General features: G+C 41.1%; 2 protein-coding genes across 3 annotated transcripts; one reads left to right on the forward strand and one right to left on the reverse strand.

The window, feature by feature from the left end:
- Window positions 1-939: 939 nt before the first annotated feature.
- atp13a1 (ATPase 13A1) lies at window positions 940-82117 on the reverse strand. The gene is made up of 26 exons (XM_073069174.1): window positions 81637-82117; window positions 72342-72431; window positions 70814-71001; window positions 69716-69788; window positions 66609-66764; window positions 65436-65505; window positions 61460-61566; window positions 59863-59992; window positions 57423-57478; window positions 55828-55954; window positions 54263-54400; window positions 36773-36893; window positions 25905-26062; window positions 23716-23891; window positions 22929-23039; window positions 20323-20448; window positions 18512-18620; window positions 14689-14885; window positions 12789-12885; window positions 11599-11777; window positions 9697-9811; window positions 8944-9140; window positions 7601-7743; window positions 5160-5271; window positions 2214-2357; window positions 940-1205 (listed from the first exon to the last, which is right to left on the reverse strand). The coding sequence occupies exons 1-26, from the start codon at window positions 81979-81981 to the stop codon at window positions 1095-1097; spliced, it is 3576 nt and encodes a 1191-aa protein (XP_072925275.1). The 5' UTR covers window positions 81982-82117; the 3' UTR covers window positions 940-1094.
- A 94-nt stretch (window positions 82118-82211) lies between these two features.
- On the forward strand, window positions 82212-119720 carry LOC140740184 (coiled-coil-helix-coiled-coil-helix domain-containing protein 5). 2 transcript variants are annotated; one of them, XM_073069183.1, is made up of 4 exons: window positions 82212-82366; window positions 83690-83830; window positions 98672-98823; window positions 117212-119720. In XM_073069183.1, coding segments are annotated over exons 1-4 (312 nt in total). In that variant the 5' UTR covers window positions 82212-82364; the 3' UTR covers window positions 117229-119720. The 2 variants fall into 2 exon arrangements, with proteins under 2 accessions (XP_072925284.1, XP_072925283.1); XM_073069182.1 differs by lacking the exon at window positions 117212-119720 and adding an exon at window positions 99873-100037.
- The last annotated feature ends 13130 nt before the right edge of the window (window positions 119721-132850 follow it).

Consider the following 132850-nt stretch of genomic DNA (forward strand, 5'->3'; position numbering starts at 1 on the left):
AATTTTCCCAGAGCAGTGACTGCTAACTGCAGAGGACTCTGTGCACCAACCTTTGGCAAGGTACACAGAGTCCACCTCCATTGGATTTTCCTGCCAGGGAGTTCCTGTTTGCTAGCACCCCAGCTCTCTTGCCATGTTTCTGCTTCCTCTCACATCACCTGCGTCTGCCGCTTCCTTGGCTAAGTTGCCAAGGCAAGGTCACTGTCGCTGGGTCTGGTATCCTCAGAACCCCTAGTCTGTTAAGCACCACTATTAACTCTGCTGCTGCTGGATTAAATGTAGTTTTGTCTAAGAGTTCAGTGGCACTGTACTTAGAAGAGCTTCAGATAACTGAAATCCCTGACCAGAAAATTTGAAACACTAATTTAAAGATAGCACCAGTATCATGAGCTGGAGTAACTACTGCATCTCTGTGCATTGCCATCTTATGAAGTAGCCAGAGACAGCAGGGTCCAGGTTTATGCTGGGAATATACCAGGGAACAGCAGACATCTCACTTCACACTGCTGCTGTAAGATATTGCAAAACATACCAAAATGCTTTAAAGGTGTGTGATCAGACAAGATTTGATACTCATCCAGACAGATATGTTTTTTTAAAAAAGGAATATGCTCCCCCTGGTTAGGGCAAGTCTGGTGACTGAAGATTCAGCCTTCAGCAGGGAGCACAGAACGGAGCAGATGGATAAGAGGCCCAGAATAGAGGGACACAATGAGAGTGAATCCATATTCCCCACCTCGTTGAATACCCAGGCCTCAGCAGCTGTGTTTGACCGCAGATAATGACCAGGAAAACCTTCCACTTTAGATTAATGAAATGCATTCAGAATATTTACCATGGAGGTGATAAAACAAAAGCCTAGCAGCATTAATGAATATTTCACATTCCAGTTTGTAAGAGATGAAGAACTGAGTGGCTCAGAATTCACAAACACTCTCAGATGGTACACGGATTTATTGTTTCCTCACCAAATTGTTTTTGTTTAGGTATGAAAATACCAGTCTTTGTATCAAAAGCCATCTAAGAAAACCATTGGTGTGTTAAAAGTCCACCTGTGGAGTGGCTTAATGCCCAGGTCTCTGTGAGCTCAGGTATCAGGAAGGCACACGGAATCTGCTGCTGCCCAGCAATGCCTGCAGTGTCCGGTCTATCACAAGTGCCGTCAGGAAGTCAGCCACCAGGACTCCCGCAATCACCACCTTCAGCTGGATAAAGAAACCAGAATTGGGCTTATGTACATTTGAAAATCTCTCCCCCATCCACTCATAACCCCTAGGTAATAGCCAAGAATGTCTGCAGCTTTACAGATTACTACTCCCACTCCTCCCTCTAATCTTTTGCAGTAGCTATTTTCATAAGACATTTAGTCACGGGTTATTTTAAAGCAATGAATGTCATTGCTCAGTTTACTTTCCTTTTAAAAACAAACAGCTACACACAACAGGGCCACTGTCATCTCTAACCTGCTGACAGGACAAGTCCAGTCACAGATGGTGCAGGGTCAGTGCAGTGCTGAGCTCCTACTGATTGCTGCCTGAAGCATGTACTGCACAACTGCTGTGAATTCTGTACTGAAGGAAATGGGGAGACTGGTGCTGAGCAGGAGGGAATAAGCATTGGAAAGTCAGAAAGGGGACCAGGCACATAGGCTTCACATACCCTCTCACTAGCTGCAGTGTTAAATATAACTGTCAAATGAGGTGGTTTCAGCAGTTAAATCATATTTTCTACTTTTAAATATTGATCATTTGCATCAAATTTAGCCCCTGCTTCAATAGCTTAAAAAGGTGAAATCCTCTGGGTAAATGATTCTCATTCCTATCCCTCATTCATGAGCTCCTCTTTCTGACATTGCAATGCCACTCCCATTTAACAGCTCACCTCAGATTTTGTTTGAATTCGTCTCCACTTGATTTCTCACACTCAGACAAGGCCTGCACTGATCTGCTTTTAGCTCTTTCACAATGCACGTTGTCTGTGACCAATCCACTCCCTCTTCAGGTACTTTTGACTTCACAAGATCACTGATCATTTTCATCCCCATAAATGGGGTAAATGAAATTCTAACCTAATGTCCATTGCTCTTCCTCCAAGAACATACAGATTTTTCACAGCCATAAAGGCCAGTAACACATGAACGTCTATGATTTGCATTCAAGGTGTAATGGACCTTACAAGGGAGACACTGAGCGTGATTAATTTAGCATTCATACCTCTGTTGGGATCTCGACCAGCCCGAACTGCTGGTTGAACTCTGGTGAGGAGCCGGTGAGCAGGCCCACAATGGCAAGGCCGGAGATAATTATACTCCACAGCAAAGGCTTGTTCTCCCTCAGGCTCTCCATGAACGGGTGACCCTGAAAATGATACACATCTCACTTAGCCAGTGAGAAATCACAACAGACCTCATTCCCAAATGTTACAGAGGACGATGATAAACCAGGTCTCACTAAAGTGGTGAGATTAGGGAGGGGCGTGTTGATAAGGAGGTGCGTGTATTGATAAATGTTAAAGTGGACAAGTCCTTAACGCCCTTTCAGATTTACCCTATGATACCAACGGAGGTGATACAATTGCTGGGACCTTCAGGTTTTAGTATCTTTAGTCATAAGCGAGGTCACAGAAAACTGGACAGTAGCAAACATTATTTCTTATTTAAGGGAAACTAGTAAAAACAAAACATAGGCCAGTGATCTTTACTTCAGTAGCAAGGAAACTTGATTTTTAGGCATAGGATTTACTTGTATGTATTCAGAAAAGCACGCTTTATTTTTAGAGAAACAGCACGGTAAGAGACCCTTCCAGCCCAACAAGCCTCCACCAATTAACCTACCAAAGGAATAAAAGCATAGGTTATTTTCTAAACAGAAAGTCAAGCATGCAAAGTGCAATGGGATTTGAGAGCCCTCAGGCAGGATTGCCTAAAGGTTAACTTGCAGGTTGAGTCGGTGGTAAGGAAGGCAAATGCAATGTTAGCATTCATTTCAAAGAGGACTAGAATATAAAAACAAGAATGTAATGCTGTGGCTATATAAGTGAGGGAGATCTCACTTGGAGTACTGAACAGCTCTGGCCCTTATTTAAGAAAGTATATGCTGACTTTGGAGAGGTTTCAGAGGAGGTTCACAAGAATGATTCCAGGAATAAAAGTTAGCATTGAAGAATGTTTGATGGCTCTTGGCCTGTACTCATTGGAATTTAGAAGAATGAGGGGTGATCTTATTGAAACCTATCAAATGTTGAAAAGCCTAGATACAGTGGATGTGAAGAGGATGCTTCCTTTGGTGAGGGAGTCTAGAACAGAGCGCACAACCTCAAAATAGTGAGACACCCATTTAAAGCAGATGAGGAGGAATTTCTTTAGAATCTGTCGAATTTATTGCCACGAGCGGCTGTAGAGGTAGGTCACTCACTGGGTGCATTTAAGACAGCGGTGATAGTCAGGGTATGAAAGTTTATGGAGAGAAAGCAGAAGAATGGGGTTGAGAGGGAAATGGATCAGCCATGATGAAATGGCAGAGCAGACTCAATGGGCCAAATGGCCTAATTTTGCTCCTGTGTCTTATGGTCTTACTAATTAAATGTGACCAATTAACCTACTACCCTAAGTATTTGGAATGTGGGTGGAAATCCATGCAGTCACGGGGAGAACGTACAAACACCTTACAGGACAGCAGCAGAAATTGAACTTGGGTCATTGGCACCGTAAAAGTGTTGCACTAGCCACTATGCTACCCTGATGCCCCATAATTAATAAACTAATTAATGAAACAGCTGCCATTGCATGGGAGGTCCCATCTCATAAGCTTGGGAGTTTTTCCTAAGAAAGGAATGAAGATAATTGGAGGTTAGGGCAGTGGCTGTTACAAGGACTACAGTAAAACATTTGGAAAAGTCCCTCATGGTAAGCTGGGCCACAAGATTAAGTGGCAATCCACAGTGAGATGGTTAATCAATAAAAATTGGCTTGATCTTAACAGATATGGTAATGGTGGAGGAGAATTTGTCTGACTGCAAAGTCTGTAATAGTGGTGTTTCACAAGGATCAACGCTAGGACTCGTTTGAGATGATCTTCATGAAAATGTATTAGTCTGATTAGCAAGTTTACAGATGACACAGAAATTGATGGATTTGTGGATATTGAGGAAGGATTTGGCAGGATATAAATTTGAGTGAAGTAGTGGCAAACAGAGTTCATGAAGTTTTGCATTTTAGAGGTCAAATACAAATGAGATAGAGTAAATGGCAGAACCTACAGGAAGGAACACTGATATGCAGAGATAACTTGGGATCCCAGTCCATAGAAAGAGATGCCACAAGTGGATAGGGTGGTAAAGGTGGTGTGTGGCATATATACTTGGGGCACAGAGTGTAAAAGTCATGCTGCAGCAGTACAGATGGCACCCTTGGCGTATTGCGTGCAATTCTAGCTCCATACTAAAGGAAGGAGTGGAGGCTTTAGAGAGAGTGCAGAAGAGATTCACCATGATGTTGCCTTAACTAGTGAGTACCAGCTCCAAGGAGCTGTTGAACAAACAAATTGTTTTCTCTAGAGCAAGAGTTCCCAAACTGGGATTCATGGACCCCTTGGCTAATGGGTAGGGGCTCATGGCATAAAAAACATAGGGAACTTCTACTCCAGAGTGTTAGAGGGTTTGAGGTACTTGATAAAAATATATAAAATTATAAGAGGCATAGACAGGGTAAACAGGATCCCTTTATCAGGCAGCAGAAATTTCAAATACAGGAGAGTATATGTTTAAGGTGAGAAATGGGAAATTAAAACACAGCTCGCTGTGGATGTCTAATTTACACAGCAAAGAATCGTAGGTGCCTGGAATATGCTTCTGGGGAAGGTGGTAGAAGCAGATACAACGGCAGCATTTTAAAGATATTTGATAGACAGGGAATAGAGGGTAACTGATCATGTGCAGGCAGATGTCATTTAGATTGGCTGCTTGGTCAGTACAAAGGTGGGCCAAAGAGCCTGTTTCCTGTGTTTAATTTTTATGGCTGAATTAACATCCATGATGATATGGCCCTCTGTCACCAGAGCACTGCCCTCAAATGACAGTTTAACAACAGACTCAGTACAACACCCTATGTGGTGTGATGGACAACCCTGACCCACAATTAGGTTACTGACTGTTCCTCCTACCTTATAATTAATGGCAAAAGTGGCCATCTGCATGGCCATGGACATTATGTAGACAGTACTGTTCACGAGGCTCGGCTCAAATTCTTTGTCTAGATCCACAAATTCATCTGTCCTGGAAAAGGCAAACGACAAAACCAAGTTGAGTTAAATAAAACACAAGGACTTCTGACCCTCAGCTTCCATAAAACCCTGTCCTGGACAATCTGTCAGGTATCTGGTACTAAGAATAAATACGCATAACACACCTTCACCAGTAAGAGATACTGCTGAGATACAACCCTTTCAGCTGATTAACCTGAGCTACAGACATGGCAACATCACCTCTAACATCCACCCAAGTCCCTGGAAGCTGCTATGATAGGGAACCATAATGGTAAATGTCTTATTGCATTTCACTGAAATGGCTATGTAACAACCTATCCAGGAAGATAATATTGTACCTGTGCAGTTTACCACTGACTTGCAGATACTTAGCAAATGAGTTGATCACTACAGGAGCCTCAGCGCAATTTTTTCTGGCCTGTCTGGTTCAACTTCTGATCAACAACAACTTGCAGGATGTTACTGGCAAAAAATCTGATTGTGGTAATGTCATTCAAAAATAGGTGTCATTTAATTATAATTTAATTACCATGATTTTCTGACCACTAAGGGATGATTGTGTAAAACATTAGAGATCTCACACACATCAGGGACAAACTCAATGCAGACCAGCAGATTTCAGTGAAATTTGTCACACAGTGAAGTATCACTGGCTAAAGCCAACTAGAACAATCGGAACTTAGAACAGTACAGCACAGTACAGGCAATTCAAACCCACATGGTGCTGATCTTTTAACCAATCACTGCTTCTCCAAAATTCGCCCCCCCCCCATTTTTCCTTCATCCATTTGCCCAAGAGCTTCTCAAATGTTCCCAAAATATCTGCCTCTACACCATTCCTTCAGTCTCCTTAAAGAGTGCCCTTCTCATAAGAGCTATTCCTTCCTGGGGGGAGGGGGGAGGGGGTGAGCGAGAGGAACACTGGTTGTCCACTATGTTTATTATCAATCTTATACACTAATACCAAGTCTCATTTCCTCCTTCATTCCAAAGAGAAAAGCCCTAGCTCTCTCAAACTTCATTCATAAAATGTGCTCTCTAATCCAGGCAGCATCCTGGTAAATCTCCTCTGTACCCTCTCTGAAGTTTCCATACCTTTCCTGTAATGAGGCAACCAGAATTGAACACAATACAAGTGCAGTCTAACCAGAATTTTACAGTGCTACACATTACCTCATGGTACTAAATGCAATTTTCCAAAAAAAACAAGCCAACACACCATACGACTTCTTAACCACCCTATGCACATTAACTTGGATGTATGAATGTAGACCCCAAGATTCCTGTTCTTCCACAATGCTGAGAATCTGCCACTAACCTTCTACCTCGCCAAGTTCAACCTTCCAAAGTGCATTACTTCTCTTTTCCAAACTGAACTCCATCTGCCACCTTTCAGTCCAGCTCTGCACCCCATCAACTTGTGAAGGCAGCAAGCAAGATGGCACCAGCAACCAATGGCGACATCCTGCAAACAACTCACAAGACAACCAGATACTCCTCTTCTGAATATACTTCCGAACTGCGATCGATTGCAGCCTGCAATTTCCCCTTTAAAGATGTATTTTTTGAGCCGACTAAATGGTCTGGTGCTTTTGCAATCTGCTGGGGAATTCAGCATGGATGAGAGCAGAGAGTGCAGAGTTCAGTACCTAATGGTGGAACACAAACCCACAGTCAGCTCCATTACTCCGTGACGATTAAAACATAAAGCAAGATTAAAATCGTTGAGAACGAGAGCTGAAAATGAACAGGCGGATTTGACCGGTCTCTTCTCACTGCTGCCAGTGGGTGGAAGGTGCAGGAGTCTTGAGTCTCACACCACTGGGCTCGGGAAGTGTTTCTGTTTACTTTTTTTTAACTACTTGCGCAATTTGATTGCCTCAGCAGCTCCATGGCTATGAGGACACACTGTGGTTAATGTTATTTGTTTACTTTTTAAAACAAATGTTTGCACGATTTGTTCCCCCCCCCCCCCCCACACACTCATTGGATGTTTGATGGTCTTGCTGTGCGTGGGTTTATCTTTAAACAGATTCTATTGTGTTTCTTTATTTTGTGGCTGCCTGCAAGAAGATGAATCGCAAGATTGTATTTTCCATACAGTACATACTTTGAAATAAATGTACCATGAACACCAACTCACCATTTTTCCACTACTTATCTAATTACATAGACACACATCCAAACTTTGAAGCCTCAATAGACAAACTGAATACAGCTATAGAAATTGACAAACTCACACAAGGGAAAGCGTACGTGCAATCCTTACACAAGCTCCTTCCTATTCTCGGTACTATCTAGAATTAACAAGTCAGAGGTGAAAGAGAAGAGGGCCTCACCTGAAGGAGGAATGTTCTTGTGCCGTCCTATACAAAAATACTAAGCTGATGAAGTGGACTGTAAACTGCAGCAGGACCGTGAGGATAGTGTACAAGTTGAATATGTTTGGCAACGGACGTACCTTGGACAGGGACTTCAGTGGCTGCAGGAAATCAGGAAAAGCGCAAATTATACTGAACTGCCTGTGCATCACATCTCCCAGTGTACTTCACCCTGCAGCCAATCCGTACATCTCACATACACCCCGCAGTTTATCAGATTACTTGACATTAAGTCAGGAAGCCTGGCTCAGGCAAGTCCCTCATGACCCCACCGCAACACCCACAAACAAATCCTAGGTCAGTTGAACCCAAAACTGGAATGGCTAAATAATCCAGGTCTAGTTGACTCTGGGTCACTGGTAGCATTAAAGTGTCTCAGGAACACTTGAATCAGTCGAGCGTTGGAGGGTTATGGACCATACTGTTAGTATGCAAGCGTGCCCTCTGGTCGCCTGGACAAGTTGGTCCAAATGGTCAGTATCCACACCGTACAATCCTCTATGCCTCCCTTTTTTAAAATTACAATGCAGGAAGTCATTTGGTGCATCAAGTCCACCTGACCTCAGAAATCCCATTCCCTCTCACGTGTTCACATAGCCCCAGTAGATTTGTCGCCTACCAACCAAACCTGTATGGCACCACCCTAATGTTTTCCAGCAACAATGAGGAAGAGAGTTTTCATAAAACCTTCCCATGTTAACTATTAAGCAGTTCAGAAAATGCCAACTGCCCTTGGGTTCCTACTGCAGATTCCAAACGAATCCTCAGCTCATTGTCACGGAGGTCAGCTGTTACCAAGGGACAAATGAATCATTCCCTTCACAATAGTCTAAAATTAGACAAGGCTAAAATGACAACAACTTCCCTATACCTAGTTAGCCCACAGGCCTGGACTATCAGTTCATACTCCAACATGATAGCTGGAGATCAAATTCACCTAATAATCTGGAATCAAAACAAAAAGCAACTCATCTTAGTAACAGTGAGAAAATTAACTGATTCCCATAAAAATCAGTCTGGTTCACTGAGCATTCTCAGGGCAGGAAATAGCCCTCGTCTGGCACTTGTGACTACAGACCAATAGCAACCTGACTGACTGTTAAAATGTGATCTGAAATAGTTCAAAAAGTCAGCAGTTCAGGGGGTACCAGGGATGGGCATCCAGTAGCACTTACACCGAGAACCAAATTAAAAAACATTTAAGAAATGCTTCTGGATGCTTTAAGTAAACAGAAATTACAAATACATGAAGCATTGTATCAGGGCAAGTCAATTGGCACATGAACCACAGCTTACTTTACCTTGGATCTGGAGATGAAGAGGAAACAACCAGCCAAAAGGAGTCCTTGGAGTGTGGCCTGAAAGTCACTGAATTTAACCCCTTCCAGGTACAGTACGCTCTGACTATAAGCGAGGATCAGGGCGTTCAAGGCCAGAATCTTAAACATCTGCAGTGTGGTCACCAATGTGCACCGCCCCTGCTTTATTACATGGCATACTGCAGAGACACAGTGGGGGAAAGAGAACACCAAAAATATTAAATGCAGTTTGTGCCCACAACTCACTCAAGGAGAATTCCTGACCTTATTGGTGTTTTTTTTTGGGGGGGGTGGGGGGTGTACAAAATCAGCTATCTCACATGGTTGCTGGGGAAGACAAAACAAAGTATAAAACATTTACTTTTACGTTAGCCTAGAATGTGTGCCTGCACATACATGTCAGAAGTGAACTAAGATACTGATTACTGCAGCCTGTGATTAATGACTTGTAAAAACAGGCAAAATGATTTTAAAATATTAAACTTGCTTTAAGAACATTAAGTTTTATAATTAAAGCCAGGAGAATAAAACAAACCAAGTCACACTGAGTCCAGAGTAAGAGAAAAATGTCATGTCTGATGTCCAGCTCTCCTCCAACTTCCACAATGCAAAGTACAGGCAAGGAAGTCAGATGAGTAGAACCAGGTAGAGTACCTCACAGCAGACCTCAACAGAAGACAATGCGTTTCTGGTCATTACTGAAGTCAGGGTGAGGGATCATACAAGAATACTCACTGCACATAATGGATGACAGCTTGGAAGTAAATGGTGCCGCAATGCTGGCATCTCCCAGTTTAATTATAGGCATCTGGTCATCCTCTAGATCTTTCAGCACCTGGTTAAGACGCTCCTACACAAAAATGGGAAAGGTGGATAGAGAGATGGCAATGGAAATATGGACTGCACATATAAACATGGACTCTGGATTATTCCCAGCAATGGACCCACAGGCAGAGACACAACCAGAGCCTCCAACCCCATCATTTATTACATCGCTCTCCAACCTCAGCCTAGTGGCCGTAATGCTGAGATAACCTGGAGGGAAATGAATGCAATTTAATACCTGCTATGAGCTCCACATACAACTTATCACAGCTATCTCCAATCCACAGTCGCTTTTTATTCTCAATGCCTAATCCTTGCTATGTCCAACATCTCAGGATGTCTGCCCTCTACCCTCTAAGTGCTTATCCTTAATGTTTTTCACTGCATTCTTGACCTTGTTCCACTTTACATGGTGTGAACCACTCCTCCCTTCCCTTCACTCCATTCCTATTCCAATCTTGTTGACTGAGCTTTCAATCTCATCAGAACAAGACTTGTCCTGGTTGTATATAATCAGCCACCGGTTGTACACGATTGTTAATGGAAGAAATGGGCACTGGATCAGATATTTAGCTGGACAGGTATTTAGGGGAGTTCAATAACTCAATGCTCTAATTAGTAACTGCTTTGGGAGTAAACTAAGGACAAAAGTGTTTATATCTTGGCTTTATGCTGAAAACAAAATCAGCATAACAAGTTGGGACTAAGATCCTGTCTCCATGCTGTATGACTACAACACCCAAAGGCTTTCTTGGAAAGTTAAAATTTCAAGACAAGCTCCCATGCTGCTGACATACATTAGCCAAGCAGAACTTGCACTATTCTCAAAATTACATGAATAAACAATGTACGGATCAGCATGGTAGTATAGAGGTTAGCGTATTGCAATTACAGTGCCAGCTACAAGATCGGGGTTCAATTCCAGCCGCTGTCAGTTTGTATGTTCTCCCCGTGAACTTGGGTTTCCTCCAGGTTTTCCAGTTTCCTCCCACATTCCAAAAGGCGTACAGTTAGGTTTTGTGAATTGTGGGTATGCTGTGTTGGCACTTGGTGACTGCCTAGCATAATTCTTGCTATTTTGATTTGACAGAAATAGCACTGACTTGTGTCTTGATGTACGAGTGACAAAGTTTATCCTTAAAATATTTTTCTTCCTTTGTTAAGCTTTTGAAATTATCCAGACGACTGACTAATATCTTGACTATGGGGTGTGCTGGTCTGATCTGCCCTAAGGTGTCAGATTAGAGAGCTGAAACAATAGATACAAGTTGAAAGAGTGTTCAATAGCACATGAAAGAAAACTATAGAAACCACCCAAGTATGTATTGTATACTAAATATCATTAATATTTCAGTAACATTGTAATTGTTTAATTAAGCATTCTTTGTTGCCTAAATAATTCATAGGTATGAAGTACATGAACAGCATACATTATCACACTACCACATCATATGCTGGTGTTTTACTTGAAGCAAAAACGAAGTTAGACTCATATTACAGACTCTGTTTTCCTTTGTTAGTTTTATGACGTGGACTTAAAGAACCTTATTGATGCGTCACAAACATGAGAAAATCTGCAAATGATTGGTGTAATTATTTACTGAAGTTCCATTTAGAGACAAAAGCTGACGCAGAGTGAATTGAATACTAAAGTACTCTAGTCTAGAACATGAAGTCTTTCAACTGAATCAATTATAAAATAATCAAGCTATCAAACTAAGTGTGTTGACATATATCAAAAGGCAGGACTACAGAAAGTGTTGGAAGTAATGAACCAAGACTACCTTGTGGGGACATTCCGGTATTACTTACCCGGTGCAGAGCAAGCTGCTCCTCTCGCTGTGACATGAACCGCTGCCTTGCTGCTCGAGAGCTTAGCTTCATGTTGCTGCCTGCATTAGAAGCAGAGGACTTCCCATCGCTCATCCCATCTTTTGTCTTCCTTTTCTTGTCTGGAATCCGCTCGGGAGTGTTGGCTAGCAAGGCCACTCCTGGAACCAAAACAAAAGAGAGGACTGAAGTGCTGAGCTATGAGAAGTTTTGACCGGCTGAAGCCAGGTTGCCTGGGACAGGAAAAGAGACTGCATGTACCAATGGGACAAGGTAATTGCAAGTTTATTTCTGAAGATCCCAGGGATAACAGCTGAGCTGTGTATCAGAGCATGAGGAGAAATAGTGTCTTAGTAAACATGACAAAAGGCAAGGAAATTAGAAACATTCAGTCCAGTGATACTGATGACTCAAGAAAAAGGGAAGACAATACAGACTTAGTGAAACTCTAGGCAATTCAGGGTAAATTGGAGCATTCTTATTAGAACAACCATAACTCCTCTGCTTAATCCATTGTTGTACAGATATGACAAGTGACATTTGCTATAGACCTAATGAAGTCTGGCATGAATTTGGAGTCATGTGACAAGTACAAGGTACCCAGAAGATAAATCAGAAACTTGAGCATCTGAGAAACTGAATGGGTTGCTCAACTACCTATGACTGTTACCCAATATACCGAGGCCAAACTGAAAGCAGATAACCAAAGGCTTGAAGTTACGGGAATCCAGAAGAAATACATTTACAGTACTGTACAAAAGTCTTAGACACCCTAGCTATATATGTGCCTAAAACTTTTGTACAGTAATGTACATAAAAGTACACAGCAGCAATATCAGTGGAAGATATTTGAAGACAGTGGAAGGAGATTTTCAAAACACAACCAAAAGCAGAAAATCCTTCCAAAAATGACCAAAATTAAGTTTAATTTGATGGAAATAAAAATTAATAAAATCAGCTAAGATTAAAATAAAAATAATAAATGGAGTGGATAATTTAGAGGTCTGCAAGATGAAAGACTGGCAAACTGACAAAAAGCATTAGTCAGTATAGTTTCCAGAGAACTTGGCGAGAGTGTTTGAATTCAACACTCAGTACTTCGACCGGATAATATTTTGATTTATACATCAATGCAACTTGCCATGCACCATGAATTAACTCCTCAGACTTACCAACATCAGCATGCTTTAAGGCTCCAACGTCATTAGTTCCATCACCGCACATCAATGTTGTGTAACCCAGGCTCTTAAAACTGGTGATTACAAACTCCTGCAAAGAGAAGGGAAAGGCATTCACTCACAGACGGCTCACTATGAAAGCTGAACAGACCCGTACCTGAAACTAGGAGACATTCTTTCAAGAGATTCATCAGAAAAAAGTCCATCACCATGTTGAAGCAAGCCAACTCCTTCAAGAGGGGGGATTAAAACCTTCATAAAGTCAAGCTGTGGGCACTTCACAGTATCTCAAACATTCTTCCCCCAGGTAATTCATCTGCTTGAGCGTTCTTGTTAGCACCCCCCCACCCCAACCTCCTGCTACTGCCCCCATCACTGCATTACAGTAAACATTTATGTTTACATTGCAATTACAGGCTTGTATTTATGCATTATGCACATTTTATTCCATATCTGTACTTTAACCTCTAACTTTATATAATGTATTCTTAATAATTGTTGAATTTTGTTGCATGTTACACCCTGACCACAGCAAACTCCTGATACGTATAAATGTATACGGCAAATAAAGATGCTCCTTGTATCCTTGACCCTTTAAGTGCAGGGTTGCAACAGGCCCACACGCAGTGATGACTGAATCTATTTTTAAATCATAAAAAAAAAATGGGTTTGTTAAAATAAAACTGATTTCTCACATGGAATTGGTCTGGACTGTAGTCCTGGGAAAACCTTGTGAACTGCTATTCTATACCCAGTTAATCCATGCTTTGATTCAAAAATTGTGCTCAAATCCCTCTATCGTTCTGCCCATGCTTACTTCTACCTCCTTAAAGCCAAGTGCCTATGGTAGCCACACCTAGAGTCAAATAGAACTATCTACACACCACCTGTATAAACTCAACCTAGCTAAGATGTTTTGTTAGACACCAACTATATTTGAATACTAATGCACTGACATCCCAACTGAAATGCAAGACCCTCTAGCTAGGAAGTGGACGAGAGCAGAATGGTAGTGTAGCGGTTAGCATAACACATTTACAGCACTAGAGACCTAGCTTCAATTCCACGCCATCTGTAAGGAGTTTTTACTTTCTTCCATGACTGCATGGATTTCTTTCAGGTGCTCTGGGCTCTTCCCACATTCCAAAGACATGTGGATTAATAGGCAAATTAATCACAACCACTAATTTGGTGATAAAGCTCAAAGTAGAATATTTGACCTGCTAGTCGCTCTGGCAACAGGGCTGCCAGCAGTCCCCAAGAATCTTCAGACAACACCAGCTTCTTTAAAGCAGGGCTTCAGAAAAGTCACTGGGTTTTTATTCAGGGGTGAAGAGGGGGTGAGTGAGGGAGGCCAAATAAGAGAACTTTTTTTTCATGCTCAGCGAACTAGGCTTTCATCCCAAAAGGCTGGGGACTACTGTAGCAGTAACTCCTTGGCTTAGTGTCAGGCTTGGTTTCTACACTTCTATGAATTACCTCCAAGGTGTCCACACATACCTTTTGCTACTAACGCACTGAGGAATTCTCATCATGATGAACCTTAGGACCAGGGGAAGCTGCTGTTGAGTCCCGAGTAAGAGTAAGTCAGTGTAAATAAAAATTTACGGAGAGTGAAATAAACACGATGAGAAATATCGATCCATTAATTTAATGCATTAACTGCATACGTCAGTGGAACGGAAATACTACAGATTCAGCAGCAGCCACATGCAGCGGTTCCTGAGCTCCCCAGCTCCTAAAGTCCATCCTTAAGACGCAAATTATTTGTGCAATTCCTTTGTGCGCTAGTAGCAAAAGATGCGTGCGTGGTAAACACCGTAGAGGGAACATTGCTTGGGTGTTACTACTATGAAAGCTTAATGATAATACGAGTTTTATTGTAAAGTCTAACCTTCTGTTTCGGTGCAACCCGGGCAAACACCTGGATGTGAGGCATAAGCTTCATCAGTAATGGCTTGTCCACTGTAACTAGGTAATTAAGGCCTTCTCCAGTCATACACAAGTTGTAGTCTTGGGTTAATTCACTGGATCGTGTTATCATGGGAATAATAATTGTGCCATCAATGGACTCCCATTGCCATGTAGCATCTGAGGATTAATATTGAACAACCAGCCTTTAGAAACATGGACTGTAATCTACATTACACAACTTCAAAACCCAAGGCACTCTGGGAAGTTCTGCCAACAAATGTTTAACGCATGCTTATGTTTGACGCATTAGTCACTTCCCCTTAATTTAATTCTGATAATGTAGTATTTCAACATACCACGATGATTGTGTAGGCTTGATGATCATTTCACCCTCCCCCCACCCCCACAGTTTTCCACTAAATGCCAGCCAGAACTGACACTAGGCAGCATCTGGTTTCCATAACGTTCAGCTGCACTGATTATCTAGAAAACATTACCTTATTTTCAAGAGAAGCCTGCAGTACCTTCCATCTGTCTGAAGCCGTACAATTCTATTAATGAAGGATCCATTCAGCAACACTCAATGAGTGGGATGCGTGAGCGCATTTGGTTTCCAGACAAAACTTTCATTAAACAAGGCCTGACATGACTTGAAACTAATTGCAATTTTACCAGTGGTCACTGCAAATTAGAATGTGCATGCTTCAGAAGTACCCCAAATACTGGTTTTGTTGTTAACTTGGTCCTTTCTTTCAATACTAACCCATCAGGCTTCCACTGTGATAACACACTTCACTGAGTAAACCAGGAATTATAATAAATAATTGGGCTACCACTTGATTATCCCAAGGTAATGCCTGCTAAAAATCATTAGAAATGATGCAATACTGAATCAGAATACAGTCTGTACTTCAGGAAAAGATAGTCTACAGATTTTGGATAAGTTATGATAAACTGCAAGAAAATATACTTGTCTGATGATCAATCAAACAGCTCCACAAACAGCTAGATGCAATTTTGCCAATTATTTATATTGTCTATGCTGTAATTTTTACAGGTGCATTTCCAAACCATACCAGTAGAGGGGATGCTCACCAAACCCTTTAATAAAGCATTAATATTTTGGATAACAGCTTAAAGGCAACAAATTTTAGGCTTTAAAGCAACTTTCTCAAGAGCTATAAAACTTTGCTAACAGTGTTGCTTGATCCAATGTAACCATATCACTATTCCTAATGGTTTTCCAAGTTCTGATGGAAATCATTGTTGAAGTCTCACTTGTTTCTCCTTCAAATTCTGATCTTCCTGGCTAAAACTACTGAGGGGCAGAGATGAAGTTGTACAGTACAGAAACAGGCTGTTCTGCTCAACTCATTCATGCTGACCAAGCTAAGTTACTCCACACTCATGACAAAGCACCTCGAGGCACCGTGTCCGAGTGCATTGTCAGCACCTTTGCGCTGAAGTACGTCGCCAGCAGGGAGCTGCTGCGGGATAACATCCACAGGAAGGAAAATAATAAAATTTTAAGAAAAAAAAAGACAAAGCACTTCAGCTCACAGACCTGAGCAGTAACATCTGGTAAAGGCAGAGGCTGCAGCATTTGCTTCATTAAAGCATTGTGGTGCACAGACATGTTGGTTCTATGTTAGTTCTACTCCCCAGATCCAGAACATAAGGCAGTCAAATGTTTCTAGTGCTTCCTGCTAAGGGAGATCTCCATCATCATCCTTATAGTAGAGTACATTTCACTCCCGGCAAATGTCACGCTGACACTGGAGGAGCTGAACACCAAAGTTATGTGATAAGTCACAAGACAGTACACCCTGATGCTGTCCTAATCATGGGGAACTTCAACCAGTCCAACTTGAAGTCTCTGATGAACTATCACCAACAGGTCACCTGCATAAGCAGAGGACCAATACTCTTGATCACTGTTACACCACTATCAAGGACACTTATGTGCCTTCTTTGCCAGAATTTTAGCAAGTCTGATCACCTGGCTGTATTTCTACTTTCAATCTAAGGACTAAGGACCAGTGGTGAGGATTTCAAAAGTGTGCTTAAGGGAGGTGGAGAAGTGCTTACTGGACTTCTTTGAATTGGTGAACTGAATCATAGTCAGATCTGAATGAGCACGCCATAGTTGTCAGCAACTTCTAAACGTGTATGCATGAGTATGCACCTTTGAGAACATACCGAGTTCTCCAAAACCAGAAACCTTAGATCAGGGGTTCCCATTCTGGGATCCACAGACCTCTTGCTTAATGGTTTGGTCCATAGCATTAAATAAAGCTTGGGAACCCCTACCTAGATGTACCAGATTCAAAGTCTGCTGAAGGTTAGAGCTGTGCCAGGATGTTATTCATCGACTTCAGACCAACATTTAACATTACTGTCTCTCAGAAGCTGGTGGGTAAACACTCCTCTCTGCAAATGGATCTCAGACTTGTTGATGGAAAGACCCCAGTCAAACAGAGTTGGCAGCAACATCAAGCTCCATCATGCTGAGCACTGGTGTCCCCCTAGAGCTGTGTCGTCTGCCCACTGCCCACTGCCCACTCAACACTGTACTGCAAGATTCAGCCCAAACTTCATCAATTTGCTGATGAATCTAAAGTAGTTGGCCTCATCAACAATGATGAGTTGGCATAGAGAGGCTCGTCAAATGGTGTGAGAACAACCCCAGTCTCAATGTGGACAGAAGAGATTTTGTGGACTTCAGGAAGGCAAAGGTCAACCATTCTCCATTGCACATCAATGCTCTGCTAGGGAGAGTCAAGAGCAAAGTTCCATGGTGTGCAGATAACCAACCTGGACTCACAACACCTCACTAATCAAGGCAGCATAGCAGTGTCCATACCAGGGTTCCCAACCTGTGGTCAAGAGACCCTTCAGTTAATGGTAAGGGTCCATGGCATAAAAAAAGTTGGGAACCCCTGGTCTAGCTTTTCTGAGAAGATTAAGGCATGCATTCTAGCAACTTTCTATAGGCGCACCACTGAGTACGTCTTGCCTGGCTGCATCACTGTGGGGTACAGAAGCTGCAAGGTATCAGAACGCAGGACCCTGCAAAGGATAGTAAAAATTGCTGTGGATCATCGGGGTCGCCCTCCCCCATCTGCGATGTTTATCGGGAGGGATGTAGATTCAAGAGCCCAAAGCATTGTTGAGGATCCCCAACACCTATCCCCACAATCTGTTTGGCCCACTGCCATCAGGTAGGAGGTACTGAAGCATCAGGACTAGGACTACTGCCAGCTCTTTTCCTCAGGCCGAGAGACTAATACCCTGCCACCGCTAAGGTCTCATCACTAGGACAGCGAGCTTGTTTCTGTATTGTTATTGTTTACCTGTGCTGCACACCACATGCATTTTGATTTATTAAGCTACTTATGGTAATATTTTGGTTTGTGTTGTGTGATACATGTTTTGTGGGTGCAGAGTGGTCCACAGGGATTGTTTGGTTGTATATGTGTACAGTCAGATGACAAACTAACTTTCCCCAACCATAACTGCCTCTGCTGCCACTCTCAAGCATTCTTGGATCAGTCTGAGATCTGTTTATTTTAAATACTGTAGCCCAAAACCTTGTAAATAAGGATCACCAAGTCCTAATTTCATTAGTGATCACAAACTACCTCACATTTCTCTGGATTAAACTACATAATCTGTTACCCATTACACAAAACATATACATGCTCTCATTAATTTTGAACAGACAATACTAAAACAGCCCCATTCTCTGCTCCTTTTAAAGAAAAGGCAAACATTATTAGGCAAGAGCAAGGCAAAGGCTTTACCTTTATTATGTGGTGCCTGGAGGACAAGAGTGTGTGCTTTCTGGATGAAGTGGAGCTCACGGGCCACGTGGCAGGCTGTCAGTGGGTTATCACCAGTGATCATAACTACCTGCAGAAAGCCAGAGAAATAGAACGAGTGAAAGATGGACAGTGTGATCCAGGAGAAAAGAATGTAGAACTTCCAAGTGAGACAAGGTTTTTCAAGAGGGGTAGTGGACTGAGGGGAAGAATGCAAACAGGTGTGTTGAAGGCAGCATAAGACATAGGCCATTCAGCCCATCAAGTCTGCTCCACCACTCCATCATGGCTGATCCTGGATACCGCTTAACACCATACACCAGCCGTTTCACCATATCCTTTGATATCCTGACCAATCAGGAAATTATCACTTCTGCCTTAAATATACCAATGGACTTGACTTGTACTGCTGTCTGTGGTAGACTACTCCAGAGTCACCTCTCTGGTTAAAAAAAAAAATGCCCCTTACCTCCATTCTAAAAGGTCACCCCTCAATTTTGAAGCTGTCCTCTAGTTATGGAAACCCCCACCACAGGAAGCATCCTCTCCACATCCACCTCAGAGTCCTTTCAACATTTGGTAGGTTTCAATGAGATTGCCCACATTCTCCTAAATTCCAGTGAGTACAGGCCCAAAGCTGTCAAACACTATGTTAACCCCTTCATTCCCAGAATCACCCTTGTGAACTTCTTCTGGACTGTCTTCAATAACACACACAAAATGCTGGTGGAACGCAGCAGGCCAGGCAGCATCTATAGGATGTAATACAGTCGATGTTTCGGGCCGAGTCCTGACGAAACATCGACTGTACTTTTTCCTATAGGTGCTGCCTGGCCTGCTGCGTTCCACCAGCATTTTGTATGTGTTGCTTGAATTTCCAGCATCTGGAGATTTCCTGATGTTTGTGCCTTCAATAACACATTTTTTCTGAGATATGGGGCTTAAAACAGTTGACAATACTCCAAGCGTGGCCTGACTAATTGGACTAAGTCCTGTTGCAATTGCATTGCTTCCTCAGCACTACATACCTCTCCACACATCTTCATATCATCCACAAACTTTGCCACAAAGCCATCAATTTCATTATACAAACCACTGACAAACAATGTGAATAGTGGTTCCAATACTGACCCCCGAGAACATCACTAGTCATTGGCAGCCAACCGAGAAAAGGCCTCCTTCATTCCCACCCACTGCCTCCCACTTGTCTGCCATTTCTTTATCCATGCCAGCATCTTTCCTGTAATGTCATAGGATTTTATCTTGTTAAGCAGCCTCATGTGTGGCATCTCATCAAGGCAGGGAGCACAGAGCTGAGAATGAGGGTTTAAAACAATACAACAGCAAGATAACCAAGATTTGTTAGAAATAAACAAATGGGAGAAAAGTCAAGGTGAGTCAATCTAATTAAAGGTGTATAGCATGTCAGATGCAAGCAATGCGAGGATTCAATTTAAAGCAAATATTCAGCATTTCAGAAGCAACACACAAAATGCTAAAGGAACTCAGTGGGTCAGGCACCATCTCTGAAGGGAAATTGTCGATGTTGCAGGTTCAGACCTTTCATCTGGACTGAGATATAGTCAGTATAAAAATGAAGGGATGGTGCAAGAGCTGGCAAGTGATGGGATTTGTTAACAATTCCTGTTGGAGTGTTACTTTGATAAGCAGAGCTAAACAGCTGCTATGATACTTGTTCTAACACAGATCAGAATGCCTGGCTTTTTAAAGTGTTGATGGCTCCTATCTCAACCCACTAATTGATAATACGTGTAGTGTAACTGCATACTGACCTGATGTGATGCATTTTGGATCTCTCTAATCACAGCTTTTGAATCACTCTTAAGGGGACAAGAGACAACAATGAAACCAGCAAATTTCAGGTTTGATTCCAAATCCTCACGGGTTATTTCTCGTGCCTGGAATGCATGAAAAAGACAGGAACAAAATTAATGACAGATCCCAAACAAAAACTGACAAGCACAACACAACAGACAAATATGCATATTACTCCAAACTGCACAATGCTGCCAACTGTCAAGGAACATTAGAATGTATATTTGCATCCTGCCACTGACCGTACATGCCTCTGACTGCTCTTTCTTGGCGTCAGTGTGACTCCCAGCACAGTGCAAAGTGTCTTGTGTGAACTACTGAAGAAATATCGGAGCAAACAAATATAATACTATGCAACAACTACATCAAGAGCACCTGGGGAAGGAATGAAGTGTCAGTTTAAATGACCTGTGATTCTACACATGAATATTAACATGTTCAGTTTTCACACGGAGGAGAAAGAAGGGGAATAACTGGATTAAGATGGGCATTCATAATCCAACACCACTTTCAATTCAAACATACCTACTTTGGAACTCAAATACAGAAGTATGTCTCATTTGCCGGTATAATTACATTCACCTGCCAGATGCCGCAGAAAATAAATTGCATTTTAGTTCACAAGTTTCATTTTAAATATCACCTCAACACCAAACTAGCATCCTTCACAATCAGAGGCTGTCCCCAGGGGCTGCACTGCCAGATACAATCTCCACTTACATGGAAACAAGTTGAACACAGAGCTGCTCCAACATTCAGAGAACTGCTCTTTGAACGGAATCTCCACGTACTGATTCAGTCTTCACAAGGTCTTTATAAAGGACAAACAAAACCTGACTGGGTGACTGTTTTGCAGAGCACCTTGACCAAGTCCAGAGGAGTGACCCTTAACCTGACTCCCAACATTTTAATTCACCATCTCACTCTAATTTTTGTTTATGACCTCCTGCACTGTTATAACGAGGCCTAATGCATGCTGATCTCCCATCTGGGCACAGCACAGCCTTCTGGCGTCCAGCAAATCCCCCAGCTTCAGATTACTTTCTGTATCTGGCCACTTCTCCCAGTCATTTGGCTTAGTTTTCCTGATTCAGTTTGGCCTGCTGGACACATTCAATAGCCTCCCAATTAACACATTACACAAACTAAGAACATGAAAGCACTCATAACTCCACCATCAACACAGCTCATCTCACCCTTTCAGAGAAATTCTCTTAACCATTTTTCTCATACTCTCCTACTGGCTTGATTTCCACTTTTCCAGTTCTGACAAAACCATCAACTATCTCTCCCTCTACAGATGCTGCCTGACCTGTTGGGTTTTTATTTTAGATCATCAGCATCCAGTTTTACAATTTTTAGTATTCATATCATCAAAATTGGATGTAAGCACCAGCAAGGTCAGTATTTTAATCAAAGTACTCCTATGGTAACAAGTCTCTGGCGTTGTCTCTGGCTCAGAGACAAATGCTGACAAAGCATCAACTCTGCATCTGAATAGTCTGCAAACCAGTGGGACATGCTGGTGAGAATTTGGAGGGTGTTGGCAAGCAGCAGGGCATTTTATCAATGGCACATAACATCAGGCCTGAGTGCATTTTGCAGATGGCTTTAGTGCACTGACTAGTATTAGATTCACAGTTTAAGTACATTTATCAAAGTATGTATGCAGTATACAATCCTGAGATTCATTTTCCCCACAGACAGCCACAAAACCAAAAAAAACAATGAAATCCATTCAAAGAATCTCCCAACACACATGGAAACTGCAAAAAAAAACACCCCAAAAAACAATATAAAACACAAAGACAACTTGGACAATAAATATTTAGGGTAGTGACTAGCATGAAAACCTATTGCCCTGGAAAAACTTGGGAAGGGATGTTTCTGTGGGGTAGAATGATGCTGAATCAATCTACCCCAACAAAAGCACCCTTTCCCAATGATAAAAAGATTTGCGTGCATGGCTGCTTGTGTCCCACTAAAGCTGGTTGAACAAGATCTCTTGCTTGTACATTACCTTAAAGCAGCCTTTCACACAACTGCCTTCCACCAGCTGCTGGGCTCCTTTCCAGCCCCATCATACCACCCCCAATCCCCCAATTTCCTTCAACGCAGCCATCAGCAAGACCACTTCTGTCAGCCTAGCACTGGTAACCATGTAATCAGTTTTCCAAAGCACCCGCCCCCCCCCCCCCATATAGCATCTAAAATATGGCCCTTCTGCCACTTACAGCAACCTGAAAACATACCCCTAGACCAAAGTTTGCCTCCTGCAATATCTCCCCAAGCTGGCTCAGTATTAATGTTTGATTACACTACACTGCACTGCAAGCTGCTGCATACTACACTAGCTGGATTTTAAAGTACTGCTTTTGGTGAGCTGATATTGAATTACATGGTACAATCATCCTCATGTTCAGAAAAATTCACCTTCTACCTGAGGAAAAATGATTATCCATACAAAACGTTACTGACGCAAAATGGCATCTTTATGATGAGGTAATATTGCTATTTGTTTGACATGATTACCCGAGGTATGAAATAGCAAAGAAGTTTTTACCTGGTGATGAGTGAGATATCCCATCTCTTTATATCCCAAGGCCAACACCCTTGCTCCTTCTCGCGACATCTCAGTGTGGACATAATCATAATTACTAGGTCGCTCAGAGAACTAGAAAATAGCATATAGTAAAGTCAATTAACCCCACAGAACAGCACATCAAAAGCAGGATGAGTGAAGTATTACGTACAGTAATAAATCTGTTTCAAGTCCTTCATAGAGCAATGAATCTTTGAAGTCCTTATCAATCTTTACAAAGTGGACTTTGCTGTTCCAACTGTGACTTGGAATTTGTAATTTGAAGGCAAACCCTTGCGTTGTCCTTCAATAATCCACTGTACTATGTTAAGTCTGTGGTGGTACTTTGCAACACTGAAAGCAGTCAGTTGGATCACAGTGCTTGAGGTTGCCGTTTGACAGACTTCACTGACTCGGGCTAAGGGTAGTTCTCAGTCCTACCCTTTCTCCCTTTCAAAGTTGCATCCAACTCTGTAGCTACTACTAAACTACTTCCACAATCCTTCCTATTGATGAATTCCAGATCGTAACACAACATACAACTTGTCTCTCTGGTATTGCCTTAGCCATTCACATTGCTATTAAGTGGGAGATAGCTGTGGATTACAGTTAACCATTACAGAAATGGCTTGGTGACTTCAACTGTGTAATAATGGCCTTTTGCTTGTCATCACAAATAAAAGGCTTTTCACTTAAGAAAATAAACTTTCCCTTACTAAGTCTAGTACACTGTTGAATGCTCAATTCTATGCCACAGTCGGTCCCTTACCATGCTACGCAATGTCTCAGGTGCTCCCTTCACCGTACTGAAATACTGGAGATCCGTGGAACCCATTGTTTCGTAGGAGCCGAGGACTGACATGCGTTTCAGTGCACTGGCAAAATGAAAGCGCTGGTGGATTTTCAGACCTTGTGATCTGATACTTTTAGGGAAAACCTTTTCATCTGCAGAGTAAAGAAAAATGTGGTAAACTGTTCAATTCAACACCATAAATAATCAAAAACAATTGAAATTGGCTTGTGAAAACAGACTGGAAAGTTTATGCAGCTTTGCTTAAAGTTGGGCAGCCAACAATGAAACAACATTCAGAGGTGAAGGTATATTTCTTGAAAAGAATCACTGAACCTTTCACCCAGTCGTTCAAATTAGTTTTCTGGAGGAATCCTTCACCCACATTCCTCTCACTTTGCCAAGCTTACAAAAATACCTAGTTAATTATTCTAATGGCTCTAGTTGATTTTGCCGTCACTATCAAAAGTTCCAGATCATAATTATTTTATACATAAGGTCTTCCTACCCATCAGCTCCCATTAAATCTGTGACTTGGGCCTTAGGTTAAATGGAGAGACTCCATTAACTCATCTAAAGCCTTTATTACTTGTACACCTGTCAGGCTAAAGGAGCACAAAATATTTGGTTGCCAGCCAAGACCAAGACGACACTTGTTCAAAACAAAATCATGGAGATAGGAAAGGTACATCCAAAGCCCTTTGCCTAAATGCCCAAATAACTTAAGCATCGGATTTTCCCCTGGAATTGGAAAAGCAAGCTGAGTTTCCCTTTTTTAAAACCAGGATAAGCCAAAACCAGGAAACCACAGGTCAATAACTTGATGTAAATAAGGCAGGATGATCAGAGGTTTTATTATGACTCTTTAAACGGAGAAGACTTCATGGGGAATCCAATACAGGCTGCTGGAATTGAATTTAAAAAACCATGTCGATGAGAGCAACCCAGCATAAATCACCTACATGATTTTCTAACAGTTTTCGATAAGCCCAGCAAGGCAAAATCTTAAGGAACTATTGATGAGCACGAGACCAACAACTAGAAAACATGCTGCCCCACTCCTTTCACCTAGCTCTTTGGGTTATGCTTCAATGAAACTACTGGGGCCTTAATGCCCACACTCTTCACTAGAAAAATTTTTCTGAGTTACATCTAAAGAAAAAAGTAAGTTAAATACGAGTTGGAGCACTACCGATGGTGCTGAGGATCTACTGGTCTGGTACCAAAGTGCCCAATGCATTAGATTAAATTAGCTTCACTGTACTTCAAACATAGGCTTATGGGTCACTTGATCAAGTTTACAAAATCAAGGAGCAGCTTGTGTTTATGTAGACTATACATCTAGGTGAAGCAAAAGTCACACTTCAAAGTTATGCAAGGACAGAAATGACCAAAATATCGCAGGATCTTCTGACATTATCAGCACTTGCGGTGCATGTTGATTCAGGGTATTCCTTCAATTGCCAACTGGATCAATTTCTGATTGGAATGGCATCCTCCAAGTAGCAGCATCCTGCAACATATCTGCAATTTTCATTGAGTGGAGATTGCAGCAGTCTTCTAGTTCTTTAAGAGGTGGCATGGCTTTTTACTTTAATGTTTTTTCTAAAACTTCCAGCAGGAAGATTTGGCATGTTCTGTTTACGTTGGGGAGGGTAGACAAGATGCCGGAGAATTAAGAATTAATTAAAGGTCACAGTAGAAACAAAGACACCACTAAGTTAGGAAGCAAAATGGCAAATGTGGATGGTTTCGTGGCCTTTATCAGGACCTGGAAAACACTGCTTTGTGACACTTTAATTATAGGAACATGTGGGAGAAGAAAAACCAAGGGCAAGGTAGTGGGCAATGAAGAGAAAGCCTGAACTCAGGCCAGTGTAGGAGCAGGGTAAGAAGGCACAGCATATATGGCAGTACACCATTCAGAATTTCTTTGACTGAATGAGAATCCCTTTAATAAAATTGGTCAGCACAAGGAGTTAGAGCTGCAGGATGGCTCCATTATTAAAATTTGCAGCAGCTATTAAATCAAATTCAAGATATCAGAGTGCCACGAATGAAATCTGTATGCATCGAGTTCTTGCAGAGAGTATTTGCATTGGCAACTCATGCTGATGAGCACATCTTTACAAGACTGGATTAATGGAAATAGAAAACACTCTTTTCACCTTTTGTGAGTGTCCAGTCAACTGCTGTTAGCATTGCCTTTTCAAGAGGATCACCAACTAATGTCCCATCATCCATCTGTACCAGTGAATGACATGTTGCCACCACTCGGTGCGTCTGCAGGGGAATCTCAGATACTGGGACCAACTCCTTTCCCTCCCTGCAAACAGAAGTAAAAACAAAATCCATTATCTCCCTAGATGCAGCAAAATTAATCACACTACACGTTCAAACCAAATTTTTAAACAAATTTTAGACAGTAGAAGGTAGCCGTCAATCCCAGGGGATCATGGGTTTGCGCCTCTGTAAGATTTGAAGAACCAGCTGTTGTCCTGCAGCAGGCTCCCCTTCTCCATGTCATTGATGCAGTACCAGTGTCAGAGGTTGCTAGAGTGAAATTTAAACATCAAATTGCCTTAGAGATGCAGGATTTCTTCCTCAAGGTTTACTCCTGAAGCCTTTCCCATGGGTGGGTATGGCCGCAAGGCAGCTGAGGTTTAAAATCAGAATTCTCCTTCTCCAAATTGTAGACTTTTAAAAACTACCTTTCCATGTGAACAATTAAGCCTTTCAATAAACATTTAGAAGTGGGTTGAGATGACTCAAACAACAACTCTTACAAGCGCAGAACTTGTTTAAGAAATGGGTTTTCATTGTGTAATAAACACTAGCCGTTTGAAAATCAGAGAGCATCAGTAACATGAAGTTTCTCCACGGTCAAGCCCTGCACCAGAATCTCCAGAACAGATGCTGCAACTAGGATTTTGCTCCATACTGACAAATACAGTAGATTCCAATTAACCAGACCATTGGTTAATCAGGCAATTGCTTATCTGCAACAACTCTTCAAGAAAAACAAATTGAGAAAATAACCGGGATTCCTTTAATTTATTTGGAACACAATGTCACTTAATTGGGGCAGGAGACTGTTGCCGCCAATTTCTAACTAGCGTCAGTTGTATATGTGTCATGTGGCCATTAGATACTGCACCATGCTTAGAGCAAACAGTTTTTAAATAGCATCAATTACTTATGTTTGTGTTCAAAAAGCAGTGATTCTTGCCACTCATAGTTGGCAAGAAGTAAACAGCAAGACAATCGCTCAGTGCAGTTTCAAGCACTCAAGACTTGGAAATGCCAGAAACATTCTGGACAGAAAAATGAAACAATTTCACTCCTTCAAGTTAGGAGTTATGCAGAATTTGAAAGTACCGACAATCATCTTGAATGTTTACCTTTGGTCCCCTCTGAACACTCAGCTCTCACCCATGTCTCCAAGTAGCTGTTATGTACCGCTTTGACAAGTGGGCAAAACCAATTGTGGGTAGCAGGCAAGTCTCATAATAGGATATTCTGAGATGGGTTATGTCTCTGTCCTAGCATGCAAAGCTATCTCCAGCAGACTGGGTGGATCAGATCTGCAGTGAGATCCAACTGCCAGTCAGGTGGTTCTACAATGCTATGTGGAGCGAAGGGCAATGAGGCACATAAAAAGTCACACTCATCTACTGCAGCCAGGGAAGATCCCAGTTATGATGTCTACTCATCCCACTGGACCAGGACATCGCAGGTCGAGAGAGTGGAACTGCCCCAGTGCACAGCTGCTCCACTTTAAAAATTCTCTAGCTCAGGTTTATGGTCATTGTCAGATATGGTGGACAAGCACCAATAACATTGGTAGCACTCTGACCTGTTCCACATTTCATTTAAATGCATCATTTGAGACTCGATTGAATGGTAGTTAGTCTTTTTTAACCCTTTGACTATTTCCATGAACCTTTGCTAATTGGAGCAGCAGCTTATTTGGGCCAAAATGTACTGGTCCAATGTGTCCCAATTAACTGAAATCCACTCTACTTCAAATACATCAACAAACACCAATTCTTTTCAACTGCACAACCACCCTGCAAGGTGATTACGATTCTGCAGGTAGTGCAAATAGGATAAGTTTTGCATTACTTGCAGAATTTTCAGTAAAATGTCTTAATTGTCAGGAATTAGTATTTGCATGGAGAAGGTGGTGATGGGTCACTTTCTTGAGTACCGAGAGCCGACTTGATACAACGCAGTGCCTTGCTGGGTCACAACAGAGTTGAGCTTTGGTGTAAGCTTGTCCATGCTGACCACACTGAGTGAGGCTGACAGGTAAGAAAGACTCTAGGTTTTGGAAATCAAACCTTCTATGTTCTATCTAACAAAAACAGACAACTTCAACAGGTCAGACATTGTGGAAAATGTTAACACTTCAGCCAAAGACATTACAGTCCTTTAAGAAACAGATTTCCTTCCTTAAAATGCAAATTTAAACCAGCTACACCATCTAAACCAGCTAGAGTTTTGGAGTTGCACAAAAAAAACTTTAGTTAGGCCATATTTGGAGTACCGTGCACAATCTTGGTCACCATAGTACAGCAAGGATGTGGAGGCTTTGGAGAGGTCACAGAACAGGTTCACCAGGAAGCTGCTTGCCCATATTAGAGGGTACAAAAATGCAGGAGAATGGACAAACTTGGATTATTTTGTCTGGAGTTCAGAGGCTGAGAGGAGACTTAGTAGAAATGTGTAAAATTGTAAGAGATACAGATAGAGTAAATAGTTTTGCCCCCAGGATGGAAATGTCAAATACTAGAAAGCATGGCTTTAAGGTAAGAAGGGAAAAGTTCAAAGGAAAAGTGCAAGACAAGTTTTTTTTCTAAAAATAAATTAACAGCAAGTGCCTGGAACATACTGCCAAGAGGCAATAAGTTCCAGGAACTATTAGCTCATGTCAAGCAATTACACCCATGTAACCAATTAACCTAATCAGTACGTTGTTAGAATGTGGGGGTGTGGCAACCCATACAGTCACAGGAAGAACATACAAACTCCTTACAGATAGCTGCATAATTGAACCCGGGTCACTGGCACAATAATAGCATTATGCAAGCCACCATGATTTTGAGTCGTCACTAGTTTACTTGGCATTATGACTGGCACAGACACTGGGTCAAAGGAAGTTTCTGTGCTACACTGTTTAAAAAGCTTTAATATTAATGAGCTTTGTGCTCATTTTCACTGATAAGGCTTTTAGTTCAAGAATTAAAATTCCAGTCTTTAACCTGCAGAGTGAACCAAGGCCACACAGTTATTGGGTAATTAGTCCAGGCATCTGTAGTATGAGTCAGTAACATCACTGTATCATTACTTAAGAACATGAGCATTTCACGTATGGAACAAAGCTCTACTTGGACTACCTTTAAGATTTTTTCCCACCTGCCACTGAGCAGGTAAGACAGAATCCTGCAGCACAAAGACAGGCTCTTCAGCCCACAGTCCATGCTGACCAGGAGTTCCATCTAAACCAATTCCCAATTCCCCAAGTTGGTCCCATATCCCAACCTTGCCTAGCATGTACCTGTCCAAATGCATTTTAAAAGTTGTTGATGTACCTAGTTCAACCTCTGCCAGCTCATTCCATCTACTGATCATTCTCTGGTGAAAAGTTTGCCCTCAAGGTTTGTATTAAATGTGTACAGCAATACAGAATTTTAAAATGAGAGGCGAATGGTAACAGGGTAGGAAGTCCAAAGCTAGGGACATAATCTTAGAGAGGGGAAAAAAGATATAAAAAGATTTGTGGGGCAACTTTTTTCATACAGAGGGTCGTGAACATTCAATGAGCTGCCAGAAGAACTGATTGAGGCAGGTACAACAGTACTATTTAAGCAGTGCTTGATAGGTACATGGAATAGCTGGGTTAAGATAGATATGGGCTGAATGCAGATCATTGGGACTAGCATAGACAACAGTCAGCATTGACTTGCTGAGCTGAACAGCCTATATTCCTGCTGTATGACTAAATCTCTTCTCTCATCTTGTGTCTATTCCTCCTAGTCCTTAATTCCCTAATCCTGGGAAATTACTGCATTTATCCTACTTATGCTCTTCATGACCTTTTACACACCTATAAGACCTCATTCTCCTGTGCTCCAATAAAGCTCCAAACTGCTCAACTCTCTCCATAACAGTCCCTCAAATTTCTTTGGCACTCTTTCCAGCTTAATTGCATCTTTCTATAGTAAGATAACCAAAACAGAACAATTTTCCAAATGCAAAGTCTTGCACAAATGCAATAGCAGCCCCAAGTACTATACTCAGTACCCTGACAGATGACAGCCAGTGTGCCAAAAGCTTTTTTCCACTACCCTGTCTACCTGCAATGCCACTCTCAGGGAACTATGTACTCTGTTCTACAACACTCTCAAGGGCCCTACCTCACTGAGGGTCTTACACTTATCTTCCCAAAACACACCACTTATCACTAAATTGAATTAAACTCCATTTGCTATTCTTTGGTCCACTTACCCAGTTGATCAAGATCCCACTTTGAATCCTGATAGCCATCTTCATTGGTCTATGAGACTACCTATGAGACATCATCTGCAAACTTGCTAATTATGACTTTCACATTATCAAATAATTGACAGATGACAAATAGCAAAGGGCCTAGCATTGACCCCTGGAGAACACTATTCGAGACTCCAGTGCAAAAGAAATAATCTTCCATCATCACACTCTGCTTCCTTCCATCAAGCCAATTAGCTAGCTCATACTGGATCCCAGGGAGACATACAAACACCAAGTTAACACACCTCTGTGGTGAGTAGGGATCAGTTCTCATGTATTCGATAACACAAAAGTGCAAATATGACCTGATAAGCAAAAAGTACCCATTGATAGAAGTCTGGAGTGAAATAGAGTGAAGACAGCTTATTAGCCAAGTTAAACACAAGAGATACTGTAGATGCTGGAAATCCAGAGTAACACAACATCTTTAAGAAACTCAGATCAGGCAACACCTATGGCAAGGAATAAACAGTCAATGTTTCAGGACTGGAAGACAATCAGGCCAGAGAACTGAAAATATTTGGAGATAGAGAGCACAGGAAATGTCAATGTAGGTGGGAAGGGATTGAACCAAAGGGGATACAATAGAGTTGGGCTATGCAAACAAGTTCAGCAAGTCTGGAACAGTCAAACAATGGGCCTGTAATAATCAAACACGAGGAAATCTGCAGATGCTGGAAATTCAAACAACAACACACACAAAATGCTGGTGGAACACAGCAGGCCAGGCAGCATCCATAAGGAGAAGCGCTGTCGACGTTTCGGGCCGAGACCCTTCGTCAGATCTCGGCCCGAAACGTCGACAGCGCTTCTCCTTATAGATGCTGCCTGGCCTGCTGTGTTCCACCAGCATTTTGTGTGTGTTCTGGCCTGTAATAATGAAGGGTTTCGGGACAAGACGTCAACTGTTTATTCAATTCCGTAGATGCTGCCTGACCTGCTGAATTCCTCCAGCGTTTTGTTGTGTTATCAGCTAACATTTCTTAATGAGGTTTAACAAATTGGCTGCATCCTGTGTGACACATAACACAGCAGTATCCAAGAGAGAGTGCTGGAAAAGCCCAACAGTTACATCTCAATTGGCTTGAGATTGAAAAGCAGTTAATATCATGAGGCTTAGAAAGACAGAGCAAGGAGACAAGCCTTCTGCCCAGAGTCCAAACTGAGTTACATTTGTATTAGCCCTACATTAATCTTACTTTAAATTCTCCCCATGTTTCCATCAACTCTCCTCAGATTCTACCTCTCACCCACACACCACAGGTAATTTACAGCAGCTATTTTATATACCTGCACAACTGTGGAATGCAGGAGAAAACCAGAGCACCAGAAGGAAACTGGTACTGTCACTGTCACAGGGAGGACACAAACCCTGCAAAGATAGCACCAGAGGTCAGATTACAGATACTAGAAAACTTAAAACCAAAATACTCAGCGGGCAAGTCAGCACCAGCAAAAAATCACCTCCATCACACTATCATGAAAAAGGCAATATCAACCTAAACTCTCCTCCCCAAAGACAGCACCAACCTCTGCAGCATTCATTGATCATCCGCTTGAAATAGAATTGACACTAATCTGAAACTGCTGAATTCAATGCTGAGCATTTTTCTTTATTTCAACTTTCCAGCAGCAGCCATTTTCTACATTTCAATTTCAGCAAGTTTCCTCCGTCTGCTCTCCCAGGCAGATTAGTGGCCATTATCAAGCAGTCTTTACTCATTCACAATCTGCACTACTTTCAATGCTCTTTTGGTATCTAAACTATCAGATTTCATTTGCTCTCAACTTCTCTGCTACTCAAAGTATGCCCACCTTCTAAATTTTCTCCAGATTTGACACAAGGTCATTGACTGTTCCCCACTCCACAGATGCTGCCTGACCAGTTCAGTGTTGCCAGCATCTGTTCCGAAGAGGCATGTTTTGTATAACGGAAATGTATTACCTCAGGCAACTACACCCAAAAGAACACTGATAATTTATTAAATTTAACACCTAACTGATAAGGACACTTTGTTTTGTTCAACAGAGCAACATAATAAAAAATATAAATGGAAAACAAACTAGTAATGCACAAATAGAAACTGCATTTTAAACAAAAATTGGGCAACAAAAAAAGGAAATAATATTTAATTCAGAATGTATGTGATAGTGCAACCAAACAAAGAAAAAGATCAAAAGATGTCCAATGTGGGGAAAAAGAAAAAAAATTAAAAGCTACTGCAGCTTCATTTATACTTGGCTGCAATTTCCATATAGTTCTCTAGGGGTCACTGTTAGCCACTGAGAACAATTTAGCAATTGACCAAACCCTCTTGTAAGGTTAGGGGTCTCAGATCTCCGATTTCAAAGCCAAAAATCTTCAGATCCATCAGTTTTTAAGTACTTGATTAAGTACAATCTTAAGATTCCGTTGGACGGACTATGTTATAAACCAATCCTTAGCCACCTGCTTCATACTAATGGACTCCACATGGTGCCCAAAACAGGCAAAGTTTACAGCTCTGCTTAGGCAAGAATGTAGTGCTTTGTAAAAAGCATTCCACTCCCAACCCTTTGTTTACACAAATGGTATTACAATCAGGGATTCTGATCAAATTAGCTGCGAATTTTTTAAAATTTATGAATCACATGCTTTTTTCACATAGATCCCAAAAAACAGAAAATTGTAAAGCATGAAAAACTAATTCAAAAACTAAAATGTCAGCAGTTCAAAAGTATTCAACTCCCTTTGCTCAGTACTTAGTTGAACCACTTCTCACAGCTATTACAGCCAATAGTCTTTTTGTACAAGTCTATTAGCTTTGCACAACGTGGAGCAAGGTTTTCCCATTTCTCCTGGCAAAATTGCTCAGGCTATACCAGGTTAGTTGAAGTGCAGTGGTGCACAGCAATCTTGAGATCTTGCCAGGGGCGGTCGATCCAGTTAAGCTCTGATTGGGCCGACCAAAGACATCAATTTTCTCCATTTTGAGCCTCTCCATGGTTGTTTTGGCAGTATGGTTTGAGTTGTCCTGTTGAAAGATGAACTTCCTCCCCAATTTAAGCTTTCTGGCAGAGTAGCAGTGGGTTTTTATCCAGGATCTCTATAATTATCAGTATTAATCTTCCCATCAACCCTAACCAGATTTCCAGTCTCTGCTGCCGAAAAGCATCTCTGTAGCATATTACCTCCACTATATAGTAGGGATGGTTAACTGGCTGATGCACAGTTTTAGAATTATACTACACATACCTAGTTTTGAAGCAAAAAAGTTCATGTTAGTCTCATGAAGACCACCTTCCACATCTTTACAGTATAATAAGACATAAGGCATAGGAGCAGAATTAGGCCATTTGGTCCATCAAGTCCGTTCCACCATTCAATTATGGCTCATTCTTTATTCCCTCTCTTTAGCCCCACTCCCAGGCCTTCAATGCCACATCCGATCAAGAACCTAACAATCTCTGCCTTAAATACACCCAACTACCTGGCCTCCACAGCTGCCTGTGTTAACAAATTCCACAAATTCACCACCCTCTGGCTAAGATCGGTTCAGTGATGCTTTGCAAAGTCTTTACAGGCAAAGACATGCATTTAAAAAAAAATTAAAGCCAGAGCTTCTTCCTTGCCAGTCTTACATAAATACCTTTTTTGTGCAAGGCCTTTGAGATTGTGGAGCCAAGAACTTCATCTCCCATTGCAGCCACTGACATCACAAATACCATCCTGCTCAGGCAACTAAGTTTAGGGACAGCCTGACCTGGGCATTGTGGCTGTGGTTTCATTTTTTTTTTCACCATTTCACAATGGACTGAGGTCCAAGGTATGTTCAGTGTCTTTTAGATGGTCTTGAACCTTACCCCAGATTTATACTTCCGTTATCATTTCCCTGACTCGTCTTGAATTTTCCCTTGCCTTCATTTTGGTTTGGTCTGTTGAAAATCTACCAGACTGCTGGACCTTACAAAGAGAGGGGGCATTTATTCAATGAATTCATTTAAAACACGTAACCCTCTACATAAATAAAGGTAATACGTATATTCCACCCAAGGCAAGTTAGCATAGTAATTGCAAAGGAGATGAATAGTTTTTCAGCCTCAATTTTGGTTGTTAATTGTAGTTAATTACTGACAGGGTTTGGAATTTTCCTGCAACACGAGGGAATCTGCAGATGCTGGAAATAAATAAAAACACAAAATGCTGGCAAAACTCAGCAGGCCAGACAGCATCTATGGGAGGAGGTAGTGACGACGTTTCGGGCCGAAACCCTTCATCAGGAGTTCCTGACAAAGGGTTTCGGCCTGAAACGTCATCACTACCTCCTCCCATAGATGCTGTCTGGCCTGCTGAGTTCTGCCAGCATTTTGTGTTTTTGGAATTTTCCTTTTGATTTGACATGGATAATGTTTTTAGATTAGCTGAAAAAATCCTACTTCAATATTTCTTAAATTTAGAAAATGAGGCAGTAAAGTGGGAAAATAGTTGTGGGAGTTGAATAACCTTTCAAGGCACTGTAAAAGGTTGCAAATGACACAAAGATTGATGGTGTTGTGGATACCATAGAAGAATGGCAAAGAATACAGCAGTGTATATCAGAGAAATGGCAAATGGAGCTTATCCTGGGTAGTTGTGAACTGTTGCCCCTTGGTAGGTCAAATATTCTGTTGAGGGCAAGACCCTTGAATTTTGATAAGCAAAGGGATCTTTAGATCCGAGTTCATAACTCCCTGAAAGTGGCGACATAGTGGTTAAGAAGGCATATGGCATTCTTGCCTTTAATAGTTGAGGCATTATGTTGTAACTCTATAAAACTTGGTATGGCCGCAAAAAAGGAAAATATCTACAAATGCTGGAAATCCAAAGCAACATACAAAATGCTGGAGGAATTCAGCAGGCTAGACAGCATCTCCATAGCTGCTGCCTAGTCGGCTGAGTCCCTCTTGCATTTTGTGTTGCTTGGTACAGCTGCTGTTGGGAGTACAGTCGGCCCTCCTTATCCGCGGGGGATTGGTTCCAAGACCCCCCGCGGATACCAAAAAACGCGGATGCTCAAGTCCCTTATTTAACCTGTGTCAGTGCAGTTGTCTTTAGGACCCAGCGGAACCCTGGACTTTATTTAACATGTCTCAGTGCGGTGGACATTAGGACCTGGTGCAGCTCTGAATCTGCAGTGTTTCTGTTCACAAAAATAATCACGATAGCGATTGAAAATAAGGTGGAAGTAATAAAGCAATCGGAAAGAGGTAAAACGCCATCGGTCATTGGAAAAGCTTTAGGCTACAGTCGGTCAACGATCAGAACAATTTTAATGGAGCATGTGAAAGGCCCTGCCCCGATGAAAGCTACAATTATTACTAAGCAACGCAGTGGTTTAATTATTGAAATACGTATGTTTCTTAAGTGTTTTATATGTACAGAAAGGTAAAATATGTACTATATACTAAGAAAAATGTTTGACTAACTGACACTAAATAATACCGGATGTACCTGTTCTGGGTTCAAATCCGACTTAAAGACAGACACAGGAACGGAACTCATTCATAACCCAGGGATTGCCTGTACTTTTAAGACATTTCTAGATTACTTATAATACCTAACAATGTAAATGCTATGTAAATAGTTGTTATACTGTATTGTTTGGGGAATAATGACAAGAAAAAATAGTCTGTACATGCTCAAACAACAAGTGCTGGACAGAGAAGTTCTGAGTTTTCCCGATCCGCGGTTGGTTGAATCTGCGCATGCGGAATCCGCGAATAAGGAGGGCCGACTGTACTGCATTCAGTTCTGGTCACCCCATTATAGAAGGAACATCGAGGCTTCGGAGAGGGTGCAAGTGAGATTTACCAGGATGTTGCCTGGATTAGAAGGCACGTGCTAAAAGAGGAGGCTAGATAAATTTGGGTTTTTGTCTCAAGGGGAGATCTGCTAGACATTTAAGATTATGAGAGTCGTAGATAGAAAACTCAAAATTCAAGTAAATTATCAAAATACACATATGTCACCATACACATCTGAAATTCATTTTCTTGTGGGCATACTCAATAAATCCATAATGGAATCAATGAAAGCCCATACCAACTGGGCATTCAACCAGTCTGCAAAAGACAAACAATGCAAATATTAAAAGAAATAATAAATAAATGAACAAGCAATAAGTAGAGAACACGAGATGAAGAGTCCTCAACAGTGAGTGCACAGGTTGTGTGAATATTTCAGTGATGGTCCAAGTGAAGTTGAGTGAAGTTCAGGAGCCTGATGGTTGAGAGGCAATAACTGTTCCTGAACCTGGAGATGCGAGTCTTGGCCTCCTGCATCTTTTTCCTGAGGGGTTCTGAGCAGGTCCTGGGGAGCTCAAAAAGGAATGGAGAGTGCAGGTGATCAAAAGATCAAAGGGACATTGACTGAAGTATGACCAGCACCCATGTAATTGCACCCAAGAAAAATGTCAAGGCCTCCAGGAGATGAGCACAGCAAACTAGCATGAAAAGGAATACACACCTGAGTCCAGCAACACCTCGGACCACCAGGTTGTCACTTGTTAGAGTGCCAGTTTTATCGAAGCAGCAGAATTCGACTTTCCCAGCGAAGGGGATTCGGAAAGGTTCAGTACAGTACACATCTGAAAGAAATGCGGAACATTAGCACTCTTTCCCTGATACCAACAAAACCCAGTAGTGCTTAAAGCAAAGCTTATGGCAATACTTTACCAGAGGACCCAATTTTACAACCACTTTCTACAATGGTTACAGGGGAAAAAAACTGTCATGGATATAAAGTGTTTCAGTCAAAGGGCAAAAAGGCAACTTATTTCTGTTCTGCAGTATATTTATAATTATCAGCTTTATAAGGAGTGTAGCAGAAATTCACCGGCATTACCGAAACTTCAAGGTTTAAATCTCGAAGGATAAAGATGACATACTCTCTTGTAATCTCTGGAGTACAGAAAATTAAGGGTAATTTGAGATTATGTAGGATTTTGAAGAAAATTATTGAGTAGATGTGGCAAAACTTTTAGCTGATTGCGGGAGTTTGGGGTGGGACAGGCAGGTGGACTGCTGGTACACCACAGAAATAACAAGGAGAGTTGTGGACTTGTCCATTAACTGAAAGACAGGCCTTTCAGCGGTGAAGCTTTTTTTAAAAATTTAAATTTAATTAATTGGTGTTACATTTACTCATGTAAAACTTCAACTGTATCAAAAGAATATGACACCAGAACACCTAGAAGCAGTTAGGATACAGATGAACCATAACTTAATTTAAGTAACCCAGGATTCAGGCGCTGAATAACCTGCTCCTGCTCTTCCATGCTCGCTTCAGGCTTTACTTCCAATTTTGTGTTCAACCTCAGCAAAACTTATAAATGCTTCTCGGGCTTCAAGCTGGGTACAGGTATCGATTATAACGGATGTTTTCAATGACAAACTATCTTTTTCAGCCAACTCTGCAATCTGCATCATCCCTGAAGAAAACTGGCAGAATTTGTAATTGAAATGTCTATTATAATCGATACCTGTACCTGCTTGAAGCCAGGGAAGAGTTTATTTATCATATACACTAGGAAAGCACTAGATCCTTTTTCAGCACAACTGATTTCAGTGCCCCAGAGCGAAGAGGGTGACTAACAGAAGTACAGGAGGCATGAGGAAAAACCAGTAATAAACTTGGGCAAGCATTGAACAAGTGATAGAAGCACTTCATTCATGGCACATCATCTCTTCTAGTATTCTATTTATAACACAGCCAGTTTGTAAAAATACAATAAACCCCTTCTACTCTCTTAACCAATCTTCCATCCATTCTATAATAATTTATTTTGCCCAGCATCATATTAACAATTGAGACAACAAATGCATTCTCTCTTCTAACTATAAGGTTAACTACTAGGATAGTTAAGATAACAACTCAATTGCTAATGGTAGCCCTCCAAACTGGTAAGGTAGTTTAGCGGAACTCATGGACTGTCTTGATTTTCATTATGGTGATGCAAAAATGTTTGCTGGACAAAGTAGGCTGTGCTAAATATATTAGATTGGACGGAGGGTTTGTTAAAAACATAACGTGGAATAAATTGTAATTTAACTATGGACTTGTGGATTGTTAAAAATCTGTGGATTTGCCAAATATGAAATGTTTCATTAAAATAATGTGCATACTTCCTGATCTTTCATGTGGCATGTTATCACATTCCCTACAGATTCTTGAATTCTTTCAGCAAAAAAATATAAATTTTCCGATTTCCTCCTTCCCTTCTTTCTTGACTTAGTGGGATACTTTAGACCAGTCCAGAATCTAGAGAATTTCAGAAAATTACAAATGCATCAATATTTACTACCTTAAGATACAGGCAATTAGACTCAGGATGTCAGATTTAAGCACCTTTTATTTTTAGTACCTCATTCTGATATTATCTATGTACTCAACAGATCCTTGGTCCACCAACATCATTGACTCCTACGATGGTCAGATCAGTTTAATGCCGCAGTCATTTCTCAGTCTTCATATTTCTATTTCCTATGGTCTAACCCCCATTACAATTCATTTTTAGTATTATTTGTTTTTTATTGGCACAGTCTTTATTTTGCACTTTGATTGTAAGTCAGTCTTTGTGTAGTTTTTCATTAATTTTATTAAATTTCTTTGTTCTACTGTGAATGCCTGTAAGAAAATGAATCTCAAGGTAGTATATAGTGACATATACGAACTACAAATTCACTTTGAATCTATACCTCAAGAGATTTGAATTTTCTTTTACCCAAGTGTAAATACTCCTGAAATTACCTTTATAAAAGTAACTTACTTTTTTACTCCTTTCAACTTTGCCATTTGTGGCTATCTCTGAACCCACCCTACCTATTGAGCGTGCCACTCTGTTTAGCAATGTTACAAACCTTTTAGTACTATCCTTAATGTCTTTAGTTAACCATTGAATGCCGCAATGGAATTTACATTTGTTAAGAAATGAAAGTTTTATCTTCTGAATGATTATCATTTATTGGCAAGTGTTTTAATCTAATTTCCTTGACCATCTCCCTTGTAATTACACTTAACTGCAAGGTGTCAATTTAGATCAAAATTCTGCCAGTGTCAAAAAATAAGCCCAAGCAGATACCTTTAGACTGAAGCAGGTCACACACAATAAAGCAGATTTCTTGTAAAGGTGACTCAGGTGCTGGATTACAGACTGTTCATGATTATTCATACAACAATTCAGAAAGCATTTAATATTAGCCAAATTAAATCTTGCAGTGGAAGTAATCGACTTGGTAAGGAACTTGGATGAGTGGCAAGAGAGAAGAAATAATGGATCAATGCTTGAAAAGGCAGAATATGTTGCCCTACCAGGATCAGTTAGGACAGCAGTTCACCCACCTTATCACCAACCTAAAAATAGAAAAGAAACCAACCATCCTGTTGTGCATGATCCAATGATAAGCAACATCTTACAGACTGTAGTTGGAAGTAGAAATAACCAGGACAAAATAGTGATGAATAGACTTCTATACAGCCTTTTGAAGATTCAAGACTGCCACACATTTGGCTGTGCTGAAGGCAGGAATCATTATGAGGAGCAATTCACGATGACTGAGAGATTAAATTGCAAATAAAGTGACAACAATACAGAAGATAACAGCACAGTGACAAATACAGATCTTCTAAAGCAATCAGCCACAGGAGGATAGCAGGAAGTGCAAAGCGATTACACCTCAAGGTGTTCGGAGTTCAATTCTGTTGTCATCTGTAAGGAGTCCGTATGTCCTCCCCGTGGAATGCCTGAGATTTCTCCAGCTCCTCGGGTTTCTTCCCACAGTCCAAGGATGTTCCAAGTAGGTAAGCTGGTCACTGTAAATTGTCGCACGATTAGGTTAGGGTTAAATCGGGATTTTCAGACGTTGTGGAGTAACGCATCTTGAAGGTCTGGAAGGGCCTATACCATGCTATATCTCTAAATAAATAGAACACTGCGGGCGTACCAAATTTCTCAACTCAGGAACCATTTATACACACACGGGGAAGGTAAAAGTCTATAACCAGTTACCATGGCTTACAAGATTAGACTGAGCATCTAAAACTAGGTGATAGTCTTCAGATCTCATTGAAAAGCAAGATGTTCAAGGGACCAAAAGGCCTATACCTACTGCTTCATCAGCTGCAGAACAAGTCGATTGCTTAGAATTCTATCATATAAAAAGTTCATATACTTAATCAGCTCACTGAGTCTGAGCCATTTCTACAGACCTTATCAGGAGTTCCAATCCCCTATTTCCCTTACTCTTAGCTTCAGCCAGATACCCCCACCACCCATATTAGGTGTAATCTCCAGTAATTGATTTGCTTAGCAAGCTGCATCTTTCTTAGGCTGTGGAAGGAAACCAAAGTATTCAGGGAAAACCCATATGGTCATAGGGAGAACATGCAAACTCCACACAGAAAACACTACTGGTCAGGATTCAATCTAAACCATAGGGGCTAAGGCAATCCATTTTCCCTAGAGAAGCTCTGACCTATTCTGGAGACTCACTAGGAAAAGCAGAAACAGGAGTTTCCAAGATTCCACTCACTGAGTTCTTTATGAAAAGAGGACACTGCACGCATCCAGAAAGAGACTACAGCAGAAGATGTAGCTGCTTTCCCCCCCACTCTATCCCACAAGTCTTCAAAAGATCTTAAAATTACAGCTTCAGATCATTGAACTCAATTGTGTCAACGATGTGGATGTTGGGGGGGACGTCACGTGATGACGTAGGATCGAGACGCTGGAACCCAGCTCTCCCGTAAAAAGTTAATAAATCAATGTCTAAATGAAGAAAAGTTAGTCAGTATCTTCTAAAAGTTACTTATAAACTACTCCGGACTGTGTCAAGCAATGCCTCAAAGAAGGAAGATGAAGAAAACTAATACCGGGAAGATTACGCAAGTTGGAACAAGAGCGGGGCCCGCATCTGCCGAGGAACCGCGGTCTCAGGTACGTTGTGCCACCGGCGAGGCGGAACAAGAGACCGCGGCAACAATGGCCATTCCTGAAGGGAAGGGTCATCGTGAATTGCGCAAACCCGAAGGACGGAGCATGCGCAAACGGGAGCAACAAGAACTACAAAGCCCAGCTACCACTGCAACTGAAAGTGATAGCGAATCGGAGGGAGAGTCAAATCTCTCGGAAAGATCAGATGAAGAAGAAGCTAAAAGTCCTTCTAGAAATATAGAAAAGACTTTGAGGCAAATAATGCGTAAATTAGACACATTAAAAATAATCAAAAAAGACTCGAAAAAAAAATGACCAAAATGGAGATTATGCTTGATAAAATGACAAAGAGACAGGAAAAAATGGAAAAAAGAATTACGGACTTGGAAACTACAACGGAGGACATGGTTGAAAGAATGGACAAAATAGAAAATGAAAATGCTGCTTGGGCATCAGAAAGAAAACAATTTATGGAACAAATTGATAAGCTTGAAAATTTCAGTAGACGAAATAATATTAAAATTGTTGGACTTAAAGAAGATATAGAAGGAGAAGACCCAATAAATTTTTTTCAAAAATGGATCCCTGAAAAGCTGGAAATGGAAGGAGAAATTCCAATTGAGATCGAAAGGGCTCATAGATCCTTAAGGCCAAGACCTCGAGCTGATCAAAACCCACGACCAATTTTGATAAAATGCTTACGATACCAAGACAAAGAAAAGATCCTGAAGGCTGCTGCCCAAAGTGCCAAAAATAGAAACGGGCCATTGATGATAGCAGGAAAACCAGTCCTTTTTTACCCTGATATGTCACAACCTGTTGAAGAGGAAGAAGGAATTTAACCCAGTGAAAAAAGCCTTATGGGTAAAGGGTTACAAATTTACAATGCGTCATCCAGCAACACTGATAATTTTTTTGGAGGAAGGAAAAAAAAAATTTTTTCCCGATTATCGAAAAGCGGAGGAGTTTGTACAAGATCTTCCATCTATTCGCTATGAAGATAGATCCAACGAACAGAATTGATGGACATTTATGGATATTATAGAAAAGGGGAGCAAAATTTTAGAAATACTAAATGAGAATGGTATTTCTTTTTTTTTCTCTTCTTATACATATACGTTTTTGTGTTGCGGGGGGGCTGGGGAGCTTTGGATCGGTTACTGCGGGATTCACGTGTGTAATCATGGCGGTTGCCATGACCCGTACAGCAGAGGGGGGTAATGTTGTGTTAGTTTTCCACAACATTAGTAGGGGGGTATTTTGTTTTTTTTCTTTATATTTTAATTTTCTTCTATCTTTTAGCCTGGATGATTGGTGGGGACACACATAGCAACACGGAGATTTTTATAAAGATTTCCCAAGATACCACAAAAGTGGAAAGATTAGGTATTATTATAGATTGGAATAATATAATAAAAAAAAATGACTAATCTACTAAACTTTTTAAGTTTTAATGTTAATGGGCTTAATGGGCCAGTAAAAAGAAAAAGAATTTTAACATATATTAAAAAAATGAAAACAGATATAGCTTTTTTACAAGAAACTCATTTAGCCCTTATTTACAAAAGACAGGATTAAATATATAGGTGCTCCGAAGATGGAATAATTGGTTACTTGGGGAAAGAAATAAATGCATACACTAAAGTTATTACGAACTCCGTGGAGCGTGTGGGGATCTTCCAATATCCAGGCATTCCCTTTTTTTTTCTCTTTCTTTTTTTAGGGATGTTAGGGGGGAGGGGTTAAGGGGAGGGGGGCTGGGTAACATTTTTTTTCTTATACACTTTTATTCTGTAACTATTTGAAAACAATAAAAAAAGTTTTTAAAAAAAACGATGTGGATGTTGTGCTTTTTTTTAAAAAAAGTAACACAAAATTATGAATTTTGTCTCAGTTGCCTCATGTATCCCCAGACTGGTCCCAGCTCTCAAACAGGAATTAACACAAGAAAACATCAAAAGAAATATCAAACAAGCAGACTCAGTTATAGGTTCGGTTTGTCAACAAACAATTAACACTTTACAGTGCTCTTGCATTCTGTAACTAATGTGGAAATCTAGCCTTTGATGAATTGCATTTCAGAGACTGCATGTAAACCCTTATTTAACCAGATACCACACAACAAAGAACTTGCTCATCTAATAGCCAAGACTTCATGTCCACTTGAAAAATGTAATCACCAAATAACAAGCTTGCATTATATCTGTCCAACCAATGTTATAACAAAGAATAGACCAGATAGAGAACACTAAAGTCCTAGTGGGATTTTGTTTATCAACATTAATTTTTCCCTTTTTCCCTAATAACTATCTCTAGGGCAGTATAGAAATCCAGTGACTTGGCTCCAATTTCCATTATTCCCACAATGAAAAGAGCCAGCATGGACCCAATAATCACCTTATGTGCTGCAACCATTCAATTATTCTAATTAATGGCTGGCTCTTTGACCAGATGCAACAGCACAAGTATGACTGAACAATCCGGGACAGGGAGCATCAACGACACTCTTCCTTAAGAATGGAGCTCATGGCAGTGTGCAGGCCAACAGCAGTGTACAGTCCAGATACTTTCCTGACCAGCAAGACAGAACTGTCGGGGGTGGGGAGAAATGAGATTTAAGGGATGTAAGAATACTGAGGGGAAAACCCTCCATTTTATTGCATGGCAGAGCATGCAGTGTCCAAATGACTATAACCTATTTGATGTTACCTACCCATCTCATTTTACTCATGACAAACAAGAAAATCTGCAGATGATGGAAATCAGAGCAACACACACAAAATGCTGAAGGAACACCGCAGGCCAGGCAGCATCTATGGATAAAAAGTACAGTCAACATTTCCGGCCGAAACCCTTCAGCAGGACTGGAGAGAAAAGGCTGCGGAGTAGATTTGAAAGGTGTGGGAAGAGAGAGAAGCATCAGACGATAGGTGAAACTTGGAGGGGGAGGAATGAGCAAAGAGCTAGGAAATCGATTGGTGAAAGAGGCAGAAGGCCATGGAAGAAAGGAAAGGGGGAGGGGCGAGAGAAGAGCATCAGAGGGAGGCGACAAGCAGGCAAGGAGATAACACGAGAGAGGAAAAAGGGGATGGGAAATGGTGAAGGGGGTGGGAGATGCACTACTGAAAGTTTAAGAATACGTATCGTTCCCTAGACCACATTTTGTGAAATCTGATCATCTGGCTGCCCTCCTGCATGCATATAGGCAGGTGGAAGAGGAAGGCTCTAGCAGAAAGAGGATTGCTGTGAGTTGGTGCATTGGGCCACGCACAAGGACAGAAGGATCTAAATGAATAGGCAACAGTTGTCAGGGACTTTACAAAATCACTTGTAGACAAATTTGTCCTCACACAAAAAAAGTGGATGAACCAAGAAATTTGGAATCTGGTGGTAACAGCTAGGGCAGTGTTAGAACAATCAGGGTTTGCCTCAACAAGTTTCAGTAACAGGCAGAGGCTAGAATTTAAGCTTGAGAAGTTCAAGCTTAAGGTACAACAAATGTAGGAAGGATGGTAGTGGAATCAGTACCGGATGTTTGAGAGTGTCAAGGGGCAGAAGTGAGGGTAGCTGCTATTAATAGGGAGATGGTGTTTGGAAAACTGAAATATCTGAAAATAGACAAGTCACCTGGACCTGATGGGAGTACACCTCAGGATGCTAAAGGTGGCTGAAGAGACTGGAAATATTAGAAATTATCTTTCAAAAAAAAATCCAATCAATTCTGGTATGGTTCTGGAAGACTGGAAAATTGCAAATATCACTCCACAAGGGAGATGGAGAAGTAAGGAAATTATATGCCAGTTAATCTGACCTCAGTGGTTGGCAAGATACAATGTTAGTGTTCACAAGGACGCGATATAAAACCAAAGATGTAATGCTGAGGATGTACAAGGTACTGATGAGACTTCATTTGGAGTATTGCAAGCAGTTTTGGGCCCCTTATTTAAGAAAGGATATGCTGACATTAGAGAGGGTTCAGAGGAGGCTCATGAGAATAATTTTGGGAATAAAAGTTATTTGAGCAGTGATTGAAGGCTCTGGGCCTGTACTCCCTGGAATTCAGAAGAATGAGGGGGATTTCACCGAGAACTATTAAATGTTGACAGGGCTCAATAGAGTGGATATTTCATTTGGTGGGGGAGTCTAGGACCAGAGGACACAGCATCAAAACAAAGGGACGTCCATTTAGAACAGATGAGGAGGAATTTCATTAGCCAGGTGGTGAATCTGTGGAATTCATTGCCACAGGCAGTTGTGAAGGCTAGGTCACTGCCTGCACTTAAAGCAGACAGAGCTTGATAGGTACTTGATTAGTCATGGCATGAAGGTTAGGGGAGAAGGCAGGAGAATAGAGTTGAAAGGGAAATGGATCTGCCATGATGAAATGGCAGAGCAGACTCGATGATCCAAATGGCCTAATTCTGCTATGTCTTATGGGAATCTCCTGCAAGATGTAGTATTGCAGGGTACCTAATAATCTCTCTGAACAACCCCATCTGCAAAAATTTCAAAGTAGATTTATCAGTGTATACTACAAACCCCATTTCCAGAAAAGTTGGGATATTTTCCAAAATGCAATAAAAACTCTTGGACTGACTGGATTTGGCTTCATGGCTGTGGACCCACTTTCTTGAACTTCACTTCTGAATGTTGTTGGCTTATTTTTATTGTTTGCACTGTTTTTTTTTTCTGCATATTGAGTGTTTGTCTTTCAATGGGTCCTATTGGGTTTTTGTTTTGGGGCTGACAAATCTCATAGTTGTATGTCAAATTCTAAATTTGTGTATATTTACAAAATACAATTAAGTTGGTCAGTAAAACTATTGAAAATCTTTTCTTTGTACTTTTGTCAGTTAAATAAAGGTTCACGCGAATTAACATATCACAGATTTTTGTTTTTATTGCATTTTGGAAAATATCCCAACTTTTCTGGAAATGGGGTTTATAGTATACACTGATAAATCTGATAAAGCTCAACTCCAAAGGGAAATTACAGGTATTGATTGCAGTGACCATTTGAGAAAAGATGTGATTAATAAAAAGTAGTAATAGGCGTTTGCCCTGCCAGTCACTATGCTTTACCAACACCATCTTAAACCTGAAGACCAGATAGTGAAGTTGCATCCAATTTCAGGTCCTAATAGACAAGGTCAAGGAACTGGTGCTGAAAGTGGATGTACTCGGGGCCAGCAAGAAGGCTGAAAACCTCAGAAAAAGCTTTTACTGAGAGTGCAGGGCTCCTGACCTCTGATGGTGATGAGGCAGCATAGAGTGAGACAGATCAGCTGGTTGAGTGGTGCTGCAACAACAAACTTGTATTCAGCACCAGTAGGACTGAAGAATTGCAAACTTCAGGAAGGGGAAGTTGAGGGAACACATACCAGTCATCAAGGCGTCAGAAGTAGAAAGGGTGAGCAATTTCAAGTTCTTGAGTGTCAACACATTTGAGGAACCATCTTGGGCCCAACATATTAATGCAATTACAATGAAGGCATGCCAGCTGCTGGAGTAGTGGCATTAGCACCAGACTTTGTGGCGAATGGTCCCAGGTTCAAACCTGGCTAGCTCTTTGAACACTTTCCATCTGTGCTGGGTTGAGCATCAATCTAGCAACTCCGCCACGTAAAAAAACAGACAAATGTTAAAGAAACGGCAAGGTTGCCGCCCGATGCACCACAAAGTGCAGAAAGGAACATTAAACAGCACTGAAGACATGACAGCTGCCATCTTTCATTAGGAGTTTGAGAAGAATTGGTATGTCATCGAAAACATTTATTTTCTGCAGATATAGCACGGTGAGCATTCTATCTAGTTGCACCACTGTCTGAAATGGAGTGGACACTGCACAGAATCAGAAAAGGCTGCAGGAATTTGTAAATTCTGCCAGTCCCATCATAGACACTAGACTCCCCAACATCCAGGACACGTTCAAAAGGCGAAGCCTCAAAAAGGCAGCATCCATCTTTAAAGACTGATCACTCAGGACATGCCCTATTCTCATTGCTACCATCGAGGTACAAGAGCCTGAAGACTCATACTCAACTTTTCAGAAACACCTCTTTCCCCTCTGCCATCAGATTTCTGAATGGACAAAGAACCCATGAAAACCTCAGTATATTTTTACCCCTTTTGCAATGCAAATTAATTATATATATATATATATACACATACACACACACACACACACACTTGTATAGTAATCTACCATTTTTATTATGTATTGGAATGTACTGCTGCCACAAAACAATTTTCACAACATATGCCAGTGATATTAAACCTGATTATGGATGGTAGATCAGGCCAGTAAAAACAGGCAGGAGCAAAGTAATAGATACTACATGATGGATAGCTTTATGTGACACCATAAGACATAGGAGCAGAATTAGTCCAGTTGGCCCATCGAGTCTGCTCTGCCATTGTCATGGTTGATCATTCTCCCCCCCATCCACACCAAACCTTTCTGTGGCCTTTTTCCCCATTACCCTCAATGCCATGTCCATTCAAGAACCTATCAAGCTCAACCCTGAATACGCCCAATGACCTGGCCTCCACAGCTGCCTGTGGTAACAAATTCCATAAATTCACCCTCTGGCTGAAGAAATTTCTCCACATCTGTTTTAAATGGATGCCCCTTTATCCTGAGGCTGTGCCTTCTTGTCCTAGGCTCCCCCACCATGGGAAACATCCTTTCCACATCTACTCTGCCTAAGCCTTTCAACATTCAAAAGGTTTCACTGAGAGTCTCCCCCCTCCCCCCCCCCCCCCACCAACGTTCTAAATTCCAGCAAGTACAGACCCAATGCCAAGTATTCCTCATACGATAGCTTTCATTCCTGGAATTATCCTTGTGAACCGCCTCTGGACCCTTTCAGATGCCAACACATTTTTTCTTGGATGAGGAGCCCAAACCCATTCACAATACTCAAGGCGAGGCTTCACCAGTGCCTTAAAAAGCCTCAGTATCACATCCCTATTCTTGTATTTTAGACCTCTTGAAATGAATGCTAACACCGAATTTGCCTTCCTCACTGACTCAACCTGCAAATTAACCTTTAGGGTGTTCTGCACAAGGACTCCCAAGTCCCTTTGCATCTCAGATTTCCGGGTTTTCTCCGTTTAGAAAATAGTCTGCGCATTTATTTCTACAACCAAAGTGCATGACCAGGCATTTTCCAACATTGTATTTCATTTGCCACTTTTTTGCCCATTCTCCTAATCTGTCCAAGTCCTTCTACAACCTACCTGTTTCCTCAACACTTTCTGCCCCTCCACCAATCTTTGTATCACATGCAAACTTGACAAAGCCATCTATTCCATCATCTAAATCATTGAAAGTAGTGGTTCCAACACCAACCCCTGCGGCACACCACTAGTCACTGGCAGCCAACCCGAAAACAATACTTTTATTCCCACTCGCTGCCTCCTACCAATCAGCCACTGCTCTAACCATGCCAGTAACTTTCCTGTAATGTCAAGGGCTCTTAACCTGGTAAGCAGTCTCATGTGTGGCACCTTGTCAAAAGCCTTCTGTAAGTTCAAATATACAGCATCCACTGCATCCCCTTGATCTATCCTACTTGTAATCTCCTCAAAGAATTCCAACAGGTTTGTCAGGCAAGATTTTCCCTTAAGGAAACCATGCTGACTTTGCCCCATCTTGCCCTGTGTCACCAAGTACTCCATAACTTCATCCTTAACAACTGACTCCAACATCTGCCCAACCAGAGGTCAGGCTAACTGGTCTATAATTTCCTTTCTGCTGTCTTCCTCCTTTCTTAAGGAGTGGAGTGACATTTGCAATTTTCTGGTCATCTAGCACCATGCCAGAGTCCAGTGATTTTTGGAAGATCATTACTAATGCCTCCACTATCTCTACCGCCATCTCCTTCAGTTCATCTGGCCTGGGTGACTTATGCATCCTTAGGTCTTTCAGCTTTTTGAGCACCTCATCCCTTGTAATAGTAACTGCACTAAATTCTCTTCCTCATACCCTTCAAATCTGGCACACTACCAGTATCTTTCAGTGAAGACTGATGAAAAATACTCATCTCCTTGTCCCCCGTTATTATTTCTCCAGCCTCATTTTCTAATGGCCCTATATCCACTCATATTTTTTTAAAACATACTTGAAAAAGCTTTTCACTATCCCTTTGCTAGCTTGCTTTCATATTTCATCTTTTTCCTTCTAATGATTTTAATTGTTCTCTGTAGGTTTTTAAAAGTTTCCCAATCCTTTATCTTCCCACTCATTTTTGCTTTGTTGTATGCCCTCTCTCGTTTTTACATTAGCCTCAATTTCCCTTGTCAGCCATGGTTGTACCAATTTGCCATTTGAGTATTTCTGTGTTTTTGGAATACATCTGCCCTGCACCCTCTCCATTTTCCCCCAGAAACACTCACCATTGCTTCTCTGCTTTCATCCCTACCAGCAGTTCCTTCCAATTTACTTTGGCCAACTCTCTACCACTATTTTCCTTTACTCCAATGAAATACTGCCACGTCAGACTTCATTTTCTCCCTTTCAAATTTGATTATTTTAATTCTAGGGATATTATGAGTAAATGTGGTAAAGTTAAGAACATGGATCAGTACATGGAACTACGATATTGTGACCACTAGAGATTTGGTTGAGAGTGGGGCAGGAATGGGAGCTTAATATTCCACGATTTCAACATTTTAGAAAAGATACAGCAGGTGATCGGGGGTGGGGGGGGGGGGAAGAAGAGAGAAGAGAGAGGGAGAAGCGCTGCATTATGACTCAGGGAAAATATCACAGCTGCATCCAGAGGGGAAATACTGGAGGGCTCATCCACCGAGTCTATGCGTAGATCTGAAAAATAGGAAGACTTTTGGGATTGTATTACATACCTCCCAAAAGCCACTGGGATATTGAGGAACAGAAATGCAGGCAGATTAAGGAAAGGTGTAAAAGTAATAAGGTGTTGTCATGGGGGATTTAAACGTCCCTAACATAAACTGGAACGTTCTGAGTGCAAGAGGTTCAGATGGGGCATCCAGGAGGGTATCTTAAATCAATATGTATATAGCCCATCAAAAGGGGCGGCAGTAGATCTGGTACTGGGTAATCAGCCTGGCCGGGTGACTGATCTTTCAGTGGGTTATCAGTCAGGGAACAGTGACCACAACTCCTTAAGTTTTAAGATAACTATAGGTAAGGATAAGCATGGAGTTAATTGGGTACAGCTGTTTCCAGGCACCTGTAATGTGGAGGGTGTTTAAAGACCAGCTTCACAGAGTACAGGATGGATGCACTGCAGTCAGAAGGAAAAACAAGGATGGCAAGATAAGAGTACCTTGGATGTCAAGACAGGTGATGAATTCAGTCAAGAAAAAAAGTGGTAAGGATCTAGAATCAACAAAGCCAGAAAATAACTCAAAGGGAATTAGCAAAACCAGAAGGGGCCATGTAAAGTCCTTGGCAAATAGGATCAAAGAGAATCTCAAGGCAATCTATACAGACACTAAGAGCAAGAGGATAACTAGGGAGGGAGTTCAAACCATCAAGGATAAAGGGGAAACATTTGTTTGGATGCAAAGGATGTGGGTGAGGTCCTTAGAGAGTACTTACCAAGGAGGTCAGTGCTGAGTATATTGATAATGTTAGGGCACTTTGAGGTAAAGGAGGAGGTAGTGTTGGGTCTCTTAAAAGATCATTAAGGTGGATATGTCCCCTAGGGCTTTATGGGCTATACCCTACATTACTGAGAGAGGCAAGAGAAGAGATTGCCAATATCTCATGTCCACAGGCAAGATCACAGAGGAGATAATGGCACAACTGTTCAATGTTCTATGTGAGGGCCAGATCTCTGGCTTTCTGGTCTGGTGAAAGAAAATACAAAAGGTAACGGTACGACCTCCAGAAAGACCAAATTTGAATCACAGAGGGATGCTTGACAGCTGTGGTAGGGCTTCAATCTCATCACCTCTTGCATCAGGATCCACTTCATGACTATAGCTCTGCATTCAACACTATCATCTCATGAAAACTAATGAATAATCTCCAAGACCTGGTCCTCAATAGCTCCATGTGCAGCTGGATCCACTATTTCCTCACTTGAAGATCTCAGTCAGTTCAGATTGGCAACAATATCTCTTCCACAATCATCACAGGACTGTGTGTTTAACTCCCTGCTCTTTATACTTCTGACTGAGAGGCTAAGTACAGCTCCAATGCTATATTCAAGTTTACTGCAGACACCATTGTTAGCCAAATCAAAGGAGGTGATGAATCAGCATATAGAAGGGAGACTGAAAATCTGGCTAAAAAGGTGCCACAACAGCAATTTCTCACTCAATGCCAGCAAAACCAAGGGACTGATTACTGACTACAGAAGGAGAAAACCAGAGGTCCATGAGTCAGTCCTCATCAAGCGAAAGGTGGAGAGGTTCAGTAACTTCAAAATCCATGCCATTATCATCTCTTAGAAGTTTGCAAAAATTTGCATGTCATTTAAAACTATAGGTCAAGTATACTGACTGGCTGAATCACTGAAAACTATAATGTTCTGAATGGAAACGCCTACAAGTAGTAGTGAATAAAGCCCAGTCCATTAGGGGTAAAGACCTTTCCAACATTGAACATATCTGCAAAAAAAAGCATTCGCAGGAAAGCAACATCCACCAAGGACCTTCACTATCCAGGCCATGCTCTCTTCACACTGTTGTCATCAGGAAAGAGTACAGGATCCTCAAGTCCCACATCACCAGGTTCAGGAACATTATTACCCTTCAACCATCAGGCTCTTGAACTACAGTAGATAAATTCACTCACCCCAATAATAAACTGATACCACAACCTATGGACTCACTTTCAAAGACTACAACCCATGCTCTCAATATTTAATACTTATTTTTCTTTCTTGTATTTGCAATGTGCTGTCCTTTGCACATTGGTTGTCTTTATTGTGTGCAAGATTTCATTGATTCTATTGTTTCGTTATATTTACTGTGAATGGCTGCAAGAAAATGAATCTGAAGATTGTATATGGAGAAACATGTACTTTGATAATTTACTTCAAACTGCCCTCAATTTCTTTAGTTACCTGAAAAATTTTGATCAATTGTGATAGGATTTCCCCTGAAAAAATCCATGCCAACTACCCCGATCAGTCTGTGCCTCCCCAAATCTGCATAAATGCTATTCCTGTGATATATTCTAATACAGTTCCATTACATTAACACAGGGGGTCACAGACCATTCATTACTCAACTTATTCCTACTGCTTTTCTTAAATAAAGGAACACAAGGTATTCTCCAGACTTCTGGCACCATATATGTGCCAAACAAAGATGCAGTGTGGATTTGACAACTTCCTATATTTACTCACGAGCCTCTTAATAATTGAACTTCCTTGTAATACATGGGGTGTGCAGACTGCTCCCAAGTCCCCTTTGCTAGGTGTGTTTAAACCAATAAAACTGCAGCCTACAGGCTGTGGCCACACCTGAAAAGTCCTATTGTATGCCAGTTCTCCAGCGCAGCCTGCTTCAATGTTCCACATCCTATACATTACAGATTGACTGGTAAAGTTCTTACGAAGTTCGCTATTTTTACAGAGCACCTTTAGTAAATTATTGCATCTGCTATTGCAATCTCCTTTTCCTGAATATCTATCCATTTGCTTTTAAGAGGACACAGTAAACGATATGCAAAGCTAGTGCATTCTATGTAGCAGCAAACCAGTCTTCCAATGTGCTATTCAAATGCTTCCTCATACTAGTTTCTAAACATTTGCTTTAGTTACACTGTTTCCTACATCCTCCTCACAATAAAAGTTACATCTTTTGATCTGTTCATATCTTATTTTGCTACGATCAGGTAAATGATTACTTACAAAGCACAAACCATAACTAATGAAAAGGAACATAGTGATTTTCAAGATGTTTAGTTTGCTACAGCTGGCCAAATTAAGTTAGCCTGACTCTAAGCATCCTCAATGTTTTACATTGGAGATTCAATTTGTGACAAAATGACATTTGACAATATTACTAAGCAAAATGCTACAAACATGAGATACATTAAGATTAATTTCCCTACGAATAACCATCTTTTTAGTTTCATGGTACAAGAAAGAGGGAATGCTACACCTAGCCTTAAACTATATTACACTGACAAACTTGCTGTCTGCATTCAATTGACAAGAATGTCCTTGTGTTCCAAGGTAAAAGCTCTGAAATTTAATGACCCAAATTTTATTGGACAGAAGATGGACCTGTATGCCTATTGTGCCCGTGGCAGGAAATCTCACCACATTCCTACACCACCCCCACCCCCACCTTTTTCAACTTCAGCTCTTTCTTCAAACCATCCGAAGGTTCCGTATCCATCACATTTTGGGATATAGCATTTAACTTCCAAGGGATTAAAAATCTTAACTTTTGCCTCACTTTTAGTAATACTTATTGTTTAGCAATTCTCCAAATAATCAAATAGTACAATAATTACCTTTGGGTTTCTCAAGATCTGTCATTTTTGAGCAATTTAATCAGATTACTTTGTGGTAAAAATGAAAAAGAATCTGTCTTTTGCCCTTTCTTATTACTCCCAGGTATCTGTAGTGAATCCATTCTGCACTCTCAGGTATGTACATCTCCCTAATGCTAACCAAAATATTGTACACGATTCAGCCAGTGAGATAATTTGAGCTTTATGGCCAAAAAAATATATAACCTTGTCAACCAGCCCACCACTAACATGCTGTCGAAAGGTAATTATCCACATTTTCTTGACGTCAGATACACTTAAAGACCTTGACCAAGTGGCCGCTAAATTGCCAGTGTGTCTCAATGATGACAGTTAGCTAACAAAAGGTTGTACCTTCGATTGTTTCCATTCAAGAATATTCTACTCTGCTCCTGTACATACTCTGAATAAAAACATGGCAGCAATTAAAAGGCATCTTTTTTTCTATTTAATACCTACTCGACATTTCACCCTCCAATCGCGATATAAAGGCTTATGGTTTGAAGTATTATTATGCCCTTCAGTGTCACAAAGTACTTACGGAGTTTAGCCAAGGCAATAAGGGAAGTGTTGACAGCCAGTGATAATTCAATCGGGAGCTCAGGTGGAACAACAGATGTTAGGATTAATGTACACTCCAAAAACAACTTGTAACGGTTTCTGTTTGGGTCCTTTGTGCCTGTAAACAAAAATAAAACATTAAAAATAATTCTTTGAAATGACAAAAGGACTCTGACTCTGGAATATCTGGAATTCAAGATACAAGTCTAAACAGCTTTCAATATTAACAATTGCAATAATGCATTGTTTGGTAAGTGTTATGGACATCACAATGAATTTGCTGACAGGGAACAGGAAACCTTCAGAAAACAATCCAATTGATAACAAACTGCATTGCAAATTCATAACCCCCATGAAAAGGCTCTTCTTCATGCTTTTAATCTTCAGCAACATTGGTGTCAATGAAGGGAAAAAACATTGGAAAAAGTAGCTTCTAAAGTCAGCCATACGCAAGAGATTACATATCTGTGCAGAATACACAGATACAAGGGGAGGAGAGTGTAAAAATTACTAATTTATTTACTTTTGCCTCATGTTAAAAACATTTTATCATGACCATACAATCTAGACAGTTAACAAGACTGGGTGTTTTACTGAGTTCTTATCCATTCAAGCAAATAAAAATTAAAGAGCAATTGAAATTAAAATGTATACAGATGTACATCAGAAAATAACATTTGCAAACAGCACCAAATCGAACACATTCACAAGATAAACTAATGGCTCAACAATATCTTTAGTTACTACTGATATCTCAAGGGAAACAACTGATTATATTCTTTGAAGGGCAATTGTCAGATCAGATTTTGATGTGAACCTCTGCACTAGCAATACATATTTTCAGAGTTTTACTGAATACAAGTGTCAAGATTTTTGATTCGGAGATAAGTAATGAGTATTCTTAATTTTATCTGTTAGCAGCAAACAGTTGCAATTGAATGAACATATCTATGAGGATTAGTTGCAATTACAAGGGGTCCATTATAATTAGTGCTCATGATAAAGTTTGTTTTATCATGAGCAGCTCCCCTCCATTAAACTCTTTCTTCTCTAAAGGGAGTCCCTGGTCTACATCTGTTCTACATCTTTCCTGTCCATTCTGAACCACCCCTGCATTGGATCATACAACGTGGAACATCCTTTCCCAACTAACAATGGAATGTTGCCAACATACAAGTCTATCCTCAGTTACTGTCAGAAAGATGAACCAGCACCGCCCACCCAATCTAACAAAATATTTTCAAGCACAGCCACCACACTAGCTTTTGTGTAACCTTGGAGAACAGCAAACTCTTTTCCTCACTAATCCCTACCCAAAGTGAGGAAGTTACTGACTGCCACCCCCCCCCCCCCAAAACAAGTCACAACAAATATAGTAACTAACTCATGTTAACATTTTTTTGGCATTTGGTTTGTTCTCTATTTATTCAGAGCTACAGCACTGAATATGCCCTTCGAGTTGCACCACCTAGCAACCCCAATTTAACTCTTGCCTGTTCACCGTCAGAAAATGTGTTAAAGAACCACGTGGGAAAGTAAACTTACCTTCTACCCAGACATAAACAGCTGCAGCAATAGCAAAGATGAGAAGGAAAAGGATGAAGATAAAGGTCTCCAGATTGTTGGCAGTAACTCGTTTGACTCCAAATAAGATTGTCCGCAGCAATTTTCCCTGGGAGTTTCAAAGAAACCAAAGTTAAACTCATACTTCAGGTTTTTTTTCCTCACTCTCTTCCAGTTTGCAAATGTAATATAGCTGTACTTTACTTTCCAGTTTACTCCACGGATGACTATTATAGACTCAATTTTGCAAGACTAGATGGTGACTTTCTAGTAACTTCATGACAAAAATAATGGTAGAGGAAGGGGACAGACAGGAAAAGGCAAGACAAACTAACAACCTGGAAAAGATGCATAAAAGGTGTAATCAGGTCAGATCAAGATATGAAGTGAGAAGTTCAAGCACTTCCATTTAAACATCTTATGTTAAGATAATCTCCCAAATACACATACAATTTAACTGTCTGATACTATCAATCTTAAATGCTTTTATAAAAATATATTAGGTAATAAAAATATTTAATAAACAAATTAAAAATTCACATCAATTCATTTTATAACCATCAAAATGAATAAGCCATTGTGCCTGCCACTTTGGTGACTACAAGATGGAACTTCAACAATAGATTTCTAACACAACAGATCAAAGTAAATTATTAGAGTACATATGTCACCATATACAATGCAGAAATTTGTTTTCTTGCAAGTATACACAGTAAATCCAAGAAACAACGGAATCAATGAAAGGCCGCACCCAACTGGGAAGACAAACAACCGGTGTGCAAAGGACAAACGGTAAAAATACAAAATAAATAAGCAAGCAAGAATAAATATCAAGATGGAGTCACAGGTAGATAGGTCATAAAGAACTCCTGGCACAATGTCCTTCATAAAAGGAGGAATGAGTACAGGAGTAGTACAGGATGAGGCTTATTGGTGAGGCTTAATTTAGACTGTGTGCAGTTCTGGTCACCTACTAGATATCAATTAGATTGAAAAATTACAGAAGACTTACAAGACTCCTGCCATTACTTCAGGACCAAAGTTACAATGAAAGGTTGTACAAGCTAGGACTTTATTCTGTAGAGCTTAAGAGAGCGAGGGGAGATTTGATTGCGAGGGGTAGAGATAGGGAAAATGTAAACAGGATATTTCCACTAAGGTTGGGTAAGACTACAACTATAGGTCATAGGGTAAGGGTGAAAGGTAAAATGGTTAAGGGAAACGGGGAACTGCTTCACAAGAGGGTGCAGAGAGTGTGGAACAAGTCATCAACAGAAGTAGTGAATGTGGATTTGATTTAAATATTTAAGAGTAATTTGGATAGGTAATGGATGGGAGGAGTGTGGAGGAGCTATTGTGCAGGTGCAGGTCAATGGGACTAGGTAGATTAATAGTTCAGCATGGACGAGATGGGGCGAAGGGTCTGTTTCTGTGCTGTCATGTTCTATCAGTAAGCTGAAAATTTGACTCTCAGCCAGCGAATCACAAACATGATTAATCATTTTTCACCTCATCCTATCAGTTAAACTAGCAGTGTTTAAACAGACTGCATGTTTCACACAGATTATTCTACTCACCTGAGAAGTATTAAAACCAGTCCTCAGGACATAGGCAGCACACCCGTTATCCACAGCTGGGGAAGTAATTAATAAAAGCAATGCTAGTGGATAGCCAAAAAAACAAAATGCCATTTGCTAAGCAAGCACAAAAGCTAGTGTACACATTTATGTACAGTCAGTACTAAACAAAACCCTGAGTACAAAAGTGCTACATAATGTTACAGCTCTTCAAATACCAAATTGGTGATATGGTAGAGAGTGTAGAAGATTGCCCAAGGTTTCAGCAGGATTTAAAATCAATTGGGAAAATGGGCCAATGAATGGCAGATGGAATTTAACTCAGCCAAATGCAAAGTGATGCATTATGGCTAGATAAAGCAGGGCAGGACTTACACCGGACCTGGGAACATTGTCGAACAAGAAGTACATAGCTCTTGGGAAGTGGTAACACAGGGCAGTGAAGGTAGCATTTGGCACACTGGCCTTCACTGACCAGGGTACTGAATACAAGACTTGGGGCATCATGTTCCAGTTGCAAAGATCACGCCTGGAGTGATGCATGCAGTGCTGGTCAGCACACTATAGGAAGGATGAAACTACAGAGTGCAGGAAAGGATGTTGCCAGGATCGGAAGGCTTGTGTTATAAGCAGAGACTGGATAGGCTGGGACTGTTTTCCCTAGAGTGAAAGAAGCTGGAAAATCTGAGGGTGACAAAATCATGAGGCATAGAGAAGGCGCATGGTGAGAGTCTTTCTTTCCACCCTCTCCACCCCCCCCCCCCCCCCCACAGGGATCTGGACTGGAGAACAGCGACAAGGTGAGAGAGAGGAAGAGGGGATCAGAGGGGCATGTTTTTCCACACAAGGTTGGTGATATATGGAATATGCTGTCAGTGGAAAGGGTAAAGGCAAGTACAATTACTACATTTTAAAGAAACTTGGACGGGTACACAGAAGTTTTCAGGGATTTATACAAAATGAGACTACCACAGGAAGTTGTGTTGGCATGTGGCCAAGTGGTTAAGGTGTTCGTCTAGTGATCTGGACGTCACTAGTTCGAGCCTTGGCTGAGGTTGCATGTGTCCTTGAGCAAGGCACTTAACCACACATTGCTCTGCGACGACACCGGTGCCAAGCTGTATGGGTCCTAATGCCCTTCCCTTGGACAACATTGGTGGCATGGAGAGGGGAGACTTGCAGCTTGGGCAACTACCGGTCTTCCATTAAATAAACCTTACCCAGGCTTTCCAAGGTGCAAATCCATGATCTATCGAGACTAAGGGAGGCCTACTACTACCACAGGAAAGCACCTTAGTCGACACAGAAAAGTTGGGCTGCAGAGCTGATAACACTAACAGAATATCAGCGCTATACATGCCCCTTTATATTGTTTTGAACAGTTATTTTGTCAAATTCATAAACATTGAAAGGTAGACAAGCTAGCAGACATTCTGTGAAAACTGACAAGTTCTTTGCCAATGCCACCATATCCTGATTCAGATGAATAAATTACATCAACAGAAGTATATATCATAATGCTGATAAAATAGATCAACTGAAGGCAAATGGTCCTTGAAATCATTAAAATTTGATCATGTTATATAGAGCAGCTAATGTTTGTTCTGGTTTGGTGAACAAGATTAACTGACCAAAGTGTGGATTTTTAAAAACACAAGAAAACTTGCAGATGCTGGAAATCCAGAGCAAAACAAAATGCTGGAGGAACTCAGCAGATCAAACAGCATATATGGAAAGGAATAAACAGCCGACATTTCGGGTTGAGACCTTTCATCAGAATTGAAAGGAAACAGAAGTAGAGTACGGTGTTGGGATGAGAGGAAGTAGTACAAGGTGGTAGGTGATATTTGAAACAGAGAGGGGGAGAGAGTGAAGTAAAGAGTTGTAGAAGGGGGAATTTAATGGGAGACAACAGAAGACCATGGAAGAAAGGTAAAGGGGTGTTGCACCAGAGGGAGGTAATGGGCAGGTCAGAGGAGGAGACAGAAATAGGGCATGGTGAGGCTCGAGAAATCAATGTTCATGCCATCAGGTTGGAGGCTACCCAGACTGAATACAAGGTATTGCTCCTCCAACCTGAGTGTGGTCTCATCGTGGCAGTAGAGGCAGCCATGAACTGACATGACCCACCACCTTCTTACTGACTTCCCCTTTCCTTTCAGTTCTGGTGAAGGATCTCAGCCCAAAATGACAACTGTTTATTCTTTTCCACAGATGTTGTCTGGCCTGCTGAGTTCCTCCGATATTTTGTATTTTGCTGTGGACTTTTAAACATTGCTTCCAATTGCCTACTTCCTCACTTGTGCATGGTGCTATTATAAAGTACAGTAATAAACCAGAACTCACTTTTCTATCACGTAAGCAGTATAAATATTACCATTATGCTACTTACAGGAGAAACTGGTTTGGCAATTGTGCAGTGTCTTTTTCCTGTACTTACGTTTGAGTCCTGCACTAGATTTTTGAGGTGGAGTATGTTGAACTACTTTCGTTCCCCCAAATATTACATGCAGCTTTGAATCTGATTGCAAGTCCAGTATGTGATTTGCAGCAATATCTTCCACTGGTTCCTATGAGAGTCACCACAGCGAAAATATTACATTTTCATTTTCTGTACTTTCTATTAAGAAATTAAAGACAGTTCCTGGTGATGTACTTTTGTCAACAGGTGAACTAGAAAAAACAGTATCTCTTGCCATTGGACCAGTACCAACATACACTTGAAAAGTTCTTGTCTATGAACATACTGTTTTTTAAATATAAATAAAGGACACTTCTTGTCAATGAAAAACTGCCACGAGGTCAGCAATAATTGCCTCAAACTCCATTCTCATTCCAGCCATTTGTTACAAGATATGGCTCCCCACAATTTTACAGTAGATTATAAAACATTAATAGCTTGCATTCTATACTAAATATAGGAATCAAAAAGGAGTTGAGCATGCAAGTTGTCAGACTATAAGGGAACGATGGAGAGGAGAGCAGGAAAGTGGAATTGTTCTGATAGCTGGCTGGTTCCCAGTGAGCAGAATGGCCACCTTCTGCAGTTTTAACAAGAGAAAAGTGCGGCAGATAGTTCCAGCAAGCTAGGATTCTAGCACTGCCTGTGGAGAAAAGTTCACATTCTCCCTGCGATAGCACGTTTCCTCCCACATCCCAAAGGTATGGCATCTGTAAAGTTAGTCGGTCACTATAAATTACCCATTTTGTCAGTGGTCAGTGGGCAAATTTGGGAGTGGGCATTTAGGGAGGATTGTTAATCTGAGTGGACAGGTATCAGGGAAATTAAGTGGGAATGGAATTGATGGGATCGGGCTGAATGGAATCCTTCTGGATCACAATTCATGTAGTGCCTTTCTACAATAAAACATTGAATATTCATAGCAATATTAAAATTTAAACAGTCACAAAGAGATATTAGAACTGGTGGTCAAAACTAAATGATTTTAAGCAGCATCTTAAAAGGGAGAGATACAAATGAAGAAAGGGAAAGAATTTTTAAACAGGCTTGTGAAGCTATAATTGGGCTTCTAAAGGTGAAATGACAAATGATAAGTGTTGTCAGACCCAATATCAGTGTACTAAAAATAAGGCCAGTTTAGGGCAGCAATTTAACTTCAGCTCAAATTTAAAGATTGCAAGGCGAGAACCCATTGAAAACACTTATTAAAAAAGCCAAATCCAAGGTAACAAAAGTGCAGCTGTTGCCTTTAGTGGGTGAAGAGGCAGGGCAGAGCTGATGATGCTACCATGGAAACAAGCAGTCTGTGTTATAGATTATTAGACTGAACTTAATACAAAGTACAAAGTGCAATAGACAAACTGGGAATGCATACAGCTTTTCCCTTGTGTAGTACAAATTGTTTAAGAATGGCTAGATATGCCTGAATGAAACTGCTCAGCATGTGATTGATTACTTTAAATTAGTAAATATCAATTTCCCAACAACATAACTGGTCCAAATTAAAATTCCTCACTTCTAAACTTCTAATGATTTCCAAAAATAGCACTCTAACTCTGACACATTATGCCATTACCTTCATCTGTGGAACAGATTCCCCTGTTAGCATAGCTTCATCTACAATGCATCGCCCTCTGAGCAACAGAACATCACAGGGGACCAAATTCTCATGAGGTGAACGACCTAGTCAGAAATAATGCAATATAATTAGAAGATAGTAGCAAGCAGCAGACAACAGATTAGAAAAACCTTAGTTATGCAGTGTTTTAACAACTTCATGCTATTCCAAAGCACTTTGCTACAACTAATTATGTTTTCTGAAATGTTGCACAATAGATTTAGCACAATGCCAATTTACACACAAGAACGTTCCATACAAGACTCGAGTCATATTTGTCACATCTTACTCCCAATTCATTTCCCAAACATTGAGATTTTGGTTGAGATTTCAGCATTGTCCAATGAGCAAGGAAGCTCACTGTGGGATTGAAGAGAAGCACCCTGCGGATTATGTTTTAAATTGAAAATTCCCCAAGTCAATCCAAAAACGCCTAATTCAAGCTAAATTTCAAGTTTACTGTCATTCAACCACACACATTGTACACTGGCAGATGAGACGATTCCTCCGGACCAAGGCAAACAACACAGTACATACAACTCACCCACACAGTAATATTGCCACTAATAGATTAACAATAAGGTGCATATACAAGTTAAAAAGTAAACAGTACAACACTACCAATGCTTTATACATGAGACTATATAATGAGATTCATATGTGGAGGCAGGGAGTTCAGAAGTCTAACAAGTCCATAAGACATAGGAACGGAATTAGGCCATTCAGCCCATCGAGTCTGCTCCATCATGGCTGATCCCAAATCCCACCTAACACCATACACCTGCATCCTCACCATATCCTTTGATGCCCTGACTGATCAGGAAACAATCAACTTCCACCTTAAATATACCCACAGACTTGGCCTCCTTTGCAGTCTGTGACAGAGCATTCCACAGATTCACTACTCTGACTAAAAAAAATCCTTACCTCTGTTCTAAAAGGTCACCCCTCAACTTTGAGGCTGTGCCCTCTAGTTCTGGATACCCCCACCATAGGAAACAACCTCTACACATCTACCCTATCGAGTCCTTTCAACATTTGTTAGGTTTCAATTGGGATCCCCACACATTCTTCTAAACTCCAATAAGCAGAGGTACAAAGCTGCCAAAACCTCCTCAAATGTTAACCCCTTCATTCTCAGAATCATCCTCATGAACTTCCTCTAGACTCTCTTCAAGGAGAGCACATCCTTTCTGAGATATGGGGGCCAAAACTGTTAACAATACTCCAAGTGCGGTCTGACTAGTTTCTTATAAAGGCTGCATTATCTCCTTGCTTTTATATTTTATTCCCCCTTGAAATAAATGCCAACATTGCATTTGCCTTCTTTACCACCAACTCAACCTGTAAATTAACCTTCTGGGAGTCTTGCATGAGGACTCCCAAGGCCCTCTGCACCCAATAGCAATTGCGTAAATTGTTATCTTTTGCATTCTGCTTCCAAGATTTTCAGACTAACATGTGAAGCTCTGTAGAGGAATCACAGAATATAAATTTTACATTTATAATTTTTCCTTCAAATCTTTAAATCAAATATTCTTTGACAAGTCACCCAGATTTTACACAACTTAATATTTGGACTTTTTCTTGTAGACAATAAAATTAATAAAAAACTTGCAAACTTGTGTTCTTCACTATTTCCAATATTATTTGCTAATTCTGTGTTCACTATAGCTGCTATCTGAGATGGATGATCATGTTTGACCAATTCCTCTTTTTAACTAATTTAAATGGCACCACATACAACTACTTAAGCATTTTGTAAAAAAAAAGACAAGGCATGAATATTCAGCATCCTGTGCAGTATCTGGAAAAGAGAAACTAATAATATCATACTATTGTCCTGCCATCAGAACATAATGGTTAAACCAAACAAAACAGTAACTAACACCAATGATTTTTGGAGAGAGAGATATATATATATATTTTTTTTTAATATATTTAAACGATCAGCAAGAAACACAGGCACTGCTCCAGAAATGAATACAGTGCAATGAAGGATTCAGTGTATGTTTTAAGCAGATTCATTTTCCATTTCATGGTCTGGGGTAAGAAGCTGCTTCCCACCCTAAATTCTTGTCCTGTTGCTATGTTACCACCTGCCTGAGAAGGGGGTATCAGAGGTTGTTGGATGGCTGGGAGGAGTCACTGATGATGTTAAGGATCCTGCATACGTAACTTTCCTAATATCTTGGACTGGAGGGAGAGAGACTCCGATAATCCTCTCAGCAGTCCTTGTGATACTTTTTAGGGTCTTGCAGTCAGGTGATTTCAACTCCCATACTAGACAGTAATGCAGCCTGTCACGACACTCCTAATGACGTGCCTGTAAAGACTGGTTACACAGAGGATGTGAGGCCGTGTGGGGGAAGAAACTGACCTCACTCACCTCAATCTCCTCAGGAAGTGGAGACACTGCTGTACTTTTTTGACCAAAGAGGTATTTTGAGGAACCAGGTAAGATGTGTCCATTTTGTGTGCTCCCAGAAACTTTGTGCTCCTAACTCTCTCCGTAGATCATCTTGTCTTGTCCACACTGAGTTATCAAGTAGTTGTGCTCACACTATCTTACCAGCGGCTCTATCGCTCCCCTGTACACCGTCTCGTCATCATTGCTGCTGAGGCCATCAACAAACTTGATGATTCGGTTTGAACTGGCTCAATGCAGTCATGTGTCGGCAAAGTAAAGAACAGTGGACTGAGCACACAGCTCTGGGGAGTGCAGGTGCTCAGCATCATGAAGCTAGAGATATTTCTGCCAACATGAACTGACTGACCTCTGTCAAGTCCAGGTGTTGAGACCCAACTACAACAGTTTAGCCACCAGTTTCTGAGTTATGATTGTACTGAACTGAACATCAATCTAGTCAATAAACGGCATACAAGGCATCATTTTCCAGGTGGGACATGACAGAGCAGAGGGCAGAGGCTATCAGTGGACTTATTTGAGAGATAAGTGCATAGTACACTTATAGTATAGTGTATAGATAAGAGATAGTACAAGAGACATGAAAAATGGAGGGAAAGCACAGCTCCATGATTTTTCAATGACTTGAAGCATGCTGAGGATTAAGTAGTGTACACTGGATTAGATATCTGTACATTATTGGCTCCAAGCATTTAGCCACTTAACTGATACTCTCACTTTTCTGAATCTTCCCTTCTCAATTCTTAACACTTAGAACAAACTTTCAAATTCATCTAGTCTTCACAATATCCCACATGTTCAACTTCCATTTTAGTTATAGACTCAGCCAGCTCCATCATAAGCACTAGCCTCCCAACCATAGAGAACAGCTTCAAAAGTCAGTGCCTCCAGGCGGCAACATCCATCATGAAGGATCCTTTACCACCAGGACATTACTACCATCAGGGAGGTGGTGATACAGGAGCCTGAAAACAGTGTTTTAGGAACTGCTTCTTCCCCTCTGCCGGATTTCGAAACAGCTCTTTAACCCGTGAACATCTCACTCTCTCGTCCTCTTTTTGCATTGTTTCTCTAATTTATGGTAAATTTTTATGTATTGCACTGTACTGCTGCGCAAAAGAACAAACTTCCCAACATCTGTCAGAGATAATAAAATCAATTCTGATTTAGTTCAATCATACTTCTATGAATTAAAAGCCAGGCAACAATCAGATGGCAAACTTAAATTTTGCAGCTATCTCAAATCACTGTTGAATCAGCTTCAGAGTCAGTTGCCCAGTATGGAACAGTTAGGTACACAATACTGTAATTTGGAATATAGATGAAAAACTAGTTTTTCTTTAAAATCCCAGAACATCAACATTTCAACACTCCAATACAAGGAATGTTAAAAATGGATTTTGTGCAAAAGCTATTTAAAAACATTGTGGAACAGTACTCATCATCCACATGGTCATAATTTGCTCAAGTAGTATTGCCATATTAATAAATGACTTAAGTACTTGCCTATTGAAACAATATCACCAGGAATGAGCTCATCACTTGAAATCTGTCTCCACTTCCTGTTCCTGTAGACCTGGAGGAAACAAATAAAACTAGTGTGGATATACTAGTTAGAACAACACATATTCCTGACTATCGATCACATCAGGGAAAACCAATAGAAAATGAAGAAACTCCAGTATTCATTCAAGCATCAGAAACCAGCACAAAACACATGCAGTAAGATGGCCTAATCATAGCATGGCTATTTTTTTTTTACATTTGATCAAAGTTAAATCTCTCATTTATGAATGTTGTAGCTGCAATAAAGGAAATGGAAAAGTGGGTTCAATTGAAACAAGCAGCAAATAAACACATGTAAAGGAACAATAATTCAGTTGGCAAATGTGCTGGTTTGTTTTCTCTGGAGTGGAGGCTGACAGGAATTCTGACAGAATTTATAAAACTATGAAAGGCATAAAAAGCCAGAAATAAAAACACAAAATGCTGGCAGAACTCAGCAGGCCAGACAGCATCTATGGGAGGAGGTAGTGACGACGTTTCAGGCCGAAACCCTTCATCAGGAGTGTTCTTTCTCCCCCAGGGTGGAATTATCAAATACTGAAAGTATAACTCAAAGGTGTGAGGGAGAAAACTTAAAGGACATTTACAAGTCAAGTGTGATTTTTAAAAAATACATAATCAGAAGAGTGGGGGTGCCTGGAAGGTGCTGCCAAGGGAGGTGATGGAAACAGACACAATAGCAACTTTAAGATGCACTTAGACATGTAAACAGGTAGGGAATGGGGAGACACATTGCCCACGTGCAGGTAGTTGGGATTAGTTAGGGATCAAGGTTAGCACAGTAAGCATAGGCCAAAGGACCTGTTCCTGTGCCAAACAGTTCTAGGTTCTATTTTTCTTGTATCCAATTTCTGTATCTTAAATTTCTGGTATCCAACAGTGAGGCAAATTGTGCACCACACGTTGCTCTTGTAGTGACACAATGACAAAATGGAGAAGTGTAGAAAGCCAGACATCCAAGAAGAACACTTAAAATAGATTTTAATAACTGCAGTAAACTATCATGACTCTTCCTGGATCTCTAATTAAAAGAGAGACAACCAGTGTCATTCATGACTTCCCCAACCTCATACTAGTTGAATACTAGACAACCTTACTTGTACAAGCTCCTACCTGGATCATGTAGGGTTTGTTGCCCATTTTCCGGATCTCGGACATGTTCCTCATTTGTTGCTGCACCAGGGAGGCTTCAAAGGCCACCAGCATGAAAAGGGTAAAGACACTGTAATACCAGTACTCATCCAAGCACCACAGACCCACACAGAACACCTGGAAAAAAGGACAGACTTACAATATACCCACCACTATGTACCCAAAATATCAGATTCATTGCTAAAAGGAGCTTAATGTGAACCCCCAGCACCACTGTATTCTGCTACCAGGCCAGGTTACATTGGAGCAGAATCCTTTATTTTCCTCACTGAATTCAAAGTCAACATGAGATGTATTTGAATAGCAGTTAGATTTTCAAACTTTATGATGGTTTTTAACATAATATTTACTTCACAAACAAGATTCAACCTTATTTGTACAGAAGATAAATTGCTGTCCGGATGAGAGAGGAACACTGGGTTCCTCCCAAGAACTTGGACAGGTCATCTTATCTTGCTGTCTGTTAAATGTAATAAACTTGTTGGTGCAGACAAGCAGGTACCATCAAGACCTGGAATCACACAGATTAAAGTGTCACTCATAGGACCAGAATCCCTCCTGTTACAAAGCATTAAATTGATTCCAGCTTTCCACTCATGGCTGAGGATACATCTTCCAATATGCCTAGCTTCAGCCAGGACATTTCTTTTTCATGTATAGCCACAGACAGACTATTTCTCAATGTGCTTCAATTGCTAAGTCTCCTGCACTATAAATAACACATGTTGGAATCTTACCCCAAATGCTTCACATTAAAATTCAAACAGAACTGATAAATGGAGAATTTATCTTTGTGGCCTCCAATACATTGTGTGTTATAACTCATCAAAATTGAAGGCGAGTAGGTGCAATCAGAGGTCGGACCTCTGCAATGTCTTTGCTAAAATGACAAGGTGCATGGAATATTCATAAAGAATTAAAGTGCCAGAGGACAGAAAGAGAATAAATAACAGTTCAGATATAGGAGGGCTCAGGGATGAAAGATAAAACAATGTAAAATGAGTTTGGTGAACATGTGAGTAATGAATATAGTGTGCTAAAGTGATCAGGTAACTAAGTACCACATCATTAAGGTCTACAATATATTGGCAAATACAATGACTCCAAGTAATACAGGGATTGAGTGATGGTGGGGGAACTTTATAGTCCAAAAGGAAATAGAAACTGACAGCAGTATTGTACAAGGATGAACAGGGCAGATGTAGGACTTGTGGCCCATCTAACCTGCTCAGCTATTCAATTATGGCTAAGCTTACACCCAGTCCACCTGCAGGAATTAGAAGAATTACTGTTATTAATGATAGAAAACTGATTGAGAAACAAACTGTGGAAGATTATAACAGCATAAAGCTACAGAAACTAACAGGTCTTCAATTTTCTAATGTGCAAATTATATTTCTAAAGGGTATACAAGCAGTTAGAAAGTATTAGAGAATGTATGAAATGATAAAATCTTTACATTTACAGCAGTTATGGAGAACTACAAGGCAGCACCAAAGACAAAATGCAGTCCAATTTCAGTGATTTCCAAGGGCATTTAGCGCCAAAGGGTTGCAATTAAAATTAGTAATTCAAGTATCGCCTAAACAATGAGGCAAAAAAGGAAAAGCACCGAACAGTAGCAATGCAAGTGAGAAAGGAAGATTACCATAAGCTATAGCACCCTCATTTCAATCTTAAAAACAAAATAGTGGTTGAAGTCGTCAGGCAGTCTACATGGAGAGAAACACTGCCTCAGTACTTCTAGAAACCCTTTTCTTAAAAATTGCCTGTATTTTCAACTATTTGCTTTTCCGTACTAACATCAGGAGGAAAAATAGCTTGCAACAATTGAGAAAAATGTGTGGAAGACATCCAAAAAAAAAAAGGAATAAAGGCATATGAGAATAGAGCAATACGCACAATGTGCTGGAGGAGCTCAATAGGCAGCTTCTATGGATGGGAACAGTTGACACTCGGGCCCAGACCCTTCCTTCATCTAGTCCTGATAAAGGCTCTCGGCCCAGAATGACAACTGTTTATTTCCCATTCATAGGTGCTGCCTGACCCATTGAACTCGTCCAGCACATTGTGTGTATTGCTCTAGATTTTAAGCCTCTGCTGTAACTTGTGTCTACGAGAATAATATAAAATGGGGAAGTATAATTAGAGAGAAAGGCCATTGTAATGTTTGAGTGATCTACATATGCTAGCTGAAGCCTCAACAACCAGAGAACACAGATTTAAGGTAATTAGCTCAATAATGAGGAATTTTTCTTTCGATGTTTCTGGTCTAGATCCTTATCAGGACTGAAGAGTACTGGATTGAAATGTTGACTGTTCATTTCCTGCCATAGATTTTGCGTGGTCTACTGAGTTTCTCCAGTGTTTTTGTGTTGACCCAGATCCCCAGCATCGACAGTCTTTGCCTCAGGATTTTTTTCATCTTGCAAGCAATGACCCATACTTCAGTTTGATAGATAATTAGAGATAAGGGTACAGGGAGAGATGTAAATAATCAGTGGGTGGCTTACGACCAGGCATGGGTACAGTGGGCTAAAGCCAAAAGACTTCCTCTCCTCAATGCTCAATTTGATGATCCTATGATGGGAGCTCAAATATCATTACTTTTCCATCTATAGCAAAGCACACAAAATACCAGAGGAACTCAGCAGGTCAGGAAGCTTCTATGGAGAGGAATAAACAGGTGATGTTTCGGGCCAAGACTTTTATGAAAAGTCTCAGCCCGAAACTTCAACTGTTTGTTCCTCTCCATAGATGCTGCCTGACATGCTGAGTCCCTTCAACATTTTGCATACATTATGCTGGAAATCCAGAGCCTGCAGAATTTTGTGTTTATTACTTTTCCATCTGTTCTACAATGCTGGTTTATTTGGTGGACTCGATTTATGAACATACTTGGTATGAAAAAAACATGCTTAAGGACAGCTTCCCTCACTCAAATTGTAACATTTAAACAAATTTATTTCAGTACTGATGCATGATCATGCTATTTGCAAAATACTCCTATTAAAGCCAAAAGTGGTAATACAAACACTCTATTTTTAAGCAACTGTAAAGGCACCTACCTGAAAAACAAAGAAAGGAGCTGTGGCCCTCTCCTTGAAGAGTTGCATAAATTCAGGAACCACCATTTCAGCCCTGACAAACATACATATCAGAAATGAGAACAAATGCTGCATCATACTGTCAAATCTCCACAGATACTTTAAGTACATGGGAGTATATGCAATGAATGATCAGTTTAGCAGGAATCACTAATATGTATTTTTAAATAATCGTGTATTTCAAACTTTGTTCCTTCCCATTTGACCCCAAACACACCAATTCTTTAGGATGATACTCCTAAGGAGGCTTGACAACCTAATCCAATGGCACAGACAGCAGTTGATGCTACTCTGCTTTTCTTAGATCATAAACAAAGGACTATAACCTGAAAGCATGTAATGGGAATTAAAATATTTCAGTAAAACTTTTCATCATTTATTTGAATGCTCCAAAACATCTATAATCACAGAATAGCAACCGATCTTGTTAAAAACTTCTGAGTTATTGTGAAAAGTGCTATCAAAAACATTGAAATGTAGTTAATTAAAAACGCAAGGAAAAGCATGACATTTAACCATTCTAAAAATGTATACTACCTGATCCTCATCTTAGTATCCTGAAGCCATTTCTCCATGTAAGCAGATGGAGTTGCTGTTTTTATATCTAACTTGCTGAACGGTCAGGAGGCAATAGACACAAATTCATTTTCGGCTCAAGTCAAGAAATCACTGCAAAAGTGCAACCAGCAAGTTCAAGATTTCTGAACTTGGTGGTACTAACACCAAGGTTACTAGACCAGTGGGGAAAAGAACAGGAATGGGACTAAATAGACAGGTGCAAACACAAACAGTGAGGAATTTGAGGACATTCTCTCAATGCTGATTACAACTTTATTTCATTAGTCTGCAACAACTGATTTAATTATACGAATCCTGCATCTGATGCAAGGTTATAATTCCAAAGATGGCTTGGTTATGAAGCCATCACTATGGAAGAATCTTTTGTGCACTAATTATAAAATTACACACAAAATACCAAAAATATAGTTATCTTTAAAAGTGGAAAAAGACTGTAGCTATTGTATAAATAAAATTATATTTCAAGTCTTCAGTACATACTTGTTTGTACCATATTTCTTTTCAGCAGCTTTCAGTTCTGTTTCATCCTGGAATCCCTTGGCAGTGTGGTAAAACTGAAGTTGAAAATCTACTGGAAAAGCCACTGGAAGGAACTCATTTTCAACTTCATCATACCAGTATTTAATCTTCTGAAACTCAAAAGAGATGATTTTCTGATGATTCTTGTCCTGCAAAGAGATAAAATTGTTTAAGCACTGATATGTAAACTCAGATTAATAGCTACAACGAATGAAAATAAAAAAAGGCAGTCACCTCATATCCAACGAGCGACACTCAAAACGATCACCTCAACTGTATCCAAAATCAATCTCTGCCCAAAACTTTGTAGTTCACATTTCTAAAATGGTTCAATTCATCTTCGATTGAAGCTTTATTCATTTCATACCTGTCAGAAAGTTATCCTTCCCCCCCATTTTAAATATTTTTGTTCCACTAACATTATTTTTAATACTGAGTTCACCTTGCCTATTACTACTTCAGACTATAAACACTGCACAGCTGATGCTCCACCAAAACTTTCCACTGACCTACACTTGCCTTCTGCTGCTGTTCTATGCACCCTTAGCTATTCAGGAATCCCATTTTGAAGTGCAAACATCATTTACTATATTTAAGATTAGTTAGCACTCGGAAGAATTACATAACTAATAGATTTATGCTTCTCTATTCTGGTAGTTTACAATAAGAGGACAAGCATTAGAAAGGTACGCTATTATGTCTTTTACACCTGTTTCACCATTCATCAAAATCAAGGCCGTCTGCCTCAGGGCTAGTTTTCTGCACTATCACCATATACCTCAATTCTGCCAAGATTCTGAAATCTGTCTTACAAAGGACAATTAAACCTCCTTTATCTCTAACCTGGAAGTTAAGTTCACTCCCCAAGTTAAGAAATTTCTCATCTCAATGCTAAACAGCCTTTTCATCAAACTGTGTTCACTGCTGCTAGAATACTTAGGGGAAGCATTGCTCCTGCATCTAGACTGTCAAGTCTCTTAAGTTTTCTAAATTGCAATCAAAACTTCTCTCATTTAAACATACTATTGCTGTTTCCAGTTGAGAAGTTTCACTGCAAGCATCTCCTTTCTTGGACAAGGAGACCAAAACTGCACTTAACACCCCAGGCATAGCCTAATGCGATAGTGTTTGCTTAGTTCAATAATCAACCCTCTTGCCACAAACACTATTATACACTGTCAACTCACCTAACCTCGTGCCTGAACAATGGTTTTTAATAACCTGTGATGTCATCAACTTTACCCTATGTCACCATTTAGTATGCGCACCAAAACTAACTTTACACATCCTCCTTAAACCTCTTCATATCCTCCTCCCAACTGACTATCTTGGATAGCTTTGGAACAATGAAATTTCATCCGTCCTCACCCATACTGTTGGATAGACTCAGGAAACAGAGCTTAAGTATATTACATCGCAATTTAATTTTGAATTGTGAAAAACAACAAATATTTTCAGCCACATGCACAATTAAGAATCACACACATACCTGGTCATGTTGAAGCGGCACCAACTCAGGGGACCCATTATTAGGAGTAGGAACAACCTTGGCCCAAGTTGCTTTGAAAGGATTTTGTTCCTATAGTACAAGAAATCAAAATGATTGCAGACAATGAATCTTTTTGGTTTGTTATCTGTTCCTTCTAAGCATCCAATAATTACTTTTAATCATAAATTTATTTAGCGATACAGCATGATAACAGACCCTTACAGCCCAACAAGCCCAATTACACCCATGAGATTAATGAAACTACTAACCCATGTCTCTGGATGGTGGGAGGAAACCAGGGGTTAACACATACTAACTCCTTACAGACAGCGGCACAATTGAACCTGGGTTGCTAGTGCTGTAAAAGCATTACGTTAACCACTATGTTACATCAGTGCCGAAGTTACATCACAATACTGATATCTGCTGCTTTCCTTAATATGCTGATGCAAACCTTGAAGCATTTTCCACTTCCTTCAGCAAACTACTTCCCCTTCCTCCCTCTAATACTTCTCTACACTTCCCTAAAGCTATGTCTTTTCCCCTCAAAACTCCACTCATGCCTACTTCTCCCCACCATGGTTCAATTGACCATCACCATGAATGGGATGAGATTCTGGTTCTAGGATTGATTACCGTAGCTCCATTATACACTACTTTAGCTAGTGAGCAAGTTTGCATTCGATGTTGCAACTTTACAAGATTAGTATCATGACTTTTATGCCTGGTATGAGATCTCCATCTTCAGATATGCTCTTTAACAAATCAAAGATTTACCTGCCTCACTGATAATGAAACTCACCATTGCATTCAATGTCCGTCTTCTCCCATGATCTCACCATTAGCCTTTATCATCCAGGAGCATTATAGCACAGCAAGATCAGATTGGTAGAGTTTGACTTTACTGAATGCAAGGCACATCCTCTGGTTCGTTGTAGAGAACAAACCAACAATATCTTTGAGTTCAGCCTCCAAGCTCAAGAATTGTTTGCTTATTGCAGCGAAGCTACTAAGGCTCAGGTGAGCTTGGTTCTGGAATATTGCTGCAGCAAGGCAAGACTTTCCATATCAGCTTTGAAGATCAGATCAGTTTCTATGGATTTTTATTGGTGAAATATAACACTGCACCATGAAAGATTGACAATTGAAGTGGGCAATGATCTTCAGTGTTTTAATGAAATGAACCAAACACATTCCGACCATCTACAACCAACTGGTCCTTGCTAATACAAAGCAGAAACATATCCAATTTTCATATAATATCATATAATCCAATTACATAATAATATCATATAATCCCATTTTCAGCAGTGACATTCTTATCCACACCGTGCATACACATTACCCCTTCGAAGTGAAGCAGTGATCTTCATGTTAGATGGATGCTTTGCAAGAATGTTTTGGCCATTATGGTTTCACCAAAAACAAAAATCAGAAAATTACAGCACAGTAGACATTGTTTGTTCTGTCAAGTCCAGCCTGGTTCTGTGCAAGACGATGCAAAGTCTTCAACTCTACCATCCACTACACCTTACCTCTGCAAATTCTCCCATCTCCTTGCTATTTTACTACATTTTCAACACTACAATTGACTCTACTCTGCCATGGTAACAGTCTTGGCAAACTAGACTGTAAATACTCACTACATGAAATGATTTTTCCTCATGCCATTTCTGGCTATCACACCCAATTTGGTATCACAGGCCAACCTTTAATACATGACACATGAACTATATTGGATCAACTGCGAAAATCTGGCAAGTGCACTGATGGCTAATGGATCACACAGTGAATTGGTAAGACCATGCTCTCTTCTCACTGCTGCCATTGGGGAGGTGCTACAGGAGTCTTGGGTCTCACACCACCAGATTCAGAAACAGCCCTTCATCCATCAGGCTCCTGAGCCATCATGGACAACTTCACTCACCTCACCACTGATCTGATTTCACAACTTATGGACTCACTTTCAAGGACTCAACAACTCATGTTTTCAGTGTTATTTACTTTTTTGTATTTATAGTTTGCCTTCTTTTGCACATTAATCGTTTGTGACTTTTGTGCAGTTTTTCCACTGATTGTACTGTATTTCTTGTTCAGCAAGAAATTGAATCTCAGGGTAGCAAAGATGACATACATGTTCTCTTTTACTCTGGGTCTCCTACACGCAAAGGTTCAATGTTTTTTGCGCAGGCTTTCAAGTGTGCACGTTTCCATCTTGGCAGGCCCAGTGCCATTTACGCACTAAGCTGCCCAGTGTGTGCAGTGGCTAACATGACTCAGTTAATTCTGCTACTCCATTGTCGGGCTTGCTCTGCACGTGCGGAGTATGCACCCGCAACCCAATTCATTGTATATTACGTTTAAGATCCAGAAAGAATGTCAAAGGTTACAGGGTGAACACAGGAGAATATAAATGAGGGAAAATAAATCAGCATGATCCATTGGCAGAGCATACTTGCTGGGTTAATTCTGCACCCATGTTTTATGATAGCTACTTAGGCAGCTAAAGAGTATGTGTGTGTTTTTTATACACACACGTTTTTTATAAATATACACATAAATACACACATCTTAATTCATAGAAATTGAAATACATTTGGAAAATTATGACTGACTAAACAATTATATACTGCTTAAACACTTATTGTATGCAGCAGATTAGATTTACTTTTCAGCTGGTTTGGCACAACATTGTGGGCCAAAGGGCCTGTTCCTGTGCTATATTGTTCTTTGTTCTAAATGCCTACAACTCTAATATAATTTGCGCCAAATCAGAAGAAAGAATGGTCCATTTAAAGCCTGAAAATATACATTTCCTTTGATTTACAATCCTAAATTCCTGTATCTCAGTACTAAAAGCAGTATACCTTGTGTTAAAAGTATTGCCATTCATGCTCCTGGGTAAACTTGCACTGCATATTTCCTACTAGGTATACCCCCAAGGATATCTTCAATCTCTCACTGCTGCAGTCAAGGTTGGCACCTGCTTCTAAAGGGTGACAATCATTCTGAAGTGCCCAAGAACAGGGTGCCTCAAAGACAATTGCTCAAATGGATACAGGTTTACAGAGGATCTTGACTCTCCAATCGGCCTTGGATTGACTTGACAATAATACCGACGCCCAGCTGTTTATTGACCACAGATCAGCATTCAACACAATCATGCCCTCAGTTCTAATCAAACTCCAAAACATGCGCCTCTGTACCTCCCTCTACAACTGGATCTTTCATTGGGAGGCCACAGTCAAAGCAGATTGGAAATAGCATCTCTTCACTGATGATCAACATCAGTGCAACTCAAGGATGCATGCCTAGCCCACTGCTCTATTCTCTACACCTATGAATGTGTGGCTAGGCACAGCTCAAACGCCATCCATAAATTTGCCAGTGGCACATCTATTGTTGCATCACCACCTGGTATGGAGAGAGCCACTGCACAGGGTCAGAAAAAGACACAAGTTGCCAACTAAACAAGCTCCATCATGGGTATTAGTCTCCCATCAAGGGCATCTTCAAAAGATGATGCCTCAGAAAGGCAGCATACATCATCCAGGACATGCCCTCTTCTCATTGCTATCATCAAGGCGGCAATACAGGAACCTGAAGAGAGACATTTCAATAACAGCTTCTGCTATCGGATTTCTAAATGGACAATGAACTCATAAACACTATTTCACTTCCCCACTCTTTCTGCACTACTTATATATACAAAATTAAATATTTTTTCTTATTGTAATTTAGTTTTTCTTAATGTATTGAGGTATCTTGCTTCTGCAAAACAACAAATTTCAAAACATAATACAGAGACGAAAAAGGATCCAGTGTTTTCCTGGAATATATGACAAATAAACCCTCTCAGGCTTCCAGCCGGGTACAGATATCAATCTTAATCTACGTTTTGATGACAAATCCTACCATTGAAACAACAGTTACAATTGATACTTGTATCCACCTGGAAGCCCAAGAAGAATTTATGAAGAATATTACACCTGAAAAACAAAGTCAAATGCTCCACATCAAACGCGAGGAAATCTGCAGATGCTGGAAGTTCAAGCAACACACACAAAGTGCTGGTGGAACGCAACAGGCCAGGCAGCATCTATAGGAAGAAGCAATGTCGACGTTTCGGGCCATCCCGATGAAGGGTCTCAGCCCGAAACGTCGACATTGCTTCTGCCTATAGATGATGCCTGGCCTGCTGCGTTCCACCAGCATTTTGTGTATGTTGCTCCACATCAATTGGTTTTCCTTTAACTATTCTATAACCAAAACTTCAAAGAAACTTCAGATGACAAAATTAAGATTAGCTTTATTTGTCACAAGCATATTGAAACAGTGAAATGTATTGCTTGGCTCAATGAACAGTGGATTTTGCTGGAGGAGATGGGGAGCAGCCTGCAAGCATCATCAACATAACATGCCCAAGTCTCACTAGCCCCAAATGGATATCTTTGGAATACAGCAAGAAACTGGAGCACCCAGGGCAAACCTATGCAGTCATGGGGAGAACATACAACCTCCTTACAGTGGCAGGAATTGAACCCAATTGATGATCACTTGCCCTTTAAAGTTATGCTACCATGATACTAAAGTTATGTTCGATAGTCAAGTATAGCTTTCCATAAATCCATACCGACTCTGCTCTTTTTATCCAAAACACTTATAACTATATGCTTCATAGTACAGAAAATGCCAAATTTAATTCAAGTAGGGCTAAGTGGTTCATAGTTCCTCATTTTGATAGCTTGAGAACAAACTTTAAATGTTTGCTATCAAGTCATCAAAAATAATTCTAGAATTTGAAGTACTTCAGAGATGGTAATCAAAGCATTGATAATCTCTTCTTCACACACTTGTTCTCAGAGCACCAAATAGACTGCACTGATAAAGGTATTACATCACCAGAAAGTAAAATCAGAAATGTGGGGTTCTTGACAGCAGGACAGGAGGAAATTTGAAACAGGTACCACTTACAGTTGCATCATAAAGTGCAAGACATTAGGTAGGTACTGTAGATAATCACAGTGACCAAGAAAAATGCTCCCCCTTGGAACACAAAGCAGGGTTGAGGAATGGCCAGATGACATGAAACATGATCAACAAATCAATTCCGATCGAGGTTAGAGATGGAATCTGATGTACATCAGCTCTGGCAAGGTTTGTCATTACTTCTGACAAAGCAAAATGTAACAAACATCACGAATGCAAGAAAGTCCATGGATGCTAGAAATCCAAAACAAAATGCTGGAGTAACTCGGGTCAGGCATGAATGAATACAGGAATGAATAGAGAGCTGACGTTTTGGGCCAAGACCCTCCTTCAGGACTGAGAAGAAAGGGGAAGATGCCCCAATAAAAAGGTAGGGGGACATGAAGGAGGCTAACTGAAAGGTGCTTGGTGGAAGATTCACAGGACGAAGTGTTACCTCACCCGGATGGACTATTTGGGGCTCTGAACGGAGGCGAGGGAGGTGGTGAACGGCCAGGTGTCGCACTTGGGCCACTTGCAGGGATAAGTGCTGGGAAGAGCAAATGGATAAGGGAAGCGTGGAGGAAGCAATCCCTGTAGAGGTGGGGGTGGTGGGTGGGGGGGGGGGGGGAGGAGAGAGGAGGGGGAAGGTGAAGATACATGTTCAATGGCAGGATTCCTTTGGAGATGATGGAAGTTGTGGAGGATGGTGTATTGATGCAGAGGCTGGCAGGGTGGTAGGAGGGGGAGAGAATGGAATTGAGATGTGAGGACACCAGTTCAGTAAGGCAGGAGCAGCTAGAGACAGTAGGCCTACCCAGTCAGTCAGTCAGTCCGGTTTGTGCACCTTGATGCTGTTTTGTGCCAAAGGTCGGCTGGCGTTTACAGGACTCCCCGTGAATGCAGAGCAACACATACTGGCCAGACGGGATGCACTGTGGAAATGTGCATCAAGGAGCACAGGAGGTGCATCCTCTTGGGTTACCTGGAGAAATGCAGTAGCAGAACATGCATTCACAATGGCCATAGGATTGACTTCGACAGTACAAAACTACCATGTCACACTAATAGTTTTTGGGACCGCCTGGTGAAGGAAGCCATTGAAATAAAACTAGAGGAAAATAATTTTAAGACGGAAGTCTCGCTCCAAGTAAGAACAGAAATTCTATTGTAAACAAGGTGGGAGAACGGAAATCTGATTGGATGAGGACTAACCAATCAGGAGGGATGGAGTACAGAGGTACAAATACCACTGGACTAGACCTGCTCAGGCACCACCCCTGAAGATGGCAGAGTTTGTCATCAAAACATCAGTTATAATCGATACCTGTACCTGGCTGGAAGCCTGAGAAGAATTTATTCACCATCCATAGAATTGCTGACAATACAACTACTGCTGACATCAAGCAGTGGAAAGGGTGAGCAGTTTCAAGTTATTGGGTGTCAACATGTCAGGATCTATCCTGGGCCCAACATACTGAAGTAATTACAAAGGTGGTACAACAGCGACTATATTTTATTAGGAGTTTGAGGAGATTTGGTGTCTCATCAAAGACATACACAAATTTATACAAGTGTACCATACAGAGCATTTTAATTGGTGGCATCAACATTTGGTATGGAAGGAACACTGCACAGGACCTGATAAAGCTGCAGAACATTGTAAACTCAGCAGGCTTTATCATAGGCACTAGCCTCTGCAGCACTGAGGACACATTCAGACAATGGAATCCATCACCTTGGACATGCCCTCTTTGCATTGCTCCTATCAAGATGGAGGAACAGAAGCCTGAAGACAGACACTCAATATTTCAGGAATAGCATCTTCCCCAGAGTTTTAAATGGACAATGAACCCATGAAGACTTCCTCCTATTTTCTCCCTCTCTTTTTGCACTGTACTGCTGCCATAAAAAAAATCTCACAACGTAGGCCAGTAATATTAAACCAGATTCTGATATGCCTGGTGCTGCTATCACATTGGAAGTGTCAGCACAATGGATGGATCGTTGAATGTGGAGGCTTATCCAGAGGTTATTAAAATTCAAATTCTCTAAACCACTGATAGGAGACAAAAGACTTAGCTAACAAAGCAATTAAGAGATAGTGCAGTGCTGCTGAGATATAAACAAACTTACTGAATCCATTTGACTACTCCTACTTTCATTTCTCACATTCCTATTATCCATTACTGATAAAGCCCTAAACACTCTACTCCTTCAAACCACCTTAAGGGCATTTTCAAAGTCCTGTGGGGAAAAAAGTATTCCCTTCATTTCTCAAGAACCCTAGACTGAGATTGCTTACAAAGAGATGCCATGTGAAAACATGCACTTCCTATTGATGGCCAGGAAGGACTACAATCTACAAATCAGCAAACAGGAATGAGACAAGGGCAGCGGAAACAGACGAAACAAGTCTGTTCATGCTATGCTGTTTCAGGAATGGAACTGGCCATTTTGTGAGACAACTTAATGACAGCAACTGAATGTGGATACAAGAAATTTCTAATGATCTGCTTAAACCTGAGACCATTCTCAGAAAATTTGTTTATGTTAAATGCTGGCTTGCAGAAGGAACAGCCTATCATCCAATTGCCTGGACTCAATGCTTGGCTGACGTAGTTAGACTGGGTTGAACCTCTGTTAGAACAAAATAAATCACCTCAGGCACAAGGCTACTGGAAAGGGCCATTAAGCAATACTGCTTGTAGCCCTGGGCAATATCCAATGATAGGCTAACACAGGTCAGATGACCTCTAACCAACAAAAGTGAATTATCAACCGATCAGGAAAAAATAAGAATGGAGAATTTTGGGAGTACCGGCAGCAACAACACTCAGACCAACCATCGCAGAAGTTGCCGACCCCATGGTCAGAAACATGGAGATTACTCTGGGACCAAGAATGCAGTGGGCAGTGTAGACCCCCCCCCCTCCCTTTCCCAGGCAACACCTTTTCAACCGTTCATGGAGGGTCAGGGAAGCCTAGATGTGCAAACAGGTATTCAATTGGGTAAATTTCATGTGTTTATGAACTGGGCCAATGAAGGTGTTTGTCAGTAAATACAGATTTTCTCTTTCCCTTACTAATCATTATGGGGGGTAACAATATCAGTGTAACACAAGCATGCAGAAGACGTGCAAACCAAAGGTGGGCTGTTCAATATTCCCGAGAACCCAATCTCTCTGCCCAACAAGCATCAGCAGAAGCTGCAATCCTGCACAAGACTCTTGATGTCAAAATGGAATAGAAGCATGTTATCAACTTCAAGGGACTGCTCATTATGATACGTACATTGTTAGTTACCCATTCTAGTACACCTATACAGTACATTCCCTGCCCTAATGTCCAGGCTCACCTACAAGTTTATCAGCTATTACAGTTTAATATCCTTGCCAACAGGTACACCGACAGCACGCTTCTACTGTCCTTAATTCAGGAATACTTACATTGCTGACCTACATCTGCCTATTCTCTGTAGCTTAAAACACACTATTTGATAATTTCCCCAATTCTTATGGAAGATCGTCAATCCAAAACATTAATTCTGCTCCACTCCACCAACATTTAACCTGCTGAATATCTCCAGCAGTTTATGATTTTATTCCTACACCATGTCCTTGAAGCCCAACCTATCCACGCTCTTTGCACCCAGCCCCCTTACCTACCTTAGAATCAGATTTATTATCACCGGCATGTGACGTGAAATTCGTTAACTTAGCAGTTCAATGCAATAAACACAGAAAAAAAACAAAATAATAAGAAAATCATTTACAATATACGTATATTGAATAGATTAAAAACCATGCAAAAAACTGAAACACTATAGATTTTAAAAAAGGCTCAATGTCCACTTAGGAATCGGATGGCAGAGGGGTTAGAAGCTGTTCCTGAATCACTGAGTGTGTGCCTTCTGTACCTCCTACCTGATGGTAACAGTTAGTTAAGTCTACCCCATACATCAACCCCCTGCCACACTCACGCCTTCCATATGTAGCCCCATTACGTGGCACACCTTCACCATACATACCCAATCCCTCTACCCGGATGCAACCACACCCCGCACACCCTGTTGTACCCACACTATGCCCAGTCAACCTCCGTAGTCCTGCATGCATTCATGTGAACTTCTCCCCAACTAACCTTATGCAAAGCATACCTGTTTGTACATTACCGCTCCTGTATCCGAGAGTAGTTATTATGCACTCTTATCTATGACAGCTAATGTACCTGATCTTTCGCTCCCCTATACTCGGAACCCTATGCCTTTCGCTACAGTGAACATCCCCATCCCTGACCAGTACCCTCGTAGGCGCGCAATTCTTACCGCGGTACAGGTAAGCAGGCAGTGTGCGTGCACTGACCAGTGCCCGGACAGTACGGTGAGGATGTGCGCGATTCCCAGTGCGGCGAGCGCGATGAGACCCGCCTCCGGGTACTGGCTGACCCCGTAGCGGCACACCCACAGGTAGAGCCAGGCGACGTAGAGCGCCGCGAAGGGCCCGAGGGTACCGTGCAGCAGCCAGTGCCGGCGGCGATAGAGCGACACGCTCTCCACCAGCTCATCGCGGAGGACGGCCGCCCGCCTAGCCTTAGTATCCGCTTCCTCCGCGCTCATCGCCGGACTGGGAGAGACAGGCCCGACATGGTGACGCTGCACAGCAACCGGCATCTCCTCCACGTGATCCCGAGGCGAATTTACTACCACATCCGGCTCACGTGACTGACGTGGCAACCATATTTCCGCTAAGAAAATCACGGAACTGCTTGTTTTACCCCACACTTAGAGCTACTCCTTCCGTCCAACTGGTGCGGCTTCCTCTTTTCCAAGAGATTATTCTACAGAATGGCCAGCAGCTGCCGCCTGGATTTGCAGGTAGCACCCAACATCGAATCAAAAGGGAGCCAATAATGATGGTCAGTCAGCTGGTGCAATAAGATGCGGCGGCTGCAGGACAGTGGGCGGGGCTTTTCCCGTGGACCAATCAGCATCGCGGTCTGTTCTCTTCCTCCCGTAACCTTGGCGCTGCCGGTCAGTGTGGATGTTCCTGCACCATGTGAGTGGGGAGAGTACTGTCTGGTTTGTTGAGGGGGATCGTGGTATTTTACTGGCAGTGGGACAATGGGAAAGAATAACGTCTAGGCTTTTGAAATAATGATGTTTAAATACTGAACGAAAGTTGGAGTAGACAGCGAAAAGCTTGTTCTGTATACAGTGTATGCAGGTCAGGTCATTCCACAGTGCATTGAGCTAAAATCATAAGAAGGTAGACTTAAAGCAAAGAGTCCTTTTTACCGTACAGTAAATATGATAAGAAAGTTATACAGTGAAAAAGTACAGAATGGGCCGTTGATCAACCCATTCATGCTGACCCTTTTGCAAAACTACAGTAATCCTATTTGTACATGCCTTGCCTATTTGACTATCTGTACAAATAGACCAAAGCCAAATCATATGCCAATCAGCTGTAAAATGGCTGTCTGCAATAACTACCCCCTTCGGTGCTACCTTTACAACAGCTCTATCAGAATCAGGTTTAACTTCACCAGCATATGTCGTGAAATTTGTTAACTTTGCAGCAGCACTACAGTACAATACAGGATAATAGGAAAAAAACCTGAATTACTGTAAATATATATACTGTGAAATTGATCTGGCCAGTTAGAATGCTCTCCATGGTACATCTATAGAAATTTGGGCACGTACAAACAAGCTGGAGGAACTCAGCAGGTCGGGCAGCATCCATTGAAACAAGCAGTCAACATTTCGGGCCAAGACCCTTCGTCAGGACTGAAAAAGGAGGGGGCAGGGGCCCTATCAGTCCTGACAAAGGGTCTCGGCCGGAAACGTTGATTGCTCGTTTCAACGGATACTGCCCGACCTGCTGAGTTCCTCCAGCTTGTTTGTACGTGTTGATTTGACCACAGCATCTGCAGTGTACTTTGTGTATGGAAATTTGGGAGTGTTTTAGGTGACATACCAAATCTCCTCAAACTCCTAATGAAAGAAATATAGTCACTGTCTTGCCTTCTTCATAGCTATGGTGCTTTGCTCCTGAAAACCTGGTTGTAACCTGAAGAGAGTGCCAAGGCAAAAATTACCTCTAACTTGGGAGACAGTGGCAGTATAATGAGCAGAAAAGGGCTGGCTGAAAGAAAGCTGGAGATGTTCAGGTGTAATGTTCTGAAAAAGTGATGTTTCTAAGTCATTGCCCTAAATACGTCAGACTTTAACATACATAACCTAGTTTCTGAAAACTTAAATTACACATTTCAATTTTATTTCTTTTTAAATTAATCATAATATTGTTTATAATTGCACTTGCTCTTCCAAATTAAAAAAAAAAGTATATCTAATTTTTACTCTGTTTTAATGGCAGGCAAGCTGCTTTTGAGATAACCGCACGCTACTGTTCAAAGGAAATGGAAGCATATGGGGAATGCGTCACATTGAACCCATCCTCGTGGCAGAGGGACTGTCATCAGCTGAAAACCACGGTTGCACAGTGCACATCGTCACAGTGAGTTTGATTAGGAGCAGCTGGATAATAATTGTTTGGGTCTCCAGTGAGTGAAGAGCATTGAAGGTGCCATTGAGGATCTGCTGGTTATGCCCAAGTCCATAATGAGAAGTCTTAGGTAGCTGTGGCACTAACAGCAATACTAGGTGTGATGTTAAAACAAGGCCACTCCATTGAAATAAGAGTCCCCTATGTAGTAAAAGGGTGAGGAAGAATTCTCACAGTATCTAGGTATCTAGTACCTTGTCACCATTTCCGTACATAACATTTTTAAAAATCTGATTATCTTCACATTGCTGTTTTCGGGGTTCACTGTGCTTAAGTTGTTTATTGCATTTTCTGCATTGCAACAGTGACTAAGTTATTAGAGAGCTGGTCATTGAAAGCACTTTATATAGAGTTTACAACTTAGCCCTTTGGCACAAGCCTTTCCACTAAACTCTCTAGCTTTAGATTCCTCTGCAATGAGGAAAAGTTTTCTAATATATATGCCATTCATAATTTTGTATTATACAGTACTTAGTTTGATATGTCACATGTACAACCCTGAGGTTAAGTTTCTTGTAGGCTTTCACAGTAAATACAAGAGACAACAGAATCTATGAAAGACTGCCCCAACAGGGCAAATAATCGTTACGCAAAAGACCAACAAACTGCAAGTACAAAAAGAAAAAACAGAAATAATAATATCAAGAACATGAGAACAAGAGTCCTTGGTTGTTGTGGAATCAGTTCATTGATGGTGCAAGAGCCTGAGGGTTGTGAGGTCATTGTTTCTGAACTTGATGGTGTGAGTCCTGAGACTCCTGTAACTTCTTTCTGTTGGCAGCAGCAAGAAGAGAGCACGGCCTGGATAGTGGGGACCCTTGATGATGGATGTTGCTTTCCTGCAATAGCGCTCTGCGTAGATGTGCTCAGTGGTGGGGAGGGCTTTACCCATGATGAACTGAGCCATATCCACTACTTTTTGTAGGCTTTTCTGTTCAAGAGCACTGATGCAACTACGTAATCAATATCCTGTCCACCACACATCTATAGAAGTTTGTGAAAGTTTTATATGACGTTCCGAATCTTCACAAACTTCTAAGGAAGCAGAGGCACTGCCATGCTTTCTTCGTAATGGCACTTGCTTTTTACTGCCCTGTGTACAAAACTAGCCAGGGAGTTAAACAGCTTCACAAAAATCACCTGAGCCAGAAGTTTTCTTCCAGGGTTGAGAAAATTGTTTGATAAGGTACTGCTATTTCATGGGCAACTAAAGAGTAGATGGAGATGGGTGTTTTCCTTCCATGTTTGCTTCGTCGAAATCCAAATTAACCCGTGCAGGAAATAATGTAAAAACAGCTTTACCAACAGGAAGTGATGTTTGTACAAGACAAACAGTGCCTCTAGAGGCAGAACACTCCTGGCCCGACATCCATGTGTCAATTTAACTACTGAAACTTTTTAAAAGTCAAATGATCTTTGGAGCATAGAAGGTTGAGGGGGGACTTAATAGAGGTATTTAAAATTATGAAGAGAGTTGACGTGGATAGGCTTTTTCCATTGAGAGTAGGGGAGATTCAAACAAGAGGACATGAGTTGAGAGTTAAGGGGTAAAAGTTTAGGGGTAACACGAGGGGGAATTTCTTTACTCAGAGTGGTAGCTGTGTGGAACGAGCTTCCAGTAGAAGTGGTAGAGGCAGGTTTGATTTTGTCATTTAAAAAAAAATTGGATAGGTATATGGACAGGAAAGGAATGGAAGGTTATGGGCTGAGTGCAGCTCGGTGGGACTAGGTGAGAGTAAGCATTCGGCAGGGACTAAAAGGGCTGAGATGGCCTGTTTCTGTGCTGTAATTGTTATATGGTTATATGATCATTTCATTATGTGTTTGGCAAAAGAATGGGCAATATCAGAAACTAGTACTGAATCAGTCTTACTGCGCAGTTTTTAACCGTTTTCACTTCGAAAATGTCATCTTTGATGATGTACTTGCTCATGGTAATGTCTGACTAGTGACGTGATGCTCACCCAGAATGACGGATGGTTGAGGTACCTCTGAAGGGGGTTGTGCTCTTGTAATGCATCCTCCAACTTGCTGTAGCATCTCAGAGTCAAGAAAGGGACAGAGCTCACTGAGAACTGGATTGGAAGATGGTCCCGCTTTGTGATGCACTGCACTTGCTCTGACTTTGGATAACAAGAAGGATTCTAACCTTTTCCCGATTCATTTGCTCTCTAGCTTGCCTGTATTTGGTTGAGCAGAGGTAGTTATGTCAGGGTGCTTGGTTTGCTATCTTCTCTTTCATGAGATACTAATCTCACAGGGTCTGAACTGACTTGGGCATCCATTCTCCCAGACATTAGTCTTGCAGGTGCTGACACTTCTCCATCAAGGCAAACGATGACACAACCCAGGTCCAGTCGTTGGACAAAAGGTACATCGAAGCAACCAATACGCTGTTCACGTATCATGTGGATGGATGGGGTCTCGGCCCAGCACCTGGAGAAGCTCAGCAGAAGAGTCATGGAGGAATCTTGTCAGCTATATCCTTAAGATGTGGATGATTGCTTGCAGGGGTTGGGATTTCATCCCTGCCATTAGGAATATAGTCACACTCACTGAAGGTTGGCAAGGGTAAGAACGCCTTCTCTCCTGTTGACTCCACAACAGATCCACTGACTCTTCTTCCAGAAACGTCTTGTGTCTTGGAACATGTCTTTAGAGCAGGGGTGTCAAACTCATTTTAGGTCACGGGCCGGATTGAGCAAAATGCAGCTTCATGCGGGCCGGATCAGTCGGACGCGTGCGAACGCAGCTTTCGTTGCCTCCGTTTTTTCAGCCTGCTCTCATGTGTCACAGTCTCTGCTATAACTACAAAGTGTTTCACTTTACAAATTCCGTTTCTTATGAAGAAGACTGCCGAATAAACACTAAAAACCCTGAAAACCTGGTACCTGAATAAACTCAGCATTAGCCATATCATACGCCATAGGCGCTTCGATTACTGGGGCCAGCTTTGATAGTAATTAGATATTATCTCGTGGGCCAAAGATAATTCCACCGCGGGCCGGATTTGGCCCGCGGGCCTTGAGTTTGACATATATGCTTTAGAGTGTCTGAGCAGACTGAACCTTGCTGGATGCATCAAAGAATGTTACCTTTGCCAATGACACATTGCTCTGATCATACAATATCCGGAGATTGCGGAGGCATTAGTAATGATCTTTCAAGAATCACTAGATCCTGGAATGGTTCTGGAAGACTGGAAAATTGCAAATGTCATTCCACTGTTCAAGAAGGGAAAGAGTAGAAGAAAGTAAACCGTAGGCCAGTTAGTCTGACCTCACTAGATGGGAAGATGTTGGAGTCAATTATTAAGGATGAGGTCTCAGGGTACTTGGAGGCACATCAAATATGAGATCATACTCAGCGTGGTTTCCTCAAGGGAAAATCTTTCCTGACAAATCTGTTGGAATTCTTTGAAGAAATAATAAGTAGGATAGACAAAGGAGAATTGGTTGATGTTGTGTACTTGGATTTTCAGAAGGCCTTTAACAAGGTGCCACACATGAGCCTGCTTAACAAGCTATGAGTCCACGGTATTACAGGAAAGATTCTAGCATGGATAAAGCAGTGGCTGATTGGCAGAAGGCAAAGAGTGGGAATAAGGGGAGCATTTTCTTTTGGCTGGCAGTGACTAGTGGTGTTCCACTGGGGTCTGTGTTGGGTTACTGATACTGATTCTTTTTATGTTATATGTCAATAATTTGAATGATGGAATTGATGGCTTTGTTGCAAAGTTTGCAGATGAAATGAAGACTGGAGAGGCAGGTAGTTTTGAGCAAGTAAAGAGGCTACAGAAGGACTTGGACAGATTCGGAGACTGGGCAAAGAAATGGCAGATGGAAACAGTGTTGGGAAGTGTATGGTCACACACTTTGGTAGAAGAAATGAAAGGTTGATTATTTTCTAAATGGAGAGAAAATACAAAAAAATTGAGGCACAAAGGGACTTGGGAGTCCTGTTCAGGATTAAGAAGTTAATTTGCAGCTTGACTCTGTGGTGAGGAAGACAAATGGAATGTTAGCATTCATTTCCAGAGGACTAGAGTATTAAAAAAGGATGTAATGTTGAGACTGGTAAAGTACTGGTGAGGCCCCACTTGGAGTATTGTGAGCAGATTTGTGCCTCTTATCTTAGAAAGGATGTGCTGAAACTGGGGAGGGTTCAAAGAAGGCTCATGAAAATGATTCCAGGGTTGAATTGCTTGTCATATGAAGAGCATTTGATGGCTCTGGGCCTGTTCTCACTGGAATTCACAAGAGTGAGGGGTGACCTCATTGAAACCTATTGAATGGTGAAAGGCCTTGATAGAGTGGATGTGGAGAGGATGTTTCCTATGGTGGAAGAGTCTGAGAAGACACAGTCTCAGAATAGAGGGGTCCAATCACAAACAAGAAGAAATCTGCAGTGCTGGAAATCCGAGCAATACACACAAAATACTAGAGGAACTCAGCAAGCCAGGCAGCATCTATGGAAAAAGTACAGTTGATGTTTTGGGCATTTTAAAACCCATAACTTAGTTATCAATGTGCACTGCCCTAACCCTTGTTGCATGTGGCAATGTCTCCCCACCAAGCCACTTACAGAGAAGGTCTAGCTCTTCACTGGGTTTGAGACTTAGTCCTGTGTACTAAGTACTATGTACTAAGTACTGTGTACTTAGTACTATGAAAGTGATACTTCCAGGACAGATAACTAGTAGGCACTTTTACTTCTGCTAAGGCAGCCTGAGCTTTTCACTCTTCCCCCAAGCACACTTAATGCAGCCTGTACACACACACTCTCCATGACTATACAAGTCTATGTGAGCCTTCTCCATTTGCATCTCTGCTTCTCGCTGCTGCATCGCTGGCGTGAGCTCGTGTTGCACCTATACTGATGGTGGACTCCTTCAAGCGATGCGAAAACACAGCCGATGCACTGCATTCTGACCTAGTTCCTGGCGACTGACGTTGCTCAGGTTGGAAGCAGACATTATAGTGTACGGCGTTCAGCCATGTCTCCAATTGGCAGGCAAAGCCTTTGAAGACAAGTTATCTTTTCGCTCTACTGCCTTCATGGATCATTGTGTACAAAGCTAGGCAGGGAGTTGTACTGTGTCAAAAAAACACCCGAGTGGAAGCTTTCTTCAGGGTTTTTAATGAGAAAACATTTTGAAAAGATATTGCTTCAAATGAAGGGTGGGTGGAGGTGGATGTCTTTCTACCATCTTTGCTGCAAGTCGAAATCCAAATCAATCCATGCAGGAAGTGATGTAGAACAACAGATTACAAACTGGAAGTGATGTTTGCACAAACGAACTGCATACAAAATGAATAGCGCCCCCTAGAGGCAGAACATGTGTGCTGGTACCAGAACAGATCCTCTGAAACTATAACATCAAGAAATTTAAATTTGATGACTCTTTCCACCTCAGAAAGCCTGATGAGAACTGACACATGGGCCTCTGGTTTCGTCCTGAAGTCAATAATCAGCTCCTTGGTCTATCAGGTTCTATCTCAATCTTCACTGCAAGGAAAATCAACTTATCCTATCTCTTCATAACTGAAAAGTTCCATCACAGGTAGCATCTCCTCCACATCCTTTTCAGTGCAGTATATTATGGTGCGGTGACCAGATCTGTAAAAGTACTTCAGCTGTGGCTTAACCAATGTTTATAAAGTTGCATTGACCTTCCTGCTCTTGTGTGCTAACGAAGGGAGCTATCCTATATGTCTTCTTCATCATTTTATCCACCTATGTTGTCATTTTCAAAAATTCATGGATGTATACACCAAGGTCTCTGTTTCTTATTACTCATTTGGCCCCTACCATTCACTGTGTCTGTCCTTCCTTTATTAGGCATTCAAACAAAAACATCACCTCACTGGATGATGATTACTTTTCACCTGCTATTGTTCTGTGGCAGGGGTTCCCAACCTTTTTTATGCCGTGGATTAATACCATTAGTCATCTGGAAAGAAATGGATCCATCAGGCAGACGCAGCACGGATTCGGCAAAGGCAGGTCCTGTCTGACAAACTTGCTGGAGTTCTTTGAGGATACAACAAACGCAGTGGATAGAAGTAACAGATGGGCGTTACATACTTAGATTGCCAGAAGGCGATCGATAAGGTGCTGCATAAAAGACTTGACATAGAGTTGGGGGCAATGTATTAGCATGGGCAGAGAATTGGTTAACTAATAGAAAGCAGAGAGTTGGGATTTCTCTGATTGATAATCTGGTTGGTGGTAAGCGGTGTGCTGCAGGGGTTGGTGATGGGCCTGCAACTGTTCATGATATGCATTCACAATCTTGAAAAGGGGACCGAGTGTAGTGTACCTAAGTTTGCTAATGACACTAAACTGAGTGGAAAAGCAAATTGTGCAGGGGATACAGAGAGTCTGCAGAGAGATATAAATGGGTTGAGTGGGCAAGGATCTGGCAGATGGAATGCAATGTTGGCAAATGCGAGGTCAGCCACTTTGGAAGGAAAGATGAAAGATCAAATTATTCTTTAAATAGAAAACGATTGCAGCATGATGCTATGCTGGAGGCCTTGGGAGTGCTTGTGCATGAATTACAAAGGGTTGGTTTGCAGGTGCAGCAGGCTATCAAAAAGGTAAATGGAATGTTGGCCTTCATTGCTAGAGGGATTGAATTTGAGAGCAGGGAGGTTATGTTGCAACTGTATAGGGTACTGGTGAGGCCACATCTGTGTGCAATTCTGGTCTCCTTACTTGAGGAAGGAAATACTGGCTTTGGAGGCGATGCAGAGGAGGTTCACCAGGTTGATTCCAGAGATGAGGGGCTTAGATTATGAGGAGAGTTTGAGTCAACTGGGTCAGTAGTCACTGGAATTCAGAAGGATGAGAGGAGATCTTAGAAACATATAAAATTATGAAAGGGATAGATAAGATAGAGGCAGGAAAGTTGTTTCCAGTGGTAGGTGAGACTAGAACTAGGGACATAGCCTCAAGATTCAGGGAAGTAAATTTAGGATGGAGATGAGGAGGAACTGCTTTTCCCAGAGTGTGGTGAATCTGTGGAATTCTCTGCCCAATGAAGCAGTGGAGGCTGCCTCAGTAAATATATTTAAGACAAGATTGGATGGATTTTTGCATAGTAGTGGAATTAAGGGTTATGGGGAAAAGGCAGGTAGGTAGAGATGAGTTCATGGTCAGATCAGCGTTGATCTTATTGAATGGCGGAGCAGACTTGACAGGCCAGATGGCCTACTCTTGCTCCTATTTCTTTATATTCATTAAGCAAGAGGCCTGCCTGGGTTCTACCTGTCTTGTCACCCCATAGCCTATAACTGTCTAACTCAGTATCAGCAGCAGCACCACCAATTCTGATGTCATCTGCAGACTTACTAATCATACCTCCTCTATTCTCACCCAGATAGTAAAATTTCATTACAAACAATAGTGTCCCATCACCATCTCTTGGAGATACCTCTGAGCACAGGCTTCAAATCATAGAAACGACCCTGTATCATCCCCAGTAAATGAAAATCAATGATGCTGGAAATGTGAAATAAGATCGGAAAATGCTGAAAAACGTGGCACATCATGCAGCATCTGTGGAAGGAGAAACAGTTGATGCAGGGGTTCCCAACCTGGGGTGCATGGAGCCCTTGCTTAATGGTATCAGACCATGGGATAAAAAAGTTTGGGGACCCCTGAGTTAATGGGGCAAGTTTGGGACCTTTCATCAAAAAAGAAAGAGTGAATATGGGGGAGAGCAAAGGGTGGAATTAAGGGAATATATTTGATAGGATAAAATAATTAGGCTACTTAAGGGGCAATTAACCTGATGCTGAGAACATGGGATAGGGAAGGCGAGTGATATTTCATAGACTTTCTTTGCCTTCCTTATCTATTTTAAGGTACCTAAAAGATCTCTCCTGTTTTCAATTCTATATCCTTTTTAATCCAGCCCTCCATATCCCTTGATATCCAGGCTTCCTCCACTATCACCTTCTACCTCCTATTTTTTTTGGTGGCATCTGTTAGTCTCGCGAGACCATGGATCTGTGCCTGGGAGGTTTCCAGAGTGCAGGCCAGGGCAAGATTTTATGGAAGACCGGCAGTTGCCCATGCAGCAAGTCTCCCCTCTCCACGCCACTGATGTTGTCCAAGGGAAGGGTAAGGGCCGATACAACTTGGCACCAGTGTCGTCGCAGGAGTTGCCAGAACAAGGTTGAAGACAACATCGGACTGCCTTAGGGACTCCAGCTCTGGATTTGTCCTCGGGGTTCACTCCCGAAGCCTTTCCCATGAGTGAGTATGGCCGCAAGACAGCGGAGGCTTGACATCAGAGTTTTCCCTCTCTTAGATGGACTGCCTTCCCAGGCTGACGAGCTCCATCTATCCGAAGCACTGGTTTTAAGGCGCCAGGACCCGCCTTCACCCCTTCTCCTGTCAGTAGAAACAGTTCCGCTGGGCTTAGAGGCTAAGCCACACGAGAAGGCCAGGAGTTGGGCTTGGTTGTCAGAGGTTATTTGAGTCATATGCCATGAGCAGCACTTTTAGATAGTGGGAGCTTGTCCCCACTACCACTTCTTGGCTTGACAACCTTAGGAACATACATCCTATTACAAAGTAAATTTTGATCCAATTTGTTAAGTTGTTCTTTGTCCAATGGGCTCTCACCATGTGGACTAGTTTCTAATCTTAAATTTGGAGGACTTGTTGGAGAGAAATTAAGTTTGCAAAAGTGCACATACCTCATCAATATATATGGTTAACTCTTGGCAAAATTAAGTGAATCTCTTCAGACAGAATCTACCCCTAAAATTGTCATGCTGACTCCTTTTGATTAACCCAAGTGTAGAGTGATCTTCTCTAAAAGTTTTTCCAAAGCTTTTCCTCCCACTGGTTAGACCTTAGTTACTTGGCTCATCCCTACTGCTCGTCTTGATTAGATGTACCATATTTACTGTCCTCACTGACATCTAACATCTCCCTTGCATTCAGTAAAGATTTAAAAATCCCTGCCAGAGCTCCAGCACTCTCCTTCCTTGCCTTCCAAAGTTCAAAGTAAATTTATTATCAAAGTAATGTGTATGTCACCATATATAACCTTGAGACTCATTTCTTGCAGGCATTTACAGGAAAATCTTGAAATAAATAGAGCTTACAAAAAGCCGTGCATAACAAGGACTGACAAGCAGCTGATGTGCAAAAAAAAGACAAATTGTGCAACTATTGAATAAAAGTAGATAATACCGAAAAAGTGAATAGAAAATACTGATGTGTGTACCATCACAGCCTGGGATGCATCATTGGGGATTTATTCACAAAGACGTCTAATATTTCCTCTTATGATAACGTGTTCCAGAATTTCACATCTCCCGTCATAAATTTTCCCGTTACACATTTTTTTCCTTAATGAGCTTAAGTATTCATCTTTTTAAACCTATCTGTGTCTAACTATGTACAGATTTCCACTTTGGTCCGTGTTTGTCGTCTTATCTGCAATATCTGTAATGTATTCTTTGGGATATTTCTTAATCTCATCTGCAGGTAATACTTCCAGATCTCTTCTGTACCCTCCTAACTTTTTAAATTAACCTTCAGTACATTTTACCCTGTAGTGACTCCTTAATTTCAGTAGGCAGAATTCACTCAGACTGTTAAATGGTTAAGTTTGCCATGTATGTTACATGTTATGTTATACACCGCTATATTTTGGGCATGGAGTTGTTTCTTGGAGATATACAATGTCACCATTTGTTTGCTGTGGGAATAAAGTGTACGTTAGAAGTAATTATACTTGTGTCGATTCTTGTCGACACTCCTACAACCCCCTTGAAGGCCTTGAATGTTTCGATCCTTAATACCTGCCACATATTTCCTTTCTTTTTATCTATTCCTCAATGCTCTTTGATGTTAAGGGCCCCTTGAGATTGCTGTTTTTATCTTTCACCCTTATAGGAATATACTGGCCCCAAACTTGCATGACTCCTACTGATACAATGAGGACCTACTGGAAAGTAGTTGGTCTCATCCTACTTTTGCTGGCTCCTGTGTTGTGTTGGTGAAATTGGCCCCTCACCCATTCCAGGATCCTAATCTTCAGACCATCCTTGCCTCTTTCCGTAACTACCTTGAAGCTTAGAGATATGGTCACTATCTTCAAAATACTCTCACTTGCCACTTGCTTGACTATATTTCTTGATATTATGCTGCTTCTCTGGTAGGAGTATCTCCGTACTAGTTCAAAAATTGATGCACTTTATAAACTCTGTTCCCTTCTGAGCCTTACATGCTATGGTGAGCCCAGTCAACATTGGGGAGATTGAAATCCCCTATTAATCTTACAGCATTCTCTGATGTGTCTCCATCTCCTCTCTCCTATCTTCTGTTGGCTGATAGGAGGACTATAGCATAACTCTAGCAAAGTGATTGCACCCTGCTTTGTTCCTAAACTATTCATACTACCCCATTTGTAGAGCTGCCAGGATATTCTCCTGAATTACTGCAGTGATGGACTTCTTATTCAATATTGCAATGCCACCCCATACATATCCAAGCCTCACTCACCCATTGTGTCTGGAATGTTAAGTTGTCAAGACTGACCTCTTTTCAGCTGTGTCTGTGTAGCAATATTATCACGTTCCCATCTATCAAACTGCACTCCTGAGTTACACATACAAAATGCCAGAGGAATTCAGCTGGTCAAGCAGCATCTATGGAAATTAATAAACAGTTTACGTTTCAGACTGAGACCCTTCTTCATGACTGGAAAGGAATGGGGAACACGCCAGAATAAAAAATGGGGGGGAGGGGAAGGAGGATAGCTAGTAGGTGGTGGATGAAGCCGGGTGGGTTAGGAGAGATGAAGGACTTGAGAGGAAGGAACCTGATGGGAGAGGAGAGTGGATCATAGGAAAAAGGGAAGGAGGAGGTGAGAAGAGGGAGGAGGCCAGAGTGGGGAATAGAAGAAGAGGGGAGGGGGAGGTTTTTTCTTTAAAGTTCTACCATTCTAGTTGGACTGTTTGCATTTAAATGCAGTTTAGCCTTGCATTCCTCCATTATGCCTCATCACGCTCACGTCTGCTCTGCCTCTGGGGATGACTTGGTTGACCTCCTATATTTGACTACATCTACCCTGCGTCCCGTTTCTCTGCCAAATTAGTTAAAACCCTTCCTAACAGCACTTGTTAACTTTCCCTTAAGGTTGTTGGAATTGTTCTGAAGCAGTCCCAGTGCTCCAGGAATCCAAGGCCCTCCTATACTATCCATTCAACCGTGCATCCATCTGATCTTCCCTCCTAATATTCACTGCAGCACCACAAGTAATCTAGGGATAAGATAACCTTACAGCTCCTGCTCTTCAAATTCTAGCCTGGCTCCCTAACTTTATGTTGCAGGGCTTTGTCCTTCTTTGAGAAATAGTCCCATGATGGATCACACCCTCTGCCTGTTTATCCTTACTTATCGGTGTGCCCTGCAACCATTCTCTGACATGAGAGGCCACACATTATCCTGGATTCATGACCACGGAAATACCTATCCATTCTCCTCAGACATCTTTTGTGATGATTGCTTCACAATTTAGGTAAAGGCAGTCAGGGAAGGAATAGGTGACTACCAGGCAGATGAGAGGCAGGCAGTCCTGCAAATCTCAGATTTCCTTTCACTCCAATATTCCCTCTCCACGATGGAAAATGGTGGGTGTTAATATATCCTTGATGAGCCCAGCCAGGGTCCATGGACACTGGTAGTAAGGATAGGGCACTTTAGTTATGTGACTACACAGAAGCTGAATGTTTTCTTTAAACAGCAGAAGTTGTGAGGGACAGAGAAGATATTAAGTCATGAAGAATCAGGCAGTCTGAATCTAGAGGAATTGGTGATCTAGAATGAAACTGGCTAAATGATCAAAATTAGTATAAGGACAATCCTTTCATACAACAGTGGTTAGGGTGTGGAATGCACAGTAGGGGGGCAGAATTAATTGTGGCATTCACAAGAGAGCTGAATAAGTTTTGGAAGGAAGTAGTTTGCAAGGCTGGGGGTGGGGGAAGGGAACGGAGAGTGCACCTGCCACAGAGCAGGTATGAACATGACTGGTCCAAGTGGAGTCATTCTCTGATAATCATTGTGGACTCTGCCCAGCCACGTAATGTTTATCCAAGTACCCTCTTAAAGTGGAATTCAACATTTTCCTAATAACATTATCGGACTAACTGGCCTGTTTTTATTTTGGAGTGGTCATGTTATAGTTGCTGTTTTCTAGTTGGATGAAACTATTTTAGGATCTGCTTCTGCTGTTTCTGCGGCTACCTTGTTTAGAACCTTATATTATCTTCATATTAATTGCTTTTTAATTTTCTCAGTCTCATTTTTCCTTTTGTTTCTTACTTTATCTGAAATACTTTATGATTCAAATGGTGTCTATCATTTGCTTACATAAATCATAATTTCTGCTGTTATTTCTTGCCTTCAACTCTCTTCCATGTAGAGATTCATACAAGCTCTTAAAAGTCCTATTTTCAGTGTATTGTTCTTTTTACCACTGTTTAAAAGAAAAGTGTTTCTAAATCTGCCTACACAACACCCACGGCATTCAACCATGAACTGTTAACTTTGCAAAGAATTCTGTTTTTGTTTACAAATCTTGCTTGGCTGCTGCTTTCTATTTCTACTCAGTTGAATGTAGTGATAGTTGGCCAATCCATGTAAATGGATTAGTGCAACGCTATTACAGCTCGGAGCATTCAGGAGTTCGGAGTTCATTTCCGCCGCCGTCTGTAAGGAGTCTGTACGTGTCCTCCATGTGGAATGCGTGTGTTTTCCCTTGGTGCTCCAGTTTCCTCCCACAGACCAAAGGCATACCAGTTAGGTTAATTAGTCTCAGTACATTGTCCCATGATTAGGGTTAATGGGGGTTGCTGGTATGGCAAGGCTCAAAGTGCCTGAAGGGCCTATTTCGTGCTATCTCACTAAATAAAATAAATATTTCTGTTATAAATATTTGCAATTGATCAAGGAAAAATATTCAGGATTTAGAATACCACTTTTACACTGAGAGTGATGAGAGCATTCCTACATGGAGCGGTTGATGGGTGCACTTGAGGAGAAGCCAGTAATTGTACTATGGGTAAAAGATTAGGAGGATGATCATTTAGTTAGGCCAAGATGAAACAAGAGTGGGTGATGATTAAACACTAGCTTAGGTAGCTGGTTTGGTCCTTAATTCCTTCTCGTTCTTGAAGCTAGTTTACTGTTTCTTCATTTTCTCTTAATGCTATGGATTCAAGTGTTCATAGTGTAGACCTGCTGCTTTGTTGTTCAATTTGATTTAGATTTTCCTGCATCTTCTAAAGATGTTGTTGCTCCTTTTCCCTGTAGGCTTCCTGTTGTTTGTTTTTCTTTATCTATTTTTGGGCGTAACTTGTTTTTCACACATTCAGCATTAGCTGCTGTTCCACATGCAAGAGCTTAACATCTCAACAGCCATCTGTATGTCTGTCATCAAGGGCTGAGGGGCCTGTTCCTGTGCTCTACTGTTCTATGTTCAATCTCATCAGTTTGGTGAGATGGGGTAGTTATCCATTTTTAATGAACAGAATATCAACGTGAATCAAAATTAAAAACAATATGCTGGAAATAGAAGACCAGGCCATATACGTGGGAAGTGAAACTGCTGATATTCCGGTTCAAGGACCCTTTGATGATTCCTTCCTGGATCTGATGAAGGGTCTTCAACCTGAAGCATTAGCTCTGTTTCGCTTCCCACAGATGCAGCCATAGCTGCGAAGCATTTCAGGCAATTTCTGTTTTTGTTGTAGATTTTGAGCATTTGACGTTTTCTTAATTTTCATCGATGAGAGTCAGTTTTTCCAGGAGAGGTAAATCAGGAAGCACATTTTCCACAGGTGGGACACCAGGAATTCACTTCCTCAGAATGCTGGGTGGTCAGTTGAAGTTTTCGGGATTGATTCCAGTCTATTTTGGAGTTGAGGGCTCAACTAAATCCAATAAATAGAGATGCAGATCAATTATGATCCAGCTGAATGGCAGAGAAACCTCAAAGGTCTCCTTTTACTGCTACATACTTTGTACTTAGGAGTTTAAGAGAAATGCATGAACGGTTGTTGGATGAAATCTGTCCTCACAGGTGCTGCTGGAGTTTGGGTCAGAAGGGCAAAAGCTGGCCAGTTTGGAGTGGGTCTGCATTCATATCAGTACCTGCATTTTTGCAGAATCTAAATGCTACCACTAAAGGACCTCGTGCCCAGAACCAGTTGTGACAGTTTCAGAACTGTGGTAGTGAGGTGAGGGTTCAGAAACCGGTTCCCTGTTCATCTTTACACTTCTGTTTATCTGCAGTTAAATGCTGTTTATCTTCTGTTTATCTGCAGCAGAAGAAGAATGTGAGAGTGTGGAAACACTTCGGCAAGTAAAAGTGGGGCAGTATGTAGGTAGTAAGAAAGTATTAGAGGAAATTATGTGAAATTTTAATCTAAATAGTTCATTGAGAAGGAAGGAGAACGAGTTAATCCAATTGGTGTAAGTCACTGGGGCTTTTAAAACAGGACTGAAAAAAGAATCCTCGCAAAACAAAAGAGGATACACTTGGAAATTAAAGCAAGATGAACAGTCTGAACAAAAACTGGTCGTATATGAGCACCTGTAATGTTATCTGTTTTAGGAAACAACTGAAGCATTTTGTAGGGCTGTGATGTCTTCATTTAATTCCAAAGCAGATCTGTGTATAATGTTTATATTCTGAGAGTCTAACATCAGATTGAATCGTTCTACTCTGAAAACTTATAACGGATAACCATCTTCTTACAGCCCAGTTATTCAAAAGATCCGTGCAGAATGTGCAGAGCCCTTCTTGACTTTTGAGCAGTGTTTGAAGCAGAACCAGTCATCTGTCATGAATTGCACAGATCATGTCAACAAGTTCCTGGCCTGTGCAGAGAAAGTCAAAGTACAAACCTCAGGTAAAACATTTCTGCAATCTTTCTAAAGTTGCGATAGCACAGTGTTAGCTACACACATTTAATATACAAAAAAATGCAAACTAACATCCCATCACATTTGTTCCATTCCCTGGCTTCTGTCAGATGGTTTGGTCTTTGAAATAATTCCTCGTAGTGTAGAGGAATATTTCACTGTGATAATATCATAGTGCTTCACAGTCTGCTCACAGATTGCATTCAGACCGTTCAAGTAAGAGCAGAGCTGTGTATGTCTTGTTTCACCAATACACTTGGATCCAGGTCATTGTTTCACTTCAGTTATTAGAATTTCGCTGTGTGGAACTTGGCAGCTGTGACTCCTGCATTCTAATATTATACAGGTGTCCCCCGTTTTTCGAACATTCGCTTTACGTCAACTCGCTGTTACGAAAGACCTACATTAGTTACCTGGTTTCGCTAACAGAAGGTGTTTTCACTGTTACGAAAAAAGGCAGTGCGCGCCCTGAGCAGACTAGCTCCTCCCCCGGAACTGCATTCTAGCCGGTATTGCTTAAACACGTGCCTGTGAGCATCTGTGCTTTATGTCGATTTATCTTGTGCATCCGTTAGCAAGATGAGTACTAAGGTATCGGAAAAGCCTAAAAGAGCGCATAAGGGTGTTACACTTAGCGTAAAACTAGACATGATAAAGCGTTTCGATCGTGGTGAACGAAGTAAGGATATAGTGAGTTTGGCTAAGGGTTTGTGGAAGTTGACGAAGATGATGTTGAAGAGGTTTTGGCATCCCATGACCAAGAACTGAGAGATGAAGAGGAAAGGATAACAATTGAAGCCGAACGCAGTAGTGAACGGCCCGAAAGTGAAGTCGTCCAGGAACTGAACGTGAAGCAATTGCGTGAGATTTTCGCTGCGATTGACAGCGCTACAATGATTGCAGAAAAGTATGACTTTAATTTTGAAAGGGTATGTAGGATAGGGCAGGTTTGCAGGATGGTTTGAGTGCTTACAAAGAACTGTATGATAGAAAAATGCGCGAGGCTAAGCAGTCAAGCATACTGTCGTTTTTCAAGCCTTCCACATCAGCCACAGCAGACGGTGAAACTCGACCTTCCACATTGAGTCAGGCAGACATAGAAGAAGGTGACCTGCCTGCCCTGATGGAAACAGACGATGATAGATGACATCCCAGTGTCCCACCACCCCAACCTCCGACGACTCAGCCTAACACACCATCATCAGTGTGCTCACTGTCTTCCCGATTCCGGTAAGTGAACTTATACTGGGCGTACATTATTTCTACTTTATATGGGCTGTGTATTTTTATGTGTTATTCGGTAGCTTCATAGCTTAAAGGTTACTGGAAAAAGTGCTTCTGCCAGGAGCACTTGTGCCGTGTGTTTCTGCCCGGAGCACTTGCGCCGTGTGTTTTTACCGGGAGTGCTGCTGAGAGCGCATGCGTGAAATTTTTGCTGTGGTGGACAGTGCTGCAATAATTGTAGAAAAATATTCCTACATTATATAGGCTGTGTATTTATCAGATCATTCGTGCTTTTACTATATGTTACTTATTTTAGGTTTTATGTGTTATTTGGCATGATTTAGTAGGTTATTTTTTGGGTCTGCGAACGCTCACAAATTTTTCCCATATAAATTAATGGTAATTGCTTCTTCACTTTACGACATTCCGGCTTACGAACCATTTCATAGGAACGTTCTACTTTTAAATAGCGGGGGAAACCTGTACTGTATGTTTGAAGGACTTTGTCCACTGGCTGCAAAACACTGGAAAATCCTAAGATCCTGAAAAGTGCTATTGAATAATCCTCTTTATGGACAAGTCACGATGTTGCTGTTTATTAGTCAAGTGAGCAATGTTTGTGTCATAATAGTCACCAAGGCCATGAATCCACATAAGTATATGGGTGTTCTGAACTGTTTTTGAAATTTAGCATTGGGGAAAATTACACCAGTACTTAAAACATCCGTATTGAAAACAGGCTGTTCCTATAAGGGAGCTAGGGCTTTACTCTCTGGAGAGGAGGATGAGAGGAGACATGATAGAGTATACAAGATATTAAGAGGAATAGATAGAGTGGACAGCCAGCGCCTCTTCCCCCAGGGCACCACTGCTCAATACAAGAGGACATGGCTTTAAGGTAAGGGGTGGAAAGTTCAAGGAGGATATTAGAGGAAGGTTTTTCACTCAGAGAGTGGTTGGTGTGTGGAATGCACTGCCTGAGTCAGTGTTGGAAGCAGATACACTAGTGAAATTTAAGAGAACTACTAGACAGGTATATGGAGGAACTTAAGGTGGGGGGGTTATATGGGAGGCAAGGTTTAAGGGTCAGCACAACATTGTGGGCTGAAGGGCCTGTACTGTGCTGTATTGTTCTATGTTCAAAGTTGTTGATTTGTATTTGAAGTTGTCACTATTTCCATGAGAGACACCTGCGCTCTGCAAAGGTGCACTTCATTTCATTTTCCTATTATTGAAGCAAAAATACCAATTAAGATTCATCAGCAAAGAAATCATTTGGCTATTTAACTGTGCTTCCAATATTCTGGAGTATTGCCAAGTTATACCCAAGGATAAGTATTTCGAATGAGGTCCTAAATATGGGGAATATAAAGCAGTGAAGCCTGTTGTCAGTGAGAGTGAAATATGTTTATTTCCTGTTTAATATTCAGTGTTTCTTGTAAGGTCAAAGAGAAATTAAATGAGATCAAAGGTTTATTTAATTTTGTTTGTTTGTCCAAGGTTCTGAAGATGTAAGCAATTATTCAGATTCAGTTTATTGTCATTTAGAAACCACAAATGCAATGCAGTTAAAAAATGAGACAACGTTCCTCCAGAATGATATCACAAAAGCACATGACAAACCAGACTACACCAGAAAATCCACATAACGTTTGGCAACCCCCAATCCAGAGTCCGGAGAGGCTGCTGCATATTAATATCACGCTACCGTCTTAGCGCGTTCCCTGGAAAGGAGCCTCAAATCCACCAGACAAAATCAAGACCAAAAACTAAAGCTACAAGACCTGCACAAAACCACATAGTTACAACAGTGCAAACAATAGCATAATTGATAAAAAACAGACCATGGGCACAGTAAAAATAGTCCAAAGATGTTAAAGGACTATAAGTTCAAAAGAAATCACCACACAGTTTCCAGAAGTCCCCAGGGTCCCGACAGACTCGCCATCCCACGCCGGCGGCAGAAGGGAATGCCCCCGCTATGGACTTCCAAGGCGCCGCCCGACACAGCCTCGCAGTCGTAGCACACACCGAAAGCAACCTGACCGCAGCGGACTCCGAGTCTGTCGAACCTCCGAGCCGACGACCATCCCCTCCGGCACAGCTTCTCCGAGCACCATCCTCTGCCGAGCGTATTAAGACGGCCCCGCCAACGGCCATCGGCAACGCAACCCCGAGGACTAGGGGCCTGTTCTTCCCAGCAGAGTCCCGGACCTCACAGCAGCTCCCACATCCGTTTTCAATCGATTATGATTGCCCACTTCACAAATAACAGATAATCAGTTCTGGAGTGGCCGCTGCAAGCTGCATCGTGCCGCCATCTTGAATCTTGGAATTATGAGCATGGACTCTAATTAAACTACTGAAACAACTAAATACATAGTTTAACATGCCCCTTTTAATGGGGTTATAATTATATTCCTGTGCACGGCCCTTCATATTTAATATATATTCTGCAATCCCTAGTAAATTTCTGGTCTGACTGAACCCTTCAGACCATTGGGATGAAATAACTCATAGTTTCCATTATCCTAAATGTCAGAGATGCATCATGGGCTGGAGCAGAGAGAGGTAGTGATCTACTTTCTCAGAGGCAGATACATGATGATAATTAATTCATAACCTCCCTCTGCCATACTCTTCCTCACCATGTGAAGAGGAGTGCTCTGAATTATTGTGGTTGGTTCTGAGCACATTTTGGATAGAACGTCAAGTATTTAGGGAGGAAACAGTTATTTGGGACTGTTCAAAATCATGATGATATTGATAGAGTAAACTAGCAGAAACTGTTTCTAAGTGGCAGAAGGGTAATGCTGCCAGACTGTAATGCTGGAGGGTAGTGCAAAAGAGGTGATACGAGGAGAGTTGCACTGTGAATTGTGATCATCTGGAATGCATTATCTGAAAGGGAAGCAGATTCAATGATGGATTACAAAGGAAATTGATAAATACAAGGTGATAAATATTCTAGACTATGGAAATAGATCAGGGAAGTGAGACGAGAGATCTGGCAAAGACAATGAAGTCTGAAAGACCTCATTTTGTGCTGTATCATTCTACACTGCTTTCATAAAGACATAGCCCACAAAGGGCTTGTACTGTTTTATAGCAATGAACAGGCCATTCAGCCTATGATGAAGTGCCAATCTTGATGCCAATTTAAACAAAATAGCCTCATCCTGTGTATCGTCTATATCCATCCATTCTAATCGTATTCATGTTCTATCTAAAATCTTCTTAACCTCCGCCAAGCTGCCTGCTTCCACTACTACCCCCAGTAACCTATTCCAGGCACCTACCACTCTCCATATTAAAAAAACAGCTTGTTGCTCACATCTAGCCTTAAAAGCAGTCTCTCTTGATATTGTGTTTGACATTTCTACCCTGGGGAAAAGATTCTGACTGTCTACCTTATCAATGCCTCTCATAATTTAAAAGGTTTCTATCAGGTCTCCGCTCAGCTACTGACAGTCTAGGGAGAACAATCTAAGTTTGTCCAACCTTTCCTTTTACCTCAAACCTTCCAATCCAGGCAGTATCTTGTAAATCTCTTCCGCACCCTTTCCAAAATCTCTGCGTCCTTTCTATGATGGGGCAACCAGAACTGCATACAGTATTCCAAGTATGGTCTGACAGAAGTTTTACATAACTGACCTTGTTACTCTTATACTCAACACCCAGCAATGAAGGCCAGCATTTCGTATGCCTTCTTTATCACCTCATCACGTGCAGAGAGCTATGGACCTGGACCACAAGATTCTTCTGTACCTCAATACTGTTATGGGGCCTCCCATCAACTTCTATTTTCCTTTCTATTTTCATTTGACTTTCCAAAGTGCAACACTTCACACTTGCCCAGAATAGTAGTGATGTTGCATTTGCTATCTACAAATCTCCAGCAACCATTTAATAATGCATAGAATTTTGGAAGATGACAACGAGTGCATTCACTGTTTCCATGATTACTTATATTACTAGTACTGTGGAAAACAGAGGACCCTGAATATGCTGACCAGTTCTGCCGTTTTCTATCTATAGTGCACAATTCATACTTTCATTCCCATTGTTATAGAAAGTAAACAAGGTACTTGCAGAAGTATCAAAAAAATTTTCATGAAGGTTTTTTTGTTACATGCCTTGCTCACGCTGAATTACAAATCATTTTTAATACGTCTGCAAACACTTACACAAAGCTGGCATGTAGAGGCAGAAATCTCTAATGAGGTTCTGCAAAATGGCTAATGTAATAATAGGAGTTCCTGTTCTTCCTTATGCCTTCATTTCCTTCTGCATGTTAGTGCATTGAACAATCAGATGGGATTGCTTAGTGCTGATTTTCAGAATGCTGTATGTGGCCTTTGCAGTAAAATGCCAGTTCTGCTTGGTTGACAGTTATTGACATCCATGGAGAAATATAAAATTCCATAGACCATGAGGTGTTTTTATTTGCTATTAGTTAAAACCAGAACTAATGTCCTGATCATAGTGCTAAAGAGAAGATAGACTTAAGAGTTCAAAGATGGAGCCTGTTTGCTTTATAACTGACAAACAAGACAGAAGCTATCTTGCTACAGGCCATAACATTTATAAGGAAATTATAATCCTGTGAAGGATTTGTAGTGATGAAGCTGAGTTTTCAGTTACCACAATATCATTTGGAATAAAGTTAAAGGGGAGGATGAGAAAGAGGGAAAATTATAGAATGGGTTTACAAGGGTTTCTTTGACCCCTCTGTTTTAGGCCAAATAAGGATGGAGGCATTGCCTGATCTGGTCTGGGAAATAAAATGTGCATGTGTCACTAGGAAAACATTCAGGGAACCACGTTCATTGTCTGATACACAAAGGAATTTCAGTTAAAGGAAGCTACTTTCAATGGAATACGAAGATGACATAAAGTTGAACCAAAGAATGGAGTTTAAAATGTTAACAGAATGGTGGAAATGTTTGAGAAATAGGCTTTACATTCACCAAAGAGGAAAGGTAAGAAATCAAAGCTCTGGGTGACAAAGGAAAGCAGTAATCTGAAGAAGCAATGTATGATATGTACTAAGTGAATAATTTGATCCAGAACCAGACTAATATATTAAGCAAAGAGGAACATAAGCTAGGTAAACTGAAAATATGAAAATAGAGCTTGACATCAGAAAAGAACACAAATTTCTTCCAAAGACGTGACAGAGGTAAGGGAAGAGATGGACCTAATTAATGACAGGAATTTTAATTTCTTTCTTTGCTTAAGAAAAGTATATTGCTCATGTCTTGGTAAAATAGAGGTTGGGGGAGGGAGAATGAAGAGGTATTTGAAATTGAAGGGATACTACAAATCATGGCTATGCTTAAAGTAAACATTATCTGATCGTAAGTTTCTGAGGATAGCAGAAATGCAGATTGTAAATAGGTTTTGCATCATCTACTAACACTTCTTCAAATACAGGAGAGGTGCTAGAGGAACAGTGAGTATAATGCCCGTGTGCAGCTAGGGGTGTCGAGCTACATTATATCCCAGGCTATCAGTTTGAACTCAACTGTGGGAAGTTTTTATAAATAATAATCAGAGAGAAAATAACTAGATGCTTGAAGAAGGTTGAGTTCAGGAAGATATTCCAGAACAGATTTGTTAAAGGCACAATTACATAAGATTAACCTGAAAACTATACACGTCTTTGAAAATGGAGGACTTACTGAAAAAGTGATTGGGTACTTACCAATGGCATCTGGGCTTCATAAATAAACTAGAGATGCAGGGGAATGGGAACCAGTGTGCCAGAACAGGTAGTGGTGAGGTTGTGGAGACAGGTGTGGTTAAGACCTCAGAAAAAGTCAGAAATCGAAAGGTTGAGCATGGTGCGCTCATGACTAATGTCCTGTGTATCTTTCAATGCAAGAAGTATCGTCGGAAAGGCTGATAAGCTCAGGGCATGAAACAACACATAGAATTCTGACATCGTAGCCATTAGTGAGACTTGGTTGCAGGGAGGGGCTGGACTGGCCCCTCCCTGCAACCGGGTTTCTGTTGTTTTAGACATGACAGGTTTAAAGGAGGAGGGGTAGTGTTACTAGTTAGGGAAATTGTCGCATCAGTTCTCCATCAGGACAGACTAGAAAACACATCTAGTGAGGCATTATGGGTGGACTGAGGAAAAAGGAAGGTATCTCCTTGTTAATGGGGCCATATCACAGACCACCCAACAGTTCAAGGAATTTAGAGGAACAAATTTGTAGTGAGTGAGACCGCAGGATGTTGCAAGAAACATAAGGCTATTCTAGCAGGTGATTTTAACTTTCCACATATTGACTGGGTCTCTCATACTGTAAAAGGACTAGATGGGATAGAGTTTGTCAAATGTGCTCAGGAAAGTTTGCTGAATCAGTAGATAGAAGTCCCAATACAGTATGCAACACTGGATCTACTATTAGCGAATGAGGCAGAGTAGGTGACAGTGGTTTGTGTAGGGGAACACTTCGCATCTAGTGATCATAATTTCAAAGTAAATATGCAAAACAATAGGCCAGGCCCACGGGTTCAGATTCTAAATTGACCTCACAAGTATGGATTGGGATAGGCTGTTTTCTGGCAAAGGTGTACTTGGTAAATGGGGGGCCTTTTAAAGTAAAATTTTGAAAGTATAAAGCTTGTATGGGCCTGTTGAAATGAAAGGTAAAGATAACAAGAGTAGGGAATCTTGGTTTTCTAGAGATATTGAGGCCCTGGTTAAGAGAAAAGAAGAGGTGTATAGCAAGTATAGGCAGGTAGGAACAGATGAGGTACTTATGGAGTATAAGAAATGCAAGGGAACTATTCTGAAAGAAATCGGGAGGGCATGAGGTTGCCCTAGCGGACAAGGAAAAGGAGAATCCTAAGAGATTCTACAGATATGTTAAGAGCAAAACGATTTCAAGGGACGAAATTGGTCCTCTGGAAGACCAGAGTGGTAATCCATGCATGGAGCCAAAACAAATGTGGGAGATCTTAAACTTTTTTTACATCTGTATTTACTCAGAAGACAGACCCACTGAAACTATAGAGTGAGGCAAAGTGGCATCAACTTCATGGACCCTACTGAGGAGGAGGTGCTTGCTGTATTGAGGCAAATTAGGGTGGATAAGTACCCAGGGCCTGACAAGGTGTTACCTCGGAACCTGTGGGAGTCAAGTGCAAAAATCATCAGGGCCCTAACAGATCATCCTTAACAACTAGTGAAGCAACGGAGGAAATGATGTTCTGCTGGGTAAGAAAAGCTCTAAAAATAAACCAAGAAATTAGAGTCGGTGAGCCTGACATGACTAGTGGGAAAGTTATTGGAAGGTGTTCTAAGGGACCGGATATATGAGCATTTGCTTAGACGGACTGATTAGGGATAGTCGGCATGACTTTGTGTGTGTGTGTCTAACCAATCTTACAGAGTTTTTCGAGGAAGTTACCATGGAAGTTGAGAAGGCAAGGCAGTGGATGTTTTCTACATGGACTTTAGCAAGGCATTTGACAAGCTCCTGCATGGGAGGTTGGTCAAGAAGGTTCCGTCACTTGGCATTCAAGCTGAGGTAGTAAATTGAATTTGACATTTACAAGGTTGTACCAGAACTGGAGGACCCGAGTTATAAGAAAGATTGAACAGATTAGGACTTTATTCCTTGGAAACCTGGAAGAATGAGAGGAGATATGATAGTGGTATTCAAAATTATCATGAGTATAGATAGAGTAAATACAAGCAGGCTTTTTTTTCATTGAGGTTGGGTGGGACAACTAGAGGTCATGGGTTAAGGGTGAAAGGTGGAAAGTTTGAGGGGAAACTTTTAGTGAGAGTGAGAATGTGGAATGAGCTGCCGTCACAAGTGCTGCATACGAGCTTGATTTCAATGTTTAAGAGGAGTTTGGATACGTACATGGACGATGGGGGTACGGTGGGCCATGGTTCCAGTGCAGGTCGATGATAGTAGGAGGTTTAAATGGTTTGGCATGGACTAGATGGGCCAAAGGGCAAAGTTCTGTGCTGTACTTTTGTATGACTCTAATAAAGCCAGATGTTACAGGAACATAGGGTCAAGTGATCATTCTGCTTGAGTTGCAACTAGAGCATTGTGACTAATTGTAAACACCTCCCTGGGAAAAATGTGTAAATTCTAGGGAAGACACAAAAAAGATCTCTTTGTGAATGAGGGATTTTGACTATAACTTTAGACAGAAGCATCTGGGGCTGTTCACAGGAGCATACAGTGGCATGCAAAAGTTTGGGCACCCCAGTCAAAATTTCTGTTACTGTGAATAACTAAGTGAGTAAAAGTTGACCTGATTTCCAAAAGGCATAACGTTAAAAGATGACGCATTTCTTTAATATTTTAAGCAAGATTACTTTTTTTATTTCCATCTTTTACAGTTTCAAAATAACAAAAAAGGAAAGGGGCCCAAAGCAAAAAATTTGGGCACTCTGCATGGTCAGCACTTAGTAACACCCCCTATGGCAAGTATCACAGCTTGTAAATGCTTTCTATAGCCAGCGAAGAGTCTTTCAATTCTTGTTTGGGAGATTTTCACCCATTCTTCCTTGCAAAAGGCTTCTAGTTCTGTGAGATTCTTGGGCCATCTTGCATACACTGCTCTTTTGAGGTCTATCCACAGATTTTTGCTGACGTTTAGGCCAGGGGACTGTGAGAGCCATGGCAAAACCTTCAGCTTGCGCCTCTTGAGGTAGTCCATTGTGGATTTTGAGGTGTGTTTAGGATCATTATCTTGTAGAAGCCATCCTCTTTTCATCTTCAGCTTCTTTACAGACAGTGTGATGTTTGCTTCCAGAATATGCTGATATTTAATTGATTTCATTCTTCCCTCTACCAGTGAAATATTCCCTGTGCCACTGGCTGCAACACAAGCCCAAAGCTTGATTGATCCACTCCCGTGCCTAACAGTTGGAGAGGTGTTTTTTCCATGAAATTCTCAATCCTTTTTACTCCAAACATACCTTTGCTCATTACAGCCAAAAAGTTCTATTTTAACTTCATCGGTCCACAGGATTTGTTTCCAAAATGCATTAGGCTTGTTTAGATGTTCCCTTGCAAACTTCTGACGTTGAATTTTGTGGTGAGGACGCAGGAAAGATTTTCTTCTGATGACTCTTCCATGAACGTCATATTTGTGCAGGTGTCACTGCACGTAGAACAGTGCACCACCACTCCAGAGTCTGCTAAATCTTCCTGAAAGTCTTTTGCAGTCAAATGGGGGTTTTGATTTGCCTTTCTAGCATTCCTACGAGCAGTTCTCTCGGAAAGTTTTCTTTGTCTTTCAGACTTCAATTTGACCTCCACTGTTAACTGCCATTTCTTAATTACATTACGAACTGAGAAAACGGCTACCTGAAAACACTTTGCTATCTACTTATAGCCTTCTCCTGTTTTGTGGGCATCATTTATTTTAATTTTCAGAGTGCTAGGCAGCTGGTTAGAGGAGCCCATGGCTGCTGATTGTTGGAACAAAGTTTGAGTCTGGGTATTTATAAAGCTTTGAAATTTGCATAACCTGGCCTTTCCTAACGATGATTGTGAACAAGCCATAGTCCTAACAAGCTAATTAAGGTCTGAGACCTTGGTAAAAGTTATCTGAGAGCTCAAATCTCTTGGGATGCCCAAACTTTTGCATGGTGCTCCTTTCCTTTTTTCACTCTATACACTAATCTTGCTTAAAATGTTGAAAAGAATGTTTCATCTTTAACTTTATGACTTTTGGAGATCAGTTCATCTTCTACTCACTTAACTATTCACAGTAACAGAAATTTTGACCAGGGGCCCAAACTTTTGCATGCCACTATAAATGGAAGATGTATAGAAAATTAACCGGTTTTTATATGTATAAGGTAACTCATGGATTAATGAGTGATTCAAGGACCGGTAACCACATTCAAATGAAACAAAAGGTTAAAAAGACTTGTTTATTCAGATTGGTTGTGATCACTTGCCTATAATGATAACAGAATCAAAGATAGTCAGGGCTTCAAAGGGGAACTGGACTAGACACAAGAAAACATAATTTGATGGGCTATGAGAAAGAGCCGCGCATAGGACAGTGTGTTACGTACCCGTGACACGTGACAGTGGTACCCTTGTCACGTGACTGGGGTTGAAGTTATACTGGACATGAGGTAATGGTCTTGTGATGGTGGAGTGACGTCATTTTCCCGCCAGTAGAGGTCATGTGACAGGTTTTTTTTACAGGGTATAAAAGGAAGACCCACCCTGTCAGGTGGGGCAGTTCGTGGCTAGATTTGCCAAGATGACTTCATGTCACTGCGTGATTTAATGTGATGACGCAGTTTAGTTGAAAAATGAAGTTTTATATAATGCCTAAAGTTTAAAAGGTCATTGCCAGCAGTTTCTTTGCTGATGGAGAGTGAAGATAAAAGTTTGGAAGATAAAACTCGAGGAGAATCGATTTTCGACGGTGGAAAAGTTCGACCTTATTTGATCCTCATTCGGAAGGATTTCGTTGACTATTCTTGTTGTTAATCCCTGGGTTTGACCAGAAAGGATTGAGAATAGTGTGGAAAGAAGGTCAGTTCCTTTAAGCCGTTATATTTTATAAAATTCTTCGTGGGAAAGTTCGACGCCGGGGAATCGAAGGACATCGACATGGAAGAGAATTTAAATCGCCTTAAAAAGTCTCTCCTTTTAAAAGGACTGTGAACTTTTTTACTTTCAGCATACCGCTTTAAAGAACTGTTTTTTTTTTCAATACCGCTTTAAAGACTGTTTGAATTGCAGCGCTATTAAGAACTGTGAATGTGTCGTACAGCAGCTGAGTTCCGGTTACGTTTGGGTTTGTTTACTTTTGAGGGGGTTTGTTTTCAGTGTTTAATAAACGTGTTATTTGTTATAAAAACCCTTGCCTAACTCATCTATATTTATTGTTGCCTGAATACATAACATAATTATGGGGGCTGCGTCCGGATTTGGATCGTTTGAGTTTAAAATGCTTGTTGAATTTTGAATCGGTGTTTTGGTAACGGGGAATACTCGATTCGTTTGTTTGATTGGCTTGTGAGTGGTATTCGGCAACGATGAATATTGATGAGTTTCTGGATTCGCCAGACGCGGATTTGTTAGCGAAGGCGAAAAAAACTGAAGTATCTGAGATTGCTAATAGACTGCAACTTAAAGGTATTTTGAAGACTGCATCCAAAGCTGTAATACAGAGAAAAATCGCATCACATTTTGTGGCTTCGGGTGATTTTGATTAATCGATTTTAGAATCGTTTCCAATAAGTAATCTGGAGATACAGTTGCAAATGGAACAAATGAAGTTGGAACAAAGTAAAGCAGAATTGGAGCGTTATAAATTGGAATCTGACCAGAAAAAGAGAGAGTTTGAATATGCAATGGAGAATTTAAGGTCTGAGAATCAGTCTTCTGATTCTAGAAAACCGTTTGTTGCTAGCCAAGAAATTAAATTGGTCCCTCCATTTAGTGAAACAGAAGTGGAAAGATATTTTCAACATTTTGAAACTATTGCTCGGATGTCAGAGTGGCCGAAAGATAAATGGTCAGTGTTGTTACAGAGTGTGATTAAAGGCAAAGCACAGCAAGTTTACACAGCTTTAACTGCTGCGCAAGCATTAGATTATGATATTGTGAAAACAAATATTCTCAAAGCATACGAATTAGTCCCAGAAGCATATAGGGAAAGATTCAGGAGTTTGAAAAAGTCTGTGGAAAAGACTTATGTGGAATTTGCCTATGATAAAGCTATGTGTTTTGAGAGATGGGTTTCTTCTAAAAATGTAAATGAGGACTATGGTACATTGAGAGAGCTGATTTTAATGGAGGAATTTAAAAGAAGCATTCCTGTTGAAGTAAGGACCTACTTAAATGAGAGGGATACTGATAAATTGCAGGACTGTGCTAGATTAGCTGATGAGTATGTTTTAATCCATAAGAATAAATTTTCTCAGGGTAGAATTTTTAAGAGGAAAAATAATATGGAGACTCAAGGTAAATCAGAAATTAAATTAGAGGTTAATGAGAAAGGTAAGGAGGAAGGAAAACCTGTGAAGGAAAGACAGTTTGGTCTTATTTGTAACTATTGTAAGAAGCCTGGCCATGTAATAGCTAACTGTTTCAAATTGAAAAAGAAAGAGAAGGAAGCAGTTCCAGATGCTTGTGTGCAACATACTGAAGCACCTGTAAAGTTACAGGGTTTGATAAACACAAATGAGGATTTGTTAGAGTCTGACCAAGTTAGAAAGGGATATGATCATTTTATAACTGAAGGGTTTGTATCCTTGAAAGAAGGATCTACTCTGGTGCCAATAAAAATTCTTAGGGATACTGGAGCTTCTCAATCACTGATGTTAGATAGTGTGTTGAAGTTTAATGAAGAGAGTGATACTGGTGAGGTAAATTACATAAGAGGTGTTGGAAGTGATTTTATGCCTGTACATTTACATGAAGTAAATTTAAAGTCAGGGTTAGTTACAGGATTTGTTAAAGTAGGATTACAGCATAGCTTACCTGTGAAGGGTATTTCTTTATTGTTAGGTAATGACTTGGCAGGTGGACAAGTTTTTCCTGAAGTGCATTTGACAATGGAGTCAGAGGAACCAGAGGTGAATTCTAACACAGATTTTTCCTGTGTTGTGACTAGAGCTATGGCTAAAAAAATTGATGTGCAGAATGAGGTTGTTACTCATGACTGTTCAACTCAGGATTTGAGTTTTGAGGATGTGTCAGAGACTTTCTTACCTTCGTTGTTTGAACAAGATTCTGGGAGTAAGTCTGACTATGAAGATTTATCTCTGTCTCGGAAGGAGATGATAGCAGAGCAGAATAGAGATCCTGAGATTATAAAATTAAGGGAACAAGCTTTACTAGGTAGTGAAATTGAGAAGGTGTCAGTAGGATATTACTTGGAAAAAGGAGTGTTGATGAGGAAGTGGAGGTCGCCTACAATTCCTGCAAGTGAGGAATGGAATGTTGTTCATCAGTTAGTTGTTCCTAAAGTTTATCGGAATGAGATTTTGACTTTAGCTCATAGTGTGCCTTTAGGTGGACATCAAGGGGTAAGGAAAACTGTGGACAAGATTTTAAAACATTTTTACTGGCCTGGTCTAAGAAAAGATGTGGCGATGTTTTGTAAGACGTGCCATACTTGTCAAATTGTGGGTAAACCAAATCAGGTTACACCAGTAGCTCCATTACAACCTATTCCAGCATTTGGTGAACCGTTTTCTAAAGTTATTGTAGATTGTGTTGGTCCATTACCAAAGACAAAAACTGGTTATCAGTATTTGTTGACTATCATGTGTACTTCGTCTAGGTTTCCAGAGGCAGTACCACTTAGGAATATAAAAGCTAAAACTGTGACGAAGGCTCTTATAAAATTCTTTACTTATTTTGGATTGCCTAAGGAAATACAAACTGATCAAGGCAGTAATTTTATGTCTGGATTGTTTCAACAGATAGTTTATAAATTGGGAGCTAAGCAAATCACTTCGTCTGCATACCATCCAGAATCACAAGGTGCCTTGGAGAGGTTTCATTCTACTCTCAAGAATATGATTAGGACATATTGTGTGGAAAATGAAAGTGACTGGGATGAGAGTATAAGCTTACTTTTATTTGCAGTAAGGGAATCGGTACAGGAATCTTTAGGTTTTAGTCCATTTGAACTTGTGTTTGGGCATAGAGTTAGAGGACCTTTAGCTTTATTGAAGGAACAGTGGATTAGTAAGGAAGTACACACTAATTTGTTGGACTATGTTTTGAAATTTAAGGACAGGTTACATAAAGCTTGTAGTTTAGCCAAGGAAAATTTAAAGTTGGCTCAGGGGAAAATGAAAACTTGGTATGATAAAGAAGCTAGGATGAGGATGTTTAAGCCTGGAGATAAGGTGTTGGTTCTTTTCCCAGTGCAGACAAATCCTTTACAAGCTAGATTTCATGGTCCTTATGAAATTGTGTCTAGAATCAATGATGTGGATTATGTAATAAAAACTCCAGATCGTAGAAGGTCAACACAACTTTGCCATATAAATATGATTAAACCATATTTTGAGAAACAATCTGATACTGTGACTGTTGTGGTTAGTGGGAATGAGTTTGATTTAACTGGGAACATGATAGATGATTCATCTGACTTTCATTCTAAATCTAACATTGTTTCTGTTAGGTTACCTAATTCGACCATTCTGGAAAATATGGATGAGAAATTAGCACATTTACAGTTAGAGCAGAAACAACAGATGAAGGAATTGATTTTTAAATATAAGGATTTGTTTCCAGATGTTCCAAGAAGGACTACTATAGCTTCACATGATGTAGATGTTGGAGATGCCAAACCTATTAAACAACATCCATATAGGATGAACATGGAAAAATGTGAACTTGCTGAGAAAGAAATTGAATACATGTTAGAGAATGATATTATTAGACATTCTAACTCGAATTGGAGTTCGCCATGTGTTATGGTGCCAAAACCTGATGGTAGTATTAGGTTTTGTACAGACTATAGGAAGGTGAATGCTGTAACGAAAACAGATGCATATCCAATTCCTAGAGTAGATGATTGTGTAGATAAGGTTGGAAAAGCAAAGTTCCTTACAAAGATTGATTTATTGAAAGGGTATTGGTGTGTTCCATTAACGGACAGAGGTAGAGAGATTTCTGCATTTGTAATTCCATCTGGGTTATATGAGTATAATGTTCTTCCATTTGGGATGAAGAATGCCCCAGGTACTTTCCAGAGGATGATTAACTCTGTGATTCAGGGATTGAAAGATACTGATGCTTATATTGATGATTTAGTGACAGGAAATGATACTTGGGAAGCACACATAATTGCGGTGGAGAAATTGTTTGAAAAGCTTTCAAAAGCTAACTTGACTATTAATTTAGCCAAGAGTGAATTTGGACATGCCGCTGTGACTTACCTTGGTTATGTTGTAGGTCAAGGTAAGGTAGCTCCTGTTCAGGCAAAAGTTCAGGCAATTTTAGAGATTCCCACTCCGACGGGGAAAAAAAACTCTTAGAAGATTTTTGGGAATGGTAGGATATTATCGAAAATTTTGTAAGAATTTTGCTAATGTTGCCCTTCCATTAACTAACCTTTTGCAGAAGAATGTGAAGTTTGTGTGGACAGTGCCTTGTCAGGAAGCATTTGAAAAATTGAAAGCAATGATATGTCAACAACCTGTGCTTAAGGCACCTGACTTTGAAAAACCTTTTTCATTAGCTATAGATGCTAGTGATGAAGCTGCGGGAGCAGTATTGATGCAAAGGAATGAGGGTGATGAGGTTGATCATCCAGTAGCTTACTTTTCTAAGAAATTTAATAAGCATCAAAGAAACTATTCAACAATAGAGAAAGAATTGTTATCTCTTGTTTTAGCTTTAGAATATTTTGAGGTATATGTTGGTACAACTCAAAAACCACTTATTGTTTACACTGATCATAATCCGTTAGTCTTTCTGAGTAAGATGAAAAACAAAAACAGAAGATTATTAAATTGGAGTTTGATGTTACAAGAGTACAATATTGTGATAACTCATGTTAAAGATAATGTGGTTGCTGATTGTCTATCTCGATGTTGAATGTACAATGTAATATTTTTTTTTATTTGGAGTGGTTTTTTTATTGTAACACTCCTACTGTATTGTATATTGTGTATGTTATATAATTTATACATTTGTTTTTTTTGTAAGAAATTGTTAAAATTTTTGTTCTTGTCAGACCAAAAATGTTTTTTTTTGGAGGGAGGTGTTACGTACCCGTGACACGTGACAGTGGTACCCTTGTCACGTGACGGGCTGAAGTTATACTGGACATGAGGTAATGGTCTTGTGATGGTGGAGTGACGTCATTTTCCCGCCAGTAGAGGTCATGTGACAGGTTTTTTTTACAGGGTATAAAAGGAAGACCCACCCTGTCAGGTGGGGCAGTTCGTGGCTAGATTTGCCAAGATGACTTCATGTCACTGCGTGATTTAATGTGATGACGCAATTTGGTTGAAAAATGAAGTTTTATATAATGCCTAAAGTTTAAAAGGTCATTGCCAGCGGTTTCTTTGCTGATGGAGAGTGAAGATAAAAGTTTGGAAGATAAAACTCGAGGAGAATCGATTTTCGACGGTGGAAAAGTTCGACCTTATTTGATCCTCATTCGGAAGGATTTCGTTGACTATTCTTGTTGTTAATCCCTGGGTTTGACCAGAAAGGATTGAGAATAGTGTGGAAAGAAGGTCAGTTCCTTTAAGCCGTTATATTTTATAAAATTCTTCGTGGGAAAGTTCGACGCCGGGGAATCGAAGGACATCGACGTGGAAGAGAATTTAAATCGCCTTAAAAAGTCTCTCCTTTTAAAAGGACTGTGAACTTTTTTACTTTCGGCATACCGCTTTAAAGAACTGTTTTTTTTTCAATACCGCTTTAAAGACTGTTTGAATTGCAGCGCTATTAAGAACTGTGAATGTGTCGTACAGCAGCTAAGTTCCGGTTACGTTTGGGTTTGTTTACTTTTGAGGGGGTTTGTTTTCAGTGTTTAATAAACGTGTTATTTGTTATAAAAACCCTTGCCTAACTCATCTATATTTATTGTTGCCTGAATACGTAACACAGTGGATTGGCTTAGAGGGCCAAAGTAACCCCTTCATAGCTGTCTTGGTTCTAAGATATTCAAAGTTTGAAACAGTGCAGCATCAGTTCACTAAATTTCCAGAATGAGAGAAATGTTTTGGAAAGAGCGTTTGACTAAGGTCTGTCTATTTTGGTAAGTGGAGAAGAATGAGAGAGGATCTAATTAAGAAAAACATGAGTTTTACAGAAATTGAGACTATAGATGCTGAGAAGTTTCTCTCTCTCTCCACGAAAGGTTCCGAACATAAGAACGTAGCCTCCGGGTAAGGGGTTAGCCATTTACAATTTTCTTTATGCATTGAATTATAAGCCTTTTGCATTCTCCACCGGTAGGGTGTGTCTATTTAGCCATTGATCTTGGGCTTGTGAATATTCGGAGCATGAGAAAATCAACAATTTTAAGATGGTCTATGAATTACACGATTGTCTTCATGAATGACAAGGGCTGTCTAATCAGTCTGCTACTGTTTCTTATGTTAATAAGCTCCCTTTGACAGTTCTGTACTCATTTTTCTTTGTCTGTCTTTGTTCTTAGGTGAAACTATGCAATAGTTTTTAAATCAGTGGATGGGCTTGACTCAGTCACAAATCCCACACAAAGGGAGCTGCCTTCATCACAAATCTATCACAGGAGGAAGATATGTGACCTGGAGAGGCTTGAAGACCAACTATCAGTATGGGAAATACATCAAAGTGAAACATCTGCATTGATGAAGAAGAAATTAAGATCGTATTTTTTTAAAGGAAAAAATTAAACCAATATATATTAAAGAGAAATTGAAAGGCATTGAAAATCCAGAATGTTCTGGGGAGATAATTGTGTATTTTCTGGTGTTTTAGTGCCGTAGAAAAGATTAGAGTAAAAGGTGCTTTCCTGTTGCTGAAAATTGATAGTTATGGATGGCATTTAAAGCTTGTGATGCCGTTAATTGTTGGTATATCTAGTCACACAATACTTTTGATTATTCTGCCTTGAAAGGTTGTGACTGAGAGGTGAGGATGCGGGAAACACTATTCACAACAGCACAAACAGCCATGTATGGTGGTAACAAGCTCTTGCTTTAGGAATTGCTGGACAATAATGGAGCTTTTTCCATCCAGTTTCCAGTCTCGCAATCTGACACATCCTTGTCCTTGCTCAGTAATACCGTGACAGTAATAATGGGAAACCTTCCATCGGACATATCAGCACATGGAATACACGAGGATTTCCATCCCTTCATCAGCTGATTATGTGTTTTTAGACATGCTGGGCTTCAACAATTTCTTATAAGTCTATGGCAGTACATAATCCCAGAATTGACCCTGTGACCCCACAGCAGCGAATCAAAAACTGGTGACGCATCAGCCGGAGCACCTTGTGCAGCACTGCATGGAATCTATTTCTGGCAGAACATTCTCGATGGGCCAAATGGCCTAATTCTGCTTATGGTCTATTTCTTAGTCTATAGTTAGTGAAAAAATTGAAGGTTCATGGAAATGTGATGTAACTTTTTTTTCTTGCAAATCTCCTGGACAGATTCATTGTGGGGGGAATAAAAAAAGTCATCCTAAGTGGGAAAAGCATTCATCAATAGTACATCACCAAAAAGGAACTGGTGGTATTTGGGGAAGGAATAGTCATTAATGATAACATTAAGCAAAACTAGTATATTTTTCAGAAGCTACAAAAGCCTGGGAATGAAATTAGATTGAAAGTAAGGTCTCGGCCTGAACCGCTGACTGTTTATTCATTTCCATAGAGGCTGCCTGACCTGCTGAGTTCCTCCTGCATTTTGTGTGTGTTGCTCTGCATTTCCAGCATCTCTTGTGTCTCTAGAACCTTGGACATTTTTGAGGCTTGTGCATATTTATTTATTTATTGAGAGATACAACACGGAACAGACCCTACCGACCCAATGAACCATACGGCCGGCAACCCACCTACTTCATTGTCCTAATCACACGACAATTTACAATGAACAATTAACCTACTAACCAGTACATCTTTGGAATGTGGGATGAAACCGGAGCACCAAGAAGGAAAACTGCACTCACAAGAAGAATATACTAACTTCTTCCAGACAGTGTCAGAATTGAACTCCAAAGTCCGACGCCCCAAGCTACAATATCACATTAACTGCTATAGTACTATGGCACCCCAATCGTTTTAACATTTGCAGTTCCAATTTTTAATTGAAATATTTCAAAAATCTGTGCTTGTTCATGTGTACCTTGAAGCCTTCCCATACAGAAATCGTAGAGTGAAAGGGCAGAATGAGATTTTCTTTGATTTCTGATGCTTTATATTGAGTTGGCTTTGTGGTAAAATCCTGTTGCAGAATAATAACAAAGGAAGGTCCTTCTCTCCGCCCCCCCCCACAACCCCCCCTCCCTCCATCCCTCACTCCTCCATTGCCCCTTCCTCCACCCCTCCTCTCCCCTCTCCACCCTTTTGTGTGTGTGTGTGTGTGTGTCTCTCTCTCCCTCACCCGCTCCCTCTCTCTCCCTCTGTCTCTCTCTCGCTCTTGTCTATTCAACACTTGAAAGCTTAAAGTCACATTCCTGGAAGTCCAGCCTAACACAGTACCTTCTGAGTGCTGCTGTACTGTTACTGATACTGTCTTTCAAACTGAATCTACATGAACTCTTCCACGCGGATAAAACTTTTAGAAGAAATGTAATGGAGAAAACCTTGTAGTTTGGATTGCTATTAACTCCCGCAGACATTATAAGACCATGAGACATAGGAGCAGAATCGGGCCATTCAGCCCATCGAGTCTGCTCTGCCATTCCATCAGGGCTGATCCCGGATCCCACTATAAGACCATTAGACATCCTTAAATTGATTATCAGATCATTGTTGCATGCGATTTTAGAAGAGGTTGCAACATGGTATTTCATTGCCATTCCTGCTATATTAACAATGTTGGCTGAATTTCAATGTTTTTTATTGGTTGTAAAAGTACTTTAGTATTCCTGGAATTGTAAGTTGTTCCATGGAAGTGGGGGTCTTTCATTAATGCAATTTTACTCTTGGACATTAAAGTCTCCTTAGAAATTAATGAAGAGTGTGTCATCTAAAGCATATTTATTATTTCTGCTGTTTTGTTCTCCTCCACCCTTCTTACTTGCACTCTTGTCAATTACCAACAGGGTTACTTCACTGGGAGTTGAGGTTAAGCAACAGCACCCTGGAATATGAGCCTGTTTCTCAGAGCACATTTTCCTTACTGGGTGTAAAGGAGAAAGTATAACATGGCAAAAATTAAGAAACTGAGATGAAGCTAAGGATGGTGGGGGGTGTGAAAGGAAAAGTTAGCCTAACACTATTTATCTTTCAGTGTAACATTTTACCCTACCAATATAATGTGTTACTAAAAATATTTAATTGCATTGGCCGCGAGGTTGATAGGGCACAAAGGTACTGAAACTCAACAGGGGATAAAATGGCCTTTACTTTGCCGTCAGTGGCACATATATCAACAACTTTTAATGAAAACTGCCCATCTAGATCTCTGAGGCTTCTGCTTTTCCACCACAATTGTTGTCAAGGGTCAGATCAGAGTGATTTCCCTGGAATCCTGCAACTGTGATATCATTAAACATGCTGTGTGGCCAGTCAAAGAATTTTCACAGACAGCCGATCGGGAGAGAAAACTGCAATTTTAATTAACTTTCTAAACATTTTTGGTGCTAAATATAGATCAGCACATCCACATATGATGAACTGAAAGCAGAAACGTAAATGTTTTCAGTTTTTATATACAATTCCAAATTATCGTCATTATTTCAGTGCTGCTTTATAGCCCAAATAGTTTGTATTCATCGAGTTTGAAGTATTTTTGTGCTGTGCACTACAGTGACACAAAATAGACCTATAATAACTAGTTGGTTATTAAATTTGCATTTGTTCAACTAATTTTTGATTCTTTTGAAACTATAAAGGAGCACTGAATCAACAGTTTGGATATTGGTGTGTCAAACTAAAATGTCCAGAAATCTGAAAAAAGTCAACGTAATGATCCATTTTTTGCGACCATAACCAAATAAAAACTTCATTGTAAATGTGAAATTACATTTTATGTAATTGTACCCATGGAAATACCTTATTTTCATTGTTTAAAATTCAAAAATTAACTTATGATGGGAATATGAAAGAAAAAAGCTTTTTCACTAACATGTCCCTTAATTCTTCAGTTGACTACCTCATTGATTTACCTTCAAGGGAAAAATTCCTTTCTGGTCACTCCATTTAGGCGTCTATGTGCATATAAATCACCTTTTGGCATCCATTTCAATAGAAATCGTCAAACTCAAAAACGCCTCTCTTCTCACCCCAGAATTCTCAGTCATAGAACACTACAGTACAAAGACAGACACTTTGGCCCATCTAGTCAATGCCAAGCCAGGAATCTGCTTAGTCCTATTATTGACCTGCACCCAGACCATAGCACCCCATGCATGTACCTAACCAAATTTCTCTTAAATGTTGAAATTGACCTCGCAGCCTCCACTTGCACTGGGAGCTCATTTCACATTCTTACTACCATCTGAGGAAAGAAATTTCCCTTCATGTTCCCCTTAAACTTCCGCCTTACACCCTAAATCCATGACTTCTAGATGTTGTCTCTCCCAACCGTAGTGGAAATTGTTTCTGAGTTGTTGAGTGTGACTTTTTTGGGCTCCAGTGTCCTTACTCCTGTGTTGGTACACTCAGAATGCTTCTTCCTGTTAACAGGACCTTGTTAACACACACAAAATGCTGGAGGAACTCAACAGGCCAGGCAGCATCTGTGGAAAAGAGTACAGTCAATGCTTCAGGCCAAAAGCCCTTCAGCAGGACTAGGGTCATTCCCTACGTGAGCCTCCTTTATTTAGTATTGGCTGCCTGCAGAAGATACCTAATCCCAACCCCCTAGCAGGTCTAATTCAAAGGGATCTGCACACCTAAAGGGTTGACCAGCTTTATGGGATGGAGTGTGGTGATTTGGTTGTGGGGAAGATGCTGTAAGGAGAAATATTGTGAGGGGAAAGACTGGGGAGAAAAAAACATCCAAGAACTGGGGCACAGAAATGTGTGTAGTGATAGTGGTTTCAATAGGTACACTTAATGTCAGAGAAATGTATACAATGGACATCCTGAAATTCTTTTTCTTTGTGGTATGACATCTGATCCACATCTGCAGCAATAGATGCAAAACTGCCCCGAATGGGGTGGTGGGCTGATGGTAGTCACAAAGTCCTACAGCATGGAATCAAACCCTTCGGCTCAACGTGTCCATGCTGACAGAGCTCTTCCCACTTTCCTGTATTTGATGGATTCCCCACTAAAACTTTTCTAGCCATGTATTTGTCCAAAGTTGCAGCTCAGGTCTCTTTTAAACCTTTGCCCTCTCACCTTAAATATAGCTTTAGACTCCATCCTTCTCAGCCTCCTACATTTCAGGAGAAAAATCGTTCCAACTTAATCAGCTTCTCATCACTCAAACTCTCCAGTCCCAGTAACATTCATTTTAAGATTTAATGCTTGGAATAATTATTATGCTTCAGAGAATAGCTGTACCATAGCTAGCAATGTGTACAGGTGAGCTGGGTCAGATGGGGTGGATGATAGATTTTGGTACAACCAGACAATGAGTGTCAGAAGCAATTTGTGAAAAGTTTACCAGTCAACTTTGAACTCTGTAGCTCCCCATAATCTGCCAGCATGACATCATTCTTCTTTCTGCTGAGTTCATTAGTACTAATGTAGACCTGGACATCTGTCTTTGATCTTTCCTTTACAGCTATCCACTAATAAATTACCTTTCACCAACTTGGACTGTCCCAGAACACAAAGCTGCCAGTTAAACTCAAAGATCCCTTCCCTAAGCAGGTGACTTGATACAGATTTCCTATGTCCCACTTAAAGTGAGTTGGGGCAATTAATTATTCTGGGTGCATAAACTTTTTTGGTGTGTGTGACTGGTTTGTGTCACAGTAATCTTGTGCATGGGAGTTGTTAATTGGAGTTACCTGTGTGTGTGAACGGGGTAGCTGAGAGTATTTGAGTATTTTTAAAATTTCCTTGCAAGTTCTGTCTGCAGCATGTTAGGGAATCAGCAAATGATGTGTGCAAAATGTTATCCCACAGTTCCATAATTCCACATCAGTGAAGTTTACACATCTGCAGCTTCTATTGAAATGTCATTGTGACACAGTAAAGGAGATATTTATTATTCCTGATCTAAGCTGTGCCCTCCCTATGGCCCCTACACCAAGTTATCCTTCCATATGTAAGGATCCAGCTGCCAATCATATCCCGAGCTGGATTTGATTAAACACAGAGTTATGTGAAATTAAACCGCAAGGCATTCTTTGCAAATAGTGTTTCTGGGATTCGAAAGCTCCTGATTGGAAATGAATTTGTATCTGCATGAGAGTGTCATTGTGGTTTCTGATGTGATCGGTGCAGGATTGTGTATTTGTTTTTAAATTCCTTCATTGCCTTGCCTTTTAGCATCTCTGTTAACTTCCCTTATTCTAAATAATTGCTGCATCCTTGAGTGTACTACTTCACATGGGCGCCACGGTAGCACAGCGGTAAACGCGATGCTGTAGCAGCTCAGGGCATTGGAATTCACTTCTGGCATCCTCTGTAAGGAATTTGTCCAACCTCCGCGTGAACCTGTGGGTTTCCTCTGGATGCTCCAGTCCGAAGACGTACCGGTTAGTAGGTCAAATGGTCTCTGTTAATTGTCCTGTGATTAGGTGGGTTGCTGGGTGGTGTGGCTCGTTGGGCCAGAAAGGCCTGTTGTGCTGTGTGTATTTGTAAATAAATAAAAACATTCCTGGGCTTCAGTCCTTCCCAATTGTCTCACTGCAGGTTTTTGTTTAATACACGCTTTGAATTGTCTTGGAGAAAATAACTATGCTAGAACCACAATATGAATGCATGTGAGAACAGGAATAGAATGAGGTGGAGGATAAATGCATGGCTGAGGGATTGGAACAGGCGGCAGGGATTCAGATTTCTGGACCTCATTTGGCGCAGGTGTGACCTGTACAAAAAGGACGGGTTGCACTTGAATCCCAGGGGGACCAATATCCTGGTGGGGAGGTTTGCTAAAGCTACTGGGGAGAGTTTAAACTAGAATTGTTGGGGGGTGGGAACCGAACTGAAGAGACTGGTGAAGAGGCGGTTGGCTCACAAATAGAGAAAGCTTGGAGACAGTGTGTGATGGAGGATAGGCAGGTGATAGAGAAGGGACGCGCTCAGACAGACGGTTTGAGATGCGTCTACTTTAACACGAGTATTGTGAACAAAGCGGATGAGCTTAGAGAGCAGATCAGTACTTGGAGCTATGATGTGGTGGCCATTACAGAGACTTGGATGGCTCGGACAGGAATGGTTACTTCAAGTGCCGGGTTTTAGATGTTTCAGAAAGGACAGAGAGGGAGGCAAAAGAGGTGGGGGCGTGGCACTGTTGATCAGAAATAGTGTCACAGCGGCAGAAAAGGTGGATGTCATGGAGGGATTGTCTACGGAGTCTCTGTGGGTGGAGGTTAGGAACAGGAAGGGGTCAATAACTCTACCGGGTGTTTTTTATAGGCCGCCCAATCATTACTGGGATATGGAGGAGCAGATAGTGAAACAGATTTTGGAAAGGTGTAATAATAACAGAGTTGTCGTGATGGGAGATTTTAATTTCCCCATTATCGATTGGCATCTCCCTAGAGCAAGGGGTTTAGATAGGGTGGAGTTTGTTAGGTGTGTTCAGGAAGGTTTCTTGACACAATTTGTAGATAAGCCTACAAGAGGAGAGGCTGTACTTGATTTGGTATTGGGAAATGAACCTGGTCAGGAGTCAGATCTCTCAGTGGGAGAGCATTTTGGAGACAGTGATCGTAATTCTATCTCCTTTATAATAGCATTGGAGAGAGATAGGAACAGAGAAGTTAGTAAAGCGTTTAATTGGAGTAAGGGGAATTATGAGGCTATCAGGAAGAAAATTGGAAGCTTAAATTGGGAACAGATGTTCTCAGGGAAAAGTACGGATGAAATGTGACAAATGTTTGGGGATATTTGTGTGGAGTTCTGTATAGGTACGTTCCAATGCAACAGGGAAGTTATGGTAGGGCACAGGAACGGTGGTGTACAAAGGCTGTAATAAATCTAGTCAAGAAGAAAGGGTAAGTTTACAAAAGGTTCAGAGAGCGTCATAATGTTAGAGATCTAGAAGATTATAAGGCTAACAGGAAGGATCTTAAAAAGGAAATTAGGAGAGCCAGAAGGGGCCATGAGAAGGCTTTGGTGGGCTGGATTAAAGAAAACCCCAAGGCATTCTATAAGTATGTGAAGAACAAAAGGATAAGATGTGAAAGAATAGGACCTATCAAGTGTGACAGTGGGAAAGTGTGTATGGAACCGGAGGAAATAGCAGAGGTACTTAATGAATACTTTACTTCAGTATTCACTATGGAAAAGGATGATTGTAGTGATGACTTGCAGCAGACTGAAAAGCTGAAAAGCTTGAGCATGTAGATATTAAGAAAGAGGATGTGCTGGAGCTTTTGGAAAGTATCAAGTTGGATAAGTCACCAGGATCGGATGAGATGTACCCCAGGCTACTGTGGGAGGCGAGGGAGGAGATTGCTGAGCCTCTAGCGATGATCTTTGCATCAATGGGGATGGAAGAAGTTCTGGAGGATTGGAGGGTTGCAAATGTTGTTCCTTTATTCAAGAAAGGGAGTAGAGACAGCCCAGGAAATTATAGACCAGTGAATCTTACTTCAGTGGTTGGTAAGTTGATGGAGAAGATCCTGAGAGGCAGGATTTATGAACATTTGGAGAGGTATAATATGATTAGGAATAGTCAGCATGGCCTTGTCAAGGGCAGGTCGTGCCTTATGAACCTGATTGAATTTTTTGAGGATGTGACTAATGATGAAGGAAGAGTAGTAGATGTAGTGTATATGGATTTCAGCAAGGCATTTGATAAGGTACCCCATGCAAGGCTTATTGAGAAAGTAAGGAAGCATGGGATCCAAGGGGACATTGCTTTGTGGATCCAGAACTGGCTTGCCCACAGAAGGCTGTAGACAAGCCACATTCTGCATGGAGGCCAGTGACCAGTGGTGTACATCAGGGATCTGTTCTGGGACCCTTACTATTTGTGATTTTTATAAATGACCTGGATGTGGAAGTGGAGGGATGGGTTAGTAAGTTTGCTGATGACACAAAGGTTGGAGTTGTTGTGGATAGTGTGGAGGGCTGTCAGAGGTTACAGCAGGACATTGATAGGATGCAGAACTGGGCTGAGAAGTGGCAGATGGAGTTCAACCCAGATAAGTGTGAAATGGTTCATTTTGGTAGGTCAAATATGATGGTAGAATATAGAATTAATGGTAAGACTCTTGGCAGTGTGGAGGATCAGAGGCATCTTGGGGTCCAAGTCCATAGGACGTTCAAAGCAGCTGCACAGGTTGACTCTGTGGTTAAGAAGACATATTGACCTTCATTAATTGTGGAATTGAATTTAGGAGCCGAAAGGTAATGTTACATCTGTCTTCACTAAGGAGGACATAAATAATCTTCCAGAAATAGTAAGGGACCGAGGGTCTAGTGAGATGGAGGAACTGAGGGAAATACATGTTAGTAGGGAAGTGGTGTTAGGTAAATTGAAGGGATTAAAGGCAGATAAATCCCCAGGGCCAGATGGTCTGCATCCCAGAGTGCTTAAGGAAGTAGCCCAAGAGATAGTGGATGCATTAGTGATCATTTTTCAAAACTCCTTAGATTCTGGATTAGTTCCTGAGGGTTGGAGGGTGGCTATTGTAACCCCACTTTTTAAAAAAGGAGGGAGAGAGAAACCGGGGAATTATAGACCGGTTAGTCTGACATCGGTGGTGGGGAAAATGCTAGAGTCGGTTATCAAAGATGTGATAACAGCACATTTGGAAAGAGGTGAAATCATCAGACAAAGTCAGCATGGATTTGTGAAAGGAAAATCACGTTTGACGAATCTTATAGAATTATTTGAAGATGTAACTAGTAGAGTGGATGGGGAGAGCCAGTGGATGTGGTATATTTAGATTTTCAAAAGGCTTTTGACAAGGTCCCACACAGGAGATTAGTGTGCAAACTTAAAGCACACGGTATTGGGAGTATTGTATTGATGTGGATAGAGAATTGGTTGGCAGACAGGAAGCAAAGAGTGGGAGTAAATGGGACCCTTTCAGAATGGCAGGCAGTGACTAGTGGGGTACCGCAAGGCTCAGTGCTGGGACCCCAGTTGTTTACAATATATATTAATGGTTTAGATGAGGGAATTAAATGCAGCATCTCCAAGTTTGCGGATGACACGAAGCGGGGCAGCGGTGTTAGCTTTGAGGAGGATGCTAAGAGGATGCAGGGTGACTTGGATAGGTCAGGTGAGTGGGCAAATTCATGGCAGATGCAATTTAATGTGGATAAATGTGAGGTTATCCACTTTGGTTGCAAGAACAGGAAAACAGATTATTATCTGAACAGTGGCCGATTAGGAAAAGGGGAGATGCAACGAGACCTGGGTGTCATTGTACACCAGTCATTGAAGGTGGGCATGCAGCTACAGCAGGTGGTGAAAAAGGCAAATGGTATGTTGGCATTCATAGCAAAAGGATTTTAGTACAGGAGGTTCTACTGGAGTTGTACAAGGCCTTGGTGAGACCGCACCTAGAGTATTGTGTGCAGTTTTGGTTCTCTAATCTGAGGAAAGACATTCTTGCCATAGAGGGAGTACAGAGAAGGTTCACCAGATTGATTCCTGGGATGGCAGGACTTTCATATGAAGAAAGACTGGATCAACTAGGCTTATACTCACTGGAATTTAGAAGATTGACGGGGGATCTTATTGAAACGTATAAAATTCTAAAGGGATTGGACAGGCTAGATGCAGGAAGATTGTTTCCAATGTTGGGGAAGTCCAGAACGAGGGGTCACAGTTTAATGATAAAGGGGAAGCCTTTTAGGACCGAGATGAGGAAAAACTTCTTCACACAGAGAGTGGTGAATCTGTGGAATTCTCTGCCACAGGAAACAGTTGAGGCCGGTTCATTGGCTATATTTAAGAGGAAGTTAGATATGGCCCTTGTGGCTAAAGGGATCGGGGGTATGGAGAGAAAGCAGGTACAGGGTTCTGAGTTGGATGATCAGCCATGATCATACTGAATGGCGGTGCAGGCTCGAAGGACCGAATGGCCTACTCCTGCACCTATTTTCTATGTTTCTATATAGGACCCTGGTCAGACCCCACTTGGAGTACTGTGCTCAGTTCTGGTCACCTCAGCACAGGAAGGATGTAGAAACCATAGAAAGGGTGCAGAGGAGATTTACAAGGATGTTGCCTGGATTGGGGAGCATGCCTTATGAAAACAGGTTGAGTGAACTTGGCCTTTTCTCCTTGGAGAGACAGAGGATGAGAGGTGACCTTATAGAGGTGTATAAGATGATGACAGGCATTGATAGTTGGATAGTCAGAGGCTTTTTCCCAGGGCTGAAATGGTTGCCACAAGAGGACACAGGTTTAAGGTGCTGGGGAGCAGGTACAGAGGAGATGTCAGGGGTAAGTTTTTTACGCAGAGAGTGGTGAGTGCGTGGAGTGGGCTGCCAGCAACGGTGGTGGAGGCAGATATGATAGGGTCTTTTAAGAGACTTTTAGATAGGTACATGGAGCTTAGAAAAATGGAGAGCTATGAGTAAGCTAGTAATTTCTAAGGTAGGAACATGTTCGGCACAACTTTGTGGGTCGAAGGGCCCATATTGTGCTGTCGGTTTTTTATGTTTCTATGTTATTGGTGAGTGTAAGAAGGAGATTGCAATTCAACAGTTACTGTGTGGGGAGTGATTGACTGGAATTGTCTGTCTAGTGACAGCACTAGATAACCGGGATACCTAGAACAGAATTTCCTTAAGGGTTCTGCTAGCAAGCATTGAGTTCCGGTGCACCAATGATGATCTTGGGGCTCACAGGATTTCATTTCTTTGATGAAACAGAGATCAAAAATAGACTAACACAATCAAACACAATTACATAATCGATTGATGTTGTCTACATTCATTATAGCAACACCATAAGTGAGTGCCTTTGGCAAGGAGTGGGAATGAACATCTACAGCGCCTTATTTCCTCCTTTTGTTCTGCATTGTACTGCGTCATTTTAACAGCTGTGAACTCTTAAAGTGTGTAAGCAAAGTTTTCTTTTCCTCATTAACTTGAATGCTTATTCAGCATAGCTTTGAGTTAATTTAACAAATACAAATTGCTGACTTTAGGTACTTTTAAGTCAGTCCTTTTGTTTCAAGCAGACCCGTAACTCTGCGTTGCTCATTGTCCCTTCACAATGAACACTTCTTTATTGTGGGTGGCTGTGTGAAAGTCCAGATGATTGTCAGTTAAATCACTTTGTACTGACCTATAACCTTTATGTATTTGCCATTGAAAGTTGTCCTCTCAGTGAAATGGACTGATCCATTAGCCATGTATTATTCAGCACGCTGCCCTGAAATCATTGAATTAAGCAGCACTGTCAGCTGGAGTGTTGAAGTTTAGGCTTGCAGTCCTGGTGTTGAGGGGTCATTTATTTAACAGGAAGGTCAATTTTAAAATTAGTCCATGTGTAGTGACAGGTGGAGACAGGGATCAAAAGCTCTCCCCATATTTTTGGCTGCTGGTCATTTTGTCCCTTCCTTGTTTCTTCTGTAATAACCCTCTAACACAACATTATTCTACTTCTATTGCCCGAATTCCAGTTCACACCAGCCCATTCGCTCACCATTAATGAGTTACATTAGCTCCAGTCCAACGACTTTGAAATTTTTGTCTTCAGTTCCAATCCCTCCATGTCGTCAACCCTCCCTATATCAGTAGCCTCCATCACCTAACAACGTGCTGTGCTCCTCTGGCTGTCTTGAGCACCTCTCTTCATTGCATCTCACAATTGGTAGTTGAGCAGCTGACTACTACTTCCTTCTCCAAAGATTCTTCCCTTCGCACTCACCTTTTACCATGGTTCAAGTTTCCGGCTCTTAAGTGTTTGGTGTCAAATTTTGTTTGGTTCCCCGAGCTCAAGCCAAAAGAAGTGTACAAGGTATTAATTGAGTACTCGATATTAGCAAAGAGCAAGACGTGGAGGACAACATGAACTGGAAGTGATATTTTAGGGAATGTCGATATCAAGGAGGAGGAAGTGTTGGAGCTCTTTAAGAGCTTTAACGTGGATAAATTTCCAGGGTCAGTTAGAAACTAACCCAGGTTATTGAGGGAGGCAAGAGAGGAGATGGCTGGGGCCTTGATGGACATTTTTGTATCCTCTTTAGCCCCAGACTTCGCCGCAGAGGAGCAGAGAATAGTCAATGGTGTCCCTGTCTTTAAGAAGAGCAGTAGAGACAAACCAGGAAATCATAAGCCGATGAGCCTTACATTGGTGGCAGGGAAACTCTTTGAAAAATTCCAAGGGATAGGATCTACTCACGTCTGGAAAAATAGCATGGCTTTATGCAGGAGAGGTATACTTACTGTAATTGATATATTTTAAAATATTTTTTCTATATTATCATGTATTGCATTGTACTGCTGCCGTTAAGTTAACAAATATCACAACATATGCCGGTGATGTTAAACCTGATTCTGATCTATATTGTGCTGTACTCTTTGGCAGTCTTGTACACATCTCTACCAACAATCTAGGTATCATCCACAAACTTACTAACCCACCCATCTACATTTTCATCAGGTCATTTATATACATCAAAAACAGCAGAGGTCCCAGCACAGACCCCTGCAGAACTCCACTAATTACAGACCTTCAGCTCGAATAAGCCTTTGACCACTACCCTCTGTTTTCTCTGTGCAAGCTAGTTCTGAATCCAAACAGCCAATTCTCCATGGACTCCATGCATCCCAATTTTCTGCATTAACCTCCCATGAGTGGATTTGTCAGATACCTTAAGAAAATTCATGTAACCAACATCCATTGCCCTATCTTCATCAATCTGTCTTGTCACGTCAAAAAATTCAGTCAAGTTGGTAAGACACAATCTGTCCCATACAAAGCCATGCTGGCTCTCACTAATTAGGCTATGGGTTTTGAAATGCCCATATATCCTAACCCTAAGAATTTTCTCCAGCAATCTCCCTACAACTGAATTGAGACTCACCAGTCTATAGTTCCCAAAACTTTCCCTTGTTCTCTTCTTAAATAGAGCCACAACTATAACTACTCATCCATCCTCCAGGACCTTGCGTGTGCCTAGAGAGGACACAAAGATACTGGTCTAAGTTCCAGCAATCTTGTTTCTTGCCTCCTTCAACCAATTCTATCAGACCCTGGGGACTTATGCACATTAATACTCATTAGGAAACCTAACACTTCCATCTCCTTGACCTTTAAACTTACTAATATATTTATACACTCAGCATTGATCTCCTGGTCCTCCATGTCCTTTTTCTTGGTAAATACTGAAGCAAAGTACTCATTAAGTACCTCACTCACATTCTCCACATCCAAGCAAATGCTCCCCTCTTTATCCTTGAGTGGTCCTACCCTTTCTCTAGCTATCCTCTTGCTCTGGAGGTATGTATAGGATGCTTCGGGATTCAACTTAATCCTAGTTGCCAAGGACATTTGCATGTTGGGATATTAAATGTAGACAGTAGGAAAGTATGCAGTAAATGGCAGGATGCTTTGGAGGGGTCCTGGTCCAAATCCACATCTTCCTGAAAGTGACAACACATTAGATAGGGTGGTGAAGAATGTATTTGGCATACCTGCTTTCATCGGTCAGTGTGTTGAGTATCAAAGTCAGGAAGTCATGCTGCAGCTAGCTGTGGCTAGGCCACATCGGACTAATATTTGCAGTTTTGGTTGCTGCATTACAGGAATGATGTGGGGGCTTTTCAGAGGGTGCAAAAAAGAAGTTGCCTGGATTAGAGAATATTAGACCATAAGACAAAGGAGCAGAAGTCGGCCATTCAGCCCATCAAGTCAGCTCCGCCATTTCATCATGAGCTGATCCAATCTCCCCTTTAGTCCCATTCCCCCGCCTTCTCGCCATAACCTTTGATGCCCTGACTACTCAGATACCTATCAGTCTCTGCCTTAAATACACCCAATGACTTGGCCTCCACTGCCGCCCGTGGCAACAAATTCCATAGATTCACCACCCTCTGGCTAAAAAAACATTCTTCGCATTTCCGTTCTGAATGGACGCCCTGCAATCCTCAAGTCATGTCCTTTCATACTAGACTCCCCCACCATGGGAAACAACTTTGCCTCATCCACCCTGTCCATGCCTTTCAACATTCGAAATGTTTCTACAAGGTCCCCCCTCATTCTTCTAAACTCCAAGGAGTACAGTCCAAGAGCGGTCAAACGGTCCTCATATGTTAACCCTCTCATTCCCGGAATCATTCTAGTGAATCTTCTCTGAACCCTCTCCAATGTCAGCACATCCTTTCTTAAATAAGGAGCCCAAAACTGCACACAGTATTCCAAGTGAGGTTTTAGCAGTGCTTTATAGAGCTTCAACATCACATCCCTGCTCCTATACTCTATTCGTCTAGAAATGAATGCCAACATCGCATTCACCTTCTTCACCACCGACTCAACCTGGAGGTTAACCTTAAGGGTATCCTACACGAGGACTCCCAAGTCCCATTGCATCTCAGAACTTTGAATTCTCTCCCCATTTAAATAATAGTCTGCCCGTTTATTTCTTCTACCAAGGTGCATGACCGTACACTTTCCGGCATTGTAATTCATTTGCCACTTCTTTGCCCATTCCCCCAATCTATCCAAGTCTCTCTGCAGACTCTCTGTTTCTTCAGCACTACCAGCCCCTCCACCTATCTTTGTATCATCAGCAAACTTAGCCACAAAGCCATCTATTCCATAATCCAAATTGTTGATATACAACGTAAAAAGAAGCAGCCCTAACACGGACCACTGTGGAACACCACTGATAACTGGCAGCCAACCAGAATGGGATCCCTTTATTCCCATTCTCTGTTTCCTGCCAGTCAACCAACGCTCTATCCATGTACACATGAAGAGATCTGCAGATGCTGGAAATTCAAACAACAACACACACAAAATGCTGGTGGAACACAGCAGGCCAGGCAGCATCTATAGGGAGAAGCGATGTCGACGTTTCGGGCCAAGACCCTTCGTCA

The sequence above is a fragment of the Hemitrygon akajei genome, chromosome 16, assembly GCF_048418815.1.
Source record: "Hemitrygon akajei chromosome 16, sHemAka1.3, whole genome shotgun sequence".
Taxonomy (NCBI): Eukaryota; Metazoa; Chordata; class Chondrichthyes; order Myliobatiformes; family Dasyatidae; genus Hemitrygon; species Hemitrygon akajei.

Coding starts and splice junctions, on each gene's coding strand:
- atp13a1 (XM_073069174.1), bottom strand. CDS start 81,981: ATGCCGGTTGCTGTGCAGCGTCACCATGTCGGGCCTGTCTCTCCCAGT. Junction 71,002..72,341: donor TGCCGCTTCAACATGACCAG/GTATGTGTGTGA, acceptor ATCTCTTTGCAG/GACAAGAATCATCAGAAAAT. Junction 9,812..11,598: donor AGCAGCTTGCTCTGCACCGG/GTAAGTAATACC, acceptor ATTTTTGTGTAG/GAGCGTCTTAACCAGGTGCT.
- LOC140740184 (XM_073069182.1), top strand. Junction 83,831..98,671: donor GCACAGTGCACATCGTCACA/GTGAGTTTGATT, acceptor ATCTTCTTACAG/CCCAGTTATTCAAAAGATCC. Junction 98,824..99,872: donor AGTCAAAGTACAAACCTCAG/GTAAAACATTTC, acceptor TCGTTTTTCAAG/CCTTCCACATCAGCCACAGC.